The 143,775-nt window shown below is 43.4% G+C and overlaps 3 protein-coding genes across 17 annotated transcripts; 1 reads left to right on the forward strand and 2 right to left on the reverse strand.

Moving 5' to 3' along the window:
- Positions 1–2,680: 2,680 nt before the first annotated feature.
- Positions 2,681–14,976, reverse strand: PRKAB2 (protein kinase AMP-activated non-catalytic subunit beta 2). Of its 2 annotated transcripts, none has more exons than XM_033093130.1 (8): positions 14,641–14,976; positions 13,756–13,936; positions 9,902–10,068; positions 9,020–9,113; positions 8,670–8,790; positions 7,264–7,397; positions 6,495–6,563; positions 2,681–4,559 (listed from the first exon to the last, which is right to left on the reverse strand). In XM_033093130.1, exons 2-8 carry the CDS (start codon positions 13,909–13,911, stop codon positions 4,482–4,484), a joined length of 819 nt encoding a protein of 272 aa, XP_032949021.1. In that variant the 5' UTR covers positions 13,912–13,936; positions 14,641–14,976; the 3' UTR covers positions 2,681–4,481. The 2 variants fall into 2 exon arrangements, with proteins under 2 accessions (XP_032949021.1, XP_032949020.1); XM_033093129.1 differs by lacking the exon at positions 14,641–14,976 and adding an exon at positions 14,179–14,308.
- A 1,905-nt stretch (positions 14,977–16,881) lies between these two features.
- Positions 16,882–88,838, reverse strand: FMO5 (flavin containing dimethylaniline monoxygenase 5). Of its 13 annotated transcripts, none has more exons than XM_033093125.1 (9): positions 59,808–59,963; positions 59,171–59,348; positions 32,608–32,796; positions 30,038–30,200; positions 29,125–29,267; positions 25,827–26,026; positions 22,724–23,076; positions 19,649–19,721; positions 16,882–17,443 (listed from the first exon to the last, which is right to left on the reverse strand). In XM_033093125.1, the coding sequence occupies exons 2-9, from the start codon at positions 59,303–59,305 to the stop codon at positions 17,098–17,100; spliced, it is 1,602 nt and encodes a 533-aa protein (XP_032949016.1). In that variant the 5' UTR covers positions 59,306–59,348; positions 59,808–59,963; the 3' UTR covers positions 16,882–17,097. The 13 variants fall into 13 exon arrangements, with proteins under 13 accessions (XP_032949016.1, XP_032949014.1, XP_032949017.1 ...); XM_033093123.1 differs by lacking the exon at positions 59,171–59,348 and adding an exon at positions 36,643–36,820 and having other exon boundaries at positions 59,808–59,960; XM_033093126.1 differs by having other exon boundaries at positions 59,836–59,959.
- Positions 88,839–97,299: 8,461 nt separating this feature from the next.
- CHD1L (chromodomain helicase DNA binding protein 1 like) lies at positions 97,300–142,593 on the forward strand. Of its 2 annotated transcripts, XM_033093114.1 has the most exons (23): positions 97,300–97,498; positions 101,241–101,353; positions 104,013–104,119; positions 105,580–105,694; positions 106,330–106,361; positions 109,744–109,825; positions 112,220–112,382; positions 113,648–113,803; positions 114,492–114,584; positions 116,181–116,277; positions 117,968–118,041; positions 119,215–119,325; positions 121,945–122,059; positions 122,683–122,836; positions 126,217–126,382; positions 130,380–130,528; positions 131,358–131,521; positions 132,049–132,254; positions 133,357–133,455; positions 138,295–138,365; positions 139,982–140,096; positions 140,824–140,932; positions 141,823–142,593. In XM_033093114.1, exons 1-23 carry the CDS (start codon positions 97,402–97,404, stop codon positions 141,896–141,898), a joined length of 2,664 nt encoding a protein of 887 aa, XP_032949005.1. In that variant the 5' UTR covers positions 97,300–97,401; the 3' UTR covers positions 141,899–142,593. The 2 variants fall into 2 exon arrangements, with proteins under 2 accessions (XP_032949005.1, XP_032949006.1); XM_033093115.1 differs by lacking the exons at positions 97,300–97,498; positions 104,013–104,119; positions 105,580–105,694; positions 106,330–106,361.
- The last annotated feature ends 1,182 nt before the right edge of the window (positions 142,594–143,775 follow it).

Raw genomic sequence — 143,775 nt, forward strand, 5'->3', positions numbered from 1 at the left:
TGCTGGCCTACCCTAGAACAGAAAGAGAAGGAAAAGTGGCAGATGTAAAGATGACATCACTGGGTCCTATGACGTCTCTATTCAAATGTGCCTGTGGAGAATTGACATTCTTTAGATCCTGAGAATACCAAGGTAGATAGGTCTTGATAAGATATAACCAGTAAGCAATGAAGGCTTCAACTATAACTGCTGTATAATACTTTTATTCAATACTTTTATGGGGGAAAAAACTCACATTTCTGTATGTGTTACATCACATGACAAATTACATTCAGAGAAAAGCTTAAAATCCTTTCTTGTATGCCACTCTTGCGAAATACTGAAAAGCAGCTCTGAACCTCAGCACTAAAGGTTACAGAAAGCACCACATAAAGGAGGACTCTCAGATATCTAATTCCCCTCAAATTCTAGTCTTATTCCCCCTTTATGACAGCTGCGCTCATTCAAAATGCTTCAGTGCAATAACAACCGACGTCTTCCCATTTACCAAAATTCAAACACGTCTCACATATGGGGCCCAGGGTGGAGTTTAGAACTAATAACACCAGTGAGCTTGGCTGTTCTAAAACCACAACCTGGATAAGAGTTCTGTAGGTGAACAGTAAGATATTACATAATATAATATCTAATGGTAGGTATCTCTTGAGCATTGAACCTGACTACAAAATCCATAGTGTTTAGTATTTCACACCAATCTTACTGCAAAAGCGTTGTGCTACACACAATAATTCAATTCCAGTTAATGTTGGAACTAATACAAAAATGTAATCTTTAACAAAACTTATTCACTTCAAAGCACAATTGAGAAAAGCAAATCAAGACAAAGCCCAGATATGAATCCTAGAGGGACTCCATTGTTAAGAATTGGATTTCATAAGTAGCAGACTCTTGGGTTTTTTTTCTTTTTTCTTAGAATTTTAAAATAGGTGTAACCTTTTTACTCCAAAAGTTTGAGTTCATTGCAGAAATCAACAGCTCTTCAGCCTCCAATTGTGATTGGCGCTTAAGGACAGACAAATGCCTACATCCAGAGTTTTGAGAGACCTTAACCCCTGCCCCTCCCAGGTGCCCCATCCTGTGGGTAATAAGTCAGTGGTCCCTGGTAGAACAGAGTGACAACTTGGCTTTAAGGAGGAGTCAGAATGATGGAGGAACAAACTCTGTATCTGCTAGTGACCCCATACCCAAGTCACTAGGACACGAGGATTTAGACACCTCTGAGAACAGAACGTATTTCAAACACGCACAAACATAGACTGTTGCATAATATTTTTAGTTGAGGTCAAAATTTTAAAAGCCCTATTTCCCCAGGTAAAAGCAGGGGATTCTATCATTAATATGTCTCTTTTATTTATATGCCAGATTAATATAAGCCCAGTCTGGAGGTAACGCTTCTTTCCAAACTTCCTTTTAGCAGCACACACAGAGTGCCAACACCTTTCAGAGGTTTTCTCTCAGATCCATTTGGTCTACAAGAGACTAGAAATAACGGGAGGGAAGGGAGTGGGCCGGGGTTTACAGGATCCTCTCATAAACTGCTCTTGGATTCTCCTTCTATAGATTTCTCTACCATACAAGTATTGTTTTCAAAAGCCAACACTATTGAGGCCAGGGGTGCTGCCTTCAGTGATTAGATCGCATTCACCTCGAAGCTGAAAGCAGCGAATCACCACGACACACAAGTTTTCCCGACCAGCATGATGACTAACACTCATTTTCGGTAATGTTTGACTTGAGACCCTGGTAAAGTCTGTCTGGCAAATCAAGTTAAAGCAGAATTTAGAAGAAAGAGTAGAGAATAGGAACAAGAGACAAAGGGAAAACGGTTTATACAGGAAATTCTGTACAGTGAGATCCAAGGACACCAGTATGTCTGATTCAATTTTTTTTTTTTCTAAAGTATTTTCAGTTCTGAGTTACTCAAGTCTTTATTTTCCTAGTATTACTCCTCAACTCAGTCATTCTTTCCTTCTTTTTCCTACAACCCCCAAACCAGGATGCAGTTCTTTCAGATTGGCCCTCCCCAGAGCTATTTTCTTACTCATCTGACTCGGTGAAACTCCTACAGACAAAAAAAGGGGGAGGGGAGATAAAATTTTTTTTCCTTGCCTTTATTCAGTTTTAAAATCTGCCAAATTCTACAGAAAATAAACTATTCTTTTTAACCAACATAAAAGAACGACTGAGTTGTACTTGGGCTGCCTTCCTCCCTCCCTACCTTCTAGAAGTTTCTTGGGGATAGACAGAGTGATAGGGCTTCTCAGGGCCTTGGGATATAATCACAGAATGAGTGAGTCATCCCCCAGTTCTCTTACCAGATCCTTCCATACCAGCCAATAGGCTCCCAGGTCACATCAGGCTGAGAGATTACCTCGGAACTTGGGAAACTGACACGCTCTGCACATTTCCAGATTAGACAGATGCAAAGGTCACCAGCCCCAAAACCTACTGTCTTTGGAGCCAGACCCAATTCAGAGAAGCTTTTAGCCTGAGGCTTTTCCTGCCCCACTTTACTGATACACCTGTGTGGAGCAAAAATTTTAATACATGAACACATAGGCAATTACATTTCAGTACTATTGACAAGAAATGTATGACAAAATCCTTCCTGTAACAACCAAGATTCTGAGTCCTCCTAAGTGGCCCACTTACTAATGGGTATTGGAAAAAACAAAACTGAATACAATGTAGATTCTGAGAGTTGGTTACAATAGGATTTGGCCTAGATTTTTTAAAATGGCACACCATTCAAACAAGTGGTTGGGACCATAAAAGTTCTCCACAAACGCCTTTGCTGCAGGCGGTGGCCTTGAGTGGCTAACATGGTATTTACTCTCAGCGATTCACCCCCAGAGCACTTAGCAATTTGATTCTCAGCAAAACAACAACCCCACATATTCTACTGCCTCACCCCCAAGGTCTAAGAAGTCTACCTACCCGAAGACCACTGTGTTGTCAGCTTTGGGGAAGGCAGGAGGCAGCTCAACTGACCTGTGGGTGCCCTTTCAGTGTGGCTGGGCCCGTCTTAGTAGCGAAGGAGTCTCTCAAGCATCAAGTTTGGCCGCCTTCGGTATTGAATGTTTGACTTGCATTTATCTGTAATGGAAGAGCCACAGATACTTGGAAAAGACTATTTTCTCTCAGAACCCCAGGAGTGATGGCACAGCTACTTCTCATTCCACAAATGGAAATTGACCCCACTTTATCATCACTTTCTTTTTTGAAAAGAGGCAAATAAAATGATCCTGTTAGCACTTAGTGCGGGGCAGCGACACTTTCCATGATTGGGAAGCCCAACAGCACTTTCTTGCTTCCTGGCCTAAGGAATCTTCAAGAGGAGGGAACCTTCCAGGTGCATGAAATGAGCCTGAGGAAATCTGCGTCCAGAGCAGTGTTTAGTGTAACAACAGGGACTGGGTCAGCCCCCTTCATGTAAGATTGCAGAGGGCCAGACAAGAGCACATGGTCCTGGGAACCATTTATCAAGAGCCTGAAGTTCTCCTGGACAGTCCCGGAAGACCAGTGAAAAGGCATTTTATAATTCCTTAGGACAAAAGACATGAAAGTTTTCCTTGGTTCCAGTCCCACCTTCAAAGCATCTGTGAAAGAAAATAAGGCGACAGGGCCAGGCCCGGTGGGAAAGCCCACGGGAATGGGCCAGGACAGCCTGAGCAGTCAAACCAAACCCAAGCAGACCCACACTCCTGCCTTCTTACAGTGCCGAGCCGTGTTTTCCTTACAACTTAAAACAAGCAGTAACAAGGTGGCCTGGGCCGGTGCTGGCCTAAAAAGGAGACTTTCTGGCAGCCTTAGTGTCTGAGGTGGGACAGGTCTCACACAGCCTTGGAAAGGAGTCACTTACCCAAGGAGTTTTGTGTCAGGGAAGGGTCAGGTGTGGGATCTGACGGAGGATATCAAAGCAAGAATATGAAATGTGAGGACGAAGGGGCGTCTGGTATCATATAAGAAAACACAGATCGTGCCACAGACCCTGGGAATACAGAAAACCCATGCAAGAAAAGCTGCTCCGGCAGGGAGGCAGCTGTGAGTAGGGCAGGCGTCTGGCACACGTCCATCCCTTGGAGAGCCAAGGTGGCAGTGCCAGGCTCTCTACCATCAAGGATCCTGAGAGTTTGCTCTTCATTCATTTTAGGGAAAAAGCTTCCTCTAATGGGTGGTTCTTCTTGCAGCTCCCCAAACGGGTCTTGGGGAGTCCCCACAGGCAGAGGCTACATCTAGCTAGCAGGCTTCCATTAACCTTCTTCTCTTAGGTAGATATATGCGTAATTTTTTTTTCTTAAATTCCAAGAATTCGTAAAGCTCTCATCTTGAACAAATGCAAAAGCAGAGTGTCCTACTCAGGCCCTGAAACACACACATCAGCCTCAAAGCAAATCAGCTTTCCAGTCTCAGGTGAGACTGGTCCAGTCCAGAAGGGCAAGGGAGATGCTTCTGAATCCTGGAGGCAGGAAGGGATCCCTTCAGATGGGCTTGTACAGCAGAGTAGTGACATACTTCTTCTTGTAGCGATGGGTTGCACTAAGGACCATCACACTGTCCTGCAAGGGGAAGAGACACACACAGCTAATTCATTAGTTCAGGCAGGTCCCCCCAGCCGCTGGCTCTCCGCAGTGGCTCATTTTTAAGAGACACGATTTGGTATCATAGGAGGTTGGTTTTGGAGTCAAGTCAACTTACGTTCCAATCCTGATTCCTACTGTTACTCTGTTTGTGGCCTTGAATAATCTGCTTGATGTCTCTAAGTCTTTTTTCTCATCATCATCATTACAAAGGAGCACACTCACCAGTAAGGTGGCTGTGATGATTAGAATATTTGGCATAGTACCTGATAGAATGTAGGTGCTGAAGAAATATTAGTCTCCTACCTCGTGTCCTTCCCACTTCAAATTTGAACACTGGGCTTAAAACTAGCAAAGAAAAAAATAAATATCTTGCCATCCATTTCTAGAAGAAAGTCTTAAATGCCATGAGAAGAAAGGGCAGGGATCCTTTAAAAAAAAGATTTCCAAGCCTTGAAGCAGGTCTAATTCCCATTTAATGCCAGGGATGAACTTAAAAAAGTCCTCTGTGATCAAATGGGGACTCAGGAATCCCCCTCTCTCCTTGAACAAAGCAGACCCCCAAATCCTCCTTGGAAAGAATCTCAATCCAATGGATCAAGGCCAAGCTGAATCACAATATGAAAGACCTTGACCTGGGTCAGAACCAGTGTGGATAGCCGGTTACAAGAGGCAAAAGTCGGTCAGATCCCAAAGAACCTGAGCAAGTGCAGTCGAGAAGACAGTGTATCTTCCTGGTTTCTCCTGGGCTGTATTATCCACAGCGAATGCTTTTCAGATTAACATTCTGGGACCAGTGTATGCTGATCACAGCCTAAATATGACAGAAGCAAGGTGAGGAAAAAGTTCAACCCCAGGAAGGCTTCAGTAGAAATGAGGAGGAGGTAAAGAAAGACCTATGTGGAAAAACCTGGTACAGCAGTCTCTAGGAGAGAGCATGGAATGAAGGTAGGAAGACTGAGCTTCAGTCCTCTCTCTGGTACTTATTGGCAATTTGACCTTCTCTGAGTCTTAAGTTTCTTTATCTATAAAACGGGTTAAAATCATACTTACCTCACAAGGTCATAGAAAATGAAATTCAGGGATACATAAAGTACCATATCATCTGTTAAAGAAGTTCTTATCCATGATTTCTCTAATCTGGGTGCACATCTAAGAAATATAAGCAGCTTAAAAAGATGACTGGGGCCCGTCCTGCATGCACTTCTTCAGCAGCCCTGGGGATAAAGCCTCTGAATTTGTACTTTGCCAAACTTCCCAGGAGATTCTGATGGTGATCAGCCCAGTTTGGTAACCGCATAGCTGTGTCCAACTTTATTCCAAAAGCCACACTACAGAGACACAACTAGACTGAGAGGGTATTTTCAACTTGGCCGCTAAAGCAGCAGAGAAATCAAGAGTTGGAGGGGACAGGGCAAATCTGGTCACATTTCTCTTTGTGACCGGAACACATGTATGGGAGAGATGCAACCACTTGGGTAAATATGACTGAGGCACTCAAAAGTAGCTCGCGGCCACCTTTAAAAAATGGGGTCCTGAATACCACATTCAAGCATTCTTTGAACAGGAAGCTAAACTTGCTTTTTCTGCAAATGAAATCCTAGTGCTGTGAACTCAAACTTAATTAAATAGGCGGTATAAAGGTTATAGCTATCTAAAAGAAACCAGGGACCAAAAAAAGTCCATTCTATCACAGTAATTCCACTAGCCAGAACACAGATATACCAAGATTTTAGGGAAAAAACCGTAATAAGAAACTACCCAGTAGTTAAAAAAACTTCTCCTATAATTTGACCAGCTACAGCTTCAGTGAAATAGCAGAGCAAGTAACCACTGGAGGGGTGGGGGTGGGGCATGTGTCACCCTTCCCTCCCAGTTTGGGGAGCTCTGTGAAGAGCCAGGCCCACCACTTACCTTAATGGACAATGCGTACAGATGGTTCAGCATAACGTGATTGGGTTCGGGGAGCAAGGCTGGGTCACACTAAGAGAAAAAAAAAAAATCACTGAATGGGGTTAAATGCAGTTTTAAACAAAACCATTTACTCTTCCTCAGAGCCCTTTGGGATTGTTGAGAAACTCTAAATTAGAATGTCTTATTTCTTTTAAATAATGTACTCACTCTTGTGTGTATATATCAATAATACATTCTCACTACAGAAAACGAGGAAAATTCTGAGTCCAGGGCAGAAACGCTAGCCTCTGCATCTATTCATCTTCCTAAGTAGAGCGAAGATAAAAATCTTCCCCGCAATACATATAGAAGATTCATGTTAAGATACAAAAATAATCTTAGTGGAAATCAAGTGAATTGACTAGAGATGTAAATTATGTGCACCCCACCCTCCCTACACACACAAAAAACCCCTTATAGTTCTTTTGTATATCCCCAAATGATAAATACTCCTTTTCTTGTGTTGGAATAGAAGTCCCAGGAATTGGTTCTAGTAATCCATAGCTCCAGACCTGACTTATTAGGACCAGAAGACAACTATGAATTTTGATATCAGAACCTGGAAAGGCACAATTCAGCCCTGGGAAAGGAATCTGTAATGCTACTGATACGTATACGATTTATACTCTCAACACATCTTTGTAATAATCCAAATCTAGAAATCCTAAACTTTGGCTCAGATGGTCCTAGTGACCCCCTGATGCCCCAGCATTGCTTTCAGGATACTCACAGAAATATTAGTGTCCTTGTTAAGAATAACTTGGAGAAGGTGAGGAGGCAAGATGGGTGGGGATTTGAATCTCTCCTCGGATCGGAACACATACATTTCTTGACCGTAAGGCCCTGGGGGTGAGCTGGAAAGGTCTGGAAGATATTTATCCAAATGTAAGGGAAAGTTGGATAACTAGTAAAAATGCATGAAAAAATTAATTTAATTAATTACAAATTAATACATGGCAGCTAATATTAAATCGTGGACCATAAACTTGTGGCCTGTTGGATCTACCACTGTAAGGCAGCCAAAGAAAAAGTCTGAGTCACTCTAAACATAAAGCATGAAGTTCCTCAACATGGTGTGGAGGACAGAGGAGATGAGGGGTAGAAGACATAGGTTTAGGGCAGAGCTCTCCGTTTATCAGCTGTAGGACCTGGGACAAATCCCTTCCCCTAAGGTCCTTTTCCTCATTCATAAAATGAAAATCATCTCTGCCCTAATTCACAATGTTTTTATAGGACTCAAGTGAGGTAACAGATGTGACAATGCCCTGTGAACTGTTAAACAATATGGAAAGATTAGATTTCTTCTCTTTCCCATCCAAGCAATAGACAACAAGGTTATAAACTCTAAGACTACTGACATTACAATGATTGCAACAATGAGAACAAATTTACTAACAAGGTAGTAGTCACTAGGGAAATGCAAATCAAAACCACAATAAGATAGCACTTCACACTCATTAAAATGGCGATAATAAAAAAGATTGAGGATAACTGTTAGTGAAGATGTGGAGAAATTGGAACCTTTGTACTGTTCCCACTGGGAACGTAAAAAGGAGAATAGTTTGGCAGTTCCTCCGGAAGTTAAACATAAAGTTACCATATGACCCAGAAATTACACTCCTGGGTATATGCCCAAGAGAAATGAAAATATCTGTCCAGACAAAACACAGATGTTTGTAACAGCATTGTTTATAATAGACAAAAAGTGGAAACAATCCAAATGTCCACCAGCTAATGGGTGGATAAACAAAGTCGTCTATCCACACAGTGGAGTTTTATTCACCCATGAAAAGGAATGCAGTACTGATACATGTAACAACATGAATCCTGAATACATGGTAAGTGAAAGAAGCTAGACACAAAAGACCACATATCGTATGATCCCATTTATGGATTTGCCTATTTGGGACATAATAGACAAATCCATAGAGACACAAAGTAAATTTGTGGTTGCCAGGGTCTAAGATTTTATTTGTCTCAGGGAGGGAGGGGACCTAAATGTTTACAGAAGAAACATCTATAAATAAAATTCAGAAGATCCCTGAGAAAATGAAAAAACAAACGAAAACCACTCTTGGGAAGGAACATGCATTATAAGAAAAACACAGCAAGAAAGAGCGCATACTCCAAAGTTACCTCGACAAGATGTCTCCGAGCTTTCCATGGAATCTAAATTTAAAGCATCAAACACCTCAAAATCAGATTTCTTGACGTGGATCAAGTTGTTAATCGTACCAAGCTGACTGGTAACCACAGGCTGAAACAGTGAATAGAAAAAAATGCATGAGTCCCGGTTTCAAATGGATCTCTTCCGCCCAACTCTCCTCTTCTTAAAAAACGATCGTACACGCCCCGTTCGTCTTTTATCAAGAAAGAAATCCCCCAGTGGAGGAGAGCTGCTGTCCATCAGTCCTGACAGCACTGACGTCTGACACCAATGGGAAGAAGAGCTCAAAGGAGACCGTTACGAGAGATCAAGGTCTCACCTCTGATGGATCATGAACCCACTGTCCATCCACGAAGAACTTGTACTGGTGCTCTCCCTCGGGGAGGTCCAGGATGGCCACAAAGTCATTATGGCTACAGAAGAAAACAAAGGGAAACAGGGCACATGCCTATTAGAAGACAGAATATGAAGGTAAAAACCATGAGGCAATCCCAGTATCATAGCCGTTATCTGCCACACTGCGAAGCGGCTGTACCCCCGGACTGACAATCATTCACAAACACCAGCTCCTTTCCTGTATCATGTTGAGCATGTATTTGCCAGTCCCTCCCAATTACCTTAGTTCCTAACTAATATCTGGAAAAGAATAATGAAGACCTTACCTTAATCCCACAAAATGGTTCACCTTAGTACAACTATTTTGCTTCAGCAGAACACATCCCTCCCGAGTGGAAATACGAAAGCGGTAGATTCAGGATACAGACGTGGCTCGAGGTACCCTTTCCACATGTTGCTGATCATTTTATGGAAAATTACCTACTGACAGGTAGGCCTTTCTGATCACCTGTTTAGTAATTCATTAGTGCTCTGCAAGCAACAAGTAACATTACTGCCTAGAACTTCACGATGTGTTTGGTTTTAGTGCGGAAGTCAGAGCAGCTGGACTCAGCCAGTTACAGAAGACTTCCCACAAGCATACAAAGGACTTGTATTAACACAGTCCTAGAGAATGTGACATTAAGTCCCTCTGAGGCAGTCATATTCTAACTGGTAAAACATCTCTGACTTGCTATCAGGCACGGGTGTAGCCTCGGGTCACAGAAAATGTTGCATCATAGACTCCCTAGCAGGTGGAAGGGAGTCGTTCAGCCGGGCCCCTACTCCTGGGCTCTGTAGACTCAACCAAGACACTTGTGTTCACCTCTTAATCAGTGGGATCTTGGCGCTCCAGTTGTTGAAGGACCCAGAGATGAAGACCTCCTTGCCTCCTTCAGACCAGCGGATCACAGTGGGCCGGGCCTGCTGTGTAGGCTTCACCGAATCATCCAGATCCTGCTGCCAGGATACAAACTCTTTGTCCCCAGGGAGCTATAAGAAGAATCAGGTCATCCTTCAGTTGTGACCCAGGAATTCTTACAAGGTCACTCTCCTCCCTAGGGCAAGGAGGGGTGCTAGGTTTCTGCTAAGGATCAGTGAACCCTGAAATTAGCAACTAAATCAGGTCTTGAACAAACTATAGAAAAAGAATTCATCTGGGACCAAAATGGTCAAATGGCTTGTGCTCAAGGGCTGTTCAAATCCACGCCTAATTTCCAGGTCTACATATATCACTCACCCTTTCAGCGTCTTAAGATCTCCCTTTGGGGGAAAAAAAAAAAGAAGCATACTCCCTATTACCAGATTAACTCACAGGCAGGCAATTATGATATGCTTCTCGGTGCCTCTTCAAAGGAAACAATATGAAAACAAAGTATGGTTCTATAAAAAATAATTAAGTTGGACTTGTATTTTTCACATGCAAATATGTACAGCTCTCAATTATCAGTCGTAATGGAACTTAGAAATACTGAAATTCATAAGTAATTCAAAAACTCCATTATAGCTGATAGGTTCCAAAAGACTAAAAACATAAAAACCCAATCACTGGTTTCTTAAATTGTGAGAAGTGGTTTATGAAATCTTACTTGCTCAACTATGTCAGGTTTATAGTAATTATTTTAGGTGTAGGAATGAAAATTCTGGAGCCTCAGGGAACATCAGCTCCCTTTAATACAAGCAGTTCCAGTATCAAATGAGGTCTGTAGGATTCTGAAAAAAATTGATTCCTTATTTAGTTTCTTTTCATTACCGTGTTGGGAAAATTTCCCAGGGCTGAGAGACTGAAGAGAGGCTGACAACTCCATCATTGCATCAGGAGTTTATTAATGGAACTCAGATATGAGGCATGTGTGTTGGGCGTTGGCAAGACACCGTGGGTACGCGCCGCATCCTGTTGCAGGAACTAAGGAATTATATAGAACAGGAGTGGATGGATAGAAGTACTGGGGGTGTGAGCCGGCCCAGATTAGGGGGAAATGGGCCTGGGTAAGCCCTAGGGGACGGGTCGAGGGGATTTACAGGAAGCAATCTCCATTCTGGCCATCATCTAGCTGGATCTAGCTTGAGGTTCAGGCAGAGGTCATGTCTTGAAACAGTCTCTTCTTCACATGCCATCCTTTAGAACATGAGCTGGCAAACTATGGCCAGTGAGCCAGATGCTTTTGTCAAGTTTTATTGGGAAAGAGCCAAGCTCATTCATTTACTTTTTGATCTACAGCTGCTTTCATGTTACAGAGGCAGAGCTGAGTAGTTGTGACACAGACTATATGATCCGCTAGTCTAAAATATTTACTGTTTGGCCCTTTACAGAAGAAGTTTGCTGATCTCCACTCTACATTGGCTTCAGTGACTTTGATAAATAGGTAAATAAGACTGTACAGTATCAAATCAAAAGATTACCAAATAAAATAGTGTGGGTTAAATAAAAATTAAAAGGACTAGCTTATTCGTTTGGGTTTTATTTTCAAAATGGCTGGGGTAGTCTACCTTCCATACTGTCTCTCGATAATCCTCAAAACTGCACTATGAGAAACCAGCATAAGCTGAAGCAAACCGAGACAGAGAATTGAAGGGACTTTGACATTATATAAGGAAGTGGCTTAAGAGAAAGCCTCGATTTCCATATTGTTCAAGCAATGCACTCTTGATTCAGATATATGGCCTGGCAATCTTTTTTAAAAATCTGACCAGATAATAATGCTGTGATATAGTGGAATAAAGAAAGAAAAACTAATCTTTAGAGATCTGTCCTAAAGTATTTACAGGTAAAATAATCTTTGATAAGCCAGTATTTTGCTTCAAAATAATTGGTGGGGGGAGTGGATTGGGGTAAAGATGATGTCATTTCGTTCACAATTTGATCATTGTTTACGTTGGTATTTGGGACTTCAGTACACTGTTTTCCTGGTTTGAAACATGGAAAATGTTTCCTTTTATCCATAAAGTGTTTAAGCAAATTTCAGGTGATTTTAATGTGCAAATTGGACTGGGAACAGAAGAAGGTGGCCCCACTGCCAGTTACTTTTATGATTTAGGATTTCCGGTTTAGAATTTGAAAGCTACAAACTATTAATATGCCTAGTTTGGAAGAAAGCCCTTCCACATGTGACATTTCTGTGGTCGGCATGCGGGCAGATGACTAGCAGAAAGGCTGTTTATGTCAAGTTAAATAGTCAGCAAAATCATTCGGAAAAGAGAAAATTCGAACTACAGTTTGAGATGTTTAAGTGAAACATTGATATTGAAGTAAAGACAGTAGGAAGGTTGAGAACTGTAAAATTTTAGATTTGGAAGAGACCTTAGGAACAATCAGAAATAGTTTTCTGATTTCACAAATGGCAAGACTGAGGTAAGGCAAAGAATCATCCCAAATAGGTTCCATTTCCAATAAAGCAATCTGGCTTGTATTCAGTACACCACTTACTGCAGTCACAGTTTGACAAATACACTGTCCTTAAATCCTGAGTCATCAGTGTAGGAAAAGGGGGAAAATGCAGTGAGGGAGGTCACCTTGAGAAAGCCCTGAAGAAGTACTGGGTGGGTGGACAGCCCTCATGATGAGGAAGACGTCCTGAAGTGGGAGGAGAAAGGAAGGGAGAAGAAACCCCAAGAAATGGTCCTTTTGATCACTCTCACTTCTGATTATGTTCTCAGTCGAGATCCAAGAAAATAAACAACCAAATTCCATGAGCTGCCAACGTGGCAAATCATGCTCCATTTACTTCGTGGGAAGGCATAGGGGACATCAAACATACTCGTCTCCTCAATCTCTCCGTTTTTCTAATTCATCCCAGTCAGCCTTAACGTACTTAATGCTGTAGCTCTAAAAGTGATAAGAAAAGCATTTGGGTGGTAATCACAGTGCTGTCAGCTCAGTTTGCCCTTTCTACAGAGTGCCCACAAGTTGCCACTCCGCTCAGAGTCCTTGGACGCCAGCACAAGGTCTTTGGGGCAGCGTGGGTTGTCCCGCTTTCAGCCCTGGTGACATACTGAGGTACTACTGGCTACTGGAGAAATCCTGGAATGATTTGTTCTGCCACTTGAGCAGCTGGGCACGAAAGAAGCACAACCTCAGCACCACAGCTATAAAGTATGGGACAAAAACTGAGCAGCGATGTCCTTTATGGATGTACAAGACTAGGAGGAAGTATTCAAATAAGCAAGTGATTGTTCCTCACAGTCAAGACCAAGGTGAAGACGGTCAGAAGTGCTGAGCTCCTACAAGGGCAAAAATGATACTGACACAGAGAGAAAAAAGAACCTCATTTACCCACCTCAGGGCAAATGTGAGAAACCACCAGCTATGGGCGGCAACTCAGGAAACCTCTAAAGTTTTCCGGCAGCGCTGACACTACAAATTCATCAGTACGGTAGAAGAGGGCACCGTGCCTGTCAGGAGAACCAAAGATTGGGAGGCGAGGTGGGGGGCTGGCATCCTGCTATCCTCTTAAAAATGTGTCCAACAGATTAATCGGCAAACAAGAACCCCGCTTCCGCCCTATTTTGAGGCAGTACCGCGAGAGGAATTACCATCCAACATCTCCGTCCCCCCCAAATCCCTTTAATTCAAAAAGTCATCACCCAGATCAGCGTGGTAAGAATTAAGAAAGTGAGGAGGCGCCCTGACGCCCCGCCCACTGCAGCATCGCCACCCACGGGGGGCGAAGGGACGCCCACCTTGGAGTCCTGCAGACTGAAGACGCTGGGGTCGTCCGTGCTGCCCACCATGATCTTGTGCTCCTTGCCCGGGCCATGGCCGCCGGTGCCCTCAGCGCGTGCTGCCTTGGCGCCGTGGCGCTCCCCGGCCACCCGGTCGCTGGTGGTGTTTCCCATGGCTGCAGCTCGTGTCGGGGGCCACCTGCCGTGGGGAAAAGCACCGTGCGAGGAACACCCCTGCGGCCACGTCAGGGGCGCGCGCAGCCCCACCCCTGCGCCTGGGGACACGGGCAACGGAATCCCCGCCGCAGGGAAGCCGTGCCCGTGGGTGCCCTCCCTCCCCGGCCTCCAGGAGCGCCCCGAACCCCCTCCCTGCCCGCTGCTCAGGAAACCCGCTTTCGGGAACTCCCCTGCATCCCAGCGCTCACGCCCCCACCCCATCACCTCCTGAGACGCGCTCCCTCCTCCCCGGGCCACAGGCGCGATGGATGCTCTGCGGCTAAGGCCACCAATAAAGTTATTGAAATTGAAGCCACGCGCGGAGCTAGGGAGCCGGGTTTCCTCCTAAAATGGCTACAAGGCCGGCTGTGCGGTCCCGCCCCGCGCGCCTTCCCTGCGGCCCCGCCGCGCAGCTGCCCGGCCCGCCGGCCTCTCTAGCCGCCGCCGCCTCCATGGTAGGCGGTCGTGGGCGGCCTTCCGTGCTCGGCGGGGGCTCCCGCCCGTCCGCTGGGGACTGGCTGCACCCGGACAGCCCGCCCGGCGACACTGCACCGGGCAACGTCAGTGCGCGGAGCTCCCGGGCCTGCCGCGCGGATCACACGGTTCCCGAATGACATTGGGGACCGCCAGCCAGGCACCGGTGCTCTGTACCCCGAGGAGCGGGGTTTTCTTCTCGGGCCCCCTCACCTGGGCTCAGCTTCGCCAAAACATTTTCTGGACAGCGTCTTTGTGGCAGTCGCCCCGGAGAGGTGGTGTCCGGGGGGGATAGGAAAACGGACTTTCCACTGACGCAGAAGGATTGGTCCAGGCTAAAATTAAGTGGTGTAGGGAGCTGTCAGCCGCGACTGGGGCCCCAGGGAAGATGGAGTGGTTACGAAATAAACCTTGATAAATTAGTAAAATGTTACTCTGAAGAGGAGAAAGCTATTCTAAGAAATGGCATATCAATTAACGAACCCGGAAGAAATGAAATTCAAGAAAGAGTGCAGGAACAAAAACATCAGAAGGAACTCTGAGGGCAGAAAAGGGGGAAGACAGACCTGGGTTTGGGACAAATCCCAGCTTTTACTGATGATTAATGGAACTTTACCAGTTAGTGGCATTTACCAATTCTTACTTTGTGTTACGATTCTATGTCTCATTCCCTCCACGAAATCCTTGGCACTCAACGTGTGTTTCAGGGACTGGCAGCACAGGCATCACCTGGGAACTTGTTAGAAGTGCAAAACCTGGCCCCATCCTACAGAATAAGAATCTGCACTTTACAAGGTCCTCAGAGGAAGGTGTGTGCCTGGTAAAGTGTAAGAAGCACTGCGTTGACACTGGCAGAGAGGACTCCATTTGATTCCTCTTCGTATTCTGTATGCACCTTGGACAGAGTGAACTTTAATACACATTTGCGGACTGAAGGGTACGTGAATACTGATTATTATATTTCTCACAAGAATGCCACTTAGGCTTAAACACAGCCGGTGATGGCGAACTCCATCAAAGCCACCCTTCCGGAATGAGCCACTCTATTTATTGAAAAGTTCATTATTATATTAAGTTGAAAACCCACCCACTTAAGTCCAACAAATCCACTCCTTCCCCTTTGATCTATGCTCAGCCCCAAATAAACTGTTGTTTTCTGGCTCTTAACCAAAGACAGTTTGCAGACTAAAAACAGAATCTTGACTGTCTGGTTACTTCCTTTTGGTGAACTCCCTGCCCTCCCCAATTCCTGTCATTCTTTCCATAGGACTCTGAATCAAGGCCTTTGAAGGAATAACACATTAAACCTTAACTAATGTACTATTCAGCTTTCTAACTCCAGGTTGGTCTCTCCGGGCCAAATAATATGTCTCTGGTACATATTTCCTTACAGTAGTCAAATCACCAGGGGAGAAGCATACACAATATATATTAGCCAATGGAAAACTTGTTAGGAAGAGAAACTATTTTTGTAAAACTAAATAGAAATGATTTTTGGATTATCTGATTTGGGGGTGGGAAACAAAAAACTTTCATGGCCAATAGCTTTTCTGAAAGAAACCGTTTATTGAACCAGATGCCAGCCAGAAAAGGACAGGGTCCTGGTGCGCGCTGTCTGCACCAGCAGCGGCAGGGCTACGCACTTCTGGCATTGACGGATCCTTCATATCTCGGGTTTAGAAAACAAAGACGAAAGTTGTTTTGAAAGAATTGGCACTGGCTATGGATAAAGGGCGTGTGGAAAAAGTGAAGAGGGCCTAGTTCTGGGATAGGTGCATAGTCTGTAAGGAAGAAGCGTTTGTTCTTGAGGACCGGTTGTGGGCAACAGTCTGGAAAGGTCATGCATAGCAAGGTAATGGAGGCACTGGTGGTCACTTGTGCTGGTGGCGGGCTACTGGCTCTTCTCTTTAGATAATTGTGCAATAGCTACCTGGAAGTTAACTCAGAGTTGTAACATTCATTCAGGAATGCGAGCAAGTCTTACGATGATTTTCCCCGCAGTTGTTAACTGATTAACCTCTCTTGTCTCTTTCTTCTACCCTCGGGCCTGCTATAATTTAATTTAGGACTTCTCAGAGTGTTCATTTTCTAGTCAGGGGATTGTCGATGACATTCTTGGACTCTAATAGCACTTGGAAGTCAGTCCACAGTAAACTCTGCGTGTTGCATGTTTAGACATAGGACACAAGTAACTTGATTCTGTAGGAAGGATTGATTGCTTCTCCTTACTACCTACCGAGTTTTTGGGTTTTTTCCTTAAACATAGGAGTGTCTAGGCAAAGAAGCAAGATCTCTTAACCAATGGCATATAATGGTTTCCTTTGCTGTGCAGAACCTTTTTAGTTTGATGTAGTCCCACTTGTTTATTTTTGCTTTTGTTGGCCTTTGTTTTTGGTGTCAAATCCAAAAAATCATCACCAAGACTGATGTCAAGGAATTTATCCCCAATGTTTTCTTCTAGGAGTTTTATGCTTTCAGGTCTTAGATTCGTCTTTAATCCATTTTGAATGAAAAGCTGGGATTTCATTGTAGGGAAAAGAGAAAAGAGGATTAATGCGTTGGAAAGAGAAATAAAAGTAGATTTCTGGGCAATGTGAAGCTAAGAGTTGTCCTGGAGGCATCTCTCGATCCAGCTCCCCAAAGAAAACCGGGGCAACGACAGTGGAACTGCTAAAAATAGGTTATAATTATGGCAAAAAAAACCACAGCGAGCATGAACCAGGCCATCGTTAATGCTGAAATCATGGAACCACTGCTCTTAACTTGTCTGGTCATCATAGGCTTCCTGATACGCTCGTCTATGGTGAGGATGGCTTTTCGGGCTCCATCCCACTTTCCCGGGCCCTGTAGACGATACTGGATTGGAGTGTAGGGTCCCAATAATAACTGTAATGCCAGCTTGGGGTCGGTGAAGGCCAGAGACAGCAGGTTGGGTCTGACGCCCACCAGATCAGCAAGTTCCACCGTGGTATCTATAAAGTCTGTCTGAATGGTGTGGCGTTGGCTCTCCAAATACCTGAAGCAGACAAGACAGGAGCCGTGGCTGTCAACAGTCAGTCAGTCAATCAATCAATCAATCAATCTAGCAGTGCTTTCTGAGTACCTGTTATTGGATCAATATTAGACTAGGAGCCTATGGAAAATAGAGAAGAAAATAAGACTTTGTCCTTTATGACTTTGTAATCTATCGGAGGAAATAGGATAGATACAAATGAAACAGAAGAATATATGACTTTTGGCAAATCATGTGGTTTCAGACTGTTAAATAGAAATGTAGAAGAGGGTAGTTAAAAGAGAGCTTGAAGGATGTGGAAGATATAGATAAACTGAGAACAAAGAGGAATATGTCACAAGTCAGGGGACCATCAGAGTGAAGGAATAAAATAGGAATGAGTGTAAAAATTGCGTATAGAATATCTGTAGGCACCACCTACAGTAGCAGAGGCGTGCTGTGGAAAACAAGGATATATACAGAGACGCAAGGACAGCAGATCCATATCCAGAGGACTTGGATATTATCAGAACGAGAGAACCCACCACAAAATTCTGAAGTTTGGGACCCTCAATTGTTTTATGAGGGCAGTGGTGGTGGGGTCCACAGTGCAGGACTTCCCAATGTTAATTCAGAATCTGGAAAGGAGGGGGTGAGAATGACTTACCCCCCTCCCAATGGAGCCAAATGGAATGACTGATGACACTAAGTATAGATCTGAAGAGCTAACAGGGCTTTTTAGAGGGGAAGAGTGGTAATAGCAATACTTGTGTGGAAGGAGTGGGATTCGGAAAGCTACCTGATAACCTCCTCGTTTTCCTTTCTATTCTGAAAATGAAAGAAAGAACAGCGGGACAGAAAGGTAGTAAGAGGAAAGCCAGGTCAAGTTAATTGAGATTAGAAGGGCTTCCTCGGATTAGGAGAATCCAAAACAGACAGGAAAAGGTGAGCGACTGTAAATTTGAGGTAGAACAGGTGAAATGGAACTGAAAGAAGGTCAAAGAGGAATTTATTGAAATGGAACTACAGTTTAGAAGAAAGAAGATAGGACAGAATTTGAGAGCTCCCCCTTGTGGATGTGATGCCGGCCCAAAGGTTGGTAGGCATGCAGTTACCCTATGGTACTGGGTGAAACGCTGTCCCCGTCATGAAGGTGTCACAAAGATTCAATAAACTCACACGTATAAAACGTTATGTGTAAGTACATAATTAACCCTTCATAAAGGCTCAATGATATCCTTAGGGACAGCTCAGTCTGAAGGTGGCTAGACAAACGTCTGAAGAGAGGGAAAGTTGAAATAGGGTATTTCATTGCCAGGAAAGCAAAGAAAGAAAGCATTCCAGAAGAGAGTGGTTGCAGGAGCAAGGACGGAAGTTACAGTGCAGGGAGCTTAGGAGGGAGAAAAGGCTGAGACTTTAGAGCATATCAGGTAGAATATGGATGCAGAAGTTCGGCAGTGGAAGGAAGGAAAAACTAGGAGAGCACCTGGCAAGGATATCAGGGTGGAATAAAAACGCTCTCCTCCTCCGAGGCAGGGGACAGTTGCGCCAGTACAATCAATTGAAGAAAACCACCTCTCTGAACCTGCAATGATCCTGCCTCTGACTTGCCCACAAAGGTTTAGGCACCTGCCATTAGCTCCCACTTTGTCTAAAGAAAAGTCACCCAGTGAAGTTCAGATGCTAAATGACTGTGTCACCCAAGCACTAAGCACTCGGCGACGTACCACCTTCCCTGATCATGCAGGCTGTTCATACCATGAGGCACTGTGACCTGAGCATGCTGTCCCCTGGCGACAGCCTGCCCAGTGGCCTCTGCAGATTTGTAAATCTACTTGCGGTTTGGAATTCGACCATGTCTGCGCGCAGTAGTTCATTGCCGCTCTTCCTTCTTGTGGCAGCTCTACTAGCACTTGAAGCAATCCTTGCAAAAACAATATACCTGATTTTCTCCCCATGTGCGTTTTCCTACAGGACTTTTCTTTCAGGCCCTAAACATAGGATTTTAAACACTTTTCTTCAGCTTGTCTCTTCTTTCTCACCTATAACAAACCTCTCGGTGCTATTTCTCCATTCTCTTGTCACAAACTATTATTTCCTTTTTCTTCAGAATATAACCTAAATCCTGAAAACTAACATGAGAAAGATAAATACAGTACACTATTGCTTTTATTAAGAACTAAGTGAGTAGAGAAAGTAAGCACCTACTTTCCTGGGAGAATTTCTTACCTTTTGTCAATTTTCTCTTGAGCCTCAGTTATATCTCTTAACATTTCACTTTGTGAGGGTAATGTTTTCAGCCCTAAAGAGAAAAACCAAATATTTAAGTGTGAGGTTACTTCCACAGGAACTAGAATCCTATTAACAAGTACTATGTTCTGGAGAATTCAAATAATTCCTTAAAAGTCAGTAAGTGTGAACTGCAGGCTGTTGATGAACAAGGAAGAGCTGAAGTTCAGAGATTTCCCAAGGGTTCTAGCAAGGTGGGAAAGGTGAGCCTGAATTATAATTCCATGGAAGTGGGTCAAACTAGGTGTTTTGGTTTGCTCTCAGGCCCAAGGCAGGTTGTACTTAGGTAATCCTGACATTCTTCACTCCTGACTTGTCCCACCACGTTTTGTGTAAAGATAATGTTCCAAGGGAAAAGAGACGTGGCTGCCATTCTGCTGTTCAAGTCCAGTCCAGCCTTTTCACATACCTGGACGTTGGCTAACGTCGTTCAGAAGGTCAGATCCTCAGACAAGTGTCTGCTGCAGAGTTTCTATCTTCATTTACCTCCAAACCTAAACTAGCATTCGTTTGAATAGATATTTATTAGAATCCTCCCATGTGCTAGGCACGGGGTTGGGCTTGGACCACAAAGGCTAATAAACGCAATTCTTTATATAAAGAAAGAGCTTTCGATACACCACTAAGGGAGGGAGCAAATACACATTTTTTCCTGTACAAATAAGGAGTAAAGGGGGAGCATATGAAGCAGAGAGAGCAGCAGAAGTACAGGGTACCAGAGTACCTGCTGTGTTTGCTGCTCAGTGGGTTTGTCATGAGGGCATTTAGAAGAACGTAGGACGTATGGTTAAGACTCGCGAATGATGGGCCTGCCAAAGCAGGCCGCATCCAGTTCGTCAGGAACCTGTATACCATGCTATGACATAATGTTTTCTTATCATCCAGAGAGCTGATGTAATTTCATATGCTTATCAAGGAAAGACAGTTGGTGAATGAAAGTACAACACTTGCAAGGGCTTTTGAAAGGGCTACAGAAGAGGTAAGACAAAAGAAAACTAGATTTCAGTCAAGGCAAGGAAGTGGGTTCGGTGTCTAGAAAACGGTACAATATCTCCTTGACAAGAACACAGTAATTCTAGAGAGCCCACGGGGAAGGAAAATAGGGAAAGGACAGGCTGGGCAAGGGGCCAGGCTGAGGTGGGCAGCCATGAAAGAACGGGAGAAACTGATCCCAAGAGTTTAAAATGGGTACAGTGAAGGCAGAATTCAGGGATGAGAATGAGAAGAATTTGGTAGGTAGACTGGAGGGCTGTGGGGAGATCCAAAAACTCAGAGTTTCTGTCGGAAGTTTGATAAAGTTATAGGGATTACTCACTTCTAAATCTTAGAAGAAAGCTGGAGGAATGAGCACCAGGCCTCTGTGAGCACAGGAAGCTGGGCTTTTGGTGCATTTCCCCTAACATCCCTAATCCCATAGCTGTAATGCAGAGTCCTCTCATTTTCCCTGTTCTTCTCAACAGTTCACTTGGTCCTGAAAGAGTCTTAGTTATTTAATGTAAGCTAAGACGCTCTGGCTATTTAATGTGACTTTTTCCTCTTACTCAATTGACTGAATTAAAAGATCCATTGAATATGACTGGAATTAAGCCAACTTCATGGGTTACTTGCATTTGATTCCTGGTCCAGGGCCCTCAAGAAGTATATGATCTACTGTCTAGAACTGAAACGAACTAAAAAATGATAGGATTTTGGGGTAATTTGGAAACGTTTTTGATTTATCAATGCTGACTCTATTGCTTCTTTTTTTCTCTGCTACCACGAAGAGCTTCTCTAGGGAAGAGGAAGCTGTAATTCCAACCAGAAAGTGGAATAGTTTTAATTAAACATTACTAATGTTAGCAAATTCTATTATAACAACCATAGAATCAAATGATTTCTTTGTTAGAAGGAACCTTAAAGCTCATCTGATTTCTCTGTCCTGAGGTTTGAATCTACTCCATGTTGGCCCGGTTAAATGGCCATCCAGCCGTTTTCATTCTCTTCCTATTCTGTTTGGATTTCTCACAATTCCATAGGCAGCCCGTTCCATCTTGAAATGGCACTGGCTGATAGGAAAAAAAAATTGTTCGTTTGTTTTTAATGATATTGTGCAATCCTCAACATTTCATTCGTTGGTCCTGGTTCAACCATTTGAAGAGATACTGAGGAAATACAATCCTTTGGTTGGGACACCTCTTCAGATATTTGAACCCTTGTATCTCCCCTGAATCTTATCTTCTCCAGGCTAATCCTCTCTAGCTTCTTTAGTTATATTTAAAATGGCACATTTTCAAATCCCTTAACAGTTCTTGTCTCTCCTTTTACTGCCCTCCACTTTCACTTTTAAAACAGATCTTTGAGTGTGCTCTGACCTGTTTAGAGAACCATTTTACATTGTAGGACATTATAAGTTTTTAATGATGATACATACAATTAAGCCCTTTGAAAGCCATATCATTCTGCTGACTCACATTGAGCCCTCTATTCCAAACCCCCAAGTTTTTCCTCATGTTGTAGCCAAAAGTGAAAAAGGGGCTATAAAGTGGGGAAAGTGAGAATTGGAGAGGTTGAGTCTTCTACATTGTGGACCAGTCTTTAACCAGGTCTTAATTTTGGGGCTGAGAGCAAATCACAGCATTTTTATATTTGACTTTACCTATAATGAAAGAAAATAAACTTCTTTGGCCTCATAACTATATCCCAGGTGTCTAAAAACTAGGTGAGTGGATTCTGATCTAGAGTGTACATTGGAATCACCTGGGAAACATTTTCTCAAAGATCTTATGACTGCCCCACCCCAAACTTAAGAAGTAAACACCATGAGGCAAAGCATGTCTATTTTGGGAAAGTTCCCAGGATATTCTAATACATGTCCGTGGTTATAAACTACTACTTTATATTCACTCAAAAATTAATTTTTGAGCATTAATTTTGTATCAGGCATGTTACAACTATACATACTGTTTCAGCTATTTAAAGGCAAGAACTTAAACATACTACCAAGTTATTAAGTATTCAACTTGCATGGTCACTTACCTTTGAATACCTGAGTGACCCAGCGTCCTTGCAGCTCTGAAATGGGCATAGTGGCACCCAAGGGCTGGACTAAGCCTATGATTGCAAGAGTTGGCTTTTCCAGGTTTGGAGGGAAGACCTTTTTATACAGGGATACCCTGTTTTTGACCACTTTGACAGAATCTTCAAGAAAAGGAAAGGCAAAGGTATAGCCTGTTGCAAAGATAACAGCATCAATGTTATCCTCTCTGGAGCCATCGTCAAATATGGCGGCTGTCTCTGTGAATTCCTTCACATTTCCTTTCACCTTCACCAAGCCAGAAATTATACGATTTGGCAGGTCATCATTGATTGTTGGATGCTGACTCAGGGCTCTGTGAATGGTGATAAAGACCAAAAGAAGGAGAAATGAGAGAAAACTTTGGGGAGTCAAGGAGATGGGGCAGGGAAGGAGAGAGAAATCAGTAACACACAGGTAAAATTCTACTTTGATGGAGGTGGTAAACAATATGCCAATGGTCTCCCTCTTGGCTATTCCTGAAATCTGGGAAAAGTCTAATGTATATTGGCAAAGTTCAGGGTGTCAGAGCAGAGGTTGGACCCTAGATGACTTTGAGATGGAAGATGTTGGAGAAGTGAAGGAAGAATGGTCTGATTTGGAGAGTGCATGTGTGGTTTCTCAAAGAATAATAATGTGCCCAAGCCACAAAACTGTGAGTCTTACAGATGGCCACCAAGTCTTTTCCCTTTCTCCTCTTAACATCCCAGAGTAGTTGTATGTATTCTCCATCTCACCCAGACTATTACGGTTGTCTTTAGGGCGTCGTGCTCCATCCCCCTTCAATCTATCTTCTTCATCATTTTTGGAATGGTTATTCCAAAATGTATTTATTATTATATCACTCACTTGCTTAAAATCTTCCAATGGCTCTGGACTGTCTTTGTTCTAACCTTTTCATTTAGCAGAACATATACAGGTTTTCACGTACCAGCCCAGTGAGCCTGGGGATGAACTTAGTCACCTTTCATCTTTGCCACATAGTCCAGCCAAACCAGAGGACATGCAGGTCTCACAGCATATTTCTTTGCTATCCCAAGATCTTGTACTTAGAATGCTACTTTCTAACCCTATTTGTTTGACTATCTCTTGTTATTCCATGATGCCTCAATTTATTTTGTAATCACCAAAATTGTAGATGCTACAGTTTCCATAATTGGGTGAAATAAATGGTTGAAACTTGTTGGGGAATACAGCCTCAAAGTATCATCCCCACTGATTAATTTCAAAGGAATAAAAGACTTTTACCAAGGAGAAGCCTGGTGGATACCACCTTTTCTAATGATCAAATCTAACCTCATTCATATGGGATAACTGCTAGCATGTGGCTCCTGATGTGATCTACCGAGAAGACACAAGCTATGAGTATTTGTGCTAGAAATTTTCATCTAAACATAATAAAGGAAGAATAACTATGCAAGTCCAAATTTAGAGAATTTCTGTAAAACAATGGCTTGGATTTTTTAAAAGTGAAGAATTATTTCAGAACACGAGAAAGAGGCATGGCAATTAAATGCAATGCTGAAATACCTGACAGGATCCTGGCTTTAAAAAATAAAAAAGCTGGGCAGCCGATGGCTCAGTTGGTTAGAGCATGAGCTATAAACAATAGGGTTGCTGCATCTATTCTCACATGGGCCAGTGAACTGTGCCATCCATAAGCAGATTGAAGAAACAAGACTGCCACCGAGCTTCCAGTGGGGCACTGGATGGCTGCTCCGTTGGTTAGAGCACGAGGTCTCAAGAACAAGGTTGACGGTTCAATTCCCCCATGGGATGGTGGGCTGCGCCCCCTGCAACTAAGACTGAAAACATCAACTGGACTTGGAGCTGAGCTGCGCCCTCTACAACTAGACTGAAGGACAATGACTTGGAGCTGATGGGCCCTGGAGAAAGCCGCTGTTCCCCAATATTCCCCAATAAAAAAATAAATAGAAAAGCTATAAAGATATATTATTGGGGCAATTTGGGAAATTTGAATATGTGATATATTAGATAATGGTATCTTATCAATATTAAATTTCCCAAGTGTGATAATTATGTCATGTTTATATAGGAGAGTACCCTTTTTCTTAGACAATATATGCTGAATAATTTAGGGTAAAATGTCTCAATGATTGCAACTTAATGGTTCAGAAAAAAATATGTATGTATGCATGAATTTATGTAATATGTATGGTACATATGTATGGATCTATCTTTACAGAGAGGGAGAAAGAAGAAGCAAATAAGGCAAACTGTTAATAGGTGACTCTAAATGAAGCATACATGGGTGCTCATTGTACTTACTATTTGTATTAAGTAAATCTGAACATTTTTAATAATTGGAGGGAAACCAGCACTTAACATTAGCTCTAGAAATGCTTTCACAGTCTACTTCCTTGGCTGTGTGAGGACTCCCACCCTTCACACTCGCTGAACATGCCATGCATTTCTCTCTCTTATCTGTTGTCTGTCTTCTCATTAGAGTATTTGAGGTAAAATCCATTTCTCGAGTCTGCCGTTGATTTCTTATGTGCTCTCGGGCAAGTTAGTTTCCCTAAGTGTCAAATTTTAGATCTGTAAAATGGAGCTAAAACACCAAGCTGTAGGGAGGGCTGTAGTGAGCATTAAATGAGATGATGCCTGTAACCCTTCAGCACCAGGCTTGTCTCCATGAAGTCCTCAGAGAGGTGAGGTGTTACTATTTGTATTAATCCTCCTAGCAGGTCTTTAATCTCTATATTCTCATGCCCTGTATAATGCTTGGCTCATAGGAGGTGCTCAGTGTTGATGAATAAATGATGCGCTGCCCTCTGCTACCATTGTATTGTTGTCACTGGGTGTCATGGAAAAGAACTGGTACCTGGGGAAATGCTCCAATGGTTAATGCCAAGGTGAGTCCTAGACCGAAGATTACAGACCAGTAGATCTTGGGCTTCAGTGGGGACAAGGTAGAAATCTGATCTCACAGTCTGTGGATTTTCTTAACGTATGTGTAACGGTAGCTCCACTATTAGCCTATGTGAACAGTCCTTATTTTCGTGTCCTGGCCATTACTGCCCCACTCCCATCCTGGAAACATACCTGTGTTTAGGCTTTAGGCCATACATTTCGTGGTTAAACCTTTGGTTCATCTTGCTTTCCAAATACATGTTTAATAATGATTCACCAACTATCTTCCTCAGAAAATGTTTAAATCGAGAGAAGAACAACACATCAAAAGGATATCCATGGTCTCCCACACGATTTGTAATCCAAGATCCTCTCCTGGTGCTGAGGAAAACCTGGGGCATTAGAAAAAATGGTTTGCTTTTACCATACTCTGGCTCATGATCCTGTAAAACTACCCTATTTTCTTCAAGATTAAGTTTAAATTCATTAGTCTGGCTTTTGGACCTCGCACAATCTTTTTTTGTTTCCTGCCATTTTCCTTCTCAAACAGTAAGGTTACAATTAAATTGGTGTGTGCACTGACCAAAAATAATATGTCTTGCTCTGAAGCACCACTGCCTTTCTGTTTAATGTCATTGTCCCTCCCTGAAAAGCCCCCGATCCTCTTAATTCTCCAAAGCCTATTCATTTTGAAGATCCAGATCAAGTTTGGCTCTGCCATGAAGTCACCACTCACTGTTCCAGCTGACAGTTTTTCTCTCCTTCTTCGGAAATTCTCTAGTACTTTCCTCCCTCCAACTCATTTAAAATCGTGAAATGATAAAGCCAAAAGCAATGGAATAGCTTTTAATTCAAAGCCCTCAGTCTTTTTTGCTTTTGACATTGTTTAAATTACTGCCCCCAAACCTGTTATGTATCATTGATATTGATTAAGTAAACGTTTTATTTTCTTTCAACTGTAATATGTAAGCGTACTGAATTATGGTAGCACTTAAGGTCACCATCGGTGAGAATATAAGCCTGATATTAAACACTCTTATTTTCAGTCCCTCCAGATATGTTCGCTCTGGTGTGGAAGGAGGGCACACACATCTTTTAGTCTCCCCAATACGTCATCACCACACCTCCATTTATTGAGAATCGTGACCTGTACATCACTACGCCAGGTTCTTTATCTGCATCTTATTTAATCACCACAGCAACTTCTTGCGGTGGGTATTATGATCCCCATTTCAGGTGCGGGAGGCGTGAAGACCATGCCTAAGTGGCCTCAGGTCATACAGGTCGTAAGTGGCAGAGCTGACTTTCCAACCCAGGTCTGACTGACTCCATAGCCTGTATTTAAGAAATGTTTCATTGATTATTTATTGGAAAAACTGAAGATTGCTAGTAGAATAACAGGAAACTGGACAGTCTTTTGATGTCCTCTGCTGCCTAAAGTCCATGTTCAGAGCTGATCAAAGTTTGACCTTGAATTACCTGGCAGAGCATACTTTCTCTACATTATAAAACTCTCTAGAGATAGATGTGAGTTGTAAGGTATATATATATACATATACATTGCCTTATGGCCATTAGTCTCAGCTGTAAGAAAACGGTAACCTGTCCACAGAGGGATAATCATGAACTTCACACATATTCTCACAGATGGTGACCTTAACGCTCTCATAATAAAGCACTTTTAGATGTCACAGTTGAAAGAGCATGCATGGTCCTAGGAATGAAATGGTTTTGTGTGCAATCTATATCACTTTTGTTTTGTAAGTATACAAGGTTTCCTATGTATGAAATCGTGACAGTGATTGCATACATCACAGGCTGTTGTGAGAAACAGTGTTTTTGTAAAGGGTAAAGCATACTCCTGTAATGAACTCTCAGTACATGCTTAAGGGCTATCCTCGTACTTCTTAGTTCAGTTTTCCATCTGTACCTTGTTTTAAGCAAACAGCATATTTAGAAATTTGGATTTCTAAGAAACAATGTAAGGAAAATTGTTTTACAAGAAAGGATGTTTTCTCTTCACAAAAGCATTATAGCGCAAGAATTCTGATACCAAAATGTCCTTGATACACTAAAATTTACCTGTTCATTTAAGATGTTTGATTTACAAACGGCTTCTCATGCGTACAATTTAATACGTGAAATCCAAACCCAGCAGTGGAGTTTCTTCCACTTGCCTTAATAGTGACACTATTTTCCTTGCTATGGGTACATCATTTTGCCATGTGTTTTCCCAGGCTTTCTCAGACACAGCCACCTTATCCCCACCCACTCTGGATGCTTTGTCCTGTGGCAATGTACATTTCCTCAGTGCACATAAGGCCCCGCTCCCTTTTGACTGAGCGTTTGACAAGGCAGTGACATTAAAGAAGGTTCCTGCCTTCGGTCCCCACTGCCTACCTGGCACATTCGTTTTATCCTAACACCCACACACGTTTTGATCCTTTCTTGTGTCTAAAGCTATTTTCTGATAAATCCTTGTTGAATTAATTCACGGCGTAACATACGAAATCACTTTTGTGGTGCTAGAGTACTGAGAAGAAGTGTTATTGAATGGACTTTCTGGGTAAAGGTCATTTAAAAACCTTGTGGCATTAGACTTCTATTTAAAAAATAATAATAATTTAAAACATATTTGTGGAGAAGCACAGCTTAATTAAAGTTACTGAAGAATGGCCAGGCATTTACCTGTTGACAATAAAATTATGATTCTATAACAACATGAATAACAAAATATAAAAACGACATGTTTTTTCCTAGGGATATATAATGAAGACACTTTCTTCCCAGTTCAAAATCTATGATCAAAAACAAAACAAAACAAAACGAAAAACACCCAGCCCTGAAGGACCTAGAAATTGCTTTAGAGGATATATCGTTCCGTGTTCCCTAGCTATATACGCAAAGCCTGGGGTGAGCTGCCTGCATGTGCCACAGTGGGACACTTTCATACCGACATGCATGTGGTCTTTGCACCGGTTACACTGCTGTTTTTCTCCTTTTGGGGAGAAAATTCCCCACCATCCTAAGCGCCAAGCTCAGTGACCCTGGGTGTTTCCGTGAGAGCCTGGCACTCCTGCTGGCCAGCAGAATACCACACTTCTGAACGCTGCATTCCAACAAGCTCTCCCAGCAATTATTAGGTTGGTACAAAAGTCATTGCAGTTTTTGCAATTATTTTTAAACTTTAAAACATCAATTCCTTTTGTACCAACCAATTACTGGGTCTCCTTCAAAGCCGGAGGCACACTCTGAAGGGACAGCCTACTGGGATTATGAGCACCCTCTGTGGTCATGACCTCATTCCTTAGGGTGAGGCCAACTGAATGATGGGAATCTAACCGGCAACTTTGGCTGCCAGTGAGGCAATGAAAGCAAGCCCTGCATTTGTCATCCGCGCTGACGAGCTATGTGCAGGTCTCCATAGTCCCCCTTGGGTCCACCTGCTGCTTCCCCAGTGAAGCAAGGAAAATAATGTGCTGATTCAAACCTGCTTGGCTGTGTGGCTAATCTCCACGGCCAGATCCCCTCCAGAGTTCCCAATGCCAATGACAATGACTCTCTTTCCACTGAAACTCGCTGGATTCTTATAGTCTCGACTATGGAAGTACTGTCCTTTGAACTTCTCAATTCCTGCAAGAGAAGGGAAAATAATCAGACGCCTTACCTGATACCGTTTGACAAATCATTTTCCTGGGCAGTGTGTAGACTTTAAGCCTACACTCTCCACACGTTCTCCCCTTACTCAGCTGCACTCTTGCCTCTGGACATTTTTGCCTGTTTTCTTTCCCCATGGCCTCCGAGCAGAACCTTGAGGTTTGCTTCCCGTAAGTAGTCTCCTTCATTCAGGATCTGTTTGTATTCTGGACTTGTAGACCCAGAAATCCAAACTACTTTGGAAAACTTCCATTCTCTTTTGTCTTTTCATCCTCTTTAAAGAACTACTCCAATTTCAATTGGAGTATATGTTTTTATAATGTCTGGAGTGTACACAGAGTGTTGTTTATGTTTTTTTTCCCAATAGTAGATCCAGGCCAAAGACCGATAAATTCTTTCCTCAAGCTTTAATTTCTTCCTATACACTCAATATTTCTGTTTGTTTCCTCGATTGCTGAAAAATGTCCTCATCCAACCTAATACAGATCAACTCCGTGTTCTTTCTTCTGATTGTTAGAAAAACTAAAGTCATTGTGAAAGGAGACATAGAGCCCTCTTCACTTTCCTCGCTCTCTACAATTCCCATGACCTCCAGCTCCCAAAGGGCAGTGATACAGTTACCCGTCGTGGTGCTGGAGGATATGCAGAATCAGGATAAGTAGTCCCTCAGATGGAAACCCCCCCATTTCTCGGGGATCAGGTCACAGGCATGGTTCAAGGGTCTCCCTGCCCGGTAGGCGACTCACCAGGGAAGCTCTCCAAGGGTAAGTGAGCATTGGTGTGGTGGCCAGTGCAAACCATGACCCCATCGAAGACAGTCACCTCCTTTTTCCCTTCAGATTCCGTGACCACCTCCCATTGGCCTGAAGTGGGGAAATCAGGCTGCTTCTTCACACTGCACACAGTGGTCTGCAAAGAAAAGCGATAGCCACAGGGGCTGTACCCGTGGCCTGTACAGTGGGCATCTTCCCTGACACCACTCTCCTTACAGAGCGTTACACAAAGGGCTGGTATCACATGATAGGGCTCACGCAGGGATATTTGCTTTTCGTACCCCACAAATAAGAACTTTGTGGGTGCTTGTGGTCAGTGTGAGAAAACTTCCATGAGGCATGCTACATAAAACACAGTTGGCCGGCTGACGTTGCACTGTCCTCTGCTTCTAGAAACATGCAAACTACTACTTGTCTTGGACTAGGCCCTAAGGCAATGTGACACTTCACTAAAACTTGGGTTTCTGTGCTTCTCAGACACTAAGACACTCCATGCACTCAATGCCTTTTCCTCCCTTGACCCCCAGACATCGTGAGACCCTCTGATGTCTTCTTCCTCCCAGGTCCTGTTCTCGCTGTCTAGCCTTAAACATGTAGCTGAGCTATAGGGCTCCCTTTCCTAGTGGAGCAGAAAAACATCTCAGTGGCTCATTTATTTTACGTAATATTTTATGTAAATGAGCCTCTCTTTGGCTCCGATAAATGCCTCTTTTTCCAGTAACTATAAAGAAAGACGCTGTGAGATGGATAGTCAGTGGTGTAATTTTTAACTTAAAAAATAAACAAACAAACCAGGGTTAGTCTGTCCAGCCTAAGGAAACATTCAGAATGGGTTCCTATGTGCTCCTCGGGTCTACGAGCATAACGTCTTGTGGACAAACAGACACACCGCACCTGTGTACCCCAGCCGTCCTACGTTGCTCTGAGTTCTTTTCATTCACGTTCTTGCCTTTACACAGGCTGGTGCCTCTGACGGGATCATCCCTTTATCCTCCTCGATCTGGCTGGTTCCTACTGACCCTTCAGCCTTTAGTTCAGATAGCACAGCCTCTAAGAAAACTTCCCTGGTGCCTGATGCCTCACGCCCAGATGGCGTAAGCAGCCCTCCTCTGAGCTGCAGTCTAGAGAGCTCTATAGCCTTTATCACCCTGTAACTCTTGTAAAACAAAGGTCAACAGAAACCTCCTTGAAAATGAAGTAGGGAGGCAAGAAGGGGGAGCGCGCATGCCCTATGTGGATCACAAACACAGTGGGGAGAACTCTTTGGACCCGCCCTCCCACCTTCCTCTTCCCCTCCATAAAAAGAGTCCCCTTTCCTTTGTTTTAGGGGACTTGCACATATGGCCTCCCATGGTCGCATGGGTTGCAGTTCTTTGTTCCTGAATAAACCCATTTTGCTGGAGACTATCTGGCTGACGTTATCTAAGGTCAACACTATTTTTATCAAGCATAATAAAATTTACCTCACTTTTCTATTTCCTTACCTAGAGTATGAAATCGCTGACTTATTTATTTTTCGTCTTTGCCTTGTTATTGTTTAAACAAGCGAAGGGAAGTACCACTAGGCTGCAAATGGCTTAATTTGGAAGTTGTCACTGGATATTACCATTTCATTATTCTTGTTAAACAGAAAAGGCATGATTTAGCAGAATGATGGGAAAGAAGGAGGCTAGGGGAGGGGAATTGAATGAAGGTGGTCAAAAGGTAGAAACTTCTAGTTAAAAAATAATTAACGCCTGGGTGTAATGTACAATATGGTGACTATAGTTAACACTGTTGTGTGGCATATTTGAAAGTTGTTAAGGGAGTAAATCTTAAGAGTTCTTATCCCTAGGAAAGAAAAGGTAGAAGATTTGGGCTTGTTGCCAGCTGTCAGAAATATATGTTCTTTTATGGCTGCGGCTGAAAATGATAGAAAAATCAGGGAAGACTTTATAGCAGGAAGAAACCACTGAAGTGATGGAGTACAATCATAGTTTTACAGAAAAGAAAATGAGGACACATCAAAGCTGAGGAACTTACTTGTCTAAGTCATAGCATATTAACAGGAGAACAAAGACTAGAATGCAAGTTTTTCTTCCCCAATTCAGTGTTCTTCCCTTTTCACCAGTTAACTTCTTTGCTTGCTCTATAACTACTCCATTGGGGTGTTATGACCACATAAAATCATGTAATGGAAAACACTTCGGAAAGTATAAAAGGGCCAAGAAATAGCGGACAAGTTGTGGAAAAAGAAGTTCCCGTGCCTGTCAGTCCCCTTGTCTAACTGGGACAACAGTTCCCCTCATTTGTTTCATTGCACTTTAAATAGTATCACAAGGAGACATTGGACACATTCTGGCAGGTGGTTTACTGGATCTCAGGCAAATATGTAAAAGGGGACCTTTCCATGAATATTCTTCTGGCACAGAGGAGACAAAGTGTGGAGTCTTTGTCTGGATGGGACACAAACGTGCATATCAAAGCCATCTTTACATGTAACCACATTATTCATGTACTTAACAGACAACTTGAAGCCCAAAGATACCTACAAAATCCCCTACCTTGAATCGAATATACTTTACAAGGTCAAATTCTTTGGCGTACATCCGGAAATACTCCAGCACTTGGGAGTTGTGCATGAAGTTAGGAAAATGAGCTGGGATCGGATAGTCGCTGAAGCACATCATCTCCTTTGAAGTGTTGATGATCACTGATTTGTAGATACTGGCCCTTCCTTCTTCCGGATTTTCCTGCAGTAAATTAGAAGCATTCATAGCAACTTGAGAATTAACTTCATGGTTTACAAGAAGACAATAAACATTTCAGGTTTTCAGAGTTTTCTGAAAGTAATGCCATTTAAAAAAAGTTATATACACACATACACACACACACACACCCTTCACATCTCCCAGTATTTGTGCCCTCGTGCATGTAGTCTGTGCACCTTGAAAGTTGTCTTTATGACTTGCTTTTGACCAACAGCATGCAGTTGGAAGGATACTGAATGGCTTCCAAGAGTACGTCCTAAGTAGTCTGGCAGCTTCTGCTTGGGGCTCTTAGAAAGCTGGCTCTAGTGGAAGTCAGCAGGCCCGCAAGAAGTCCAGATACCCTGAGGCCACTGTACTGCAAGGAAGCCCAAGCGAGCCCCCTGAAGAGACTGTCTGGCATAGAGAGATGTGCAGCCAGCCCCAGAAATTCTAGTTGTCCCAGCTGCAGTTCTAAGCACGTGAGGAAACAGACCATAGCAGATGTCCAGTTTCAGCTGTGACCGGATTGCAACAACATGCGATTCCAAGGGAGAACTGCCCATCTAAGTAATAGCCTTAAATATTTTATATATTTAGGTAAGTTTACATATACTTGTGAGATTGCTCTCTAGGAATCAATGTACTGACTTAGATTCTGTCTAGTAGGTGTTCCCATTTTACCTCCGTTTTACTAAATTGAAAGACTGTTACTCAGTGTTAGCATAAATGGGGTGAAATGGGAACTCAGATTCAAGCTGGAGAGAGTGTAATTTCGTACAATGTGCTTTGCATACTTGCCAACATCAGTCTTACCTAACATTAGTCATGAGACCAAGAGTTGATTGAAATTAATATCTTGAGAACTTATATATACTGTAGTCCAACCTTATTCACTTTCCAAGTTTTTAGTTACCCACGGTCAACTTCGGTCTGAAAATATTAAATGGAAAATTCCAGAAATAAACAATCCCTAAGTTTTAAATTGCGAGCCATTCTGAGTAGCTGATGAAATCTGGTGCCCTCTCTGACCCGTCCATGATGTGAAACATCTCTTTGTCTACTGTGTCCACGCTGTGTGCGCCACCTGCCCTTTAGTCACTTAGTAGCCATCTCAGTTATCAGATGGACTGTCACGGTATCACTGTCCTTGTGTTCAAGTGACCCTTACTTTTCTTCATAATGGCCCCAAAGCACAAGCGTAGTGATGCTGGCAGTTTGGGTATGCCAAAGAGAAGCTGTGAAGAGATTCTATTCAGTGAAAAGTGAGTCCATACAAACAGATTGTGAGAGAGAAATCACATTCATATAACTTTTCTTACACTCAATTATAATTGCTCTACTGTTAAATTAGTTATTGTTGTTAATCACTTAGTATGCCTAATTTATAAGTTAAACTTTATCATAGGTATGCATGTATAGAAAATAAATAGTGCATATAGGGTTCGGTACTATCCATGGTTTCAGGCAACCACTGGGGGTCCTGGGACATCTCCACCATGGATAAGGGGGGATAATTATGACTAGAAAGTACTCAGTAATAACAAAAAGTGGACAGGTGGTGAATCCTACTCCTGTTTGGCAGGTGGAATAGAGATAAGAAAATGCAAGTGATGATATTTGAGAAGAAAAACATACATACTGAATCCCTGGGACCTGTTCCAAGAAAGAGAAAATGGAAGCCCTGAATCCCTTGTGTCTTATTGGACACCTGGCAGCAATGGTGGAATTCCAAAGGGCTTTGGATGGTCCTATATATGAAATCCAGAATAAATTACAGAAAAGTTAGGGGTGTAGGATTGGGGAGAGTGGGTCTCCATATAACAAGCGAGGCTGTGGTAGAGAAGCCAATCTGAGATACAGGGAAGTCTTTAGGAAACCAGTTTCGGCATGGAAAATGTGTCAGCTACTGATGGATGTTTCTAGGACTCAGGCTGCACAACTGTGTGACTGTGGACTACGTGAGAATGAAGGTCTCTAGTTCCACAGCATTCTAAGCAGCCACTCAAGGCATTTTGTGTCTCAAGGATTCATTTATAAAATATAAATATATTTGGTAACTAATATGTTACAGGTATCACAGTTGGCTCTAAAAATAGTGGTGTGTGTGTGTGTACGTAAAATATGTAATATATGTATATATTAAAATATATGTAAAATATATATGATACATATAATAGATACAGATGTGGCCTATCTTACCATAAGTCAGAGAGTTATTATGAAATACAGCTTATTTATATTCATGGAAGCAGTTTACAAGGTGTTGAAATTTTGCCAAGAGGATAACCAGAAAAAAACTCTTAAGTCTTTAACAGAGAACAATTGTAAACTGCTTTTGAGATAAAAGCAGAAATCTTGTAGGATGGTGGACACGTGACTGATTTTGTGCCGGGTCAGCAGTTGACTAACCTGGCTAGGATGCTTACCAGAGACACCCGGTGTGTGGGCCCCACCCCGGGCCTACTGAGTGATAACTGCCATGTAGCACTTATTGTGCACCTGGCAGTGTGTTAATGATTGACACAGTTATTCCTTCACTTCGTCCCCACAGAAACTCTATATTGGGGGTAGTGTTATTATCTCCTAATGAAAGATGAAGAAACAGGGGCAGAGAGGTTGGCTGATTTCCCCAATATCACTCTGCGAGGAGGGTGCAGACACAGGATTTCACCCCAGATTGTGCTCTTAACCTCTGCACTCAGTGGTGGCTACAGCTCCAAAGCATAATTTTCTATTGATTATGAAGCACTAACTAACAGCCTTTTCAGCCTGTGCCCGAGACTGATTATGACAGAGGCATGGGCGGTGTGGTCTCCTAAGGGGTATCCACTCTAGATCTGAGTAAGGACTCGTATCAAACAGAGTTAGTCCCCAAAGACAGAGCCAGGACGCAAAAGGACTGTACTGCTGTTTAAATAAGGGATGCTGTGAAGCCACTTCTAACTAGCTGGTCAACACTGTGTTAGTTGTTATGAACTAGGAAACATATCTGGACACCTCAGTGCCATTCCCTGGTTTGGAAAGTGAGCTTGTTTAAAAGCAAACGCAATGCATGTCACTTGGAGATCAGGAAAGGAGGTTGATATTCTATGGCATATATAATAAGCTTAACTTTCATTTAAGTGGATGATACATTGACTGTTAGTAACAAGTTATAGCGCTGGATGTGCATATTAAAGCAACTGGACTTTAAAACTGAACATACGCAAGGAGAAGACAACCCCGCCACAGGTGCCCTCTGCCTACTTCTGAAGACGGACTTTAAACTGCTGTTTTGATGTCTCAAGTGAAGTAAAAGTTCAAAGCAACAAAGGCAGCCGTGTTATATATTGTACCAAAGGACTATGATTATTAGAGAATGATCTAAAGTGAACCAGGATTTGAAAAAAAAAAAAAAAGGAAAGAACAAGGTTAGGGAATATTGAACAGGGGGATTCCTGGAAGGAGTTGTAGTCCAGGTAATCTAGATCACTTACTACTAGTGCAGACCAGGAGCAACCACTCTACAGTTTCAAATCACTTTACATTTTCTGATGTTTGTTATTCAGTCGCCCTCCTCCCGTCGTTACCCCATTCTGGATAGCAGGAAAACTCTTTAAATGAAAACGATCTCTGTGCCATTTTCCTATACATCAGTGTAGTGACACCTGTGTCCCATTTTGCAGCCAGCCCAGGGTGCTGCAAAAAAAGAGGAACCTTTAGAGAGGTGACAGCTGCTGAGAAGAGGTCAGCAGGCTGACTTCTAGCAAATTTAATCACTGTCAAGGCCATCATATTTCCTGACACGAGATAAATATCTCACGCACCTGCTTGCAGCGAGGGTTCCAAGTAGTAAAGAACCAGATTTACCTGGAACCTCCAGAGCCCCCCGATGTCATCAGTCCTTTCAAAGCAGACAGGCTCCAAGCCTTCTTCCAGGCAGCACTTGATGGATACCAGCCCGCTCACGCCTCCCCCAATCACAGCAATTCTTTTCTTGGTCATTGTCTCCAGGGATCTTCACAGGGCTGGGTCGAAGTAACTTGTCCTAAAGAAAGGATGACGAATGACAGAAAACCCACATCAGTTAACACCTTTCAAGGAAGACCTTGGCCACAGCATTGGAATAAATCCTGCAACAACAGGTGACTTTTGGAAAGCCAGAGTCTGCAGTCTTAGCAGCAGGGAATTGCTTCGCATGGGATAGGGGAGCCCGGGCCTGCAAGGCCCAGAGGCGCGCCCAGAGCTGAGAGCTCCGTGGTCAAACCGGATCTCACTGCCTTTCCTGCCTGCAGCACCGGGCGGACCCCTCACCTGCGATCCGTAGGCTGCTGTGCACTGTTAGCCTTTTTCGATGAAATATAAAGCAACAACGTGCAAACACAGCAACATCTACTGGGGAGGGGCTGTCCCCGCACCTCCTCCTTCAGCCAAATCCCGCCCACCCAGCGGCACCCATTCCCTCCCTCAGCGGGAATTAAATGTGGGTGGAACCTGCTTTGGTTTGAAAAAAGTAATCTTACAACCTCTGGTTTTCAGCTGGTTTTCAGCTGCAGTCCTCTGCACTCTCAACTGCTCACGCTGGGGAGGAGCTGCCTGTGACCCCGCCTTGGACCCCTTTCAACTTCCTGTTGTTGCCTTAAAGTGACATACTCCTGCTGAAGGGAAACTACCGTGTTTCCCCGAAAATAAGACCTAGCCGGGACCATCAGCTCTAATGCGTCATTTGGAGCAAAAATTAATATAAGACCCGGTCTTATAATATATTTTACTATATAAGTCTCGATCTTATATTGTAGTAAAATAAGACAACAACAACAAAAACCCTGATGTTTACTTTTGTTCTGGACTCTTTCTCCCTTTGCTCCAGAAATCCTTTATTTAACTATTGTCTTCACACAGATTGCCACCAAATAGAATGCCTCTTGTCCCCAAACATCTTTCCTTCTGCCTAACGCTACTTTCTCCCTGAAAGAAAAAAGCATTGTTTTTTTTTTCTTTTTTTCTGTTACCTAAATGTATCTTCCTTGAGATTTCAGGAAAATTAGCTTCTCATTCTATTGCTCCCAAGATTTATGGTAGTGGAAGGGCCAAGGAACATCTTGCTCAATCACTCTGTTTCTATTAGACCGTGTTTTATTGGGTGTTGGAGAAGGAACATGACTTGTGTTCAGTTACTGAGTTGCTTCACCACAAGGAGCCACATCTGAATCCAAGGAAGAGGATTGCTAGTCCCCCAGAGGTCCCAGGACTGGAGCTGGGTGTAGTAACTGGACGGGGTGGGGGTGAGTATATCAGGAGAAGGATGAACACAGAATTTTCGTGACTAGAGGAGAGGCAGACGCTGCGAGCTGTTCGTTACAATCTGGTCTCCTCCTCTTCCAGAAGACAGGGTGGTAGCCGGGGATGGGGCTGCCGAAATAGGAGCTGCATTTCCCAGTGCCCCTTGCAGCTATGTGCCCATGTGACTAAGTTCTCACTAAGGAATAAGAAATGGTGACATAGGCAAGTTTACAAGGTTTACCCTGGACGATCTACTCTTTCGCCTTTCCTGGAGCTAGAACCCTTTGGAAATCACATATTGAAGACAGTAGGTCCACCATCAGGTTGGGTCCCTAAATGACTCCATCTTCTAATCTGGACCTACTGATCTTGAATTGTTACATGAGAGATAAGTACACGCCATTTTGTTTATGGTATTGAGTTTTTAATTTTGCTTTCTATAGTAGTTTGGATAGCGAAGTTCTTTGGGCCTGTAACTTTTTAAAGACTGATATTTCATAAAAGCTTTCAGTTATAAATGTCAACTTATACTAGTATCTTTTAAAAATAAAATTCTGAAGAGAGAGTTTTACTCTTTTATTTTTTCCCCCTTTCTTCTGCCCCCGCCCCACTCCTGTTCAAGCCGTTGTTTGTCAGTCTAGTTGTGTAGGACTCAGCTCTCTGACTCATGCTGGTGTTATGGGCCTTGAGCTCCCCCGGCTGAGGGAGTCGGTCACCGGTCGTCAGTTGGCCCCTCACAGCAGCTCACGGAAGCTCTCGTCTGCTGCCGGGTGCTTACAATGGCCACCAGCCACTCAAGCGGCACATGGGAGCCCGTGGCAGCACACAGAAGCCCGTGGCACTCATGCCAACCTCCAGCTGCTCCCTGCAGCTCCGCTCCAGCGAGAGCTGTTGTTCACAATCTTAGCTGTAGAGGGCGCTGCACACTGGCCCATGTGGGAATTGAACTGGTGACCTTGGCATTAGGAGCATCTGGATCCAACCACCTGAGCCACTGGGCCGGCCCCGAAAAGTTCATTTTTATATTCAGTTGAAAACCCACCCACTTAAGTCCCTCAATTCCACTGCTCCCCTTTGATCTGTGCTCAGCCCCTAATAAACTCTGTTGTTTTCTGGCTCTTAACCAAAGACAGTTTGCAGACAAAAAGGTACGTTTTTACTGCAACCTTTTGTTTACCCATCCAGAATCTTGACTGTATGGTTACTCTCATTTGGTTACCTCCCTGCCCTCCCCAATTCCTGTCATTCTTTCCATAGGACTGTGAAACAAGGCCCTTGAAGGAATAACACATTAAACCTTAACTAGTGTACTATTCAGCTTTCTAACTCCAGGTTGGTCTCTTGGGGCCAAATAATACGTCTCTGGTATATATTTCCTTACAGTAGTCAAATCATCAGTAGAGAAGCATACCCATTATATATCAGCCAATGGAAAACTTGTGAGGAAGAGAAACTGTTTTTGTAAAGCTAAATAGAAATGATTTTTGGATTATCTGATTTGGGGGTGGGAAACAAAAAAATTTCGTAGCCAAAAGCTTTTCTGAAAGAAAGGGTTTATTGAGCCAGATGCCAGCCAGAAAAGGACAGGGTCCTGGGGCGCGCCGTCTGCACCAGCAGTGGCAGGGCTACGCACTCCTGGCATTGACGGATCCTTCATATCTCAGGTTTGGAGAAGGAAGATGAAAGTTGTTTTGAAAGAATTGGCACTGGCTATGGATAAAGGGCGTGTGAAAAAGTGAAGAGGGGCTGGTTCTGGGATAGGTGCATAGTCTGTAAGGAAGAAGCGTTTGTTCTTGAGGACCGGTTGTGGGCAACAGTCTGGAAAGGTCATGCGTAGCAAGGTAATGGAGGCACTGGTGGTCACTTGTGCTGGTGGCCAGCTACTGGCTCTTCTCTTTAGATAACTGTGCAATAGCTACCTGGAAGTTAACTCAGAGTTGTAACATTCATTCAGAAATGCGAGCAAGTCTTTCGATGATTTTGCCGCAGTTGTTAACTGATTAACCTCTCTTGTCTCTTTCTTCTACCCTCCGACCTGCTATAATTTAATTTAGGACTTCTCAGAGTGTTCATTTTCTAGTCAGGGGATTGTCGATGACACTGTTGGACTCTAATAGCACTTGGAAGTCAGTCCACAGTAAACATGTGTGTTGCATGTTTAGACATAGGACACAAGTAACTTGATTCTGTAGGAAGGATTGATTGCTTCTCCTTACTACCTACCGAGTTTTTCGGTTTTTTCCTTAAACTGAGGAGTGTCTAGGCAAAGAAGCAAGATCTCTTAACCAATGATGTATAATGGTTTCCTTTGCTGTGCAGAAGCTTTTTAGTTTGATGTAGTCCCACCTGTTTATTTTTGCTTTTGTTGGCCTTTGCTTTTGGTGTCACATCCAAAAAATCATCACCAAGACCTATGTCAAGGAATTTATCCCCTATGTTTTCTTCTAGGAGTTTTATGCTTTCAGGTCTTATGTTCAAATCTTTAATCCATTTTGAATGAAAAGCTGGGATTTCATTGTAGGGAACAGAGAAAAGAGGATTAATGCTTTGGAAAGAGAAATAAAGGTAGATTTCTGGGCAATGTGAAGCTGAGAGTTGTCTGAAGGCATCTCTCGATCCAGCGCCCCAAAGAAAACCGGGGCAACGACACTGGAACTGCTAAAAATAGGTTATAATTATGGCAAAGAAAACAACAGCGAGCATGAACCAGGCCATCGTTAATGCTGAAGTCATGGAACCACTGCTTTCAACTTGTCTGGTCATCATAGGCTTCCTGATACGCTCGTGTATGGTGAGGATGGCTTTTCGGGCTCCATCCCACTTTCCCGGGCCCTGTAGACGATACTGGATTGGAGTGTAGGGTCCCAATAATAATTGTAATGCCAGCTTGGGGTCGGTGAAGGCCAGAGACAGCAGGTTGGGCCTGACACCCATCAGGTCAGCAAGCTCATCCATGATATCTATAAAGTCGACCTGAATGGTGTGGCGTTGGCTCTCCACATACCTGAAACAGACAAGACCGAAGCCGGGGTTGTCAACAGTCAGTCAGTCAATCATTCAATCAATCAATGCTTTCTGAGTATCTGTTATTGGATCAATATTGGGCTAGGAGCCCTGGAAAATAGAGAAGAAAGGTAAGACTTTGTCTCTGTCCTTAAGGACTTTATAATCTCCTGGAGGAGATATGATAGATACACATGAAACAGACGAATATACGACTTTTGGCAAATCATGTGGTTTTAGACTGCTAAATAGAAATGTGGAAGAGGGTAACGAGTTAAAACAGAGCTATACTAAGTCCTTGAAGGATGTGGAAGATATAGATAACCTGAGAACAAAGAGGAAAGTGTTGCAAGTCAGGGGAACCTCAGAGTGAAGGAATAAAATAGGAATGAGTGTAGAAATTGCGTATAGAATATCTTTAGGTACCACTCACAGCAGCAGAGGCGTGCTGTGGAAAACAAGGATACATACAGAGACACAAGGACAGCAGATCCATATCCAGAGGACTTGGATATCATCAGAACGAGAGAACCCACCACAAAAATTCTCAAGTTTGGGACCCTCAATTGTTTTATGAGGGCAGTGGTGGTGGGGTCCACAGTGCAGGACTTCCCAATGTTAATTCAGAATCTGGAAAGGAGGGGGTGAGAATGACTTACCCCCCTCCCAATGGAGCCAAATGGAATGACTGATGACACTAAGTATAGATCTGAAGAGCTAACAGGGCTTTTTAGAGGGAAAGAGTGGTAATAGCAATACTTGTGTGGAAGGGGTGGGATTTGGAAAGCTACCTGATAACTTCCTCGTTTTCCTTTCTATTCTGAGAATGAAAGAAAGAACAGCGGGACAGAAAGGTAGTAAGAGAAAAGCCAGGTCAAGTTAATTGAGATTAGAAGGGCTTCCTCGGATGAGGAGAATCCAAAACAGAGACAGGAAAAGGTGAGCGACTGTAAATTTGAGGTAGAACAAGTGAAATGGAACTGAAAGATGGTCAAATAGGAATTTATTGAAATGAAACTAAAGTTTAGAAGAGAAGATAGGACAGAATTTGAGAGCTCCCCCTTGTGGATGTGATGCCGGCCCAAAGGTTGGTAGGCATGCAGTTACCCTATTGTACTGGGTGAAACGCTGTCCCCGTCATGAAGGTGTCACAAAGATTCAATAAACTCACACGTATAAAACGTTATGTGTAAGTACATAATTAACCCTCCATAAAGGCTCAATGATATCCTTAGGGACAGCTCAGTCTGAAGATGGCTAGACAAAGGTCTAAAGAGAGGAGGAAAGTTGAAATAGAATATTTCAGTGCCAGGAAAGCAAGGAAAGAAAGCACTCCAGAAGGATGAGTTCAAAACCCCAAACTCCATAGTAAGAGGGAGGAAAATGAAGTTGGACCTGGATGACCTTCAAGAGAGCAGTTGTAGGAGCAACGACGGAAGTTACAGTGCAGGGAGCTTAGGAGGGAGAAAAGGCTGAGACTTTAGAGCATATCACGTAGAATATGGATGCAGAAGTTTGGCAGTGGAAGGAAGGAAAAACTAGGAGAGCACCTGGCAAGGATATCAGGGTGGAATAAAAACGCTCTCCTCCTCCGAGGCAGGGGACAGTTACGCCAGTACAATCAATTGAAGAAAACCACCTCTCTGACCCTGCAATGATCCTGCCTCTGACTTGCCCACAAAGGTTTAGGCACCTGCCATTAGCTCCCACTTTGTCTAAAGAAAAGTCACCCAGTGAAGTTCAGATGCTAAATGACTGTGTCACCCAAGCACTAAGCAATCGGCGACGTACCACCTTCCCTGATCACACAGGCTGTTCATACATGAGCCACTGTGACCTGAGCATGCTGTCCCCTGGCGACGGCCTCCGCAGTGGCCTCTGCAGATTTGTAAATCTACTTGCGGATTTGGAATTCGACCATGTCTGCGCTCAGTAGTTCATTGCCGCTCTTCCTTCTTGTGGCAACTCTACTAGCACTTGAAGGAATCCTTGCAAAAACAATATACCTGATTTTCTCCCCATGTGCATTTTCCTACTTGACTCTTCTTTCAGGTCCTAAATATAGGATTTTAAATACTTTTCTTCAGCTTGTCTCTTCTTTCTCACCCATAACAAACCTCTCGGTGCTATTTCTCCATTCTCTTGTCACAAACTATTATTTCTTTTTCCTTCAGAATATAACCTAAATCCTGAAAACTAACATGAGAAAGATAAATACAGTACACTATTGCTTTTACTAAGAACTAAGTGAGTAGAGAAAGTAAGCACCTACTTTCCTGGGAGAATGTCTTACCTTTTGTCCATTTTCTCTTGAGCCTCAGTTATATCTCTTAACATTTCACTTTGTGAGGGTAATGTCTTCAGCCCTAAAGAGAAAAACCAAATATTTAAGTGTGAGGTTACTTCCACAGGCACTAGAATCCTATTAACAAGTACTATGTTCTGGAGAATTCAAAGAATTCCTTAAAAGTCAGTAAGTGTGAACTGCAGGCTGTTGATGAACAAGGAAGAGCTGAAGTTCAGAGATTTCCCAAGGGTTCTAGCAAGGTGGGAAAGGTGAGCCTGAATTATAATTCCATGGAAGTGGGTCCAACTAGGTGTTTTGGTTTGCTCTCAGGCCTAAGGCAGGTTGTACTTAGGTCATCCTGACATTCTTCACTCCTGACTTGTCCCACCACGTTTTGTGTAAAGATAATGTTCCAAGGGAAAAGAGGCGTGGCTGCCATTCTGCTGTTCAAGTCCAGTCCAGCCTTTTCACATACCTGGAAGTTGGCTAACGTAGTTCAGAAGGTCAGATCCTCAGAGAAGTGTCTGCTGTAGAGTTTCCATCTTAATTTACCTCTAAAGCTAAACTAGCATTTGTTTGAATAGATATTTATTAGAATCCTCCCATGTGCTAGGCACGGGGCTGGGCTTGGACCACAAAGGCTAATAAACACAATTCTTTATATAAAGAGCTTTCGATACACTACTAAGGGAGGGAGCAAATACACATTTTTTCCTGTACAAATAAGGAGTAAAGGGGGAGCATATGAAGCAGAGAGAGCAGCAGAAGTACAGGGTACCAGATACCTGCTGTGTTTGCTGCTCAGTGGGTTTGTCATGTGGACATGTAGAAGAACGTGGGACGTGTGGTAAAGACTCGTGAATGATGGGCCTGGCAAAGCAGGCGGCATGCAGTTCGTCAGGAACCTGAATGCCATGCTATGACATAATGTTTTCTTATCATCCAGAGAGCTGATATAATTTCATATGCTTTTCAAGGAAAGAAAGTCGGTAAATGAAAGCACTACACTCGCAGGGACTTTTGAGAGGGCTACAAAAGAGGTAAAAGAAAACTCGATTTTAGTCAAGGCAAGGAAGTGGGTTCGGTGTCCTAGTAAAGGGTGCAATATCTCCTTGACAAGAACACAGTAATTCCAGAGAGCAGAGGAGGAAGGAAAATGGGGAAAGGACAGGCTGGGCAAGGGGACAGGCTGAGGTGGGCAGCCATGAAAGAACAGGAGAAACTGATCCTGAGAGTTTAAAATGGGTACAGTGAAGGCAGAATTCAGGGATGAGAACGGCGAGAATTTGGTAGGTAGATAAAATTCTGTGAGGAGAACTAAAAACTCAGGGTTCCTTTGGAAGTTTGATAAAGTTATAGGGATTTGTCTAATGATTCCTTCCTTCCAGGTCTTAGAAGAAAGCTGGAGGAATTAGCACCAGGCTTCTGTGAGCACAGGAAGCTATGCTTTTGGTGCATTTCCCCGAAGATCCCCTCATCCCATAGCTGTAAATAGAGACTCTCTGCATTTTTCCTGTTCAGCTCAACAGTTCACTTGGTCCTGGAAGAGTCGTAGTTATTTAATGTAAGCTAAGATGCTCTGGCTCCTTTAATGTGACTTTTTCCTCTCACTCAATTGACCAAATTAAAAGATCCATTGAATATGACTGGAATTAAGCCAACTTCATGGGTTACTTGCATTTGATTCCTGGTCCTGGGTTCTCAAGTAGTATATGATCTACTGTCTAGAACTGAAAGGAATTTACAAATGATAGGACTTTGGGGACATTTGGAAAGGTATTTGATTTCTCAACTCTAATACCATTGCTTCTTTTTTTTCTCTGCTACCATGAAGAGCTTCTCTAGAGAAGAGGAAGCTGTAATTCCAATCAGAACTTGAAATAGTTTTAATTAAACATTACTAATGGTAGCAAATTCTATTATAACGACCATAGAATCGAACAATTTCTTTGTTAGAAGGAACCTTAAAGCTCATCTGATTTCTCCCTGTCCTGAGCTTTGAGTCTACTCCAGGTTGGCTCGGTTAAATGGCCATCCAGCTGTTTTCATTGTCTTCCTATTCTGTTTGGATTCCTCACCATTTAAAAGGCAGTCCATTCCATCTTGAATTGGCACCAGCAGATAGGAAAAAAAATTGTTTGTTTGTTTTTAATGATATTGCGCAATCATCAACATTTCACTCATTTGTCCTGGTTCAACACTTTGAAGAGATACTGAGCAAATAGAATCCTTTGGTACGGGACACCTCTTCAGATATTTGAACCCTCGTATCTCTCCCTTCTTCAGTTATATTAGAAATGACACATTTTCAAATCCCTTAACCATTCTTGTCTCTCCTTTTACTGCACCCCACTTTCACTTTTAAAACATGTCTTTGGGTGTGTTCTGACCTGTTTAGAGAACAATTTTACATTGTAGGACATTACAATTTTTTAATGATGCTAGATACAATTAAGCCCTTTGAAAACCATATCATTCTGCTGACTCACATTGAGCCCTCTGTTCCAAACCCCAAAGTTGTTCCTCATGTTGTAGCCAAAACTGAAAGAGGGGACATAAAGTGGGGAAAGTGAGAATTGGAGAGGTTGAATCTTCTGCATTGTGGATGAGTCTTTAACCAGGTCTTAATCTGGGGGCTGAAATCAAATCATACCTTCTCTATATTTGACTTTGTCTATAATGAAAGAAGACAAACTTCTTTTGACTCATAAATGTATCCCAGTTGTCTAAAATCTAGGTGAGTGGATTCTGATCTACGGTGTACATTGGAATGACCTGGGAAACATTTTCTCAAGGATCTTATGTCTGCCCCACCCCAGATTTAATAAATAGACACCGTGAGGCAAAGCATGCGTCTTTTGGGAAAATTTCCCAGGAGATTCTAATATACATCCAAGGTTATAAACTACTATTTTATATTCAGTCAAAAATTAATTTTTGATCATTAATTTTGTATCAGGCATGTTACAACCGTACATACTGTCTCAGCTATATAAAGGCAAGAACTTAAACATACTACCAAATTATTAAGTATTCAACTTGCATGGTCACTTACCTTTGAATACTTGAGTGACCCAGCGTCCTTGAATCTCTGAAATGGGCATAGTGGCACCCAAGGGCTGGATTAAGCCTATGATTGCAAGAGTTGGCTTTTCCAGGTTAGGAGGGAAGACCGTTTTATACAGGGATACCTTGTTTTTGACTACTTTGACAGAATCTTCAAGAAAAGGAAAGGCAAAGGTATAGCCTGTTGCAAAGATAACAGCATCAATGTTATCCTCTCTGGAGCCGTCTTCAAATATGGCGGCTGTCTCTGTGAATTCCTTCACATTTCCTTTCACCTTCACCATGCCAGAAATTATACGATTTGGCAGGTCATCATTGACTGTTGGATGCTGACTCAGGGCTCTGTGAATAGTGATAAAGACAAAAGAAGGAGAAATGACAGAGAACATTGGGGAGGCGGGAAGAGGGGACAAGGAAGGAGAGAGAAATCAGTAACACACAGGTAAAATTCTACTTTGATGGAGATGGTTACACAATATGCCAATGGTCTCCCTCTTGGCTATTCCTGAAATTTGGAAGAGGTCTAATGTAGATTGGCACAGATCAGGATCTCAGAGCAGAAGTTGGACCGTAGATGACATTGAGATGGAAGATGTTGGAGAAGTGAAGCAAGAATGGTCTGATTTGGAGAGTGCATGTGTGATTTCTCAAGGAATAATAACGTCCCCAAGCCACAAAACTGTGAGTCTTGCATCTAGGCACCAAGCCTTTTCCTTTTCTCCTCTTAACATCCCAGAATAGTTTTATGTATTCTCTATCTCACTTTTACAGTTGTCTTTAGGGCCTCGTGCTCCATCCCCCTTCAATCTATCTTCTTCATCATTTTTGGAGTGGTTATTCCAAAATGTGTTTATTATTATGTCACTCACTTGCTTAAATGTTTCAATGGCTCAGGACTGTCTTTGTTTCAGACTTTTATATTAGCAGAGCACACACAGGTTTCCACATACCTGCCCAGGGAGCCGGGGATATACTCAGTCACTCTGCCATCATTGCATATCGTCCAACCAAATCAGACGACATACAGGTCCCAGAGCATGTTTTTTGCTATCCCAATATCTCATACTTATAATTAGAACACGACTTCCTTACCCTATTTGTTTGACTATCTCTTGTTATTCCATGAAGCCTCAAACAATTTTGTAACGAACAAAATTGTGGATGCTACAGTTTCCACAATTGGGTGAAATAAATGGTTGAAAACTTGTTGGACTTTCAACCTCAAAGTATCACCCCACTGACTAGTTTCAAAGGAATAAAATACCTTTACCAAGGAGAAGCCTGGTGGATACCACCTTTTCTAAGTGATCAAATCTAACCTCATTCATATGGGATAACTGCTAGCACATGGCTCCTGATGTGATCTACCGAGAAGGCACAAGTTATGAGTATTTGTGCTACAAATTTTAACCTGAACATAACAAAGGAAGAATAACTACGCAAGTGCAAATTTACAGAATTTCTGTAAAAGAATTGGCTTGAATTTTTTAAAAGTGAAGAACTATTTCAGGTTAAGAGAAAGAGACAACTAAATGCAGTGGTGAAATACCTGACAGGATCCTGGATTTAAAAAATAAAAAGCTATAAAGATACATTATTGGGGCAATTAGGGAAATTTGAATATGTGATATATTAGATAATGATATTTTATCAACGTTAAATTTCCCAAGTGTGATAATTGTGTTATGTTTATATAGGAGAGTACCCTTTTTCTTAGGCAATATGTGCTGAATAATTTAGGGTAAAACGACTTAATGATTGCAACTCTGTCTTAAATGGTGCAGAAAAGAAATATGTATATGTATGTATGCATGGATGCATATAGTATGTATGCTATATATGTATGGATCAATTTTTAGAGAGAGGGAGAAAGAAGAAGCAGATAAGGCAAACTGTTCATAGGTGACTCTAAATGAAGCATACATGGGTGCTCATTGTACTTACTATTTTGTATTAAGTAAATCTGAACATTTTTAATAATTGGATGGGAACAAGCACTTAAAATTATCTCTAGAAATGCTTTCACAGTGTACTTCCTTGGCTGTGTGAGGACTCCCACCCTTCACACTCTCAGAACATGCCATGCATTTCTCTATCTTATCTGTTGTCTGTCTTCTCATTACAGTATTTAAGGTAAAATCCATTTCTCAGGTCTGCCATTGATTTCTTATGTGCTTTCGGCAAGTTACTTTCCCTAAGTGTCAACTTTTATATCTGTAAAATGGAGCTAAAACACCAAGCTGTAGGGAGGGCTGCAGTGAGCATTGAATGAGATGATGCCTGTAACCATTCAGCACCAGGCTTGTCTCCATGAAGTCCTCAGAGAGGTGAGGTGTTACTATTTGTATTAATCCTCCTAGCAGGTCTTTAATCTCTATATTCTCATGCCCTGTATAATGCTTGGCTCATAGGAGGTGCTCAGTGTTGATGAATGAATGATGCGCTGCCCTCTGCTACCATTGTATTGTCGTCACTGGGTGTCATGGAAAAGAACTGGTACCCGGGGAAATGCTCCAATGGTTAATGCCAAGGTGAGTCCTAGACCGAAGATTACAGACCAGTAGACCTTGGGCTTCAGTGGGGACAAGGTAGAAATCTGATCTCAGAGTCTGTGGATTTTATTAACGTATGTGTAGCGGTAGCTCCACTATTAGCCTATGTGAACAGTCCTTATTTTTGTGTCCTGGCCATTACTGCCCCACTCCCATCCTGGAAACATACCTGTGTTTAGGCTTTAGGCCATACATTTCGTGGTTAAACCTTTGGTTCATCTGTCTTTCCAAATACGTGTTTAATAGTGATTGAGAAACAATCTTCCTCAGAAAATGTTTAAATCGAGAAAACAACAACACATCAAAAGGATATCCATGGTCTCCTACACGATTCATGATCCAAGACCCTCTCCTGATGCTGAGGAAAACCTGGGGTGTGAGAAAAAAATGGTTTGCTTTTACCATACTCTGGCTCATGATCCTGTAAAACTACCCTATTTTCTTCACGATTAAGTTTAAATTCATTAGTCTGGGTTTTGATACCTCATACAATCCTTTTTGTTTCCTGCCATTTTCCTTCTCAAACACTAACCTTACAATTAAATTGGTGTGTGCACTGACCAAAAATATGTCTTGCTCTGAAGCACCACTGCCTTTCTGTTTAGCCCCCTATCCACTTAATTCTCCAAAGCCTATTCATTTTTAAGATCCAGATAAGTTTGGCTCTTAATGAAGACACCACTGACTGTTCTGGCTGACAGATTTTCTCTCCATCCTCTGAAATTCTCTAGTACTTTCCTCCATCCAACTCATTTAAAATCGTGAAACGATAAAGCTAAAAGCAATGGAATATCTTTCAAATCAAAGCCCTCAGTCTTTTTTGCCTTTGACATTGTTTGAATTACTACCCCCAAAACCTGTTATTTATCATTGATATTGATAGTAAACTTTTTATTTTCTTTCAATTGTAATATGTAAGCGTACTTAATTATGGTAGCACTTAAGGTCACCATCGGTGAGATTATATGTGTGAAGTTAAACATTCTTATTTTCTGTCCCTCCAGATATGTTCGCTCTGGTGTGGACGGAGAGCACACACATCTTTTAGTCTCCCCAATACGTCATCACCACACCTCCATTTATTGAGAATCATGACCTGTACATCACTACACCAGGTTCTTTATCTGCATCTTATTTAATCACCACAACAACCTCTTGCGGTCGGTATTATGATCCTCGTTTCAGGGGCGGGATGCGTGAAGACCATGCCTAAGTGACCTCAGGTCACACAGATCGTAAGTGGCAGAGCTGACTTTCCAACCCAGGTCTGACTGACTCCATAGCCTGTATTTAAGAAATGTTCCATTGATTATTTATTGGAAAAACTGAAGATTGCTAGTAGAATAACAGGAAACTCGCCAGTCTTTTGATGTCCTCTGCTGCCTAAAGTCCATGTTCCGAGCTGATCAAAGTTTGACCTTGAATTACTTGGCAGAGCATACTTTCTCTACATTATAAAACTCTCTAGAGATAGATGTGAGTTGTTAGGTATATATATATATATATACATTGCCTTATGGCCATTTGTCTCAGCTGTAAGAAAATGGTAACCTGTCCACAGAGGGCTAATCATGAACTTCACACATATTCTCACCAATGGTGACCTTAACGCTCTCATAATTAAGCACTTTTAGATGTCACAGTTGAAAGAGCATGCATGGTCTTAGGAATGAAATGGTTTTGTGTGCAATCTATATCACTTTTGTTTTGTAAGTATACAAGGTTTCCTATGTATGAAATAGTGACAGTGATTGCATACATCACAGGCTGTTGTGAGAAACAGTGTTTTTGTAAAGGGTAAAGCATACTCCTGTAATGAACTCTCAGTACATGCTTAAGGGCTATCCTCGTACTTCTTAGTTCAGTTTTCCATCTGTACCTTGTTTTAAGCAAACAGCATATTTACAAATTTGGATTTCTAAGAAACAATGTAAGGAAAATTGTTTTACAAGAAAGGATGTTTTCTCTTCACAAAAGCATTATAGCGCAAGAATTCTGATACCAAAATGTCCTTGATACACTAAAATTTACCGGTTCATTTAAGATGTTTGATTTACAAACGGCTTCTCATGGGTACAATTTAATACGTGAAATCCAAACCCAGCAGTGGAGTTTCTTCCACTTGCCTTAATAGTGACACTATTTTCCTTGCTATGGGACATCATTTTGCCGTGCGTTTTCCCAGGCTTTCTCAGACACAGCCACCTTATCCCCACCCACTCTGGATGCTTTGTCCTCTGGCAATCTACATTTCCTCAGTGCACATAAGGCCCCGCTCCCTTTTGACTGAGCGTTTGACAAGCCAGTGACATTAAAGAAGGTTCCTGCCTTGGGTCCCCACCGCCTACCTGGCACATTCATTGTATCCTAACACCCACACACGTTTTGATCCTTTCTTGTTTCTAAACCTATTTTCTGATAAATCCTTGTTGAGTTAATTCACGGCGTAACATTTGAAATCACTTTTGTGGGGCGAGATGGGAAGAGTACTGAGAAGAAGTGTTATTGAATGGACTTTCTGGGTAAAGGTCATTATAATTTAAAAACTAATAATTTAAAACATATTTGTGGAGAAGCACACCTTAAAGTTACTGAAGAATGGCCAGGCATTTACCTGTTGACAATAAAGTTATGGTTCAATAATGACATGAATAACAAAATATAAAAATGACATGTTTTTTCCTAGGATATATAATGAAGACTCTTTTTTCCCAGTTCAAAATCTATGATCCAAAAAAACAAAAACAAAAACGAAAAAATCCTCAACCCTGAGGGACCGAGAAATTGCGTTAGAGCAGGGGAGTCAAAACCGCAGCCCTCGGGCCAACTGTGGTCCACTATCCATTGTTAATTGGCCCGCAGCAAATTCCAAAAATATATTTAGTTTACTTAAATAAACCAGGTGAGGCAATACGAACTTCAGTACTTCACCTCGAGTGAGTACCCCGGCTGTTTGTGTATTTTGCCTCATATGGCCCTTGGTGAAATATGTTGAAAAAAGTTTGGACACCTCTGCTTTAGAGGATATGTCATTCCGTGTTACCTAGCTGTACGCAAAGGCTGGGGTGAGCTGCCTGAACGGGCCACAGTGGGACACTTTCATACCGACATGCATGTGGTCTTTGGCCCAGTTACACTGCTGCTTTTCTCCTCGTGGGGTGTGAAGAGGAAAATTTCCCACCACCCTGAGTGCCAAGGTCAGTGACCCTGGGTGTTTCCGTGAGAGCCTGGCACTCCTGCTGGCCAGCAGAATACCACACTTCTAAACGCTGCATTCCAACAAGCTCTCCCAGCAATTATTAGGTTGGTACAAAAGTCATTGCAGTTTTTGCAATTATTTTTAAACTTTAAAACATCAATTCCTTTTGTACCAACCAAATACTTGGTCTCCTTCAAAGCCGGAGGCACACTCTGAAGGGAGGGACAGCCTACTGGGATTATGAGCACCCTCTGTGGTCATGACCTCATTCCTTAGGGTGAGGCCAACTGAATGATGGGAATCTAACCGGCAACTTTGACTGGCAGTGAGGCAATGAAAGCCAGCCCTGCATTTGTCATCCGCGCTGACGAGCTACGTGCAGGTCTCCATAGTCCCCCTTGGGTCCACCTGCAGCTTTCTCGGTGAAGCAGAGGAAATACTGTGTTTCCCCAAAAATATGCCCCAGTTATGATCGTCAGCCAGACGGACACATTTAGTACGTTCTGACGATGTTCCAGAAGAAGATGACATGACTGTTAGAATAAATGTAGATTATCGTACATGACAAAATAAGGCATTCCCTGAAAATGAGCGCTAATGGAGCAAAAATTAATATGAGCCCCAGTCTTGTTTTCGGGGAAACATGGTAATTTGCTGATTCAAACCTGCTTGGCTGTGTGGCTAATCTCCACGGCCAGATCCCCTCCAGAGTTCCCAATGCCAATGACAATGACTCTCTTTCCACTGAAACTCTCTGGATTCTTATAGTCTCGACTATGGAAGTACTGTCCTTTGAACTTCTCAATTCCTGCAAGAGAAGGGAAAATAATCAGACGCCTTACCTGATACCGTTTGACAAATCATTTTCCTGGGCAGTGTGTAGACTTTAAGCCTACACTCTCCACACGTTCTCCCCTTACTCAGCTGCACTCTTGCCTCTGGACATTTTTGCCTGTTTTCTTTCCCCATGGCCTCCGAGCAGAACCTCGTGGTTTGCTTCCCGTAAGTAGTCTCCTTCATTCAGGATCTGTTTGTATTCTGGACTTGTAGACCCAGAAATCCAAACTACCTTGGAAAACTTCCATTCTCTTTTGTCTTTTCATCCTCTTTAAATACCTACTCACATTGCAATTGGAGTATATGTTTTTATAAACTCTGGAGTATGCACAGAATGCTTTTCTTTTTTTTTCCAAATGAGAATCCAGGACAAAGACTGTAATAAATTCTTTCCTGAAGCTTTAATTTCTTCCTATACATTCAGTATTTCTGTTTGTTTCCTCAATTGCTGAAAAGGTCCACATCCAACCTAATACAGATCGACTCCGTGTTCTTTCTTCTGATTGTTAGAAAAACTAAAGTCATTGTGAAAGGAGACATAGAGCCCTCTTCACTTTCCTCGCTCTCTACAATTCCCATGACCTCCAGCTCCCAAAGGGCAGTGATACAGTTACCCCCTCGTGGTGCTGGAGGATATGCAGAATCAGGATAAGTAGTCCCTCAGATGGAAACCCCCCCATTTCTTGGGGATCAGGTCACAGGCATGGTTCAAGGGTCTCCCTGCCCGGTAGGCGACTCACCAGGGAAGCTCTCCAAGGGTAAGTGAGCATTGGTGTGGTGGCCAGTGCAAACCATGACCCCATCGAAGACAGTCACCTCCTTTTTCCCTTCAGATTCCGTGACCACCTCCCATTGGCCTGAAGTGGGGAAATCAGGCTGCTTCTTCACACTGCACACAGTGGTCTGCAAAGAAAAGCGATAGCCACAGGGGCTGTACCCGTGGCCTGTACAGTGGGCATCTTCCCTGACACCACTCTCCTTACAGAGCGTTACACAAAGGGCTGGTATCACATGATAGGACTCACGCAGGGATATTTGCTTTTCGTACTCCACAAATAAGAACATTTTGGGGGATTGTGGTCAGTGTGAGAAAACTTCCATGAGGCAGGCTACATAAAACACAGTTGGCCGGCTGACGTTGCACTGTCCTCTGCTTCTAGAAACATGCAAACTACCACTTCTCTTGGACTAGGCCCTAAGGCAATGTGACACTTCACTAAAACTTGGGTTTCTGTGCTGCTGAGACACTAAGACACTCCATGCACTCAATGCCTTTTCCTCCCCTGACCCCCAGACATCATGAGACCCTCTGATGTCTTCTTCCTCCCAGGTCCTGTTCTCGCTGTCTAGCCTTAAACATGTAGCTGAGCTATAGGGCTCCCTTTCCTAGTGGAGCAGAAAAACATCTCAGTGGCTCATTTATTTTACGTAATATTTTATGTAAATGAGCCTCTCTTTGGCTCCGATAAATGCCTCTTTTTCCAGTAACTATAAAGAAACACGCTGTGAGATGGATAGTCAGTGGTGTAATTTTTAACTTAAATTAAAAAATAAATAAACAAACCTGGGTTAGTCCGCCCAGCCTAGAACCATTCAGAACGGGTTCCTATGTGCTTCTCGGGTCTACGAGCATAACGTCTTGTGGACAAACAGACACACCGCACCTGTGTACCCCAGCCGTCCTGCGTTGCTCTGAGTTCTTTTCATTCACGTTCTTGCCTTTACACAGGCTGGTGCCTCTGACGGGATCATCCCTTTATCCTCCTTGATCTGGCTGGTTCCTACTGACCCTTCAACCTTTAGTTCAGATAGCACAGCCTCTAAGAAAACTTCCCTGGTGCCTGATGCCTCACGCCCAGATGGCATAAGCAGCCCTCCTCTGAGCTGCAGTCCAGAGAGCTCTATAGCCTTTATCACCCTGTAACTCTTGTAAAACAACAGTCAACAGAAATCTCATTGAAAATGAAGTAGAGAGGCAAGAAGGGGGAGTGCGCATGCCCTATGTGGACCACAAACACAGTGGGGAGAACTCTTTGGACCCGCCCTCCCACCTTCCTCTTCCCCTCCATAAAAAGAGTCTCCTTTCCTTTGTTTTAGGGGACTTGCATATGGCCTCCCTTGGTCGCATGGTATGGGTTGCAGTTCTTTGTTCCTGAATAAACCCATTTTACTGGAGACTATCTGGCTGACGTTATGTCCAGTCAGCACTCTTTATTTTTATCAATTATAGTATGTATAATAAAATTTTCTTCACTTTCCTATCTCCTTAACTAGATTATGAAATCACTGATTTATTTTTTGTCTTTGTATTTTTACTGTAATCAAGCGAAGGGACCTACCACTGGGCTGAAAGTGACTTACTTTGAAGTTGTCACTGGATATTACCACTTCATTATTCTTGTTAAACAGAAAAGGCATGATTTAGCAGAATGACAGGAAAGTAGAAGGAGGCTAGGGCAGGGGAATTGAACGAAGGTGGTAAAAAGATAGAAACTTCTTGTTATAAGACGACTATGTACTGGGTATAATGTACAATATGGTGACCAGTTAACACTGCTGTGTGGCATATTTGAAAGTTGTTAGAAAGTCAATCTTAAGAGTTCTTATCCCTAGGAAAGAAAAAGTAGAAGATTTGGGCTTGTTGCCAGCTGTCAGAAATATCTGTTGGGCTGTGGCTGAAAATGATAGAAAAATCAGGGAAGACTTTACAGCAGGAAGAAACCACTTGTACAATCATTGTTTTACAGAAAAGAAAATGAGGACACATCAAAGCTGAGGAACTTACTTGTCTAAGTCACAACATATTAACAGGAGAACAAAGACTAGAATGCAAGTTTTTCTTCCCCAATTCAGTGTTCTTCCCTTTTCACCAGTTAACTTCTTTGCTTTCTCTATAACTACTGCATTGGGGTGTTATGATCACATAAAATCATGTAATGGAAAACACTTCGGAAAGTATAAAAGGGCCAAGAAATAGTGGACAAGTTGTGGAAAAAGAAGTTCCCGTGCCTGTCAGTCCCCTTGTCTAACTGGGACAACAGTTCCCCTCATTTGTTTCATTGCACTTTAAATAGTATCACAAGGAGACATTGGAAACATTCTGGCAGGTGGTTTACTGGATCTCAGGCAAATATGTAAAAGGGGACCTTTCCATGAATATTCTTCTGGCACAGAGCAGACAAAGTGTGGAGTCTTTGTCTGGATGGGACAGAAACAGGTGCATATCAAAGCCATCTTTACATGTAACCACATTATTCATGTACTTAACAGACAACTTGAAGCCCAAAGATACCTACAAAGTCCCCTACCTTGAATCGAATATACTTTCCAAGGTCAAATTCTTTGGCGTACATCCGGAAATACTCCAGCACTTGGGAGTTGTGCATGAAGTTAGGAAAATGAGCGGGGATCGGATAGTCGCTGAAGCACATAATCTCCTTTGAAGTAGTCACAATCACTGATTTGTAGATACTGGCCCTTCCTTCTTCACGATTTTCCTGCAGTAAATTAGAAGTATTCATTCTAATTTAATTCTAAATTAATTCTAATTTTCATTCTAAGCAACTTGAGAATTAACTTCATGGTTTACAAGAAGACAATAAACATTTCAGGTTTTCAGAGGTTTCTGAAAGTAATGCCATTTAAAAAAAGTTATATACACACATACACACACACACACACACACACACACACCCTCCACATCTCCCAGTATTTGTGCCCTCGTGCATGTAGTCTCTCCACCTTGAATGAGTTGTCTTTATGACTTGCTTTTGACCAACAGCATGCAGTTGGAAGGATACTGAATGGCTTCCAAGAGTATGTCCTAAGTAGTCTGGCAGCTTCTGCTTGGGGCTCTTAGAAAGCTGGCTCTGGTGGAAGTTAGCAGGCCCGCAAGAAGTCCAGATACCCTGAGGCTACCATACTGCAAGGAAGCCCAAGCGAGCCTCCTGAAGAGACTGTCTAGCATAGAGAGATATGCAGCCAGCCCCAGAAATTCTAGTTGTCCCAGCTGCAGTTCTAAGCACGTGAGGAAACAGACCGTAGCAGATGTCTAGTTTCAGCTGTGACCGGATTGCAACAACGTGAGATTCCAAGTGAGAACTGCCCATCTAAGTAATAGTCTTAAATATTTTATATATTTAGGTAAGTTTACATATACTTGTGAGATTGCGCTCTAGGAATCAATGTACTAACTTAGATTCTGTCTAGTAGGTGTTCCCATTTTACCTCCGTTTTACTAAATTGAAAGACTGTTACTCAGTGTTAGCATAAATGGGGTGAAACGGGAACACAGATTCAAGCTGGAGAGAGTGTAATTTCGTACAATGTGCTTTGCATACTTGCCAACATCAGTCTTACCTAACATTAGTGATGAGATCAAGAATTGATTGAATTTAATATCTTGAGAATTTATATATACTGTAGTCCCCCTGAATTAGCTTTCCAAGGTTTCAGTCATCCATGGTCAACTTTGGTAGGAAAATATTAAATGGAAAATTCCAGAAATAAACAACTTTTAAGTTTTAGTTTGCGAGCCATTCTGAGTAGCTGATGAAATCTGGTGCCCTCCCACTCTGACCCGCCCATGATGTGAACCATCTCTTTGTCTACTGTCTCCACGCTGTGTGCGCCACCTGCCCTTTAGTCACTTAGTAGCCATCTCAGTTATCAGATGGACTGTCACAGTATCACTGTCCTGTGTTCAAGTGACCCTTACTTTACTTCATAACGGCCCCAAAGCGCAAGCGTAGTGATGCTGGCAGTTTGGGTATGCCAAAGAGAAGCCGTGACGAGCTTCTATTCAGAGAAAAGTGAGTCCATACAAACAGATTGTGAGAGAGAAACCACATTCATATAACTTTTCTTATAGTCTATTATAATTGCTCTACTGTTAAATTAGTTATTGTTGTTAATCACTTAGTATGCCTAATTTATAAGTTAAACTTTATCATAGGTATGCATGTATAGAAAATAAATAGTACATATAGGGTTCGGTACTATCCATGGTTTTTAGGCATCCACTGGGGGTCCTGGGACATCTCCACCATGGATAAGGGGGGATAATTATGACTAGGAAGTTCTCAGTAATAACAAAAAGTGGACAGGTGGTGAATCCTACTCCTGTTTGGCAGGTGGAATAGAGAAAGAGGAATAGAGATGAGAAAATTCCAAGTGATGATATTTGGGAAGTAAAAGATACATACTGAATCCCTGGGACCTGTCCCAAGAAAGAGAAAATGGAAGCCCCGAATCCCTTGTGTCTTATTGGACACCTGGTAGCAATGGTGGAATTCCAAAGGGCGTTGGATGGACCTATACATGAAATCCCCAATAAATTACAGAAAAATTATGGGGTAGGATTAGGGGAGGGGGCTCCAAATAACATGCAAGGCTGTGGTAGAGAAGCCGATCTCAGATACAGGAAGTCTTTAGGAAACCAGCATCGGTTTGGAAAATGTGTTTAATCAGCTACTGATGGATGTTTCTAGGACTCAGGCTGCACAACTGTCTGACTGTGGACTACGTGAGAATGAAGGTCTCTAGTTGCACAGCATTCTAAGGAGCCACTCAAGGCATTTTGCATCTCAAGGATTCATTTATAAAATATAAATATATATGGTATCTAATATGTTCCAGGTATCACACTTGGCTCTACAAACATAATGGTGTGTATGTGTATGTATGTATGTGTGTGTGTGTGTGTATACATAAAATATATAATATATGTATATATTAAAATACATGTAACGATATATGATATATATATAATAGACACAGATGTGGTCTGCCTTACCATAAGTCAGAGTTACAAAATAGAGCTTATTTATTTTCACGGAAACAGTTTACAGGGTGTTGAAATTTTGCCAAGAGGATATCCAGAAAAAACTCTTACGTGTTTAACAGAGAACAATTGTAAACTGCTTTTGAGATAAAAGCAGAAATCTTGTAGGACGGTGGACACGTGACTGATTTTGTGCCGGGTCAGCAGTTGACTAACCTGGCTAGGATGCTTACCAGAGACACCCGGTGTGTGGGCCCCACCCCGGGCCTACTGAGTGATAACTGCCATGTAGCACTTATTGGGCCATCATAGTTCCTGACACGAGATAAAATATTTCATGCACCTGCTTGCAGCGAGGGTTCCAAGTATTAAAGAACCAGGAGATTTACCTGGAACCTCCAGAGCCCCCCGATGTCATCAGTCCTTTCAAAGCAGACAGGCTCCAAGCCTTCTTCCAGGCAGCACTTGATGGATACCAGCCCGCTCACGCCTCCCCCAATCACGGCAATTCTTTTCTTGGTCATTGTCTCCAGGGATCTTCACAGGGCTGGGTCAAAGTAACTTGTCCTAAAGAAAAGATGACAAATGACAGAAAACCCACATCAGTTAACACCTTTCAAGGAAGACCTTGGCCATAGCATCCGAAAAAATCCTGCAACAACAGGTGCCAGTGCCTTTGGGGAAGCCAGATTCTGCTGTCTTCTTAGCAGGAGGGAACTGCTCAAAATGGGATAGGGGAGCCCGGGCCTGCAAGACCCAGAGGCGCGCCCAGAGCGATGAGCTCCGTGGTCAAACCGGATCTCACTGCCTTTCCTGCCTGCAGCACAGGGCGGACCCCTCACCTGCAATCCGTAGGCTGCTGTGCACTGTTGGCCTTTTTCGATGAAATATAAAGCAACAACGTGCAAACACAGCAACATCTAATGGGGAGGGGCTGTCCCCACACCTCCTCTTTCAGCCAAATCCCGCCCACTCAGTGGCACCCATTCCCTCCCTCAGGGGGAATTAAATTTGGGTGGATCCTGCCTTGGGGTGAAAAAGTTAATCTTACAACCTCTGGTTTTCAGCTGCTGTTTTCCGCACTGTCAACTACTCACTCTGGGGTGGGAGCTGCCTATATCCCCATGGCTCCCCTCCCCTTTGTTACCACTTTCAACTTCCTGGTGTTTGCCTTAAAGTGACAAATTTCTGCTGAAGGGAAACTATGGTATTTCCCTGAAAATAAGACCTAGCCGGGACCATCAGCTCGAATGCGTCTTTTGGAGCAAAAATTAATATAAGACCCTATTATACTATGTAAGACTCGATCTTATACTAAAATAAGACCGGGTCTTATGTTAATTTTTCTCCAAGAGATGCATTAGACCCGATGGTCCCGGCTAGGTCTTATTTTCAGGGAAACATGGTATCACCAACCTCAAAGCAAGCCTTGCTCCAAAAGATGAAGTGGGAAACCCTACCTTTCAGGAGATCTGTTAAAACAGGTCCCAGCCCCTCGGCCACCCCCCAAACCCCACCACATAGATTGGATCTTTGGTTCTATGCTCCTGATAGAATTTACTTTAAAATTCTATGCACTGAGTGGGCGCTGGTGTTTCCTACTTAGAGGGACTTAGAGTTTCATGGAGAAGACCAAAATGCTGACAATGTCAATAAAACAATAATTCTTTTTATTTTGATTTTTAAATTTTTTATTAGTTTCAGGTGTACAAAACAATGTACTAGTTAGACATTTATCATTTATATCCCTCACACAGTGATAACCGCCCTCTCCCTATCTACTACCCTATGGCTTTTATTAAGAACTAAGTGAGTAGAGAAACTAAGCACCTACTTTCCAAGGAGAATTTCTTACCTATGGTCAATTTTCTCTTGAGCCTTAGATCCTCAGACAAGTGTCCGCTGTAGAGTTTCTATCTTCATTTACCTCTAAAGCTAAACTGGCATTCGTTTGAATAGATATTTATTAGAATCCTCCCATGTGCTAGGCACGGGCTGGGCTTCGACTACAAAGGCTAATAAACGCAATTCTTTATATAAAGAGCTTTTGATACACCACTAAGGGAGGGAGCAAATACACATTTTTTCCTGTACAAATAAGGAGTAGAGGGGGACCATGTCAAGCAGAGAGTAGCAGAAGTACAGGGTACCAGATACCTGCTGTGTTTGCTGCTCAGTGGGTTTGTCATGAGGGCATTTAGAAGAACGTGGGACATATGGTTAAGACTCGTGAATGGGCCTGCCAAAGCAGGCTGCATCCAGTTCTTGCCGGAACCTAAATGCCATGCTATGACATAATGCTTTCTTATGATCTAGAGAACTGACATAATTTCACATGATTTTCAAGGAAAGAAAGTCAGTGAATGAAAGTACAACACTCACAGGGGCTTTTGAGAGGGCTACAAAAGAGGGAAAGACAAAAGAAAACTAGATTTCAATCAAGGCAAGGAAGTGGGTTTGGTGTCCTAGAAAAGGGTGCAATATCTCCTTGAGAAGAACACAGAAATTCTGAACTGCAGAGGATGAAGGAAAATGGAGAAAGGAGAGGCCAGGCAAGAGGACAGGCTGAGATGGGCAGCCAGGAAAGAACGGGAGAAACTGATCCCTAGAGTTTAAAATGGGTATAGTGAAGGCAGAATTCAGGGATGAGAATGGCAAGAATTTGGTAGGTGGACTGGAGGGCTGTGGGAGAATTAAAAACTCAGGGTTCCATCACAGCACGCGACCACCAGCAACTCAGCCTAGACCCCAGCAGACCTGCATGTGTTGTTCCTTCTTCCCCAGCCACTCAGGTGGGCTAAGGGAGGCTGCAGGGCAGGATGGACAAAGCCCAAGCCCGTATGGCAACCTTATTTATTGCGGAGTGCCTCCTTCTCCTTTCCGAGACAGCTCCCTAAACCCAACATGCACACCAGATGGAGTGGAGGATGGAAGCTGCTCGGCCCCAGGCAACTTTCTTCTGGAAAACCACCTGTCCTGCCACCATAGCATCTCAAGGATACTTCCGTTTCAAGCACTGACGGGACTGCCTTTCAAAACAGTGTATGTCCTGGTTTACAACTTAGCCTCGAGGACCCGTCCCTTGGGAATTTCTTTACTGATATTACAACAGCTGATAAATACAATAATTTAAGTTTGCATATTTATGTAGTGAGATTTAGTCGTTTACCAAAGTCATCTGTGTCCTTTTTACTAACGTGTCAACGAGCTGCCCCTGTGTGGGACTCCAGTCACCACAGCAAAGCCAGTCCGTAAGCCAAATTAAGGCCTGACCCGTAGTCCTCTGGAATAAGCCCAGACATCTGACGGGTGTCCCAGGGCCTGGTGCCTCTCCCTCAGAAGCCCCGGCCCCAAGCAGCATTTGTGCGTTTTAAATGTGCAGTAAGCAACTATCAGACCTCAGTGCCGAGATGTTTGTATTTGTGCTTTGAAGTAAAATTTGGTTTTGCAGCATAAAAAAAAAAACAAAAAACTCAGGGTTCCTGTGGAAGTTTGATAAAGTTAATGGGATTCTTCTAATGATTCCTTCCTTCCAGGTCTTAGAAGAAAGCTGGAGGAATGAGCACCAGCCTCTGTGAGCACAGGTAGCTGTGCTTTTGGTGCATTTCCCCGAAGATCCCCTCATCCCATAGCTGTAATAGAGACTCTTCACGTTTTTCCTGTTCAGCTCAACAGGTCACTTGGTCCTGGAAGAGTCCTAGTTATTATACTTAAGCTAAGACGCTCTGGCCGATTTAATGTGACTCTTTCCTCTTACTCAATTGACCAAATTAAAAGATCCATTGAATATGACTGGAATTAAGCCAACTTCATGGGTTACTTACATTTGATTCCTGGTCCTGTATTCTCAAGTAGTATGTGATCTACTGTCTAGAACTGAAAGGAATTTACAAATGATAGGACTTTGGGGACATTTGGAAAGGTTTTGATTTATCAACTCTAACACCATTGCTTCTTTTTTCCTCTGCTACCATGGAGAGCTTCTCTAGGGAAGAGGAAGCTGTAATTCCAACCAGAACTTGGAACAGTTTTAATTAAACTTTACTAATGGTAGCAAATTCTATTATGACGAACATAGAATCAATTTCTTTGTTAGAAGGAACCTTAAAGCTCATCTGATTTCTCCCTGTCCTGAGCTTTGAATCTACTCCATGTTGGCCCGGTCAAATGGCCATCCAGCCGTTTTCATTGTCTTCCTATTCTGTTTGTATTTCTCACCATTTCATAGGCAGCCTGTTCTATCTTGCAATGATACCGGCAGATAGGAAAAAAAAAATTGTTCCTTTTTTTTTTTTAATGATACTGTGCAATCCTCAACATTTCACTCCTTGGTCCTGGTTCAACCCTTTGAAGAGATACTGAGCAAATAGAATCCTTTGGTACAGGACACCTCTTCAGATATTTGAACCCTTGTATCTCTCCCTTCTTCAGTTATATTAGAAATGGCACATTTTCAAATCCCTTAACCATTCTTGTCTCTCCTTTTACTGCACCCCACTTTTACTTTTAAAACATGTCTTTGGGTGTTGTCTGACCTGTTTAGAGAACAATTTTACATTGTAGGACATTATAAGTTTTTAATGATGCTTCACACAGTTAAGCCCTTTGAGGGCCATATCATTCTGCTGACTCACATTGAGCCCTCTATTCCAAACCCCAAAGTTGTTCCTCATGTTGTAGCCAAAACTGAAAGAGGGGACATAAAGTGGGGAAAGTGAGAATTGGAGAGGTTGAATTTTCTACATTGTGGATGAGTCTTTAATCAGGTCTTAATTTGGGGGCTGAAATCAAATCACACCTTCTCTATGTTTGACTTTATCTATAATGAAAGAAGACAAACTTCTTTTGACTCATAAATGTATCCCAGTTGTCTAAAATCTAGGTGAGTGGATTCTGATCTACGGTGTACATTGGAATGACCCGGGAAACATTTTCTCAAGGATCTTATGTCTGCCCCACTCCAGATTTAATAAATAGACACCGTGAGGCAAAGCATGCCTCTTTTGGGAAAATTTCCCAGGAGATTCTAATACATGTCCATGGTTATAAACTACTATTTTATATTCAGTCAAAAATTAATTTTTGAACACTAATTTTGTGTCAGGCATGTTATAACCGTACATACTGTCTCAGCTATTTAAAGGCAAGAACTTAAACATACTACCAAGTTATTAAGTATTCAACTTGCATGGTCACTTACCTTTAAATACTTGAGTGACCCAGCGTCCTTGGATCTCTGAAATGGGCTTGATGGCACCCAAGGGCTGGACTAAGCCTATGATTGCAAGAGTTGGCTTTTCCAGGTTAGGAGGGAAGACCGTTTTATACAGGGATACCCTGTTTTTGACTACTTTGACAGAATCTTCAAGAAAAGGAAAGGCAAAGATAACAGCATCAATGTTATCCTCTCTGGAGCCATCGTCAAATATGGCAGCTATCTCTGTGAATTCCTTCACATTTCCTTTCACCTTCACCATGCCAGAAATTATACGATTTGACAGGTCATCATTGATTGTTGGATGCTGACTCACGGCTCTGTGAATGGTGATAAAGACCAAAAGAAGGAGAAATGAGAGAAAACTTTGGGGAGTCAAAGAGAGGGGGCAAGGAAGGAGAGAGAAATCAGTTAACACACAGGAAAAATTCTACTTTGATGGAGGTGATTACACAATATGCCAATGGTCTCCTTCTCGGCTATCCCTGAAATTTGGAAAAGGTCTAATGTATATTGGCACAGATCAGGATCTCAGAGCAGAAGTTGGACCATAGATGACATTGAGATGGAAGATGTTGGAGAACTGACGCAAAAATCGTCTAATTTGGAGAGTGCATGTGTGATTTCTCAAGGAATAAGAACGTGCCCAAGTCAGAAAACTATGAGTCTTACATCTAGCCACCAAGCCTTTTCCCTTTCTCCTCTTAACATCCCAGTATAGTTGTATGTATTCTCTATCTCACTTTTACAGTTGTCTTTAGGGCCTCGTGCTCCATCCCCCTTCAATCTATCTTCATCATTTTTGGAGTGGTTATTCCAAAATGTATTTATTATTATATCATTCGCTTGCTTAAAATCTTTCAATGGCTCGGGACTGTCTTTGTTCCAGACTTTTCATTTAGCAGAGCATATACAGGTTTTCATGTACCTGCCCAGTGAGCCTGGGGATGAATTTAGGGATTGGGATTATTAGAGAATTATCTAAAGTGAACCAGAATTCAAAAAAAAGGGAAAAAACAAGGTTGGGGAATATTGAACAGGGGGATTCCTGGAAGGAGTTGTAGTCCAGGTAATCTAGATCACTTACTACTAGTGCAGACCAGGAGCAACCACTCTACAGTTTTGAATCACTTTACATTTTCTAATGTTTGTTGTTGAGTTGCCCTCCTCTCGTCGTTATCCCATTCTGGATAGCAGGAAAACTCTTTAAATGAAAACGATCTCGGTGCCATTTTCCTAAACATCAGTACAGAAAAACAAGTCATACCTGTGTCCCATTTAGCAGCCAGCCGTGGGAAAGAGGAACCTGCAGAGAGGTGACAGCTGCTGAGAAGAGGTCAGAAGGATGACTCTACCAGGTTTAATCACTGTCGAAGCCATCATATTTCCTGAGAGGAGATAAAATAACTCATGTACCTGCTTGCAGCGAGGGTTCCAAGTATTAAAGAACCAGATTTACCTGGAACCTCCACCGCCACCCCTCCCCCCCCATGTCATCAGTCCTTTCAAAGCAGACAGGCTCCAAGCCTTCTTCCAGGCAGCACTTGATGGATACCAGCCCGCTCAGGCCTCCCCCAATCACAGCAATTCTTTTCTTGGTCATTGTCTCCAGGGATCTTCACAGGGCTGGGTCCAAGTAATTTGTCCTAAAGAAAAGATGACAAATGACAGAAAACCCACATCAGTTAACACCTTTCAAGGAAGATCTTGCATCTGAATAAATCCTGCAACAACAGGTGCCTGTGGGGAAGCCAGATTCTGCTGTCTTCTTAGCAGGAGGGAACTGCTCAACATGCCATAGGGGAGCCAGGGCCTGCAAGACCCAGAGGCGTGCCCAGAGCTGAGAGCTCCGTGGTCAAACCGGATCTCACTGCCTTTCCTGCCTGCAGCACCGGGCGGACCCCTCAGCTGTGATCCACAGGCTGCTCTGCACTGTGGGCCTTTTTCGATGAAATATAAAGCAGCAAAGTGCAAACACAGCAACATCTAATGGGGAGGGGCTGTCCCCACACCTCCTCTTTCAGCCAAATCCAGCCCACCCAGCGGCACCCATTCCCTCCCTCAGCGGGAATTAAACGTGGGTGGAACCTGCTTTGGGCCAAAAATATTAATCTTACAACCTCTGGTTTTCAGCTGCTGTTTTCCGCACTGTCAACTGCTCACTCTGGGGTGGGAGCTGCCTATATCCCCATGGCTCCCCTCCCCTTTGTTACTACTTTCAAATTCCTGGTGTTTGCCTTAAAGTGACAAACTCCTGCTGAACTGAAACTATCAACAGCCTAAAGCAAGCTTTGCTCTAAAAGTTTAAGTGGGAATCCCTACCATTCAGGAGAATTGTTAAAATAGGTCCGGACCCCTCAGCCACACCCACCCTAACCCCCTCCTCATAGATTGGAAATTTGGTTCTATGCTCCTGATAGAATTTACTTTAAAACACCCATGAGTGGGTGCTGGTGTTTTCTACTTAGAGGGACTTAGAGTTTAATGGAGAAAACCAAAACGCAGACATTTACAATATAATAAAAATGCTTTTTAAAAGCGCTTTCTCTCATGCAGGTACATGTGCAATTAAAAACATAAAATATCCACTTTTGAAATGTAACTTAAGTTTTTCAACTATAAACGCAGTAAAGGCCAATATGATGGATGTAGGATTTCACTCAGTGGGTCAGAATCAGGGCCCACCCACCCAGGAATCCGTTTTGACAGATGTCAGGGGTTTGGAGTGATAGGTGTGGCTGATGCCATCTGTCTTTGTTTCCCTGAGTCAACTTTGATCCAGATGATTGCCTGCCAGTCATAGCAGCCCTGGGGTTTCACTTGCTGGTTTCGCTCTAAAGGTATTGCTCGTGGGTTAAAGTTATTTCTCAAGGGCTTACATAATATGGTTCAAAAACCTTGATGGGAATGGATACACAATCCTCTCAGCAACTCTATGAGGCAAATACTTATCATCACCCTCTTTTGCAAGTAAGTAGAAAGGTAGGGATGCAAACCGGGCAGTGACTTCAAGCCTGGGCTTCCAAGCACTGTCCCTACTGCTCCTTTATGAGGATGTTTTTACTTCTTATTTAGCCTCAAGTCCTCCTCCTGTTTTCCGACTCTGTATTCCATCCCCCTTTTGCCTAACTTCTGCCTTTACAATACTTTACTTGAACTGCTTTTCGCTGAGCTATAACTTGCCACATTTCAGCTACTTTAAATATGTTTAGAAATAGATCTTTGGTTTGGGGAATCACTTGGCTCCTTTAGAAAGATTCCTGCACAATATATAGTATGAATTATATGAAAATATAGTAAACACACACACACACACACACACAGTGGAGAACACTTGACACCAATATAGCCTAATAGGAGAATGAGGGGGAAAAGCCTCAAAGATGGAGTTTTACCCATTTTCTTAGTAATTAAAAAACATGGTTTTGCTTTTTGATGTGGTTCTGTCTTTTGGATGTGGTTCTTATTTATCAAAATGTCATGAATCTTTCAGTAGTCACATCAAGATGACCTAATCTAAAAGTTCTTATTTTAAAAAAAAAAGCTGATGTTTATGTTTGTTCTGAATTGTCTCCTCCCTTTGCTCCAGAAATCCTTTATTTAACTATTGTCTTCACACAGATTACCAGCAAATAGAATGCCTTTTGTCCCCAAACATCTTTCCTTCTGTCTAACGCTACTTTCTCCCTGAAAGAAAAAAGCTGGTTTTTTTCTTTCTTTTTTTGTTACCGAAATGTATCTTCCTTGAGATTTCAGGAAAATTAGCTTCTCATTCTATTGCTCCCAAGATTTATGGTAGTGGAAGGGCCAAGGAACATCTTGCTCAATCACTCTGTTTCTATTAGACCGTGTTTTATTGGGTGTTGGAGAAGGAACGTGACTTGTGTTCAGTTACTGAGTTGCTTCACCACAAGGAGCCACATCTGAATCCAAGGAAGAGGATTGCTAGTCCCCCAGAGGTCCCAGGCCTGGAGCTGGGTGTAGTAACTGGACGGGGTGGGGGTGAGTATATCAGGAGAAGGATGAACACAGAATTTTCGTGACTAGAGGAGAGGCAGACGCTGCGAGCTGTTCGTTACAATCTGGTCTCCTCCTCTTCCAGACAACAGGGTGGTAGCCGGGGATGGGGCTGCCGAAATAGGAACTGCATTTCCCAGTGCCCCTTGCAGCTATGTGCCCATGTGACTAAGTTCTCACTAAGGAATAAGAAATGGTGACATAGGCACGTTTACAAGGCCATGGTTTACCCTGGACGTCTACTCTTTCGCCTTTCCTGGAGCTAGAACCCTTTGGAAATAACATATTGAAGATCGTAGGTCCACCATCAGGTTGGGTTCCTAAATGACTCCATCTTCTAATCTGGACCTACTGATCTTGAACTGTTACATGAGAGATAAGTACACTGCCATTTTGTTTATGGTATTGAGTTTTTAATTTTGCTTTTTATAACAGTTTGGATGGCAAAGGTCTTTGGACCTGTAACTTTTTAAGACTGATATATTTCATAAAAGCTTCCAGTTATAAATGTCAACTTATAATAGTATCTTTTAAAAATAAAATTTGTAAGAGTTTTATTCTTTTATTTTCCCCCCTTTCTTGTGCCTCTCCCCACTCCTGTTCAAGCCGTTGTTTGTCAGTCTAGTTGTGTAGGACTCAGCTCTCTGGCCCATGCTGCTGTTATGGGCCTTGAGCTCCCCCGGCTGAGGGAGTCGGTCACCGGTCGTCAGTTGGCCTCTCACAGCAGCTCACGGAAGCTCTCGCCTGCTGCCAGGTGCTTACAATGGCCACCAGCCACTCAAGCGGCACACGGGAGCCCGTGGCAGCACACAGAAGCCCATGGCACTCATGCCAACCTCCAGCTGCTCCCTGCAGCTCCGCTCCAGGGAGAGCTGTTGTTCACAATCTTATCTGTAGAGGGCGCTGCTCACTGGCCCATGTGGGAATTGAACTGGCGACCTTGGCATTAGGAGCATCGGGATCCAACCACCTGAGCCACCGGGCCGGCCCCGAAAAGTTCATTTTTATATTCAGTTGAAAACCCACCCAATTAAGTCCCTCAATTCCACTGCTCCCCTTTGATCTGTGCTCAGCCCCTAATAAACTCTGTTGTTTTCTGGCTCTTAACCAAAGACAGTTTGCAGACAAAAAGGTACATTTTTACTGCAAATTTTGTTTACCCATCCAGAATCTTGACTGTCTGGTTACTCTCATTTGGTTACCTCCCTGCCCTCCCCAATTCCTGTCATTCTTTCCATAGGATTCTGAAACAGGGCCCTTGAAGGAATAACACATTAAACCTTAACTAGTGTACTATTCAGCTTTCTAACTCCAGGTTGGTCTCTTGGGGCCAAATAATACGTCTCTGGTATATATTTCCTTACAGTAGTCAAATCATCAGTAGAGAAGCATACCCATTATGTATCAGCCAATGGAAAACTTGTGAGGAAGAGAAACTGTTTTTGTAAAGCTAAATAGAAATGATTTTTGGATTATCTGCTTTGGGGGTGGGAAACAAAAAACTTTCATGGCCAAAAGCTTTTCTGAAAGAAAGGGTTTATTGAGCCAGATGCCAGCCAGAAAAGGACAGGGTCCTGGGGCGCGCCGTCTGTACCAGCAGCGGTAGGGCTACGCACTCCTGGCATTGACGGATCCTTCATATCTCGGGTTTAGAAAACAAAGACGAAAGTTGTTTTGAAGAATTGGCACTGGCTATGGATAAAGGGCGTGTGGAAAAAGTGAAGAGGGGCTGGTTCTGGGATAGGTGCATAGTCTGTAAGGAAGAAGCGTTTGTTCTTGAGGACCGGTTGTGGGCAACAGTCTGGAAAGGTCATGCGTAGCAAGGTAATGGAGGCACTGGTGGTCACTTGTGCTGGTGGCAGGCTACTGGCTCTTCTCTTTAGATAATTGTGCAACTAGCTACCTGGAAGTTAACTCAGAGTTGTAACATTCATTCAGGAATGCGAGCAAGTCTTTCGATGATTTTCCACGCAGGTGTTAACTGATTAACCTCTCTTGTCTCTTTCTTCTACCCTCGGGCCTGCTATAATTTAATTTAGGACTTCTCAGAGTGTTCATTTTCTAGTCAGGGGATTGTCAATGACACTGTTGGACTCTAATAGCACTTGGAAGTCAGTCCACAGTAAACTCTGCGTGTTGCATGTTTAGACATAGGACACAAGTAACTTGATTCTGTAGGAAGGATTGATTGCTTCTCCTTACTACCTACCGAGTTTTGGGTTTTTCCTTAAACACAGGAGTATCTAGGCAAAGAAGCAAGATCTCTTAACCAATGATGTATAATGGTTTCCTTTGCTGTGCAGAAGTTTTTAGTTTGATGTAGTCCCACTTGTTAATTTTTGCTTTTGTTGGCCTTTGCTTTTGGTGTCACATCCAAAAAATCATCACCAAGACCGATGTCAAGGAATTTATCCCCTATGTTTTCTTCTAGGAGTTTTATGCTTTCAGGTCTTAGGTTCAAGTCTTTAATCCATTTTGAATGAAAAACTAGATTTCATTGTAGGGAAAACAGAAAAGGCGATTAATGCTTTGGAAGGAGAAATAAAAGTAGATTTCTGGGCAATGTGAACCTAAGAGTTGTCCTGGAGGCATCTCTCGATCCAGCTCCCCAAAGAAAACCCGGGGAACGACACTGGAACTGCTAAAAATAGGTTATAATTATGGCAAAGAAAACAACAGCGAGCATGAACCAGGCCATCGTTAATGCTGAAGTCGTGGAACCACTGCTTTCAACTTGTCTGGTCATCATAGGCTTCCTGATACGCTCGTCTATGGTGAGGATGGCTTTTCGGGCTCCATCCCACTTTCCCGGGCCCTGTAGACGATACTGGATTGGAGTGTAGGGTCCCAATAATAACTGTAATGCCAGCTTGGGGTCGGTGAAGGCCAGAGTCAGCAGGTTGGGCCTGACACCCATCAGGTCAGCAAGCTCATCCATGATATCTATAAAGTCGACCTGAATGGTGTGGCGTTGGCTCTCCACATACCTGAAACAGACAAGACCGAAGCCGGGGTTGTCAACAGTCAGTCAGTCAATCATTCAGTCAATCAATGCTTTCTGAGTATCTGTTATTGGATCAATATTGGGCTAGGAGCCCTGGAAAATAGAGAAGAAAGGTAAGACTTTGTCTCTGTCCTTAAGGACTTTATAATCTCCTGGAGGAGATATGATAGACACACATGAAACAGAAGAATATATGACTTTTGGCAAGTCATGTGGTTTCAGACTGCTAAATAGAAATGTGGAAGAGGGTAGTTAAAACAGCTATACTAAGTCCTTGAAGGATGTGGAAGATATAGATAACCTGAGAACAAAGAGGAAAGTGTTACAAGTCAGGGGAACCTCAGAGTGAAGGAATAAAATAGGAATAAGTATAGAAATTGCGTATAGAATATCTGTAGGCACCATTCACAGTAGCAGAGGCGTGCTGTGGAAAACAAGGATACATACAGAGTTTTGTATCCTTGGACACAAAGGACAGCAGACGCAAGGACAGCAGATCCATATCCAGAGGACTTGGATATTATCAGAACAAGAGAACCCACCACAAAAATTCTCAAGTTTGGGACCCTCAGTTGTTTTATGAGGGCAGTGGTGGTGGGGTCCACAGTGCAGGACTTCCCAATGTTAATTCAGAATCTGGAAAGGAGGGGGTGAGAATGACTTACCCCCCTCCCAATGGAGCCAAATGGAATGACTGATGACACTAAGTATAGATCTGAAGAGCTAACAGGGCTTTTTAGAGGGAAAGAGTGGTAATAGCAATACTTGTGTGGAAGGAGTGGGATTCGGAAAGCTACCTGATAACTTCCTCTTTTTCCTTTCTATTCTGAAAATGAAAGAAAGAACAGTGGGACAGAAAGGTAGTAAGAGAAAAGCCAGGTCAAGTTAATTGAGATTAGAAGGGCTTCCTCGGATTAGGAGAATCCAAAACAGAGACAGGAAAAGGTGAGCGACTGTAAATTTGAGGTAGAACAGGTGAAATGGAACTGAAAGAAGGTCAAATAGGAATTTATTGAAATGGAACTACAGTTTAGAAGAAAGAAGATAGGACAGAATTTGAGAGCTCCCCCTTGTGGATGTGATGCCGGCCCAAAGGTTGGTAGGCATGCAGTTACCCTATTGTACTGGGTGAAACGCTGTCCCCGTCCTGAAGGTTTCACAAAGATTCAATAAACTCACACGTATAAAACGTTATGTGTAAGTACATAATTAACCCTCCATAAAGGCTCAATGATATCCTTAGGGACAGCTCAGTCTGAAGGTGGCTAGACAAACGTCTAAAGAGAGGAGGAAAGTTGAAATAGAATATTTCAGTGCCAGAAAAGCAAAGAAAGAAAGCATTCCAGAAGGATGAGTTCAAAACCTCAAACTCCATAGTAAGAGGGAGGAAAATGAAGTTGGACCTGGATGACCTTCAAGAGAGCAGTTGTAGGAGCAAAGATGGAAGTTACAGTGCAGGGAGCTTAGGAGGGAGAAAAGGCTGAGACTTTAGAGCATATCAGGTAGAATATGGATGCAGAAGTTTGGCAGAGGAAGGAAAGAAAAACTAGGAGAGCACCTGGCAAGGTATCAGGGTGGAATAAAAACGCTCTCCTCCTCCGAGGCAGGGGACAGTTACGCCAGTACAATCAATTGAAGAAAACTACCTCTCTGAACCTGCAATGATCCTGCCTCTGACTTTCCCACAAAGGTTTAGGCACCTGCCATTAGCTCCCACTTTGTCTAAATAAAAGTCACCCAGTGAATAAGCTCAGTTCCGAAGTTCAGATGCTAAATGACTGTGTCACCCAAGCACTAAGCACTCGGCGACGTACCACCTTCCCTGATCACACAGGCTGTTCATACCATGAGGTACTGTGACCTGAGCATGCTGTCCCCTGGCGACAGCCTGCCCAGTGGCCTCTGCAGATTTGTAAATCTACTTGCGGTTTGGAATTCGACCATATCTGCGCTCAGTAGTTCATTGCCGCTCTTCCTTCTTGTGGCAGCTCTACTAGCACTTGAAGCAATCCTTGCAAAAACAATATACCTGATTTTCTCCCCATGTGCGTTTTCCTACAGGACTCTTCTTTCAGGCCCTAAACATACGATTTTAAACACTTTTCTTCAGCTTGTCTCTTCTTTCTCACCCATAACAAACCTCTCGGTGCTGTTTCGCCATTCTATTGTCACAAACTAATATTTCTTTTTCCTTCAGAATATAACCTAAATGCTGAAAACTAACATGAGAAAGATAAATACAGTACACTATTGCTTTTACTAAGAACTAAGTGAGTAGAGAAAGTAAGCACCTACTTTCCTGGGAGAATGTCTTACCTTTTGTCCATTTTCTCTTGAGCCTCAGTTATATCTCTTAACATTTCACTTTGTGAGGGTAATGTCTTCAGCCCTAAAGAGAAAAACCAAATATTTAAGTGTGAGGTTACTTCCACAGGAACTAGAATCCTATTAACAAGTACTATGTTCTGGAGAATTCACATAATTCCTTAAAAGTCAGTAAGTGTGAGCTGCAGGCTGTTGATGAACAAGGAAGAGCTGAAGTTCAGAGATTTCCCAAGGGTTCTAGCAAGGTGGGAAGGTGAGCCTGAATTATATTTCCATGGAAGTGGGTCCAACTAGGTGTTTCGGTTTGCTCTCAGGCCTAAGGCAGGTTGTACTTAGGTAATCCTGACATTCTTCACTCCTGACTTGTCCCACCACGTTTTGTGTAAAGATAATGTTCCAAGGGAAAAGAGGCGTGGCTGCCATTCTGCTGTTCAAGTCCAGTCCAGCCTTTTCACATACCTGGAAGTTGGCTAACGTCGTTCAGAAGGTCAGATCCTCAGAAAAGTGTCTGCTGCAGAGTTTCTATCTTCATTTACCTCTAAAGCTAAACTGGCATTCGTTTGAATAGATATTTATTAGAATCCTCCCATGTGCTAGGCACGGGGCTGGGCTTGGACCACAAAGGCTAATAAACGCAATTCTTTATATAAAGAGCTTTCGATACACTACTAAGGGAGGGAGCAAATACACATTTTTTTTCTTGTAGAAATAAGGAGGAAAAGGGGAGCATATGAAGCAGAGAGAGTAGCAGAAGTACAGGGTACCAGAGTACCCGCTATGTTTGCTGCTCAGTGGGTTTGTCATGAGGGCATTTAGAAGAACGTAGGACGTATGGTAAAGACTCGTGAATGATGGGCCTGCCAAAGCAGGCCGGATGCAGTTCGTCAGGAACCTGAATGCCATGCTATGACATAATGTTTTCTTATCATCCAGAGAGCTGATATAATTCCATACGTTTTTCAAGGAAAGAAATTTGGTGAATGAAAGTACAACACTCACAAGGGCTTTTGAGAGGGCTACAAAAGAGGGAAAGAATAAAACTCGATTTCAGTCAAGGCAAGGAAGGGGGTTCGGTGTCCTAGAAAAGGGTGCAATATCTCCTTGACAAGAACACAGTAATTCCAGAGAGCAGAGGGGGAAGGAAAATGGGGAAAGGAGAGGCTGGGCAAGGGGACAGGCTGAGGTGGGCAGCCATGAAAGAACAGGAGAAACTGATCCCGAGAGTTTAAAATGGGTACAGTGAAGGCAGAATTCAGGGATGAGAATGGCAGGAATTTGGTAGGTAGACAGGAGGGCTGTGGGAGAACTGAAAACTCAGGGTTCCTGTCAGAAGTTTGATAAAGTTATAGACTTAAACTTATCACTTCTAGTTTTAGAAGAAAGCTGGAGGAATGAGCACCAGGCCTCTGTGAGCACAGGAAGCTGGGCTTTTGGTGCATTTCCCCTAACATCCCTAATCCCATAGCTGTAATGCAGACTCCTTCCATTTTCCCTGTTCTTCTCAACAGTTCACTTGGTCCTGGAAGAGTCCTAGTTATTTAACTTAAGCTAAGATGCTCTGGCCCCTTTAATGTGACTTTTTCCTCTTACTCAATTGACCAAATTAAAAGATCCATTTAATGTGACTGGAATTAAGCCAACTTTATGGGTTACTTGCATTTGATTCCTGGTCCAGGGCCCTCAAGTAGTATGTGATCTACTGTCTAGAAAGGAATTAACAAATGATAGGATTTTGGGGAAATTTGGAAACGTTTTTGATTTATCAATGCTGACTCTATTGCTTCTTTTTTTCTCTGCTACCATGAAGAGCTTCTCTAGGGAAGAGGAAGCTGTAATTCCAACCAGAAAGTGGAATAGTTTTAATTAAACATTACTAATGTTAGCAAATTCTATCATAACTACCATAGAATCAAATAATTTCTTTGTTAGAAGGAATTAAAGCTTAAAGCTCATCTGATTTCTCTGTCCTGAGGTTTGAATCTACTCCATGTTGGCTCGGTAAAATGGCCATCCAGCCGTTTTCATTCTCTTCCTATTCTCTTTGGATTCCTCACGATTTCATAGGCAGCCCGTTCCATCTTAAAATGGCACTGGCTGATACGAAAAAAAATTGTTTGTTTGTTTTTAATGATATTGTGCAATCCTCAACATTTTACTCCTTGGTCCTGGTTCAACCATTTGAAGAGATACTGAGGAAATACAATCCTTTGGTTGGGATACCTCTTCAGATATTTGAACCCTTGTATCTCCCCTGAATCTTATCTTCTCCAGGCTAATCCTCTCCAGTTTCTTCAGTTATATTTAAAATGGCACATTTTCAAATCCCTTAACCATTCTTGCTCTCCTTTTACTGGCCTCCACTTTCACTTTTAAAACATATCTTTGGGTGTCAGACCTGTTTAGAGAACCATTTTACATTGTAGGACATTATAATTTTTTAATGATGCTTGACACAATTAAGCCCTTTGAGGGCCATATCATTCTGCTGACTCACATTGAGCCCTCTATTCCAAATCCCAAAGTTTTTTCTCATGTTGTAGCCAAAAGTGAATGAGGGGCTATAAAGTGGGGAAAGTGAGAATTGGAGAGGTTGAGTCTTCTACATTGTGGACCAGTCTTTAACCAAGTCTTAATCTGGGGGCTGAAATCAAATCACACCATTTTTATATTTGACTGTACCAATAATGAAAAAAATAAACTTCTTTTGCCTCATAAATATATCCCAGTTGTTTGAAATCTAGGTGAGTGGATTCTGATCTAGAGTGTACATTGGAATCACTTGGGAAACATTTTCTCAAAGATCTTATGTCTGCCCCACCGCAGACTTAAGAAATAAACACCATGAGGCAAAGTACGTCTATTTTGGGAAAATTCCCAGGAGATTATAATGTATGTCCATGGTTATAAACTAGTACTTTATATTCACTCAATAATTAATTTTGGAGCACTAATTTTGTGTGAGGCACTGTTACAACCATACATACTGTCTCAGCTATTTAAAGGCAAAAACTTAAACATACTACCAAGTTATTAAGTATTCAACTTGCATGGCCACTTACCTTTAAATACTTGAGTGACCCAGCGTCCTTGGATCTCTGAAATGGGCATGATGGCACCCAAGGGCTGGACTAAGCCTATGATTGCAAGAGTTGGCTTTTCCAGGTTAGGAGGGAAGACCGTTTTATACAGGGATACCTTGTTTTTGACTACTTTGACAGAATCTTCAAGAAAAGGAAAGGCAAAGGTATAGCCTGTTGCAAAGATAACAGCATCAATGTTATCCTCTCTGGAGCCGTCTTCAAATATGGCGGCTGTCTCTGTGAATTCCTTCACATTTCCTTTCACCTTCACCATGCCAGAAATTATACGATTTGGAAGTTCATCATTGACTGTTGGATGCTGACTCAGGGCTCTGTGAATGGTGATAAAGACCAAAAGAAGGAGAAATGAGAGAGAACATTGAGGAGTCAAGGAAAGGGGGCAAGGAAGGAGAGAGAAATCAATAACACACAGGTAAAATTCTACTTTGATGGAGATGGTTACACAATATGCCAATGGTCTCCCTCTTGGCTATCCCTGAAATTTGGAAAAGGTCTAATGTATATTGGCACAGATCAGGATCTCAGAGCAGAAGTTGGACCGTAGATGACATTGAGATGGAAGATGTTGGAGAAGTAAAGCAAGAATGGTCTGATTTGGAGAGTGCATGTGTGGTTTCTCAAGGAATAATAATGTGCCCAAGCCACAAAACTGTGAGTCTTACAGATGGCCACCAAGTCTTTTCCCTTTCTCCTCTTAACATCCCAGAACAGTTGTATGTATTCTCCATCTCACCCAGACTATTACGGTTGTCTTTAGGGCCTCGTGCTCCATCCCCCTTCAATCTATCTTCTTCATCATTTTTGGAGTGGTTATTCCAAAATGTATTTATTATTATGTCACTAACTTGCTTAAAATCTTTCAATAGCTCTGGACTGTCTTTGTTCCAGACTTTTCATTTAGCAGAGCATATATAGGTTTTCACGTACCTGCCCAATGAGCCTGGGGATGAACTTAGTCACCTTCCGTCTTTGCCATATAGTCCAACCAAATCAGACGTCATGCAGGTCCCACAGCATATTTTTTGCTATCCCAAGATCTTGTACTTATAATTAGAATGCTACTTCCTTAACCTATTTGTTTGACTATCTCTTGTTATTCCATAAAGCCTCAATTTATTTTGTAATGACCAAAATTTTAGATACTACAGTTTCCACAACTGGGTGAAATAAATGGCTCAAAACTTGTTGGACTTTCAGCCTCAAAAGTATCACCCCACTGACTAATTTCAAAGGAATAAAATACCATTACCAAAGAGAAGCCTGGTGGATACCATCTTTTCTAAGTGATCAAATCTAACCTCATTCATATGGGATACCTGCTAGCACGTGGCTCCCAATGTACCAAGAAGACACAACCTATGAGTATTTGTGCTACAAATTTTAACCTGAACATAATAAGGAAGAATAACTATGCAAGTGCAAATTTAGAGAATTTCTATAAAATGATTGGCTTGGATTTTTTTAAAGTGAAGAATTATTTCAGATTAAGAGAAAGAGACATGTCAACTAAATGCAGTGGTGAAATTCCTGACAGGATCCTGGATTTAAAAAATAAAAAAGCTATAAAGATACATTATTGGGGCAATTTGGGAAATTTGAATATGTGATATATTAGATAATGATATTTTATCAATGTTAAATTTCCCAAGTGTGATAATTGTGTTATGTTTATAGAGGAGAGTACCTTTTTTCTTAGGCAATATATGCTGAATAATTTAGGGTAAAACGACTTAATGATTGCAACTTTGTCTTAAATGGTTCAGAGAAAAAATATGTATATGTATGTATGCATGGCTGCATGTAGTATGTATGCTATATATGTATGGATCAATTTTTAGAGAGAGGGAGAAAGAAGAAGCAGATAAGGCAAACTGTTAATAGGTGACTCTAAATGAAGCATACATGGGTGCTCATTGTACTTACTATTTTGTATTAAGTAAATCTGAACATTTTTAATAATTGGAGGGAAACCAGCACTTAAAATTAGCTCTAGAAATGCTTTCACAGTCTACTTCCTTGGCTGTGTGAGAACTCCCACCCTTCATACTCGCTGAACATGCCATGCATTTCTCTATCTTATTCTGTTGTCTCTCTTCTCATTAGAGTATTTAAGGTAAAATCCATTTCTCGAGTCTGCCATTGATTTCTTAGGTGCTCTCGGGCAAGTTAGTTTCCCTAAGTGTCAAATTTTAGATCTGTAAAATGAGATAAAACACCAAGCTGTAGGGAGGGCTGCAGTGAGCATTAAATGAGATGATGCCTGTAACCATTCAGCACCAGGCTTGTCTCCATGAAGTCCTCAGAGAGGTGAGGTGTTACTATTTGTATTAATCCTCCTAGCAGGTCTTTAATCTCTATATTCTCATGCGCTGTATAATGCTTGGCTCATAGGAGGTGCTCAGTGTTGATGAATAAATGATGCGCTGCCCTCTGCTACCATTGTATTGTCGTCACTGGGTGTCATGGAAAAGAACTGGTACCCGGGGAAATGCTCCAATGGTTAATGCCAAGGTGAGTCCTAGACCGAAGATTACAGACCAGTAGATCTTGGGCTTCAGTGGGGACAAGGTAGAAATCTGATCTCAGAGTCTGTGGATTTTCTTAATGTATGTGTAGCGGTAGCTCCACTATTAGCCTATGTGAACAGTCCTTATTTTCGTGTCCTGGCCATTACTGCCCCATTCCCATCCTGGAAACGTACCTGTGTTTAGGCTTTAGGCCATACATTTCGTGGTTAAACCTTTGGTTCATCTGTCTTTCCAAATATGTGTTTAATAACGATTGAGAAACAATCTTTGTCAGAAAATTTTTAAGTCGAGAAAACAACAACACATCAATAGGATATCCACGGTCTCCCACACGATTCATGATCCAAGCCCCTCTCCTGGTGCTGAGGAAAACCTGGGGCGTGAGAAAAATGGTTTGCTTTTACCATACTCTGGCTCATTATCCTGTAAAACTACCCTATTTTCTTCAAGATTAAGTTTAAATTCATTAGTCTGGCTTTTGATACCTCTTACAATCTTTTTTGTTTCCTGCCATTTTCCTTCTCAAACACTAACCTTACAATTAAATTGGTGTGTGCACTGACCAAAAATATGTCTTGCTCTGAAGCACCACTGCCTTTCTGTTTAATGTCATTGTCCCTCCCTGAAAAGCCCCCGATCCTCTTAATTCTCCAAAGCCTATTCATTTTGAAGATCCAGATCAAGTTTGGCTCTGCCATGAAGTCACCACTCACTGTTCCGGCTGACAGTTTTTCTCTCCTTCTTCTGAAATTCTCTAGTACTTTCCCCCATCCAATTCATTTAAAAACGTGAAACAACAGAGCTAAAAGCAACTGAATATCATTTAATTCAAAATCCTCAAAGTCATTTTTGCGTTTGACATTGTTTGAATTACTTCCCCCCAAAAAATTGTAATTTATTAATTTTATTGATGATAAACTCTTTATTTCCTTTAACTGTAATATGTAAGCGTACTTAATTATGGTAGCACCTAAAGTCACCATCGGTGAGAATATAAGCCTGAAGTTAAACACTCTTATTTTCTGTCCCTCCAGATATGTTCGCTCTGGTGTGGAAGGAGGGCACACACATCTTTTATTCTCGACCCAGTTCGTCATCACGACACCTCCATTTATTGAGAATCGTGACCTGTACATCACTACGCCAGGTACTTTATCTGCATCTTATTTAATCACCACAACAACCTCTTGCGGTCCGTATTATGATCCCCATTTCAGGGGCGGGAGGCGTGAAGACCATGCCTAAGTGGCCTCAGGTCACACAGGTCGTAAGTGGCAGAGCTGACTTTCCAACCCAGGTCTGACTGACTCCATAGCCTGTATTTAAGAAATGTTCCATTGATTATTTATTGGAAAAACTGAAGATTGCTAGTAGAATAACAGGAAACTCACCAGTCTTTTGATGTCCTCTGCTGCCTAAAGTCCATGTTCCGAGCTGATCAAAGTTTGACCTTGAATTACTTGGCAGAGCATACTTTCTCTACATTATAAAACTCTCTAGAGATAGATGTGAGTTGTTAGGTATATATATATATATATATATATATATATATATATATATATATATATACATTGCCTTATGGCCATTAGTCTCAGCTGTAAGAAAACGGTAACCTGTCCACAGAGGGCTAATCATGAACTTCACACATATTCTCACAGATGGTGACCTTAACGCTCTCATAATTAAGCACTTTTAGATGTCACAGTTGAAAGAGCATGCATGGTCCTAGGAATGAAATGGTTTTGTGTGCAATCTATATCACTTTTGTTTTATAAGTATATGAGGAATGTCAATGCTCGGAGCCTCAATACAGGTTTCCTACCATGCTTCCCCAAAATTAAGAACTATCCTGACCATCACCTCTAATGCATTCTTTGGAGCAAAAATTAATATAAGATCCGGTCTTACTTTAATGTAATATAATACCGATCTTATATGATATAATAATAATATAATATAATATAATACCAGGTTGTGAAGAAGAAAATATCCCACCATCCTGAGTGCCAAGCTCATTGATCCTGGGTGTTTCCGTGAGAGCCTGGCACTCCTGCTGGCCAGCAGAATACCACACTTCTGAACGTCACATTCCAACAAGCTCTCCCAGCAATTACTGGGTCTCCTTCAAAGCCGGAGGCACACTCTGAAGGGACAGCCTACTGGGATTATGAGCACCCTCTGTGGTCATGACCTCATTCCTTAGGGTGAGGCCAACTGAATGATGGGAATCTAACCGGCAACTTTGGCTGCCAGTGAGGCAATGAAAGCAAGCCCTGCATTTGTCATCCGCGCTGACGAGCTACTTGCAGGTCTCCATAGTCCCCCTTGGGTCCACCTGCTGCTTCCCCAGTGAAGCAAAGTAAATAATGTGCTGATTCAAACCTGCTTGGCTGTGTGGCTAATCTCCACGGCCAGATCCCCTCCAGAGTTCCCAATGCCAATGACAATGACTCTCTTTCCACTGAAACTCTCTGGATTCTTATAGTCTCGACTATGGAAGTACTGTCCTTTGAACTTCTCAATTCCTGCAAGAGAAGGGAAAATAATCAGACGCCTTACCTGATACCGTTTGACAAATCATTTTCCTGGGCAGTGTGTAGACTTTAAGCCTACACTCTCCACACGTTCTCCCCTTACTCAGCTGCACTCTTGCCTCTGGACATTTTTGCCTGTTTTCTTTCCCCATGGCCTCCGAGCAGAACCTTGTGGTTTGCTTCCCGTAAGTAGTCTCCTTCATTCAGGATCTGTTTGTATTCTGGACTTGTAGAACCAGAAATCAAAACTACTTTAGAAAACTTCCATTCTCTTTTGTCTTTTCATCCTCTTTAGATACCTACTCCCATTCAATTGGAGTATATGTTTTTATAAAGTCTGGAGTATGCACAGAATGCTTCTTTTTTTCCCCACATGAGACTGTAATAAATTCTTTCCTGAAGCTTTAATTTCTTCCTATACACTGAATATTTCTGTTTGTTTTCTCAATTGCTGAAAAGGTCCTCATCCAACCTAATACAGACCAACTCCATGTTCTTTCTTCTGATTGTTAGAAAAACTAAAGTCATTGTGAAAGGAGACATAGAGCCCTCTTCACTTTCCTCGCTCTCTACAATTCCCATGACCTCCAGCTCCCAAAGGGCAGAGATACAGTTACCCCCTCGTGGTGCTGGAGGATATGCAGAATCAGGATAAGTAGTCCCTCAGATGGAAACCCCCCCATTACTCGGGGATCAGGTCACAGGCATGGTTCAAGGGTCTCCCTGCCCGGTAGGCGACTCACCAGGGAAGCTCTCCAAGGGTAAGTGAGCATTGGTGTGGTGGCCAGTGCAAACCATGACCCCATCGAAGACAGTCACCTCCTTTTTCCCTTCAGATTCCGTGACCACCTCCCATTGGCCTGAAGTGGGGAAATCAGGCTGCTTCTTCACACTGCACACAGTGGTCTGCAAAGAAAAGCGATAGCCACAGGGGCTGTACCCGTGGCCTGTACAGTGGGCATCTTCCCTGACACCACTGTCCTTACAGAGCGTTACACAAAGGGCTGGTATCACATGATAGGGCTCACGCAGGGATATTTGCTTTTCGTACCCCACAAATAAGAACTTTGTGGGTGCTTGTGGTCAGTGTGAGAAAACTTCCATGAGGCAGGCTACATAAAACACAGTTGGCCGGCTGACGTTGCACTGTCCTCTGCTTCTAGAAATGTGCAAACTACTACTTCTCTTGGACGAGGCCCTACGGCAATGTGACACTTCACTAAAACTTGGGTTTTTGTGTTTCTGAGACACTAAGACACTCCATGCACTCAATGCGTTTTCCTCCCCTGACCCCCAGACATCGTGAGACCCTCTGATGTCTTCTTACTCCCAGGTCCTGTTCTTGCTCTCTAGCCTTAAATATGTAGCTGAGATGTAGGGCTCCCTTTCCTAGTGGAGCAGAAAAGCATCTCAGTGGCTCATTTATGTAAAATAATATTTACGTAAATATTTACGTAAAAGGTAGAAACTTCTAGTTATAAAATAACTATGGCCTGGGTGTAATGTGCAATATGGTGACTACAGTTAACACTGTTGTGTGGCATATTTGAAAGTTGTTAAGAGAGTCAATCTTAAGTGTTCTTATCACCAGGAAATAAAAGGTAGAAGATTTGGGCTTTTTGCCAGCTGTCAGAAATATATGCTTTTTAATGGCTGTGGCTGAAAATGATAGAAAAATTTGGAAGACTTTACAGCAGGAAGAAACCACTGAAGTGATGGACTATAATCATCTTGTTTTACAGAGCAGAAAATAAGGAAACATCAAAGCTGAGGAACTTACTTGTCTAAGTCACAAGATGTTAACAGGAGAACAAAGACTAGAATGCAAGTTTTTCTTCCCCAATTCAGTGTTCTTCCCTTTTCACCAGTTAACTTCTTTGCTTTCTCTATAACTACTGCATTGGGGTGTTATGATCACATAAAATCATGTAATGGAAAATACTTCGGAAAGGATGAAAGGGCCAAGAAATAGCGGACAAGTTGTGGAAAAAGAAGTTCCCGTGCCTGTCAGTCCCCTTGTCTAACTGGGACAACAGTTCCCCTCATTTGTTTCATTGCACTTAAATAGTATCACAAGGAGACATTGGAAACATTCTGGCAGGTGGTTTACTGGATCTGGGGACAAAATATAAAAATGGGACCTTTCCATGAATAATCTTCTGGCACAGAGTAGACAATCTGTGGAGTCTGTCTGGATGGGACAGAAACAGGTGCATATCAAAGCCATCTTTACATATAACCGAACACCTTGAAGCCCAAAGATACCTACAAAGTCCCCTACCTTGAATCGAATATACTTTACAAGGTCAAATTCTTTGGCGTACATCCGGAAATACTCCAGCACTTGGGAGTTGTGCATGAAGTTAGGAAAATGAGCGGGGATCGGATAGTCGCTGAAACACATAATCTCCTTTGAAGTGTTGATGATCACTGATTTGTAGATACTGGCCCTTCCTTCTTCAGGATTTTCCTGCAGTAAATTAGAAGCATTCATAGCAATTTGAGAATTAACTTCATCGTTTACAAGAAGACAATAAACATTTCAAAGAGGTTTCTGAAAGTAATGCCATTTAAAAAAAGTTATATACACACACACACACACACACACACACACACCCTCCACATCTCCCAGTATTTGTGCCCTCGTGCATGTAGTCTCTCCACCTGGAATGAGTTGTCTTTATGACTTGCTTTTGACCAACAGCATGCAGTTGGAAGGATACTGAATGGCTTCCAAGAGTACGTCCTAAGTAGTCTGGCAGCTTCTGTCTGGGGCTCTTAGAAAGCGGGCTCTGGTGGAAGTCAGCAGCCCAACAAGAAGTCCAGATACCCTGAGGCCACCGTACTGCGAGGAAGCCCAAGTGAGTTCCCTGAAGAGACTGTCTGGCATAGAGAGATGTGCAGCCAGCCCCAGAAATTCTAGTTGTCCCAGCTGCAGTTCTAAGCATGTGAGCAAAGAGACCATAGCAGATGTCCAGTTTCAGCTGTGACCGGATTGCAACAACGTGAGATTCCAAGGGAGAACTGCCCATCTAAGTAATAGTCTTAAATATTTTATATATTCAGGTAAGTTTACATATACTTGTGAGATTGCTCTCTAGGAATCAATGTACTAACTTAGATTCTGTCTAGTAGGTGTTCCCATTTTACCTCCGTTTTACTAAATTGAAAGACTGTTACTCAGTGTTAGCATAAATGGGGTGAAATGGGAACTCAGATTCAAGCTGGAGAGAGTGTAATTTTGTACAATGTGCTTTGCATACTTGCCAACATCAGTCTTACCTAACATTAGTGATGAGATCAAGAATTGATTGAAATTAGTATCTTGAGAATTTATATATATTGTAGTCCCCCCTTATTCGCTTTCCAAGGTTTCCGTTACCCACAGTCAACTTCGGTCTGAAAATATTAAATGGAAAAATTCCAGAAATAAACAACTTCTGAGTTTTAAATTGTGAGCCATTCTGAGTAGCTGATGAAATCTGGTGCCCTCCCTCTTACCCGCCCATGATGTGAACCATCTCTTTGTCTACTGTCTCCACACTGTGTGCGTCACCTGCCCTTTAGTCACTTAGTAGCCATCTCAGTTATCAGATGGACTGTCATGGTACCACTGTCCTTGTGTTCTAGTGACCCTTACTTTACTTCATAACGGCCCCAAAGCGCAAGAATAGTGATGGTGGCAGTTTGGGTATGCCAAAGAGAAGCCGTAAAGTGCTTCTATTCAGAGAAAAGTGAGTCCATACAAACAGATTGTGAGAGAGAAACCACATTCATATAACTTTTCTTACACTCAATTATAATTGCTGTACTTTATTACTAGTTTTTGTAGTTAATTCCTTATGATGCCCAATTTATAAATTAAACTTTATCATAGGTATGCATGTATAGAAAATAAATAGTGCATATAGGGTTCGGTACTATCCATGGTTTCAGGCAACCACTGGGGGTCCTGGGACATCTCTGCCATGGATAAGGGGGGATAATTATTACTAGAAAATACTCAGCAATAACAAAAAGTGGACAGGTGGTGAATCCTACTCATGTTTGGCAGGTGGAATAGAGATAAGAAAATGCAAGTGATGATATTTGAGAAGAAAAACATACATACTGAATCCCTGGGACCTGTCCCAAGAAAGAGAAAAAGGAAGATCTGAATCCTTTGCGTCTTACTGGACACCTGGTAGCAACAGTGGAATTCCAAAGGGCTTTGGATGGTCCTATGTATGAAATCCCTAATAAATTACCAAAAAGTTAGGGGGGTAGGATTGGGGAGAGCGGGTCTCCAAATAACAAGTGAGGTTGTGGTAGAGAAGCTCATTTCAAATACAGGAAAGTCTTTAGGAAACCAGCTTCGGCATGGAAAATGTGTTTAATCATCTACTGATGGATGTTTCTAGGACTCAGGCCGCACAACTGTGTCACTGTGGACTATGTGAGAATGAAGGTCTCTAGTTCCACAGCATTCTAAGCAGCCACTCAAGGCATTTTGCATCTTAAGGATTCATTTATAAAAAATAAATATGTTTGGTACCTAATATGTGCCAGGTATCACACTTGGCTCTACAAATATAGTGGAGTGTGTGTGTGTGTGTGTGTGTGTGTACGTAAAATATATAATATATGTATGTATTAAAATATGTAAAGTATATATATATAATAGACACAGATGTGATCTGTCTTAACATAAGTCAGAGAGTTAGAATAGTACCTCGGTTTTCGAACATCTCTGTTGACGAACATTTCGGTCTACGAATGCCGTAAACCCAGAAGTTTTCGAACACGTCTCAGAAGTCGGACATGTCACGCGGCTTCCACTGAGTGCAAGATCCTGATGCCTAGCTGTCAGCTTTTTTCGAACGTTTCAGAACTCGAACGGTCTTCCGGAAAAGATTACGTTCGAAAACCGAGGTACCACTGTATTATGAAATTCAGCTTATTTATTTTCAAGGAAGCAGTTCATACGGTGTTGAAATTTTGCCAAGAGGATAACTAGAAAAAACTTTTAAGTCTTTAACAGAGAACAATTGTAAGCTGCTTTGGAGATAAAAGCAGAACCTGATAATCAGTAGGATGGAGGACCCGTGACTGATTTTGTGCCGAGTCAGCAGTTGACAAACCTGGCTAGGATGCTTACCAGAGACACCCGGTGTGTGGGCCCCACCCTGGGCCTACTGAGTGATAACTGCCATGTAGCACTTATTGTGCACCTGGCAGTGTATTAATGATTGATACAATTATTCCTTCACTTTGTCCCCACAGAAACTGTGTATTGCAGGTACTATTATTATCTCCTTCTGAAAGATGAAGAAACAGGGGCAGAGAGGTTGACTGATTTCCCTAATATCACTCTGCGAGATGGGTGCAGACACAGAATTTCATCCCAGATTGTGCTCTTAACCTCTGCACTCTGTGGTGGCTGGAGCTCCAAAGAATAATTTTCCATTAATTATTAAACACTAACAGCCTTTTCAGCCCGTGCCCGAGACTGATTATGACAGAGGCATGGGCGGGCGGTGTGGTCTCCTAAGGGGTATCCACTCTAGATCTGAGTAAGGACTCGTATCAAACAGAGTTAGTCCCCAAAGACAGAGCCAGGACGCAAAAGGACTGTACTGCTGTTTAAATAAGGGATGCTGTGAAGCCCCTTTTAACTAGCTGGTCAACACTGTGTTAGATTTTATGAAATAGGAAACATATTTGGACACCTCAATGCCATTCCCTGGTTTGGAAAGTGAGCTTGTTTAAAAGCAAACGCAATGCATGTCACTTGGAGATCAGGAAAGGAGGTTGATATTGTATGGCATATATAATAAGCTTAACTTTCATTTAAGTGGATGATACCTTGACTGTTAGTAAGAAGTTATAGGGCTAGATGTGCATATTAAAGCAACTGGACTTTAAAACTGAACATACGCAAGGAGAAGAAAACCCCGTCACAGGTGCCCTCTGCCTACTTCTGAAGACGGACTTTAAACTGTTGTTTTGATTTCTCAAGTGAAGTAAAAGTTCAAAGCAACAAAGGCAGCCGTGTTATATATTGTAGCAAAGGACTGGGATTATTAGAGAATGATCTAAAGTGAACCAGGATTCAAAAAAAGGGAAAGAACAAGATTACAGAAGATTGAACAGGGGGATTCCTGGAAGGAGTTGTAGTCCAGGTAATCTAGATCACTTACTACTAGTGCAGACCAGGAGCAACCACTCTACAGTTTTAAATCACTTTACATTTTCTAATGTTTGTTATTTTGTTGCCCTCCGCCCGTCGTTACCCCATTCTGGATAGCAGCAAAACTCTTAAAATGAAAACGATCTCATGCAATTTTCCTAAACATCAGTAAAGGAAAAGCAAGTCCCATCTTGCTGCCAGCCCAGGGAAAAAGGAACCTGCAGAGAGGTGACAGCTGCTAAGAAGAGGGCAGCAGGCTGACTTCTAACATATTTAATCACTGTCAAGGCCATCATATTTCCTGACATGAGATAAATATCTCACGCACCTGCTTGCAGCGAGGGTTCCAAGTATTAAAGAACCAGGAGATTTACCTGGAACCTCCAGAGCCCCCCGATGTCATCAGTCCTTTCAAAGCAGACAGGCTCCAAGCCTTCTTCCAGGCAGCACTTGATGGATACCAGCCCGCTCACGCCTCCCCCAATCACGGCAATTCTTTTCTTGGTCATTGTCTCCAGGGATCTTCACAGGGCTGGGTCAATGTAACTTGTCCTAAAGAAAGGATGACGAATGACAGAAAACCCACATCAGTTAACACCTTTCAAGGAAGACCTTAGCCATAGCATCCGAATAAATCCTGCAACAACAGGTGACTTTTGGAAAGCCAGAGTCTGCAGTCTTCTCAGCAGCAGGGAATTGCTTCGCATGGGATAGGGGAGCCCGGGCCTGCAAGACCCAGAGGCGCGCCCAGAGCTGAGAGCTCCGTGCTCAAACCGGATCTCACTGCCTTTCCTGCCTGCAGCACCTGGCGGACCCCTCACCTGCGATCCGTAGGCTGCTGTGCACTGTTAGCCTTTTTCGATGAAATATAAAGCAACAACGTGCAAACACAGCAACATCTAATGGGGAGGGGCTGTTCCCGCACCTCCTCTTTCAGCCAAATCCCGCCCACCCAGCGGCACCCATTCCCTCCCTCAGGGGGAATAAACCTGGGTGGAACCTGCCTTGGGGTGAAAAAGTTACTCTTACAACCTTTGGTTTTCAGCTGCTGTTTTCCGCACTCTCAACTGCTCACTCTGGGGTGGGAGCTGCCTATATCCCCATGGCTCCCCTCCCCTTTGTTACCACTTTCAACTTCCTGGTGTTTGCCTTAAAGTGACAAACTCCTGCTGAACTGAAACTATCAACAACCTCAAAGCAAGCCTTTCGCCAAAAGTTGAAGTGGGAATCCCTACCGTTCAGGAGATCTGTTACAACAGGTCCCGGCCCCTCGGCCACACCCACCCTAACCCCCACCTCATAGATTGGCCCTTGGTTGTATGCTACTGATAGACTTTACTTTAAAACACCCATGAGTGGGTGCTGGTGTTTCCTACTTAATGCAGAAAACCAAAACGCAGACCTTTTCAATAACATAAATATACTTTTTAAAAGCGCACTCTCTCATGCAGGTACATTGCAATTAAAAACATAAAATATCCACTTTTGAAATGTAACTTAAGTTTTTCAACTATAAACGCAGTAAAGGCCAATATGATGGATGTAGGATTTCACTCAGTGGGTCAGAATCAGGGCCCAGCCACCCAGGAATCCGTTTTGACAGATGTCAGGGGTTTTAGAGAGATAGGTTGTGGCTGATGCCATCTGTCTTTGTTTCCCGAGTCAACTTTGCTCCAGATGGTTGCCTGCCAGTCATAGCAGCCCTGGGGTTTCACTTGCTGGTTTCGCCCTAAAAGTATTGCTCATGGGTTAAAGTTATTTCTCAAGGGCTTACATAATATGGTTCAAAAACCTTGATGGGAATGGATACACAATTCTCTCAGCGACTCTATGAGGCAAATACTTATCACCCCCTTTTGCAAGTAAGTAGAAAGGTAGGGATGCAAACCGGGCAGTGACTTCAAGCCTGGGCTTCCAAGCACTGTCCCTCCTGCTCCTTTATGAGGATGTTTTTACTTCTTATTTAGCCATAAGTCCTCCTCCTGTTTTCCGACTCTGTATTCCATCCCCCTTTTGCCTAACTTCTGCCTTTACAACACTTTACTTGAACTGATTTTCGTTGAGCTATAACTTGCCACATTTCAGCTACTTTAAATATGTTTAGAAATAGATCTTTGGTTTGGGGAATCACTTGGCTCCTTTAGAAAGATTCCTGCACAATATATAGTATGAATTATATGAAAATATAGTAAACACACACATACACACACACACACACACAGTGGAGAACACTTGACACCAATATAGCCTAATAGGAGAATGAGCGGGAAGAGCCTCAAAGATGGAGTTTTACCTATTTTCTTAGTAATTAAAACACATCATTTTGCTTTTTGATGTGGTTCTGTCTTTTGGATGTGGTTCTTATTTATCAAAATGTCATGAATCTTTCAGTAGTCACATCAAGATGACCTAATCTAAAAGTTCTTATTTAAGAAAAAAAAAAACCCTGATGTTTACTTTTGTTCTGAATTGTCTCCTCCCTTTGCTCCAGAAATCCTTTATTTAACTATTGTCTTCACACAGATTACCAGCAAATAGAATGCTTTTTGTCCCCAAACATCTTTCCTTCTGCCTAACGCTACTGTCTCCCTGAAAGAAAAAAGCATTGTTTTTTTTTTCTTTTTTTCTGTTACCTAAATGTATCTTCCTTGAGATTTCAGGAGAATTAGCTTCTCATTCTATTGCTCCCCAAGATTTATGGTAGTGGAAGGGCCAAGGAACATCTTGCTCAATCACTCTGTTTCTATTAGACCGTGTTTTATTGGGTGTTGGAGAAGGAACGTGACTTCCGTTCAGTTCTTGAGTTGCTTCACCACAAGGAGCCACATCTGAATCCAAGGAAGAGGATTGCTAGTCCCCCAGAGGTCCCAGGCCTGGAGCTGGGTGTAGTAACTGGACGGGGTGGGGGTGAGTATATCAGGAGAAGGATGAACACAGAATTTTCGTGACTAGAGGAGAGGCAGACGCTGCGAGCTGTTCGTTACAATCTGGTCTCCTCCTCTTCCAGACAACAGGGTGGTAGCCGGGGATGGGGCTGCCGAAATAGGAACTGCATTTCCCAGTGCCCCTTGCAGCTAGGTGCCCATGTGACTAAGTTCTCACTAAGGAATAAGAAATGGTGACATAGGCAAGTTTACAAGGCCATGGTTTACCCTGGACGATCTACTCTTTCGCCTTTCCTGGAGCTAGAACCCTTTGGAAATCACTTATTGAAGAGGGGAGGTCCACCATCAGGTTGGGTTCCTAAATGACTCCATCTTCTAATCTGGACCTACTGATCTTGAATTGTTACATGAGAGATAAGTACACTGCCATTTAGTTTATGGTATTGAGTTTTTAATTTTGGTTTTTATAGCAGTTTTGATGGAAAAGATCTTTGGACCTGTAACTTTTTAAAGACTGAAACTTTTTAAAGACTGATATATTTCATAAAAGCTTTCAGTTATAAATGGGAAATTATATTATAATAGTATCTTTTAAAAATAAAATTGTGTAGAGAGTTTTAACAGCCATTTTTCATATTGGAAGTTTAACTTATACATGAGTTACTTATAAATTGGATAATTTGAATGTATTAGACATGTCTACTTATAGGAAAACTAGTGAATACTTTTATAAAAACTGAATATTAATCTTTCCCTACTGAATCAGTTTTACAATTTCAGAATTTACGAGAATTACTTTTAAAAGTTAATATTTTAATTTTTTAATGTAATTTTACTTTAATGCTTTACTGCTTTAATTGTGTTTTCTAATTCATTACTCCTGAAATTAGGAAATATATTTTTAAATTACTTATACAAGGTTTTAAACTTGGACTCAAATGTTCTGTCTGTTGGGGCTAACTGCTAATTTGCAAGTGAGTCAGGTTCTTCATTGGGCTGTAACAATACATGCAGATTTATCTACAGACTCCACTCAGTTACACATCCTCATACTGGTTCCTCAGGGAGAGTCCTCCTAGCATCCCATCAGGGACAATCGAGACTTGGACTGTGGTGGGGCCGGTGGAGGTCATGAGAAGGGGATCATTTAGGGTCTGGTTCGAAAGTAGAATGACTGTCAGGATGGGTGTGGAGCAGAGGTGTCATACTCAGGCTTTCCCCGCCAATATCAGCCTCCAGGGGTGTTTTTCTTATTTCTACCGCAATGGATTAGTTTTGTGGGTTCCTTTTTTATTATGAGGTATAATTGACATGTAACAGTAGTTGGAGGTATACACCATAATGAGTCCATATTTGTATATATTGTGAAATGATTACAGAAATAAGTCTAGTTCACATTAGAAGTTTTCTTTGTTCTTGAACTTCATAGATGAGTAAATATTATACAATTATACAGCATGTACTCTCTATCGTGGAATCATTATGCAACTTAATGTTTTTAAGATTTATCCAAGTATTTCCATGTATCAGTAGCTTGCAGTTTTATTGTTTATCCATTCTTATATTAATGAACATTTGGGTTATATCCACTTTTTGGTATTACAAAGAAGACTTTTTATCCTTTACAAATCAACTATAATTAAAAAATTATAATCAAAAAGAACAGAAAGTAAAATTGCATGTGACTAACTTGATGGCAAGGCATGGCAGTCAAAAGGCATTCAGTTAAGAGGGAAAACAAACTCGGCGCTGTGGGCAGATGTTGGTGCACAGCTGCTACAGTACAATCTCTGTATTTTGTCCAAAAGATTTACTTGATAATATTCCAGTGTTCTGCCCGTACCTTTCGCACAAAAGGGAGTGGCTATTTTGTGAAGTGATTGGGCAAAAGTCCTTTAGAACAGACTTATTTTGTTGATATATTTATGGGCCCAGCATGCTTCCACTGCACCATCTCTGCCGCCTAACTTTGTTGATATATTTAAATGTGCACGCTCTTTAGTAGATTTCCCTCGGCTGTCTGCATTTTCAAGTTATTATGTGTTATTTGACAATGTATAATGACATCCAAAGTCAAAACATAGTTTTTCCTGTCTTGGGAGAAAGAAAACCTAAGTCTCTTTCATCCCAATGCAATGATCTGTCCACTCCAGGACACTGACCTGACCCTAACCCGAGCCCAAAGGTCTAAGTTCATGTTTTCATGAACTTAGGAAGAGGTCTGTACAGATTTTCATCCATGGGCACAGCTTTCACTGAGGCTCCATATCTGATCTACTAGATGCTGCCAACTGGCACCCTGCTTTTACCCAGTGCTCAAGGACATAATGAAGAGCAAATACAACTTGTTTGCTCGCCTCTGCTTCATCATGCTTGTCATGGTGGGGTTGGCAGACGCTAAGGCCCATCTCTAGCATGATTTGCTTGTCATTAATCTCATTGGGTTCCTGCTGCCAGAGGGTGCACCCTCTCTGTGGAGTTATAAAGGGCAAAAATACGAACACCATGATTATATAACTCGAGCGAGGATTGAAAAGGTGTTGTTTTCACCAGAAGCATTGGTCAAGTACCCTGAACTTTCTGTGCCTTAGTTTGCCCATCTGTGAAATGTCCTCTCTCTTCCTCAAGATTATAACGACCAGGTCCTGGATTTTAGAATTGTTCCACAGGCACTTCATGCAAACATTCAACGATACTTACTGAGTGCATACCACGTGCCAGGCACTGTTCTAGGTACAAGTTCAGGACATCCTAAAAGTGACATCATTATCTTCCCTTCCTCAAGCCAGCTCTGAAGTCCTGTCTTCTCTGTCTCAGTGGTGGCGTTAACACCCCCCCCCCCAGTTATCCAGGGCAGAGGCCCCTGGGAGTCCATCTCCATGTGTCTCCCTCTCAGCCCTGTATCCACTCATTGACCACGTCCTCTCGAGCGCACCATTACCAGCTGAGAAACCTAGCACTCCCTTGCCAACCCGCCTCAGTGTCTTTCCCCTTGTGGTCTTCCTCCCTCGCACACTCTTCTGACTTCACGTAGCTGGCCCGTCATCGTTCGGATCTTAGCTCAAACTCGTCTCAGTGACATGCTCTTCAACCCGTCTTACCAGGAGCTGCTCCTCAGCCCTATTCTTAATCTCATTACCCTGTTTTACTATCTTATACTAATACTATCTAATACTAATACTATCTAATACTTTACTAATACTGTCAGTAACTTATTTTTAGCCCCAGTCCCTCTTTAGTCTGTCTCCAGCACTAGAATCTAAGCTCCGTAAGAGCAGGGACCTTACGTGCCTCGTTCACCTCGATACCAGACACCCGGGCTACGGCCAGTAAATGACGCCCTACTGTACTCATCTCTTCCCCACCGTGCTGACTGGGGTCATGACCATGACCCTCAAGTGTCGCTGGCTGCTCCTTGGCATTGCTGCCATATTTCTGTAGTCAAGGCACTCTCCAGCTTCCCCAGACAACTGCGTCACACAGTTCCCACCTCCAAAACTCCCTCCGTCCTCCTCGAACTCATCTGAGGACCTTGTTTCTTATTTCACTTAGACAACAGAAACAATCGAAGAGAACTTCCACGTACTCTCACCACCCCATGTGTCCATATACTGCACCTGCCGTGGTCCAGGGCTCCCATCGGGGCCGACCCCTCCACGCGTGCGTTGGCCCCACCTCCTCCCACTCACGGACAGCACTCCTGCAGCATCCGTTTTTCTCTCTACTTGGTTGTTCGCATCACCATTCAACATGCTCTACTATCCCCAGGTGAAAAAAGCGGAAAAAAAACAACCTCCTCTGTTATTATGTGCAGACCCTAGAGAAATTCCTGAGATGGAAAAATCTACCTCCATAGGCGGAGGGCAGGGAAAGAATGAAGGAAGGCGCTGGTCACTCCAGGATGATAATTAGTAGAGTGTATTAAGGGAAACTTACAAAGAGGCATGTCTTCGGCGGGTACAAGATCAAATGCCACTTGACAGCCGCCAAAGGATTACATATAGCAAAGGGGAATAGTCAAAAGTACCGGTGTGTGAATGCTACCAGATACGAAAAATGACTTTACATCCTTGATCAGGTCTGGACAACTTCCAGGAACCAGCATGTGATGGGAGGCGGGGGAGGGGTTCTGATTTATGTTCGAATGAACATCGATGTCATTGATGAGACGGCCACTAAGGAAGGGTTATAGAAAGCAATCTCCATTACAGTCTGGGTCCAGCTCACGTGTCCAGCAGCTGTCACATCATGGGACAGTCCCTTCTCCACACCTCCCATTGACCCTGTATCCCCTTTCAGTTCCTGCACCCAGTATTTTGCTCCCTTTTACAGCAAAACTCTCTGAAAGAGCTGTGAGATGTTCTGTCTCTACTTTCTTTCCTCCTATTCCCTTTTCCAAACCCACTCCAATCGCGCTATTGATTCCACAATATACAGAGATTGTTCTCGTCGAGTTCTTCCATGACCATCCTAGTGCTCCATCCAGTGGTGATTTCACTATCCTGTCTTTACTCTCAGCTGCATTTCTCACAGACAATCCACTCCCTTCTTCTTGAAACTCCTCTTCATTTGGCTTCAGGGACACCACACTCTTAGTCTCATACTGTCTCACAGCCTGCTTTTTAATCTCTTCTGCTGGTTTCTCCTCATCTTCTTGACTTCTAAATATTAGTTCAAGGTTTCGTCTCTTCTACAGTTCCAATCATCCCCTAGGGGTCCCATCTAGTACCAAGACTTAAGGTCCATCCTAAAATCATGACTTCCAAATTTATATATTCAGTTCTAGCCGTGCCCCTGAACTGGAGACGAATCTATCTGGTTATCCATCCAACATCTCTACTATGGTATCTAGTAACAGTTGTATACTACTCTGTCCACAAATGAAATGTTGATGTTCTTCAAACCTCCTCATTCTCAGTCTTACCCCACTCCATATATGCGAAACTCAATTCTACCATTTGCTCAGGCCAAATTCCTGGAATCATTCTTTATTTCTCTGCTTCTCTCAGATGCTCGTGCAGTGTATCTTATAGGCTCTGCCTTCTCCATATATCTGGTATCTGACCACGACTCGCCACTCCACTGCCACCATGCCAGCCCCACAACTATCATCATCTGCCACCCAGACACCCACACTAGTCTCCTAAGCTGGTATGTTCCACCCTGCTCCTTAAAACAGACTCTTTTTCAGACAGCATCCAGAGTAAAACTTTTATAGGCGTCATCTCACTAGCTGCCTTGGAATCTCTTAGCTACCTTTCTTAGTTCTATTCCAGATGCTAGACTCAATATACCAACAGAACACTTAGCTAATGGCGGGGACCCCTTCTCTGGTATTACGCTAAAACAATTATACTTTAAGTTGATAATAATAATGATAAACACCCTTTGATTTGAGTGCCAGGTGGCAGACATTGGTGCTTTAGTGGGTAAGTCTACCTTCAGAGCCTGGAGGGGAGAAAATAGGTCAAACACAGAGACCAGGATGCAAAAACGATTCTGGAGCAGGCACACTGGACAGAAGCCCCTCCAGAGTAGCCAGCAAAGGATACAACTGTATCTTAAGGTTTTGCAAAAACACCCAGGTCGGAAATCATTGAAGCCCCATTACCTGATTCTGTCTCTCTTTCATCTTAACATTGATCACCACTTGGAATTATTTCCTTTTTGCCTATCTCCTCATATTAAAATATAAGCTTAATTTAATTTACGTAAGTATTCTACAGGTGAGATTACCAGCCTCTGTCTCTATGCCAGAAGAATATTTGGCACATAGTAGGTGCTCAATCAGTTTTTACAGAATGACTCAAGACTTCAAATTAGCTTCACAAAACAATGCGTTGTTTTGTGGTTTTTATGAATAAATCGACCCAAGTCATCTCTTTTGTAGCTCACAACTAGTTTCTCTCTTGTGTTTTAAGGTTAGGAGAGGATGGGGGAAAGGGCAACTTCAATCTGAGTTTGCTGAAGATGGAAGCGCCAAGATTAACCTAAATGAGAACAGTATTCTGATGACATTACCCAGAGAGTAAGTAACATTGTGCCTGTTCCAGCTCTGCCACTTACCATTCTAAATCACAGCTTCCTCATCTGTAACGTGGGGACAATTGTAGTACCTGTTTATAGGGCTGCTGTGACGGTTGAGCGAGAAAGCAATGTACATGTAAACGCCTTAGGGCAGGTCCTTTGGCTGCATCAATAAATGCAGCTATTTGGTTATTATCACATCTGTATTGGTGATGTCGAGTCAAGGTGACCCATATTCTAACACATTGCTTCACTCTGCTCCCCATAATTCACTTGAGAAATCCATTGTGGCAATGACAGCTTTCGTCACTGTAATTTACTACCATCCAGAGGTTCGCTAACTGTGGCCTAAGGCCAACAGGGAGTAACATAGAGGATCTCAGGGCCCGAACCAATTAATTCCTATTGTAAAGGTCGCCTTTACAACCTTGCTGTGAATCGCTGGAGAGCAGCGACGACGGGTAACAGAATTCTGCACCCCCAGAGCCCGGCAGAGTCCCCGGCACGTGACAGCCAATTGGATTCATAACCAGTGAACGACGAGCCCCTGACGGGCGTCCCAGGCCGGCCGGCGCCGGGAGCGCGCAGCCGCGCGCCCAGAAGCAGGGCGCTGAGAAGCCGGCGGCCCTGCCAGCTCCCGCCGCGGGAAACCCGGGCGAGCCCGACGGTGACTCAGCGCCGCTCGCACCCGGCGCTCGGCGCACGACTCGGGCCCTGGCGGCCGCGCGCGGCGGGGAGGAAGCGCACGGGGCGCGCGGGGCGGAGCCTCTCCCGGCCGGAAGGAGCGCGCGGACACCGGGACCCTCGGGGGCAACATGCCCAACTTCCTCCTGGCGCTTCAGACCCACAGCGGCGCCGCGGAGGCGCGGGCGCGGGTGCGGGAGCAGGACTTAAGGCAGTGGGGCCTGACAGGTCAGTGGCCCCGGGCGGAGGTGTCCCGGGGACCCAGCGCCATGAGGACCGTGCTGGGAGCTCTTTACCTGCCGACCTCACGGCCTGTGCTTCCCGCCACCGCGGAGGGGCCGAGCGGAGAGGAGCCCGCCTGGCGCCGGGTGGCCATTGCCCACCTCCCGCGCAGCGCGCGGCGTGGGCGGACGCGGGGCGAGTGGCACTGCGGGCACCTGGCATGTGGCCCGGGGGAGGGGCAGATGGCGAGACCCTGTCCCAAGAAACATCTTTCTGGGATGAAGCGGAGGACGCCCTGGTGCCTCAAGGGCGTGGGTTTGCAGACCTAGCTTGCGGGGTGCGGGGTGCGGGGTGCGGGGTGCGGGGCAGTCATTGGTTAGTTCTGTAAGACCCTTAGCGCTGGGCTCCCAGCTGTAGGTGGCTTCGTTTACCGCGCACGCGCAGTTCTTTGAGAATCACCTTCCTGGTTGGTTCTCCCTCCGTGCTGTATTTTAAGATGTGTAGCTAAGCAAGGTCTGTCAGTTCATCAGCGCACGTAACTGCCCGTCGTATTTACAGTAGCCCTTCCCTAAAGTCTTTAAAGCGCGAACCCCCATTCCGGGAGTCTGCAGGCAGCGAGGCCGACCGTATCTCCAGCAGATGGAGCCATCCAGGCCTTATTTCCTGGCCTGCGCTTGACCTAACCTCTCCTGTCATCCTGTCTTTTTCTTCATAAAGTGGGGACATGCAATGTGTGCCTTAACTATATGACAGGACCTTAGATCGATAATTAAGGGTGTATTGGCTAATGAATTGTTTATTGCGTGCCACTGAGAGGCACGTGCTAATACTGGCTGTGCCCTCCTAGAATTTGTGACTAGGTTGTGTGCGTGCTGTCAGAAGTATAAAGGAGCATTTATTGAACTCGTGCATGTCCTGAATGTCAAGGGAGTGGCAGGTGGTGTTATTCTTGGAATGAAACAAAAGGTGCAGTTGTACGTCCAGCTCAGGAGAGGATGGAGAAAGGATGAAGATGAATGGACAGGATACAGACATGCAAGAGAAAGACCTCTCCCTTCTTGAGTCTCTGAGTGTGTAAGAATGTGTTTCTCTGTGGCTGTAAGGAGTGTGTGTGCAACTTAAAGATGAATTAACAGACTGAGGTTTATATATTTTGTGAATCATGACCAAAGTGTATGTGCTTGTGTGTTGCCTATTTCCTTGCATGTGTTTTTAGTCATGGTACTTGGAGAACATATGTGAGAGGGCTAATAATACAACCTGAGAAATGGATACGTGCTGATTTAGTGAAAATGACACCATAAAGAAGAGGTTGTAAGTTTGCACAGATGAGTTAAAGTGAGTGAATGAAAAAGTAAATACGTAGACAAATGTGGAATTTGTGGTATGAATGGATAATTTGGTAGTGGAGGGAAAGATAAAATAGCACGTTTACTCAAAGGAATAACCATTGAATATTATAAGTTGAAATTTCTATTTCTGTTTGCCGGAATAAATTAACCTGAGAAACTATTTTTTGTGCATTGGTTAAAAATGCTTACTGATTTTTTTCCCTTCTGATTACCGAAGTAAAACATTTAGGGTAATTTTCTGTGCATAAATGAAAAAAATGTAATCTCTATAATGCACTTACTGTTAACATGTTATTAGTTTCCCTGCCAGTCCTTGGTCTACACATGCATATACGTGTGTATATAGTTTCCTTTTTTTCTTATTTTCCAAGGCAGGGAAGGTAGCAAAGGAGAGATGGGAAAATTGGGTTTTATGGACATACTTTTTTGGAAACCATAATATAAAATACCATTTAGTTTTCTGCAATATCACTTTAGTGTGTGTAGAGTATTTCAGTGTAACGAAGTTCCATAATTTAGCTAGCCTCTCTCCTTAGGTATTTAGGGTCTTAGATTTTTTGGCTGTTATAAATAATACTAAGAAATATTATTGTAACCAAATATTATTGTAACCAAATTTATAGCTTTGAAATTTTAATTCCTCAAAGGTAGCATTTGTAGAAGAAAGAGCAGGCAAAATTTATCATTTCTCCATATTCTCACCAACACTGATATTTTCTAATTTGAGATGCTAAAAATGCTGTTTTATTATTTCATTTACTATTGATTTGTTTACTAGTATTGAGGGACACTTGCTATTTGTCTGCTTTTGTTCCTTGTATGTTTGTGCTTCTCGCTCATATTTTAAAATTGATGTGTTTGTGTTTTGGTCCGTAGGATCTTTTCTTGCACTGAGGGTATTAAATACTTGTCACATATATAGGGAATGTGCTTTCTAAGTTGCCTTTTGATTTCATCATGTGTGTGCATTTCAGTGGTGAGATTTAAGAATTCTTTGCAGTAAGATCTTCCAGTCTTTTCCTATATGATTTTGGCTTCAGTGTTCTGCTTAGACAGGGGTTTACTGCTGTGAATTTAACATCAGCGGCCCAACAGTTAAGTGCTGTCTTGAGGGTGGTTACCTTCCAGCTCTTGAGGGGTTTGAAAAGAGGCATTTCAAAGGTGTGTTAACCTAGATGCACAGAAACAATGGAGAAGGTTTGCTTAAGGCAAAGATAAACCTTTTACTAAAGACGTTTTATGCCTGGGGCCTGATTACCCACCTTGAACTGCCCAGTGAGGCATCTCCCCCGGGAGGTGACTTTCAAATCCCCATGTGAGGTCACTTGTCAGATTTATTATAGAGCTCTTTTTTTGTCCATAGAGGTATTCTCAGAAATTGGGGTTTTTTCCCGCCAAGCGAGAGAGAAAAAAGGCAGCAGACGCTCCAGTGGATTGCAGACATACTCCGCTGTCCCTGTGTACTGTTCAACACCCTCGTTGCAACTTTTCAGTTTTAACAGCACTGCCTCTCTATTGAAGTATAATTGAATCTAGTCCTTCTCAATTTTTTAACTTCAGCATTGATGGTAAGTTTAAATGTTTGCTAGTAAGCAAGCAGAGGCATATACGTTCCAAGCGTGGACAGAAAGTCACCTCCAAGGGTGATCTGATCATAAATTCCTAACTGGGCCGGTCACGGTGGGAGTCCCGTCCCATGCATCCAACTTCTTTAGGAAAAGGTTTCCCTTTGCCTTCCCTGTCCATTGTTTCTGTCATCTAGGTTAACACTCCTGTGAAATGCCTGTGTTCAGAACCCTCTCTGTGAAGCGTGATCACCCTTGAGAGATCACATCATTTTGTAATCCAGTTCCCACCTTGCTTTCTCCCACCTTCGTGTAATCTTCCTTTAGTTCCCTCCTTCATTTCAAATGCATGAAAGAAACTGCAAAATTCTCCAAAGCAGTTGACATCTCGCTTCCTGGCAATTATCATCAGTTTTGGTTCAAATAAACTTACAAGACGTTTTTACAGGTTTGGGCGCTCTTACGTCAGCACACGTTTTGTTTCTGGTTAGGCTGCATCAGTAGCGCGTCATTTCCTGGAATGGACACTGGTGTGCGTCTGAGGCAGTATAAAGGACAAATCCCAGATTGACCTTTTTCTCAAATATCAAGTGGGTCCTGTAGTCCCGACAGGCTGTTTTAGGGCTTTGGATAACATGGTGACTAAGTCTGCTCAGAAAGTAGCTTGGAAGTCAGCCGCTGTTTACCTTTCCGGAACTTCCCAGCAGAGGACAAGGCCGGGAAGGTTGGGAGTATGGGGACTGGGGCCAATTCTTCAGTCGAAGTCTTACGACATAGCTCGTGTGTGCTGAAATGTCTGCTCTTTGGACTTGACCTGTTGTTGATTTCTAGGGGTTCATCTCCGCTCTTACCAACTGGAGGGAGTCAATTGGCTGGCCCAGCGCTTCCATGGTCAGAATGGCTGCATCCTGGGAGATGAGATGGGCCTGGGTAAGACCTGCCAGGTACGTTAGGTGGGGTGGCCGCTGCTCCCCTCCACTGAAACACCTTGTTACTCCTCATTACTGTCTTTAGCCGCTCGCTACTGGGATGTATTTTATACTAGGATGAAATGCCTGAACCTTAGTTTAGAGATCACGACCTTGGAGTTGACTTTCCTAGTCATGGGGATAGTTATGAAGTGTGTCACTACCCTTATCTTACCCTTGACAGGTAGAATTGCAATTAACACACAGGGTTTTTCTTGGGAAGCAAATACAGCTGTCAGGGATCAAATTGACTGTATCCTCATGACTTTGTCTAGTTGACTGGATCACTTGTAATATTAATCTCCCTTGCTCAGTGACTATGGGGCTATTCCCATTTCTCTGGCGTGCTGGATAAGTGCAGAGGGAGTACCTTCTGTTTTCCAATATGCCTTGGCCGTGTAATGGCAGGACACAGTCTAGAGACGTGGAGAGTCAGACGTGTCCTCCTTGGGCGTTGAGAAGCAGGTGGGGTGTTGAGATGGACGCTTCCAGTAGGATGATTACCAGTCTAGCCCTATGTTGGCATATGTCAGTGGTAGGCTTGGACTGATGGAAAGTCCAGACACAGGACACCCTTGGGTTAGTCACACAATCACTCATCTATGGGATACCAAACAAAGCCAGGGCCGTCAGGATACACAGCAGAGGCAACCTGACCAGAAAGCATGGAAGTATACGTTTCTCGATACCAAAAAGGTTTCACCAGTGAATACACAGAATGAGCGAAAGTCTTTGTCCTTTTAGAAACTCAAGTGCCTTTCCAAGTCTCACCTGACATACGTAAGCATCCAGCTGGAGCAGTTCTGCCATAGGCTAGTGTGATTGTGTGTTGGGGACTGTCTAAGGCAGGTACACCTTGATCTTGGGGTTATTCAGAATACAGTAGGGCCTCTGAGTACGGCACCTCCAGGTTTCTCAGGCAAATAAACCTGGCTCTCGTACATCCCTGAACTGACAGCTGTGGAGCCAGAGCAAAGGTAGATTCCCAGATGCTTCTGGGAGCCTGACTGTCAGACTCTTGGACCAAGTGCCTTCCCTGCAGCCTGTGCCTCAGACGTTGGAATTGTAGTGACTTCATTCACAGCCACCAAAGTCCACTTGTCCTTGAGTTTCCTCGGGACATTCGTGTAGCTGGGCTCTAAGTGCCCTAAAAATACTATCCCTGCAACTTCGTCCGGCTGCAGTTTTGTTTAGAATTTCTGCATCTGCATTCATGAAGGATAGTGGTCTGTAGTTTCCTTTTCTTGTAATGTCTTTATCTGGTTTTGGTATTGCGGTAAAGCTGGACTTGTAGAATGAGTTGAGAAGTATGTGTAGAATTGCTGCTGCTGCTTGCTTCTCTAAATGTTTGGTAAAATCACTAGTGAATCCAAATTAATTTTGTAGCTATATCTGGTTTGCAATAATAATGGATACATTTTCTGTGAATGGTATCCCCAGCCAAAGCTAAACAGAATGGTTTGAATCCAGTAAGTGCTTATTTATTGGGTGATTTTTCTGGGCACAGTCCAAGCTGGGAAGCAATAGACAAAGAAGAAAATTATTTCCATTATGAAATTAATATACTCTCAGTTAAAAAAAAGTAACTACCAGCCCATAACCACAGCCCTCTAACCATAACCTGAGTGGCGATGTCCGTTTACGTGGTTGAAATTATAGTGCACATATCGTTTCTAGTTCATTAAGCTAACACTGCCGTTGTGATTTCCTATTTTATTCTATTTGTCACAGTATTTAGTATTGGCTGCATAATATTCCACCCAGAGAATTGATCGTAATTTACTTAACCTCGATTAGAACACCTTTGGACATCTGCTTTCTCACGGTTTTGGATTATATCCGTAGGGTAGATTCTCTCAGCAACAGTTCAGCATTTGCGGATGGGGGCTCCTCAAACATTTTGTTTCATGAAAGGGCTATTTTCTCCATCACAGCAAACTTCTAAAGACAGTTTTCTAGTCAAAAGTGTGTGCAGCTGTATCCTAGAGTTAGACCTATTAGGCTTTACAAAGGTTTTCATTTTATACCACTCCTGAAGCTTCCGAGGCATTCTTTATTGTTTATTTTGCTCACTGGAATGTATGCTCCAGGAGAGCTAGGAGTCTTACGTGTTTTGCTTACTGTTCTATATCAGAGCTCAGACCAGTGCCTTGCAAATAGAAGGTGCCCTATAAATGCAAAGGAGGGGGGGAGGAAATAAGAAAGGAAGGTAAACAGCCTCCCACAGCAGAGCCTGGCAGGAGGCTGAGGCCATGTGACTGGTCATTTTTGTCATATCTTGACACTTGCTGTATGTTTTCAGAGTATTCCTGATCTTGTGCACCATTTGCATTGTTTTCATTGCTTTCTATTGACTTTCCTGATTTTTTTCTTTGCAGCAGAGGTTCAGTTACATAAATGTTGAGCACCATTGCTTGGTAACTATTCATACAGTTGAATGAACGGCACAAATTTCTTTAGCAATTATGTTGACGCTTACCTGATTTCCCCCTAGGACTGAATGACTCTCCTAATGTGTGGCAGATTATACATTATTGCTTTGTAAGCCAAGTCTTCTGTAAGAGTTTGTGGATACTTTGTGGTTGTTTCTCATGTGGAAATGTGATCAAAATGGCCTTCTTTTTCTGTGTTCCAGACTATTGCGCTCCTCATTTACTTGTCAGGAAGACTGAATGATGAAGGGCCATTCCTGATTGTTAGCCCCTTGTCTGTTTTGAGCAACTGGAAAGAAGAGATGGAGAGGTACGGAGGCGACGTAACTGAAATTTTGTGTTTTACACCGGCTAGGTTTGTTTTTTTGGGGGGGCTTGGGTGATATGTAAAATATGATAAAACAACATATTGTCCTAAGCAGTGAGTTTATTTCTTCCCGAAAACTCTGACCTGAGGCGGTGTAGATAGACTGAGGATCTGGTGCGGGGGAGGGTCCCGTGGACGTTCTTGTCACTATTTGGCAATTTGAAGGTCGGTTCTCATTGTTCGTAAACTTTTCTGAGCTCAAAGAGAAACCCTTTTTTTTATTTTTAATTTTAATTTTTAATTTTTTTATATTGGGGAACAGTGTGCTTCTCCAGGGCCCATCAGCTCCAAGTCGTTGTCCTTCAATCTAGTTGTGGAGGGCGCAGCTCAGCTCCAAGTCCAGTTGCCATTTTCAATCTTTAGTTGCAGGAGGCACAGCCCACCATCCCACGTGGGAATTGAACCGGCAACCTTGTTGTTGAGAGCTCGCGCTCTAACCAACCGAGCCATCCTGCCTCCCCTCCAGAGGTTCAGCAGCAGCTTGTTGCCTTCAATCTAGTTGTGGAGGGCGCAGTTCACTGGCCCACGTGGGAATTGAAGATGGCCCCCCCCCCCCCCCGAAACCATCTTTTTCATAGCGATATAGGAAGTAACCAACATGGAAAACACAGTTTTGTTTTTTTAGAGTTAGCACAAGGCCCTTGTCATGTCGATATCCGAGTGGGTGGTGTCCCTGGGGTAAGTTGTCTGTGACTCTGGTAGCTGGAAGAAGATACGTGAAGCCAAAGGCCGAGCAGACATGCTTTATTTACAGGCTTCCTGGGGCACAGCCCGGGGTTTCTCAGTGCTGCACACAGTGGGACATTCTCACGTTACAACCTGCAGCCAGCAGCAGCCTCGTCACTCAGCAGCCCACAGCAGCCCCCCAGCTCTTGGGCAGAGCCCCGACAGGCCCATGTCCCAGCAGCCCTCACACTGTGGGCACAGCCCACATAGTCAGTCTCGTACAATACAGCCCCGTCTCTGCCCCGGTCCCCTAAAACGGCCAGACCCCTGTATACCATACAGAGACAAAAGAGGCACCCAGCTAAGGTGCTGACATAAGCGTATACACAAACAAGATCTTTAGGATGGACGGCGCTTGCGCGACATTCTGTCTTATTTGACCGGTGGGCTGGTCAGGGTCAGCACTGGCCAGGGGCGGGGAGCCTGACTAATTCCATTGTCCCACAGCCCTTTTGGATGTTCATTTGCCCCTCGCACCTGTTCACCCGGGGACTTACCCTTGGGTTTACTCATTACTCCAGGTAGGGTTCCAGAGTCCCAGGACTCTTTCTGGTTGCAGGGCATCCTGAGGCCTGCACGTCCGCAATCCTTGCGTGAAATGTAATCTTCCAGATGTGCACACCATTCCCCATGGCTCTGTGTCCGTTGTGTTCATCTACCTCTTTTCTTGTATTCAGATTTGCTCCAGGTCTTTGCTGTGTGGCGTATACAGGTGACAAGGAAGAGAGAACCCACGTACAGCAAGACCTGACCCAGGCATCGCGTTTTCATGTGTTGCTGGCTACCTATGAGGTAGCCACTTATTTCTCTACAGGAAGAACTCTCAACCTGGGACCTTGGAAGTTGTAGAATCCGCTGGAATTAGATTTAATGCTTTTTGAGAGCACACATTTTTCTGAGAAGAAAGTCTACTTTCATTCGATTCTCTGAACAGGGCTGTGACCAAAGGGAGTGAAGGGCCATGGTTCACACTAGTTACATCTCTCTCCCGTCTTTCCTGGTGGATTGGGGAGTGAGGGGTGGGGAGGCTGGGGGAGAGGCTTCCCAGAGAGGTGGTCCTTGAGCTGCCTCTTGGTTGATGCCTAGAAGGAGGCAGGCAGGCAGGGGAAAGGGCTTTGTGGACTGAGGCAGCATCTCTGTTACCGGAGGGCGGGAATGGAGGATGCTTAGTTCCAGTCTTTTGTGAGTCCTGTTCTTCAAGCCCAGACTGTCTGGGTCACTGTCGACAACATCTTCCACTTATTCGTGCCCCGTCTTGTTTGTAAGATAGGTGCGCTTAGAAATTACGCTCATAACTTTTTTAACTTAGTGAACGTCTAAGACTTCCCTAAATCCTGTAGTTTAGGAGAGTTAACTAGAAACCAGCTTAGTAATATCAGAGTTATATCAGTACTAGTCTTTACAATGTGCTTTCCTTAATTTTTCAGGTTTGTTTGAAAGATGCATCATTTCTAAAATCGTGAGTAGGTCGCACTTCTTCAGAAATTGTATTGACTGTATCCTGAACACATGTCTTTCCTTCACGTTGTAGTGCTTTTGCTTCTTTCCTGCTACGTCTTCTATGAGTCTTATTTACATATGGGTGGCATGGCAGGAGAGCTACAATCTGGTCCCTTTCTCATTGGCTTCGTGTCCCGGGGTTAGTTACTTACCCTCCATGAAACTCAGCGTCTTCCTCTGTAAAATGGGGCTAATTAATGAAATCTTGGATGGCTGTCATGACGACTGAATGAGATAAGGCGTACATGGTGGATGGTTAACAGATATTAGATCCGACACATTGCAGCTTACATCAATACCTTTCGGGACTGCTTTTGGAGATTTTACTATAACATAGTAGGTGACTCATTTGAGCCTTTTCCTGGAACACTAAAGTAGTAATTGATGCTCTAAAATTCACCTTTTAGAAAGAGAGTTTTAAGTAGACTTCTAATTAATTAGCTTTCAGGCCTCAGATAAGCTCATGAAGTACAGGAGACTTAGATTCAGCGCTCAATACCACCTAAGAAGACTGAGATGGTCAAGATAACAGTTCCAATGTAAACTAAACAAGAGTTAGACTTTAGGTAAAGAGGGAAAGAAGACACGTTGACAGAATTTCAACCTGCATTGCCATGTGCAGTTATGACATGGTTAGGAGGGAATCCGCATCTTTCATATTCAGAAACTTTTGTTTTCAGAGTGCTTATCAATATTTTAAACATTTCTCATCCCGGTCCTGCTGAGTTGGGTTTCTTTTTTCATCTTACTTTGAAACACTACAGGCACAGTCGTAGATTTCATGACTTCCATCCACTGTTTTGTTTGGCTTTTCATTTAAGTGAGCATATGATCTTTTCTTAAGGAGAGGATATGTGTTCCCTCTTTCTCTTTTTTATTATTAATATCCAACTTAATATTTGTTAAATATCTCTCCTCTGGAAAGACACTATTCTGGGAGTTGGCAGCAACCCCAGGAAGGTAAACCACAGCGCTTCCCTAAGAGGACATCAAGTCCCGGAGCTGGGTAAGAAGTGTACGGATACCCATAATGCAAGGCATTCTGGGAAATTGGAAAAGACGAGAAGATTGGGGACGTAAATGTTATTACTAGGTGCTTCGTATAAATTATCCCATTTAGTCTTCATGAAAATGCCAGCAGGCGGGTATTATCATCCATTTCATAGTTGAGGAAAGTAAGACATTAGGTAAGCCAGCCCAGTAGTAGATGGCAGACCCAACGCTATGGAGCCTGTTTCAGAGAACTTCTCGGGGGCGCGGGATGCATTGGAGTTTCACACTGTTCAGCAGAAACACAATCTTCCTATGTGGGATCAGCTGTCTTGAATCCATTCCAGGTGAAGTTAAGAACCTAAGTAAAGAAGGGACATTTATAATGTTGACTAATAATATGAATCACCCAAACACAGGTATATTCTTTCAATATATTTGGCAAGGTTATACTGTGTGTTACCATACTACATGCTCTGAGAACAGCCAGGAAGTGTCATGTAACCTGTGCCCTAAAGAAGTTTAGTATGGCGAGTGAAGGCTGTGCATGGAATAATATGAAAAAGAGGGATTTCTTTTTTTATTTTTATGGTAGACTTACAAAACGTTTGGATCAAGAGGATTAGATGTTACCTCGCCCTACTATCCACTCAGTGCTAGAATTCCCTCCACCTCTTCCTTTCCAGGGAGCGTCCTTTAGTGTGTCCTTTGATGAGTGGTTTGACCTACTTCCACTGAGTCAGAACCCACCTCCTTGTAGCCTGTCTTATTCAAGAGGCTTTTCCTGAATGCTTGCTGTATGTAAAAACCCAAATATCTAGCACTTCATAAATGAATAGGACGTAACCTGTTTTGGATGCTAATTCAGTCAGGGGCCAGGCATTGTACTATGGCCACTGTCACACCTGATCTCATGACCGGTGTCCAACTCCAGCCGGACCCTTATTTCTTGTGACCATTAAATGCTTCCCTTGCTCATGCCACCCAGAAGGAACGATCCCAACTCCTGCAGTGTCTTGGCGCTCGCAGTCCTCCTTCCACCTGCACCACTTTCAATAGGTGAATGGTACCCAGTACATGTGTCTGCACCCATCTTCTGGATTCTCTCTGTAGGCTCTAAGGAAGGCGGCTTCCTCCGTATAAGGCCAGTCTCTGCTAAAGATCTTCCTAATTTTTGAGGGATTTTTATTTCCATACCCACTATCTTTGCAATATTCTGTTTTACTTGAATATTCATTTAGTTTTTTTCAGTATAAAATAATGTCATGGGATTACACAATATTTACAAACAAAGCAAAAAATTGAGACTCTTATAACTTCTACTTTATTGTCTTTTGCATGGTTTTCACATTTGTGAACTAGGATGTATAATATCTTTTAGTTACCATGCAGGCCTATTTTATTGCAACATAATCAGATTTTCATTTTAAATGGTATATAATATTTCATCACTTACAATTGAACCTATTATTATTTCAGTTGTTCGCTATTTTAAATAACGCAGCTGGGAACATACACATACCATCTATATATATACATATATATGTGTATATATATATACATATATATATGTGTGTGTGTATATATATGTATACATATATATATATACATATATATATATATATATTTTTAATTGTGTTGGGGGAACAGCTTTCCAGGAGCCCTTGTCAATGATACACTTTTATGACGGAAGCCTCTTAAGAAACAGTTGTAACCTACTATGTTACAAAATGTGCTCAGGCAACAGCCACCAATGACGTCCGTTTTAATGAATTCAATGTCTGTAACTTCCTGGACATCTATAACATTTGGTCTAGTCACCACTTCCCCATTTTAAAATTATACTTTCTTTTAGCTACTGTGACATCACTGTCTCTTGACTTTTCTTCTGGGTCTGAACCTCAGCTCTGCCTCATACCAGCTTTATGACCTTGACCAAGTCACCTAATCTCTCAGAGCTTTAGCCTCCTTGTTGGTAAAATGAGCGCAGTAATGTCTACTCACCATTTGGATTAAGTAATATACATAAATCCCCAAGCTCAGTGTGTGGCACGTAGCAGGTGGTCATAGGTGCTTTCCTCTTGCTTTCTGTCTCTGGCTCCTTCCTTTCTGCCGTCATTGCGTAGCTCTTTCACATCTTGGATAAAAAGATTCCCTTCATTTTATTATCTTATCTAGATAATGTCTTATGTACATGGTAGGCTTTCAGGTAAGAAGGCAATTTGGGTGTGTTTCTAATACAGTGGACTTACTGTTAGTCTTCCCAGCAAGTCAAAGTTTTGTATGACTTCTGGTTGTGAGATCGGTGTTTGAGTTACGCAAAACTGAAAGCTTGGATTTTTCTCTCACAGCTTCTCTTGGAGTATGCTTGTTGTGGATGAAGCTCACAGGCTGAAAAACCAAAGCTCTTTGCTGCATAAGACACTTTCAGAGGTAAACTGACATGGCAGTCTTAGTTTTTGTATATGCACAGATAAGAAATGTCATTGTAGCCCGAGATCTGCCCTCTTTTCTGAGGAGCCAGTGGCACAGCTTGTGTGTATGGAGTCCCTTCTCTTTGACCAAGTAAAGACTTGTTCATTCCTAAGACCACACGTGCGAATTTCTGACCATCATGGAAGTTTGGTCCCTGTCCTATAATACATAAAATAATAAATTTAGAGGTCATTTGGAGGAAAGTCTTAGAGCTGGATTGTATATTTACTGGCTAAAAGTTGCAGTTTTTAGCATTTTAATGCAGATATGGCCCCCGTCTGTTATTACCCCAGTCTCAGAGATTGCTAGCTAGCCATTGGTGGGGCCCCGTCTGCTCTGTGGTGTCCTTTGTCATGTTATTAGGAACTCTTAGCATTATTTCTTTCCCAAGAGTTGTCCTATCTTGGTCCCTAATCTTATAAGAGACTGCTGCATAAACTACCAAGCCAGGTGACTAAGCTACAGTGGGAAAAGAGAAGCAGGTGTCGTAAAAGGACGCAGGGTTTAGAGCAGGGAAACTAACGTCTGTGGCTGCCCCAGAGCCTTTCCTTGTTATTCATAGGAAACTAAGGCTCAGAGGGATTAAGGGAGCACATTGTTCTGCATCACTTGAGCATCCTTTTTAGGTGAGGTTTGAATTGCAGACAACTAGTTGGTTGGAAAGAAAGATATGTATTGATGTGCTGAGATGTGGAGAGATGGGTAGTGCCCCTTTCCCCCTTCCTAATACTGTTTTGAGCTTGTTCATAAAAGTTGGAAGAAACCTACATGTGAAACATAGGGAAGTGGTTATACAATTTATGCTACACCGATACAATACATTTACAAAGTAAGACTGCCATGAAAAGTTATGTAGAAGAACATTTAATAACATGAGAAATGTTTGCAAAATATTTTACCCACACACAAGAGTTTACAAAATACTATATACACACAGAGATCATCTCTGGATTTTTTCACCTAATTATAAGTTTAGATGCTAAAGTGGAATCTACTTTGAATAAAAATATTAGTTCCTCTGGTAGTGGAGTTGGTTTTAGTGCCACCAACCGTGATTATCTCTGGGCCCTCATATTCCTTGGTTACCCACTATCTTTGCTTGCCGAGCACATATTATAAAAATGTGAGTTGGTTATTGGAAACACTTCTTTTTAACCAATTCCCATACTTGAAATACTGTGAAAACATTGCCGCACAAGGAGAGCAGGCATGAAAGGGTAGACACGGATTAGATGATTTAAAAAGAAACAAATGAAAAAGGGAGATTGCAAAGAAAAATGATAACATTTAAAAATCATTTTTAGTTGATTGTGTCATTTCATGTATCACCTTGTCTTATTACAAAAGCAGTATTTTCTTCTGACCCCCCCAACCCCAAAATCAAAATATAGAAACACAAGTGGAAAAGTAGAAACCACCAATAGTCCTGCCCCTCTGCATACGTAAACATTTGGTGTGTGTGCTGCCATATCCTTGGCTGTGCATGTATACACCCGAACATAGATATGCGTATGTATTATTTAAATAGGAGTATATCATTTTAAATATCAAAATACTGTATGTATGTATATGTATTTTACGTTGTATATGCATATCTATGCATACGTATTATATTTCAATATTTAAAATAATATGCATACACAGGATGTGGTTTTCCCTTTTTGCTAAATTGTTTAACTCAAATGGTGTCACCTCCTGTTAATGTCAGTTCAGAGGTTGTCCTTTGCTTGGCCTAATATCTGTGTTAACTGATTTCCTAATATTTTACTTCTGTAGTCTCTTATCCTTGGTGCTCTCATCTGTTGCTTAAAATTTAAAGAATTTCCCTTTGGGCTGTATATGGCCTAGAAACGTCCATAAGTCTTGATGTCTTGCATGGGACGAATAGTAAAGTTTTACGCAAGGACATTCTGTTTGTATAGATCTTGCTTGTGCTTGTAGTGGTGGGGCCTGCTGCTAGAACTCTGGGCTTCCCCACTGCATGAGTATATGCTACGTGCCTCTGACACCTCAGTCGACTCCCCCACGTAGGTAACAACACGTAGCTTGAATCCCCACGTAGTCTGAATAATAATAACCACACTGGATGCTCATGTAGTACTTCAGAGTTCCCAAAGCGATTTTACTTACATCCTTATAACGGTATCTCCTTCACAGGGTTATTATCCCTCCCCGTATATAGTTGAAGCTGAAGAGCGATTCTTTTTTCCGTCAACCTGAGCCTTCTGATTTCATGTCCCCATGGTCATTCCATTAAATATCCTCTCTTTGTATAGGTAAAGGTCGTGGTGGGTAACTCAGTCTGCTTTCCAGTGTCATGGATTTTTTACTTTATTTCTTTCTGTATTTCAGTTCTCAGTTGTCTTCCGTCTCCTGCTGACCGGAACTCCCATCCAGAACAAGCTCCAAGAGCTGTACGCCCTCCTCAGTTTTGTGGAGCCTGACATCTTTCCCAGGGAGCAGGTAGAAGATTTTGTTCAGCGTTACCAGGACATTGAGAAAGAGTCTGAGTCAGGCAAGTGCCCTTCTGTTCCCAAGAAGTCTGGGCTCAGAAACTGCCTTCGTGACAGGTGGTGGTTGTAGCTCGAAAAGAAAGAGACCTGATAACCAGAGCCCACCTGCAGGGAGATAAGGAGCCAGAAAAACAAGGAGATGGTACCCTCTTCGTGTGTCCCCAGTTGTCGGCTACTTAGGACTCTTGTTTGTTTGCTACGTGACCCGACAAGAGGGCTTATTTGGGTCATTTTTATAAGAAATAGGAAGTGTCTGCTGATTTGCAGACTTTATTTTTTTTCCAATGTGTGATTTCTATAAGGCCTTTGTTAACTCCCTATGCTACTTCCTGAGGCAGAAAAGTATGTGGGTGTTTATCGTCCCCAAACCACTGTCCTGCGTTCCACAGCACTGACGTTTCTCTTGACAATACACCAAAACCAAAGAGGGAGGGAGTGAGGGAAGGACGCCATCCTCATTCTCACAGCTGCCAGTTGTAGGCTTCTTCCTCTTGTCTCTTTGCCCCCTGCCTCGTACAATCGCCCACCCCCGCGACTGTATCCCAAGACAGTGCTTTGGGACAAATGGTGGGCATCCTGCTAGTGCCTGTCTGTACTCGGTGAGGCTGAGTTAGAGGCAAAAAACCCCACACTGAGGGCTGAAGATTTCCTGGGGGATCTGCTCTCATTGCTCCCCCATGTAGGGTCGCCAGATAAAACAGGTGACACCAAGTCAGGTGGTACGTGGGACATACTCGTTTTTCAAAATTATTTGTTGTCTATCTGAAATGCAAGTTTAACTGGCTGCTTATATTTTTATGTCCTGTGTCTGACAAGCCTACATGCAGGATCATTCCAGTCTAGGCTAGTTTTTGAAGTTGACAACACTTGGGGAAGGAATAAAGGACTTAAGTCAAAAGAACTTAAGTTTGAGCTAGCAATAGCAACACTAGCATCCAGCTTTGTGACTTTGGATAAGATGCTTATGTTTTCTGAGCCTCTCACTTAACTGAGCTATAAAAATGGGGACAGTATTACTTGCCCCACATTTCTGAGATATTATGCTGATCAATGAGATTATCAGTAAGCATCAAGTTCTTTGAGTTCCTAGTTCTTGAATTAAAGCCAGTAATGATTTCAGAAGGAGCTGGAAAGAAGAAACAGTATGAAAAATTACCGTACTGGCCTAGAACGCAGAATTGGCTTGAAAGTGAGAAACAAAAATAAACTGCTGTGTGTTCTCTAGTAGTTAGTCCCATACTTCTTGTGGTTTTTTTTTCTTATATAGCAAGTGAACTACACAAACTCTTGCAACCATTTCTGCTGAGGCGAGTGAAAGCTGAGGTAGCCCCGGAGCTTCCCAAGAAGACAGAAGTAGTGATATACCACGGCCTGTCAGCCCTGCAGAAAAAGTACTACAAGGCCATTTTGATGAAAGACCTAGGTAATCAGAGGGCGCTTGTCTGTTTGGAAACTAAATGCGGATGTGATTTTCATGCAGGGAAATATTTTATTTTCACACTCACTTTGTCTAGCAACAAAATGGAGTGTATTCTGATTAATATTCAGGTCAGCTCTAGTGAAACTGCCAGAGCATCTTTAATATAACTCAGACTTTACTGGTTGTTGCAGTTCTGAAATTTCCTTTTCCCTCCCACCCAGTTTTCCTTATTGCCTATACTTAAGCAAACACTTCTAAGTGCCCCACCCTTTTATTCTCCCACCCTGTCAGGTATTTAACACATTGCAAAAACGTTTTTGTTGAATCAGAATCACTGGGAGGAATTGAGAGTGGAGGGAGAGAGAGGAGTGGGACAGTCTCTCAATTTGCACTTTTTTGTCCCTCGGCTCTACAACAACAGTTAAAGAAGGAAATGTAGAATTTACAAAAGAGTAACAGAGCACTCCTGAGTTCAATTTATGCTTAGCTTCCTTCTTACAACAAAGTGATGGGTAAGAAAACTTCATATGGATGTGCTGTTAACTCTTAATGCAACTCAGTGAAATGTGGGAAGTTAATATAGGTTTGAAAGATGTATTATTAAAATGAGGACGGTTATTTATGGAAAGTTAGAGGAGGTTTTTGTTGTTATTGTTCAGTAGTCTCCCTCTTTCTCTCTTTAAAATTTTAGATGCATTTGAAAATGAGATGGCAAAGAAAGTTAAACTACAGAATGTCTTGTCTCAGCTGCGGAAGTGCGTGGATCACCCATATTTGTTTCATGGTGAGACACTGCCCTTTTTTCTCACATTACTTTTTGTAAAAAATTTTGTTAAAATTTTGGCCAGCATCGTAGTAAAATTCTTCAAAAGAATTGCCTATGCTTACTATCGATTTTTTTTCCCCATTTTCTCTTGTCAGTTTTTTATATTGATGTTATCTAATATATTGTTCATATTCAAGTTTCTTCAGTTTTCACCTCAATGTCCCTTGTGGCATTGTTGTTTTTCATTCCAACTCCAGTCATTGATCCTGCATTACACTTGTCATGCCTCTTTATTCTCCTATAATCTAGAAACATTTCTCAGCCTTCTTTTTTGTGCCTTTTTTGGTCTTTCATGAAACTGACAGTTTTGAAGAATCAAGGCCGGTTGTTTTATGGGTTGTCTCATAATCTGTCTCATTTATCTGATCATTTCTTCATGATTAGATGTCCCTTTATCTTGAACCTACTGAGTCAGCCTTTTATCACTACCATTCCTGGTTCACTTTTGATCTCCTTTTGCAACCAGTGGTTGTCAGTTGCCATTTTAATTAACCTCAAAACCTTTGACGCAGTTGATCTCCACTCGGCTTCTGGGGCAGTGCTTTTCCTGTTTCTTCTTCTTTTTTTCTTTAATTTTTTCTTTAAATTTTTTTCTTTAAATTTTTTTTTTTTTTTAAGGAGGGCGCAGCTCACAGTGGCCCATGCGGGGATCTAACTGGCAACCTTGGTGTTATTAGCACCATGCTCTAAGCAACTGAGCTAACTGGCCACCGTTTTTTTGTTTTGTTTTGTTTTTAAAATGAAGGCAGTTTTTTGAGAGGTAGTCTACTCCATAGCCAGAGTACAGGCTGTGCTTGCACGAGAGATAGCCAGTGCTCTCTCTTCTCCACTGTCCTCACATGTACTCCTTCTCAGCCTCCTTTATTGCTTCCCCTTCATCTTGTGGATGTCTATAAATTGCCCTCTGAGTGCAGCTTTAGCTGCATTCTACACATTGTGATATGTAATGTTTTCATTTTTATTTGTTGATTGGTAGCCTTTGGGACAATTCAGCACTTCTGTGGCTGCAGCGGCCCTAGTAGGGATAGGATCCATGCAGTAGGTTTGCCGCAGTCATTTTAAAAGAGTCTTTGCCAGGTGGCAGCACAATGACTTGTTTTAAAATGTCACAGAATCTTAATTAGGTGCATATCAGGGAGGGGGGTATCGGGAACAGGTAGATTTTGAAAGAAGCCCTCCAGATGATTCTGACTGCCAGTCCCCGCCTGGAAACTTAACTAGTTTATAACTCTAAGCCTATTTCTCAGTTTGTTTTCTAGAGTGAGCACCTCAAGATTTTAATTTGGGGTCTCTTTGGCCTTCAGCATCTCCCTGTACCTCTGTTTTTTCTAGTGAGTGGGCTTGTCCCTTGGATAAACACTAATTAGGCATGGTGGGTGTGCCGGGCTTGGTGATTCACATTAAGCAGAACTGAGATCATCATGCTCACAAAAAATTATAAAATGCCTCAAAGAGAGATGAGACTGGTGCCCGTTGTCAGTGAGAAGGCGCTGGGCCTCTGGCTGCAGCCTGACCTTTGGCTTCTCCAGTCAGGGAGTCTGCTTTTTTTCCCAGGTGTGGAACCAGAACCTTTTGAAATCGGAGACCACCTGATTGAGGCCAGTGGGAAACTTCACCTGCTGGATAAGCTGCTTGCGTTCCTGTATTCCAGGTAGGTGGTCGGCTCACATTTTCTGCTCTGAGCAGGTGACTGTTAAAACCAGAAGAATAAGCAACTCCCTGATTTCTTGAGACCAGTTTCAGTTTTCCTTTTTTCAAGACGCTGGTTCAGGTCCCACCTTTTGTGCAACTCTGCCTCCCACCCCACCGCCTCCCCCAACAGTCATCCATTCCTTTCCTGAACTCCTCCAGCGCTTAGATCCTAATCCTGCACTTGGCCGGCCTCAACCTGCTCTCGGGGCTGACTGGGGCACATAAGGGCACTCCAGCCGTGTTGTTCTCTTCCACAGGGACAGAGAGAACCTCAAGCCTTTCTTTTCTAATTGCCTGCTGGCACCTTGCATTGAATTGGCACATCCAAGGGTTTAGCAAAGACTCACTTTTGTTAACCTGTGATGTTTCGGTTTTAACTCAGGGAGAACTTGGGGGGTCTCTTTCCCAGAGAGATGAGTCAGGCCTCGGAAGGTCCAGTCACTTCTGGAGCCTCTAACGTGTCAGCGTTGTGTTCAGAGGCCAGGTGTCCAGCCTATACCTGTCTCCAGAGGGAGAGATGAGTCTAGAAAAATCCTGGCTTCCCAAGGATTTCAGAGTTGTCCCTTGGAACGACTGCCTTAGGTGGGCCTGAACCAACCTAAAATCTCAGATTTGGCGAAACCACCCAACTTTAGGAACGTGCAAGTCAAGTAATTACATGTCTTGCTATATTTTATTGGCTCTGATATCTGCTGTAAGTGTGTTAGAGTTGGAGAAGGACCCATAGACATCTTCTGTCCAACCTTTTCATTTCACGGGTGTTGAGTCCCAGAGAGGTCGTGTGACTGGTCTAAAGTCACCCAGCAAGCAAATGACAAAGATGGGATTAGAATTGAGATCCTCAACTTCAGGCTCAGTGCCATTTGGGGCTAGAGTCTTGAAGGAGTCCTCCGTCATTGTTCTTCTTACACCCATTGCAAGCTCAAATTAAATTAGATTTCCTAACGAGAATATTGTTTTGGCAGTGCCGTACATCCTTGTTTATGCAAACTTAAAATAACGGCTGATAAAGTAAGGCTTGACTTCATTCTTGACTTAACCCTTTTTGCCTCCTCCACTTCTCTCTCCTCTTCCTGTCCCTCCGATTTCTCGTGTATACGAGATGCTCCCTGCCTTTTGCTTCTCCAGAGTGCCCCTTGCTTCTTCACAGACTTTTCAGCCAGGATATCTGTGGGCGAGAGGACAGGCACTTTACACCTCCAAGTAGAGAATAGCTGTAGATGGCCGGGTTTTGTTTTGTTTTTTTTAATGCATTAGAATTTCGCATTTGACTCTTCACCTATCTTCATTTTGCTGTTAAGACAAAAGTGTGTATTTCTTTCCATTTTGTAAATTGACATTCTAGAAAGAGGCACCTTGGTTATTATAGGGCTTCTTATGGCCCGAGGGCGTTGACACACGGCCCTGGGAGTATCCCTGCTCTGGATGAGAGCTACTGCTCTGAAGGGTACGCTCCCTGAGGAGCTCTGTCCTTACGTAAAGCATTTGGCGTTTCTGAGGACATCGCTGTAAATGATTCTTACATTTATATCTCCGCTTCAGTATTTCATTTATTTGTAAACTTGCATTATCGGGTGAGTTTCACCTGAGGGAAACTCACCTTACATACAGTTGGAATTGTCAATTTTTCCTTTTCTTTTTCTTGCCAGGGGCCATCGAGTTTTACTTTTCTCCCAGATGACCCAGATGTTGGATATTCTCCAAGACTACATGGATTACAGAGGTGACACCCCTTGGCCACTACATTACACAAGCCTTTTTTATACTTACCAGTCCAGACAGGTCCACGAAGAGTAATCTGGGGGTGGGAGGGTGGGAGGGTGGTGCTGTCACAGAGGAAAGCAGAGAAAGAACATTATTCAGAACCAAAAGAAGATCGAACGTGACGAGAGAGGGCTGTGATGTCAGGGCAGAGACACGCGGGCAGAAACATACACATTCCCATTGGTGGGGTGAGTTTAAATGTTTGAGTACTGGAGAAAACGTGTGTTGCAGAAGTGAGTGTTTTTGCAAACATCTGATACACAGTTTCAGTGACAAGAGCGTTCAGTGTCCTGTGACACTCAACTCTCAACAGCTGAGTACTTGTTCCAGATCAGTAGAAAGTTGAATCCTGAAATTAAAGCGATACCACATATGAACCAAGAGAAAGCCAAAGGAAACCCTTTTCTGTATAGACAATAGAGTATGTAAGTTATTACCTGGGGACTCTGTTTAACATGTAATGAAATTTACGTGGGGTGATAAGAAGAGGCTGTGACATCTTGAGATGGGTGGAGATGAAGCAGCAGCTCCAGAGCTTCTATCTAAGAAATGAATTCAGAGTCGGTCGCTCAGAGCCGCTTGGTGTCCCCAGGCTCTGTAGGATGCCTGGTCTAGTGGACGCTTGCAGGAAATGCCACTGGCACATTGAGGCAGCCCCAGTGTCACAAACACGGCTTGAGCAGATCACCCTCCTTCCTACCGGGGGCCTGTGGTAAAGCCCGCAGCTTCCCTGAGAGGGAGGCTCCCTCACCGGCTCCCGAGTGCTTGTCATGCTGCTTTTGCATCTGTGAGGACCGTGTCTTGGCAAAGTGGGAAACTGCCACACAGTGCGGGCCACAGAGTGCGTCAGAGTTGCTCGGGATAGCCAGAATTGAACACGAACCCCAGGAAGACCAAGTACATCCACTGTGTTTATGTAAAAAACCCAGAGGAGTACACTGTGATGAGTTCTTCCGTGAAACAATAAAATGATCCCTCGGTTTAGGTTTTCCCAATGGGACGTTTACAGGAGGGGCACGCCTCTATGTGGAAAGGGACAAAAGTAGCGTTTGGTTTTGAGCTGACAACGTTTCGTTCCCCCACAGAGTGTTTGAAAAGGGTTAATGTTTCTGTTTTCTTCCCGTATGTGAAGGCTACAGCTACGAGCGTGTGGATGGTTCCGTGAGAGGAGAAGAGAGACACCTGGCCATTAAGAACTTCGGACAGCAGCCCATTTTTGTTTTCCTCCTGAGTACTAGGGCAGGTAAGCCACAGAGGCGCTGACGAAAACATACACATTGGAGTGAGACAGGACTGTCACACCCCAACCCTTAGTGTGTCCGTCCTTAATTCTCGGACAGGAGAGGTCGTTACCGAGGAGTAGAAACACAGCGGAATTGAAGTAGTTGCCCTAAGCTTATCAAGGTACTGGACGTCTGCCATGGTGTTCTTTTCTGTCCAACCTCTGTGAGCTGTCGTCCCAACAAAGAAGAAAGGCGGAAACTCGGGGTTCTTGGGGAGTCATTCTCATCCGCTTTGACCGTTGACCTGGGATTGTCCTGTAAAATGCCTATAATTTTTGTGGAAACTTTTATTCCTAATTCCGTAGAAGGAGCTCTTCTTTCCAGCCATGAAGTCGGGAAATGAGATAGCCGCCTGTCCACCACTTACCCTTCCTCCATAAGTAGCTCTGGAGTAGTGTTGTAAAAGCTTCCTGAAAATCCAGTTTTAAAAAAATTGTGATCGTCATGAGATCGCCAACTCTTTGGAATTATTTCTAACATTATCTTTATGACTGAAGTTGTAAATATTACATGTGACATTTGTAGTGCTCTGCCCGTTACAGAGTATTTTCATTATACTCTTAAATCATTTGAAATCAGTTCCTGGAGAGGAAATGATTATATGTCCTGGAGCCGGCAGACCTTAAATTAGTTTTGAACTCACAGAATCTTAGTTTCATTATCTCTTATTTTTTGTAGACCTAAATCTTGATGGAATAGATGCAGGAACACTAACAGGATGTGTGTCCTCTACTCTAGAGAGATTGATATCATAAAAAAGGAGTTCAGCCTTACTTAGAAAGCATTTAATAAGCGCTTAGGGCTATAAGGGCATAAAAGTGTTAGATATACTCCTTGGCCATAAGGAGCTAGTCTCACCTGTGTGTGTCTTATCTCTGTATCACAAAGACATCAGCAGATTCATCTGGCCTCACTCGCTTCCCAGCTCATGCCCTGTGCCCTGAATCTCAGCCACTTACGTCATCAGTTGTCTCGGGCCGTCTAGGAGAACTCTGCTTTTCAGCTGATCTCCACAGTGTACTCAGAATCAGTCAACACAGAGTCATCTTTTAGGAGCCAAAGCAGTCCTGGACATGAGCTTCTGCTAATACTGTCATGTTTGCCATCACTGTTTAGCTGTAGGTTTATAGTGTTATTATTTATTTGCTTAACAGGGTTCTTTCCAACTTTCACATATTTTTGTGATGGAGTCATATTGCCACCAGGTGGCAGCAGTAGCACATGAATGTGTCCCAAACAAGTATGGCTGTAGCTTATGTATAAAAAAGAAAATGTCATGGAAAACCTCTTAACGCAGAAGAGGCTGCACTTAGACAACATTCACCCCCAGAAGAAGGTTATTTTTATGGAGCACACTTGAATGAACCCAGTGCCTGGGGGGTGGTGTGGTGTAGTGGGTGAGGGTGTAGGCTCAGGGGCCAGACCTGGTCGTACTGAATCCTGGCTTCCGCTTTCTAGCTATGCAATTTCTGATAAGCCCCTTCCCACATTTTAACATCTGTACAACAAGGATGATGATGGTAACTACTCATAGGGTTGTTGTGAGGATTGAAGGAGGTAATACATTATAAAGGGCTCAGAACAGTGTCTGGCAAGTAGTTGAGCAGGGCTCCAGGGTAACTGGCCTTATGATAAGGTACGCTTCAGCATCTCGCAGTAATCAGTCTTCATGATGTCTTTATCCCAACTTTAATTGTATTCAAAGGCTTTAATTAGAATGTTCCTGCCTGATTTGTCTTGAGATCCAGCTCCGTAGCCCATCTCAAAAGTCCGTCCTTCATTCAGGCTCTTGGAACAAGCCCTTTCAGGCTTGCTTGTTTCAGCAACGAGCTGGAACGACCCTGGTGAGAGGGAGTCCCTTTTGTACTTGTTTTCACATTAATCAAAGAGAAGGCTGTGATTTGCCTTCACGGTTCTCTCAATTACTTCTCGCAGCCAAGGAGCCTCCCCAGCCTTTTCTAGCAGCGCTGAAGGAAGGCCAGAAAGTTGTCCCATGGCACATTTTTGTCCTGTGGTTGGTTTTGTTAGCTTCTCTTTGATGAAGGTGGAAACAGGTACAGAAACGGCGAAAGTTTCTCCGGTCAGAGAGGGAGGTATTTCCCGCTCTGCTTGGGAGTATAATAAATGTCATTTCCTTTTCTCATTACCTTGTATCAAGGCTCTTGCTACTTACTGCTAACTTGCAGTGGATGTTAAGAGCTCTTCTCTTAACAGGGCCCCCAGCAGACCTCTCTCATATTTAAACCTCTTTTCCGAAAGAGCCTGTGTCCCTTTCCACAGACTATCCTAAATAAACCAACCAAGATTTTTAAATGGAAGAAATCTGAACTGGCTTCATGGCACTAACTTAAGTATCCATTTTTGCCGCTTACCCCTGATCCCTTTATTTAGTTACTTGCTGTAGTTAAATGTTCCCAAGTCAGGCAGCACTTTTCATGGGGGGCCTGAGTTTGAAGGAAGAAGCCAGCTCTTTTGACTGATCCACCAGCTTAAAAGTCTGACCACTGTAGCCTGGGTCTCTTTTGTAGTCCCCCGTCCACGTGTAGCCGCTGCTCACATGTTTTGTGTATTGTTTTCAGGTGGAGTTGGCATGAACTTAACAGCAGCAGATACAGTTATTTTTGTTGACAGTGATTTCAATCCTCAGAATGACTTGCAAGCAGCTGCCCGGGCTCACCGAATTGGCCAGAACAAGTAAGAGATTTAAGCATCAGCACTTTTCTACTTCCTTGCTTCTCGGCAGTTGTGGGTTGGGGAGGAAAGCGAAGACCACGGTCCTGGTGACAGTCCCAGACCGGAGGGCGAGACCGCTGGGGGTTAGCCTAGCTTTGCTGCTGACTCCTGCAGTAGCGCCGGGCAGAGCACACTCTCACTCTCGACTTGCTTTGTGAAAAAGAGCAAAATCAAAGTGTGAAAGGACTAGAAGGAACCATTAGAAGGTGTATAAATTATCCCTCCTGAGTCAAGGTCTAATTCAGTTAAACAATGAAGTTATGGAGCTAATCTGAAAGAAAGGTCTGACTTTTGACCTCAGGATAATTAGATCTACCAGAAGTTTTCCTCTGCCACCCATAAGGAATCCCAGCTATGGCCACCTCAGTGTCCCTTCCTTGACTCTTTTTGGAAGGTTCAGTGAGAACCTTTGTGAGGCCAGATCTCTCTCGTAAATGCTTAGTCCACAGGCACTAGTCTCCCTTTAGTTGGCTCCCACACGTGGTGTTTTGGGCTTGTTTCCTATCAGGTGTCCCAGCCTTGCATGCTTGCCCACATCTTTGCAGACCCCGATAGCACACTCCTCTCCTTTGACTTCTGTACAGGTCTGTTAAAGTGATTCGGCTGATTGGCAGAGATACCGTGGAAGAAATAGTCTGTAGGAAAGCTGCCTCCAAGCTGCAGCTCACCAACGCGATCATTGAGGGGGGCCATTTCACCCTGGGAGCCCAGAAGCCCGCGGGCGATGCTGACCTCCAGGTACGATCGTGTTCTTCACTCCAGAATACGTCAGGGTTTATAGTCAGTGCTGTCTGTGGATGAGAAAGTCAATGAAAAGATCTAGCCATAACCATACACCCCAGCCCCCAAGTTCACGTTTGTTCCCTGGCCAAGCTCTACCTGCCGTAGTACTTACCGCTTGCAAACTGCTGTAGGAGCTAGAAATAAATGTAATAGAAAAGGGCGACGGAATATAGAAGAACGAGGATGGGCTTTGGATCCATCTGACTTGAATGCAAATCCAAGCCTTGTCACTTCTGACTGTGTGGCTTTGAGCAGGTATCTTAACCTTTCTGGTCTACTCTCTGTTTGCTTTCCTGAAAAATGAGGATACTGCAGGTAACCTCAGAGAGCCTTTTAAGAGAATTAGATGAAATCAAGAAGCCAGCAAAATAAATAATGACTAACCCCGTGCCTCCATCTTAACCCCAGACCCTTTGATCAGAGATTTATATTATTTCATCATACTCAGAGGAGGGTGAGCGAGGTTGGGAATTCAAAATTATGCTGTAGGAAAAATGGATGAAAGAATCGGAGTAAATTGCTTGAAGAAGGGGACACTGGATAGGAAACAAATGGGCTTGGAAGACTTTAGAGAAAGCTCTCTTCTGGAGGAAGAGTTATTCTATTGCAGCCCTTAGGTTAAAATTAGAACCCATATTATGATATGTCTCAGGCTGTTCCATTTTAACTCAGGGATGAGGGCCTGGAAGCAGAGAGACCAACTCCTCAGATATTGGAAAGATCCAGGCATGAAGCGAACAGTCAACCTCTGAGTAGCAGGGGCTGGGGCTGGGGCTGGGTGACAAACATTGCAAAAGAAGAACTGACAGGCGTTCACTGTTGAGAGGCCGGTAGCCAGGGAGATAGAAATTAAGAGACCAGCTGTAAGGTTTTACACCTGGGTGATGAGGATGAAAATTAGGATGATAGAAGGTAGGGCAGTTTTCAGAAGATGAAGATAATTTAGGCTTCACTCAACAGAGTCTGCAGTAAAAAAAGGTAAACAAAACTATTGTTAGAGGGAAAACTCAGAGACAAGAATTTCATTTGCAAAAGTTTATAAGAGCAGGCTATCAGAGAACTAGTTTATCAAACAGAATATACAGTAAGTATTTATAAGAAAAATTACACAGTCGTATAGCAGAGTTACCAAGTTTACAGTTAGTCTGAGCATGGGTTTAATAAAAAGCCAGTCTTCTCACATGGTTATTATATTCCTAAAGGCCAGTGCGTATCTTTACACATCGACTTTTCAAGGGACACGACTCAACGCCGGTTCCTGTAAAGGAAAAGCTCAAGGTTTCATTTATTCTGGAACCAGAACTAGAAAGAGTAACGGTGGATTTTGTGTTTGCTGTGTTGGTTTTTGTTCATCTCCAGGTGCGAAGTGTGTTTTCCCCTTTTTCTTTTGTCCCTGACTGATGTGTGCTCGCTTATCTATGACGGTGGCTGGGCAGGCTGCACATCTTGTTTTCACATGATCTAAGAGGCCACGACAAGTGTCAGATGAAAGCTTGCGAGAGGTCACAGTAGACTGGAGAGACACTTAAATGCACTTCTCCATATACCAGTTCTCCACAGGAGCTTGACAGGGACAAGTTCCGCGTAGGGTCTGGTGAAGGGTAAATGACAGAGCCTGGGAGTGCCCACCTTCTGGGTATTGGAGGAGGAAGAGTTGTCAGTAAGATGTTTGAACTCTCTCCCAGTGGGGGAGGAGCTGGGGGTTCAGGGCACATCCGTGTGAATTGTGTAGACATCCCTCCCCGCGGTGGGCCCAGTCCTGGTGGGAACAGAGCCCGCTGGCTGAGAGGGGCCCTGTCGGAATCCTGCCCAGCTCACGGTTAACGGAAGGTTACATCTAGCCCTGATGTCTGATTTATCTCTTCCCCACCCAGACTCTACCAGTTATCCCTTCAGTTACCAGAAACAAAGGTAATAATAACCCAGAGCCCTAGTCTCAGAGAAAAGCAGTGTTTTTCTGTTTGTAAAAGGAAAAGAATCCAACAGTAAAAGGTGTAACCATCGTTTCATAAATCGAAGAGGTATGGGATTCTGAAGTCCTCAGAGAGCCAGAGTAGAAACAGAGGCAGACATGAACGTTTACTGAACACCTACTGTGTGCTAAGGATTAGAGGACCCGCTTCTTTCTGATTGCTTCTGAATATGAAGAACAACAGAGTGGGGAAGCACTAATCTTTATTCCCCCTTTAAGTCATTTGCCCAAGGACATTCAGATTTAGGACTCCAGGTCCTCTCTAACCTGCAAGCCCATGGCCATAAGGGTTGTAATATCAATAGATTGCTTCTCCGCAAATGCATGGAGTCCCTTAAGGAGGGAGACACGTCATAAGTGAAAGTGTAAATACAAGGTGCCCTGTCACGGTATGGACCAATCCTTCTCATGCATAGTTGGCTTTCTTCTCTTTTGGGTGCCAGCTGCCAAAGCCAGTCGCCTTGTTATGAATACCGAGGTTAATTCTCAGTATATCCAGGTGTGTTTATGCTTAGAGCTGAGTTTTTTTCAAGCTATTGCAGAATACCTTCAGATTTCCAGGTTACTCACAAAATAGACCAGCTAGAGGTAATCGACCCATGAAGGGACAGGATGCGATGAGGAGCCAAGATGTGAGTCCAGCTCGGTTTAGGATCTCAGAGGTGGTGCTTTGAGAGGTGCACAGTTGGAAGTAGGAAACTAAAGCCAGGGAAATACTCTGAACTCTCTGGGTGGTTCCTGCAGCCCTGGAGAATGGGCTGAGGGAACGTTAGAGAGAAGGGAAGAGGCACAGAGGACTATCCAGGAGATGAGAATTGAGAAATGGCCTTCAGGTCTAGCGATCAAGAGTTGTGACTGGTCTTTGTGAAGGTGTTCCCATAGAGCACTGCGGCAGGAAACCAAAGTGCCAAAGGAAAGAAGTCAGTGAATGGTAGAGGTAAGGTACCCTGCGTAGCCTTCTCCTTCCAAGAAATTTGGTGGTGGCAAAGGTGGGAGAGTAGCCAGCTGGGTCTCTGACTTCTCTTGTGGCTGCTGGGAACGCCTGTGAGAAGTGCTAAGGTAATGCAGGAAATTACTGTTGTTCTTAAAAAAAAAAAAAAAAAAAAAATGGAGGCTCATAAATTGCTTTTGTTATCGGGAATTGTCCACGTCAGCATCTCTGATCAGGGTTTTTTCACCTGTCTGCTTACCCATCATCCAACCACTAAATGGGCCTGTTGGTTTCTTCTCACGGGGAGAGAAGAAAGGCTGACCCGCAGGGAAGGAATGTGCCTGGTGTCCGTAAGCCGCTTACCAAATCCCTGATATCCCAATGTTTGTTTTCATGAGAACTGACCGGACTGTTTTGTTTTCTCCATTCAAGTTGAGTGAGATCCTCAAGTTCGGTTTGGATAAACTGCTGTCCTCTGAGGGGAGCACCATGGAGGACATAGAGCTGGAGTGTATCCTGGGAGAAACAGAAGATGGTCGGTGGGTCTCTGATGCCTCACCTACAGCGGAAGAAGGAAGCAGAGAGCAAGAGGAAGGAAGTGAGTAGGGGGTGACAGCAAGTCAGATGTACAGCTCCCCTAAGCGAGAATATGAGTGCAGTGCGTCCCCGGGGGAAAATCCTGGAGACTGTTCCCGGGGACATCTTGGGCGCACTGTGTAAAACTTACTTGGTCCACGAACTCTCCCTAGACTGACTGGAAGTCGTCTGCCTCTTCCCTTGAACTTGAACTTGAACTTGGTTGATTATTAATGCTTATGGTAGTACCACTCTCAAGGATTCCATTTGTACTTTTCCTCCCTTCGTTGCAAATATCTCCTGTGTTTATTAGTAAATCCAACTGTCCTTAGTATGATCTTCTTTACATAGTGGTTCCTTTTCTGAATAGGACAGTGATTTGTTTTTTAAATTATAAACTCTGATTGAGTCTATTTGTGCCCAATCAAAAGGGTGTACGGTTGTGATGTGCTTTGTACCTAATTTTTCATGTAATCTTCACAATACCCCATGAGGTGTAGGTACCATTAATTTTCATTCTTTAGTGAAGCAGTACATGTCAATCATGAGATAATGTTTGTCTTTCTCTTAAATTTTTCTTTGTGAGTTTGGTCAACATTTGTCTTTTTCGTCCACTTCTGTTCTGAATATTTGGATTTCTGATTTGAAGTGTTTTTTCACATAGTAACTTTGTGAGGATATTCCCTGATGTCCTATGGTTGTTTGAAAGGACTATTTTCCGGTACCAGGGACTCGGGTGAGAGGTTTCAGAGTCTTACTAGGCTTCTTTAATTCAAGGGAACCTTATTCCATGGGTACACAGAAGTGCATTTGCTTCGCTAGATGGTGCCTCTTTATTTTGGTGGGGGTGGGGTTGGCATGAGTTCTCGCTTTTTGATTGATTCTCTTTTGTTTCTGTAGGACCCTGAGTTTCCATCACTTGCTTCCTTCTCTGCCAGGAAGCTGCGAAGGCACGCCTTCCCGCTGCGGGTCTCTGTCTCTCTCCCCCAGAAGCAGTGCCTTCCCAAAGTGCTGCTGCACGTACTTTTCTAGTCCTTTCTTTTCGATTCCTTAGTAGCCACTGCTCTTGATCTGCCAGGTCTCAGACCTATCCTCACTATTTTTGCATTTGAGGTGCGACCCTCTTTTGGGGGGATGGATTTCACCTGTGCCGGGCACTGCTGGGAGGGACTCCACTGCCCTCTCCTCTTTCTGTGCCATCGCTCCTGACTTCTGCTCTAGCGTGGGTTTGGGGGCTGACTCAGCTGGTTTTGCGTGTTCATTTCTCTGTTTAGCTGCAAATTGAAGTCTGTAGTAGTCTTGACTCCTCGTTTTGCAGTTGGCATGGATTTGGGTGGTTATGTTGTTCACGTGGATGGCTGTTATGGGACGTGTGGGACATCGGAGGCAGCTGGCACTGCTGTGTCGGACACCGCTCTTTTATCGTAGTATCTCTTTTACATGTTTTAATATTAGTATCCCCTTTTTATTCTTCAAGTACTCTTCTTACTCTCTGCTTCTTGTTTTAATTGTATCCTGTTGTCATTTCAGGGAGATAATATCCTCTCTGAGGACACTGATTACAGCTTCTAAAATGTATTCCAGGGAGGATATTTATTACAACTTTTAAAAATGTATTCCTCTGCGCCCTGCATTGTCTCTCTGTCTTCCAATTGCTGCGGCTGCTTTTTTCAAAATTTGTTTTGGAATCTTGTGTCCTTGTTGATAGTTTTCTTGGGCTGTCTGGTGTCCTCTGGCTGTCTGATCGCATGTCCCTGTGACGTGCCATCGCTGGCGGGCAGCTCTGGTTTGAGCAAGTATATGGGCTCTCGGTCCTTACGCCAGCATTACTGGCTGGTGGGCCAGCTTTCGCATTGAGGGGTCTTCCCAGATGTATGTATGTGAAGTCTTTTCCCTGGGCAACTCAGTTTCTCCAGAGACGAAGCCTTTAATATCTTTCTTGGAAGAGGTGGGGTAGGGGTTAGAATAAACCCGTTTAGTCAAAGTGAAGAGACGGAGTGCATCGGGCTCACGGCCCTCCCGTTATTTGGGGTGCAGAAGTTCTCTCGGGTCCCCGCCCTGTGGTACCTTGTCCCTGTGAGTCCTAAGCTTTTGGAGGATTGGAAGGGGCTCTGTCCTTGCCATCACCTCTTGACGAGGCGTCTGCGTTTTGCTTCTGTTCTCCTGATCTGTTACCACCCCTCCAGCCACCTCCCAGTTTCCACTAAGTTATTGAACTTTTCATTTACTGATGCCTCATACGTGTTTTTAAAAACCCTTTACTGTCAGTTAGTAGTTTTAGGTAGGAGAAGAGCTAGATGCACGTGGTCCTCTTTTACAGTTATATTTTGAATACGTTCAAAGCGTTTGTGAGGCTTGGACCCATTTCTGCACTCATGTAGATTAATTTCAGCTTATTTTTCTAACATTTACTAGAACAAAATAAAATTTCACTGTTTTCCAGAAAGATAATTATGTTTCTCAGTCAGTCCAACTGCCAAAAAACAATTATTTTTTTTCTGGCAGTCCAGCTGCCAGAAAAGATTTCCCAGTTGTATTAAAATTGGGGATTTTGTCTTTGATCAGTGAGCATAGGTTCACTCTGTGGTAGATGGTTCCACTGGCAGGACATAGATGAGGGACTGGGCCTGTGGTCCTCAGCCTCCTCTTGGCTGCAGAGTGAAGACGGGGAATACAATTCAAAATACGAGAAATTAAAGTGAGAGACTAGTAATGAAGGCAGCCCCAATCAGAACTAAATAAAAAACAGGGTTGCTTTCTCTTGAATGCCAGGGTTTTTTTAAAAAGCATGTTTGTAAGTTGAGAATTGTGTTTAATATGAAGCTACATATGTTGATCATACTTGACACTTCTCAGCTCTTTTATCTTTTCCTGCTTGTTGTTAGAGCACCTCATTGAAAGCCCCCTGCTGATTTAATTAGCAAATGCCAATTAGAATTACAGCTGGTTGGATTTGGGTACGAGTGTGAAGCAATTGATCTCTTGAGAATGAAAATGTTTTGCTCTCATACTCTCTAGAGAAAACATACTTATAGCTGATTTCATAATGCTGTGAAAATAATTCTTTGGTAACATGTGCTATTAACGACGCTTCACTTTAGAATCATTATTTCACGTTTCTGTGGTTGCCAGTCTTGTGTTGGCATTCCTTTCCTCTATCACTGATTCACGATCTTAGCAGATCACCCAACCTCTGAGCCTCTGTGTCCTGTCTCTGAAGGGGTGCTGTTAACGTCTGCTTTATCCTTTTATCAAACAGCTGTAAAAATGTGATGATGGATGTGAGTGCTCTGATGGCATAAAAGGCTATTCAAGATCATACTGCTGTCATTATTGTTATTCCTGTAGTTATTGATTGCTGGCCTGTTCCCTCCCCACTGGCCTTAGAGTCAGAAAGTCCTGCCTCCTTCTTCGATTAGCAATCAGAGTTGGAGAGCGCCTTCCTCCCTGCCTGACCTCAGTTTTCCCTTTCGTAAGTGGGGTTAGTTGTACCAGGATTGTGGAGAGGCTTATCAGGGTGCTTCATGAAATCTGGAAAGAACGTTGTCAGTCGAATGGGGTTCTATTTATGATTCTTCGTTTCTTTCATAGATTTGCCACTTGTTCCTTTACCATGACAGAAAAGGGGGGAAGGAGTGGAGCATCACAAGTGTGTTCAGAATTTGCTCTTTGGTTCCCTGAGTGTCAGGAGACGTATGCTAAGGTATAGTGTGGAGGGAGTCAGTGATGAGTGATCCAAGACTCCACAGGACGGGGGTATGGAGCAGACTCGGGGACCATATAGTGATGGACCAACGGGCTTTGACCATGCTCTCTCCTTTGAAAAGGAATGTGTGGGAACCCCAGGTGGGTCCCCCACTCATCAGTGGGATCAGAAATGGGGTACCTTTGTGACAAACCAGTCATCAGCCCATTTAAATACAGGCTATTCTCTTGGCACCCTGGTTATTGCTTTGACTAGAACTAATTCATTTTTCTTTAGTATCTGACGTTACTCTTTTTGTGTTTTATGTTCTTAGAAAACCATATGTACTTATTTGAAGGGAAAGACTATTCTAAGGAGCCTAGTAAAGAAGACAGGAAATCATTCGAGCAACTGGTGAATCTGCAGAAAACCCTTTTGGAGAAAACTAGTGAAGAGGGCCCGTTACTCAGAAATAAAGGCCGTGTAAGAACCATTAATTTACGTAAAAGAATAATTTCTCCCAGACTCTCATCCTAAGAGAACAAAAAAAAATGATGCTGGGAGTGATTTATTAAGAAATAAGTATATAAGTATCTGTTGAAATCTGTATGTATTTGTTGAAATGTAAGTATAGTTAATTCGCTGTACCCTAGTATAAAAACTCTATGAAAAGTTGGCATGAAAAACATTAACCAGAAGAGCATATTTTACCACCTGTCCATCTAGGCCGCCCAGAAGGATCACTGTTAACCAGAATGCCACCCTCTGCTGTTGACAGTCGTGACCCTGTGTCATTAGCAGTGTTACTTATGATTGTGATCCTCTCTTAATGACACACTTAGTATGTGCTGATTGAAAGCTAGCTAGCATTAAGATAGTCGTGATGTTGAAATATTCTGCTTAAAAAAGAATAATACAATACGTCGTAGGAAGATTTCCATTAAAAATGGTTAAGCCTAAAATGGCATCCTACAAGGTACGCTTTCAATTTTTTAAAAAAAGTTATACTTCTGAAGTACCTCGTTCCTAATAAAATTAACCAAAATGAGGTATTTCTGTACCAAGCATGGCAGTGCTTTGGTTGAGTTTAGAGCACGATGTCCTGGTCACCATGCCTGGAAGATATGTGATGGAAGTACAAGTGGCAGTGTTGCCACCACGTCGCACCATGCAAGGTGGTGTGGCGATGCGGTGTTTTGTGAAATACTAAGCATGTTGCTTCCATACAAAGTGTGTCTTAGGAATGAATGAAACTCCTGCAGGAACAGGCACCCCCCAAACTTCCTAGTTAGGGATCGTGTCCTCCCTCCAGGTTCTCATCCCAGGCCTGCTGGAGGGGTCTACCAAAAGGAAGCGAATTCTAAGCCCAGAAGAGCTGGAAGACAGACGAAAGAAAAGACAGGAAGCAGCAGCCAAGCGAAGGAGACTACTAGAGGAGAAAAAGAAGAAGAAGGAAGAAGCGGAACATCAGAAAAAGTACGTGTGTGTTATTTGTATGATCATAAAGCTGAGGGTCCCCATTGGCAAACGAATCACCATTGCATAGTGAATCCGCAGTGGAACGTCACGGAAAAATTGCAGAAAACCAGTGTAAAGCTGGTAGCTCCTGGTGGAGGTAGACTCCTTTTTTAAAGACTGAACTTGAACAGTCGTCTACGTCAGTGAAAAGTCCTGAGGCAGAGAAGCGCAGCCAGTGGAGGCAAGAGGATTTTAAGATCTTGCTATAGCTGTCTAAAAGGAAGTACTGTCCTCCAACATTCCCTTTCAGTCATGTGCTTGAAAACAGGGACATCTGGTGGCCGCTCCTTACTTATATAGTCAGGAGGCCATCCTATCAGTAGCCGCCTTGTTTATGTGCAAATAGGCAAAAAACTCAGTCAGGGTGAGTTGCGAGTTGCGTTTCCGCGTGGCACTTAACCGTTTGTGAACAGCAGTACAAAGTGTGCTCCAAGGGGACTTGAGCTACCTCCCGTTCATTTCCTTTTCTCTCTTGCCTGTTGAAGGATGGCCTGGTGGGAGTCCAACAATTACCAGTCATTCTGCCTGCCTTCCGAGGAGAGCGAATCAGAGGACCTGGAGGACGAGGAAGAGGAGAGCTCTGCACAACTGGGCCACGAAGAGTCACACTCGACGTCCATCATGTACGTCAGCGGTGATGTCACCCACCCACAGGCCGGGGCGGAGGACGCGATCATCGTACACTGCATCGGTAGGAGGGGGTGGGGACCCCATCTTTCTCATGCCAAGAACTGTGGAGATGAGGCAGAACCCTCACCTGGGGTGATTGATGGGCTCTGTGCGGTCTTGTGTGGTCAAAACAGAAGTGTAAATTTTAGGATCGGGAGACCTGGGTTTGACTCTTGTCACTTGTGTACCTGGCTGAGTCACGCAGCCTTCCTGGGCCTTAACTGCCTTATTCGCCTGATGGGATAATACCTGTGTTATTCTCTGCACAAGGTTTTTAAGAGGGTGAACGGAGGCAACGTCTGTAAGATGAATGAATCCTTGGAGAAAAAGCAAAACCCCAAGCATATTTCCCCCTCACTACCTTGGCACTTTTTACTTCTTCTGCCTGGAACTCTCTGTCCCCAGGGAGCCACTGTCAAGCGTTGTTCACACGTCTGTGTCTCAGAGAGGTCCCCCCGATCGCCTCAGATAGAACAGACCCCATCCTCCCCCCAATATTTTTCTCTGTCCGCTTTCCTACCTTGTTTGACTTGTTGACACATATCACCAGCTGGCATATCACATGTGTATTTGCTTATTTGACTGTTTCATCACACGAGAAAATAAGCTTTGTGGGAGCAGCGGTTATTGTTTTTGTCCACTGTTGCAACCTTCGTGCCCAGAACAGGGCCCCACACGTAACACATATTAACAAATATTTGTAGTAGGATTATGACTAAATACAAGATACTAACCAGCGATGGATGCACCAGCTTGAATAAGTCATTTAACCTTTCCTCCTCCTTACCTGTAAAATGGGAGTCGTGGACCAGTGATCCAACTCTTTGTTGTTACTTCCCTCCATCCTTCTCACTCATCTCCCAGGAATTACAGAAGTACAGAGATTTTGCTCTTTCAGAACACTAATTTTTTCACTGTGAATGATGGCCAGGTATATTCCAGAAAACCTAAACATATTTGAGAAGTGCAACCTTTGATATTTCTAGGAGATTAGATTGATTTTTCAAAGGGAAGGAGAACTTTCTCCTACAAGTCTATTTGGTGTACCTTTGTTTTGTTTTGTTTTGTTTGTAATGGGGGACTGGGCTTTGCCTCCTATAGAAGAAAATTCTCTCTTCTATCAGATGACTCAGGCCGCTGGGGCAGAGGTGGTTTATTCACAGCTCTGGAAAAACGATCCGCTGAGCCAAGAAAAGTATATGAGCTGGCTGGGAAAATGAAAGGTAAGGAGCCCAGCAGAGAGAAGGGTTAGGGACGGATAAGAGGGGAGAGGTGTCCTGTGGGTTACAAAGCACTTAATAAGGAGTCAGACGAGCTGGTGGGAGTCTGATTTCTGACATCAATTGGCTTCTTGCTATGTGACTTTGAGGCTGTCCCTTACCTTCCTGTGCTTGTTTTCTCATTTGTAATTTGAGACTGATTCTTACTCCACCTACCTCAGGGGTCTGTAACGAGGATAAAGAATGTGCAGGTGTTTTGATAAATGTCGATCCCTGCATGCCTGTTGACGTTTAGCATTTTATTGTGTACCCAACTCAGCCCATCTTCGTAAGGGAATGACTCTCTCATGAAGAGGGCAGAGACCTGAGGGAGAGAAAGCAGGCACACCAATAATTGCGAGAGGGAAGGAGGTGGTTCTGCGAAGTTAGCACGGGCTGGGGTGTCACACTCCCGGGAGACGGCAGTAAAACTGTTTGGTGCCAGGGGAACTCGTCAGGCAGACAGAAGGGGGTAAGGGCACCTCCTTTTATGTGCAGAAATCACAAAGTGGCAAGAGGAGTAAAACTATTATTGTGATATTTCCTGGGGAACTGAAGAGGCTAAAGGACTGTCGTGTCCACTAGAGAAGGGCCCTTCAGGTTTCTTAGAGATGAGATGGATTTTTCTTGATTCTTCTGCCCAGTTCTCTAGGGTGGAAAGGAACGTAAGGACTTAGAGTCAATACTTTTTCTACTACAACAGATGACTAGAACAAGGGGTGAATGTGTATTGAAATAATTACGCCAGACCTAGATATTGAATGGGAAGCTGGAAAAACAGGAAATCCAGAGGTCAGAGCTAGAGAAGCAGACCAAGGAGTCCCTCTTTGGATCCTTGTTTGAAACGATGAGGGAGGCAGGATGGAGACATGGGAGGGCAGGGAACAAAACATGGGAAATACCTCCATTCAGCAGCAGAGGCAAGGAGGGGAGACAGAAGGAGTTGTTGGAAAAAATAAGAGAACGTTGAACCTTGAGAATGTTGTATTTTGAGATAACGAGGGAAGAAAAGGTGTCAGGAAGCAGTCTGCATTGTCAGACACTGAAGTGAGGATGAGCGCTGGGAAAAGGCTGGTGCAGTTGCCCCAAGGGCAGTCACCTGACCTGGGAGCACCGGGAGGAGGGAGCGAAGGTGAAAACACAGTTTCACAGAGTGAAGGTACAAGTGGTCTGTAAGAAAACAGGTGAGAGTGTGCACTGTTCTCTGAAGAAGGACTGAAATAGGGTAGATGAAAGCGTGCGTGAGAATTCCCAGGGAGGCCTTCACAGAAGTGGGGAAGATTATCTTGGGACGAGGGAGATGGGTAGAATTGAAAGAGATGGAGGGAAATGGCAAGAGAGTCCCTAACTATGCCTTGTTGTTTTTGGTATCCCCGCAACTCCTGCCCTTCCCAGTACAAGGTATGGAATGGCCCAGACGGTCACACAGCGGGTGTGTTTGGGGGATGGGGCCTAGGCCAGGCAGGCTGGAGGAGAGAGAGTTAAGATTTTAGAGAGAGGTCTGAGTCACCTCACCAAAGACGGTAGACGGCTTGTCCAGAGAGATGCCACTCTAACTAAGGCTCCAGTAGGTAATGACGTGTCGCGGGAGAGCTGAGTAGGAGAGTGGCACCGCAGAGCCAGTATTTTAGAATGGCTTAAAAGATTGGGGTACGCAGAATGGTTTGAGAGCTTGGAGAGGTTCAAACTGGAGGAGGTAAAGCCATAGAATTAACAGCACACTTTTCTGGCATCAGTTTGATTTGATGTGGATGAGGTAGGAAAATGCACAAGTGGGTAAAGTCGAGTGCAGTATTTGAATGGTTTCAGACAAACACAGGACTCTAAAGGAATTTGAAGTTTATAGCGTCTGCCCTGCCAGCCGTGCAGCCGCCTCGGGGTTTACGTTTACTCTCCGATGCCTGCAGGAGTACTTTGTAGGTAACGTTTGAAGGCATTAAGTTAGGAGATCATTGTCATCTAGGAGTGAAGGGGGGTGTTGGCAGCAAAGTGGTGGCATAAAACATTCCCCCCTTTTAATCAACAAATGAGACCTCCATGCACAAATAGAAGTTCCTCGGTGGGCCTTTTGGGACCGAGGAGATGTCTGACCCACCAGTGCAACTGCTAAGCGACAGAGAAACCTCACAGGGGCTGAGGAACCAAGGCGCCAGCAAAACTGCCTAGCCGCCTCTCACCACTGCAGCAGGAACATCGGCTGAGGGGTGCCCTGGGCAGGTACTCACACACAGGAGAGAACGTGAAGAAGTCCAGCCTTTGCAAAGGGAGACTCCAGCACCGCACTGAAGAAAAGTCAAAGAAAACTAGGAGTTTGCTTGCAGTAGAGGAGGTATGAGAAACCTTCCCAGTACCGCCTCTCCCCCAAGGAAACACTGCAAGGCGCTGATTTATCCGGCCGAGGTGAGCTTTCCCACAGGGAAAAGAAAAGTGGTGAGTGAGTGCCCAGCTCCCGGAGCCGGGCAGAGGGCAGCTGGAGAATCCCGTTTCTCTCCACCAGCATCTGTGGGAGCTGTGTGACTGGAGGGGAGGAAGGGCCTGGGGAAAGAGGCAGCCGAGAAATGTAAGTGGCCTCCAAGGGGCTTGTCAGCAGGAAGTGCGTGCAAGAGCCTGTGGAGGACCACCCCTGGGGATCTCCCTGCCGGGTGCGTGGGCTCCCCCACTGCACTGAGTGCTAAACCCACACATCCCCCACGCTGCTGGCTCCCAGGTGCATCCACGCGTGCGCTCAGAAAACAGGCCCCAGTGATGGGCTGCCTTCCTACACCACAGACAAAATGAAACTCAAATGGAAGACATGAAACCATAAAACTCCTAGAAGAAAACAGGCAGTAAACCCTTTGACATCTTCTTTCACATATGTCTCCTCGGGCAGGGAAACAAAAACTAAATAAGCAAATGGGACTACATCAAACAACAAAGTTTTTGCGCAGCAAAGGAAACCATCAACAAAACGGAAAGACAGCCTACTGAGTAGGAGAAGATATTCGCCAATGATACATCCGATAAGGGGTTAATATCCAAAATTTATAAGGAACTCATACAAACTTAACGCCAAAAACAAACAATCCAATTAAAAAATGGCCAGAGGACCTCAATAGAGATTTCTCCAGAGAGGACATACAGATGGCCAGTACACATGAAAAGATGTTCAGCGTTCACTAATCATCAGGGAAACGCAAATTAAAACCGCAATGAGATATCACCAGAATGGCCATCACCAATAAAGCAACAAACAAGTGCTGGCGAGGATGTGGAGAAAAGGGAACCCTCGTGCACTGTTGGTGGAATTGCAAATTGATGCAGCCGCTATGGAAAACAGTATGGAGGTTCCTCAAAAAATTAAAAATAGAACTACCTTACGACCCAGTAATCCCACTTCTGGGTATTTGTCTGAAGAAAACAGATAAAAACTCTAATTCGAAAAGAGATTTGCATCCTTTTGTTCAGTGTAGCGTTACTAGTAATAGTCCATCAACGAATGATTGGATAAAGAAGGTATGGTACATATAGATATACAATGGAACATTACTCAGCAATAAAAAACAATGAAATCTTACAATTTTCGACAACATGGATGGACCTAGAGGGCGTTATGCTAAGTGAAATAAGTAAGACACAGAAAGACAAATACCATATGAATTCGCTCATATGTAGAATCTAAAAAAACCAAATGAATAAACAAAAACAGAAATAGACCAATAGATACAAAGAACATGCTGATAGTTGCCAAAGGGAAAGGAGGGGGGATGGGAATAAAAAAAAAAAAACAAAATAAAAACTTAAACTGTCCCTAACAATATTCTTCAACATTCTGGCCACAGAGTAGGGGAAAAACGTGTAAAAATACCTTTATAACCTAATGCTTATGTGAGTTCCAGAATCTGGTCAGGCCCACTGCAGCCAAACATCAGTATTAACTCTTTGCCCAAGAAACGGGATCTGTTCTGAATCTTAGAAGAAAATACAGCTTTTTAATTGCTTGCAGAGAATTTTAAAAGGTGACATTCTCTCATCCCCTTGGTTTTATTTCCTGTAGACAAACAGTAAACAATTGAATTGCCAGTTTGGGTGAATTATTCCAATTGTGGGTTTTACCTTCAGAGCTCAAACTTATCAGATATCATTTGAACAGATTTAACAGACATTTTTCTTTCAAGCCTTATTGATTCTATTTGTATTTCTAAATAAAGAAGAACATTTGTTTATGCTATAAAACTTTGTACGCACGTGAGGCGGGAAAGAAGTATGTTCGTCTACCTTAGCCAAGTAATTGCTATTCAAAAAGTATATTTTCTATGTGTAAGGGACTGTGCCAGGCTCTGGAGCAAGGATATTTTTGTAAAAATTGCTCTGTTTGGGGAAGTAAGCCCTACCTCATGACAGTAGTAAATACGTGATCAGGCAAACTGTCAGCGTCCAAACGGCCCAGATGACACTGAATTGAGAGAGTGGGAAGCTTCTCCTAGGCCTGAACTCTTCAGAGACACAGAAGTGAGGGCACTCATAGAGAACGTTGTCTTGTTCATCTTTGAATCCCCGCGCTTAGAGCACAATACCTGGGAAAGTAGGGTGCTCCATAAGTGTAGATAGTAAACTATTGTACAATAAGCATGAAGTAGAAAAAAATGTTTCCGAGGAGAGAAAAAATTCTGTGAAGCGAGTACCAGGCTAAGACAGCGACTGAGGCCAGGAGAGTGAGAAAAAATGGCTGTGAAACCTGGTGGGGTTTGGATTCAAAATAGTTCCCTCTCCAGGGGTTCAATCCCTAATGAACTTATTCTGTCACTTCTTATTTTACCTCAGACTTGAATTTGGGAGGCGTCCTTTTATTTCCTATTGATGATAAAGAATCAAGAAACAAAGGGCAAGATTTGGTAAGTTAAAAAAAATAAACCACACCTCTGACCAGAGCTAAAATTTGGCTCCCATCACCCCCTCTTGAGATCCCTCCCGCTCCCCTGGCCTCTCCAGCAGTGTGTTAGTTTGCTCGGGTGGCCGTTGTGTTAGTTTGCTCGGGTGGCCGTAACATAGCGCAGACTGGGTGGCCTGAAAGACAGGACCCTATTTTCTCACAGTTGTGGGGGCCCCAGGTCCAAGGTTAAGGTGCTGGCAAGGTTGGTTTCCTGTGAGGCCTCTCTCCTTGGCTTGCAGGTGGTCGCCTTCATGCTGTGTCCTCACGCGGCCTTTCCCGTGTGCGTGTGCGTGTGCCTCCCTGGTGTCTCTGTGTGTCCAGTTTCTTCTTCCTAAAAGGACGCCAGTCGGATGGGATTAGGCCCCACCCTGAAGACCTCCTTTGAACTTCATTGCCTAAATTTTTAAAGGCCTGATCTCCAGATAGTCACATTCTGAAGTACCGAGGGTTAGGGCTTCAGCGTGAATTTTGGGGGACACCGTTCAGCCCCTCACAAGCAGTTTGGGCCTCACCTCGCACTGTGCCCCCCCAACCCCCACGCTTCCGTCATCACAGTCCCTGGAGCACTGCCCTCTGCTTTTTCTGTCCCTCCACTTACCTTGGTGGCAGCCCCTCCTACGTGCAGGGAGTTTAGTTTCGTCTTTTATCCTCAATGCCACTTGCAGTGCTTACTCACAGGAAATGCTCCCTGAGCATTTACTGAATGAATAAGAAATCATGACTAACAACTCTGAGGGTTTCATCATTTGTTACATGGAAGGTTCCGCAGTAGATTGTGTTTTCCAGCCATAAACAGACCGGTCCACATCTCCTTGGCCTGCTTTGACATTCTTGTTTTGCCTCGTGTCTCCCCCCTTGCCTATCCTTTGGAATTCCCGGAAGGTGTTTTATTTACTACACGTGCCTCAGGGCACATTTTTCTCGAGGTTAGTGGCCTGTGTGCCTCGTGACAAAATGCTTCCTGCTTGTTCAGTCATCTCATAAAACATGAGAATGACGCACTGGTTGTGTGTAAGGAGCTCAGACTCGGGTGACGCCGGAAATCTCTTTACGGTGATAGACCTGCATTGTGGCTGTAGGGATGTCAGCCCCACACGCTCCCTGGACGCTCTCCGGCTTTGCCCTGCTTAGGATGGACAGGATGGGAGGAGCTGGCATTTGGAACAGAGATCCAGTGGCCTCTTGTCCTGGGGGTTGCGAGCTGACTCGAGCATTCGCCACGTGGGCTGGAGCACAAGGACCTCGAGAGGCTTTTCTAAGATTCTGAAAAATTCCTTCTTTACCCTTGAGAGCATTTAGAAAAGCCAGCATGTCTTGGACTCTGGTTTTATATATCTTAAAAGGAAGAAAAGCTTACATAAAGTTACCAGGAAATAAAACAGTTACTAGGGGGCGTGAGGTCATAGATTCGTTAGGATATGGCTCTTCGAGCAGGGCATTCGAAAGAGCCGGAACCAAAACCTGAGTGACCCATGAAGGGCCTGTCGGGGGGCTGCTCACACCCCTGCCGTGGGCAGGTCACGTAGTTAGTGTGGCCATCGCGTGCCGTGTCAGCCATTAACAATGGTTTGTTCCTAGTTGGCCTTGATTGTGGCTCAACACCGTGACCACTCCAATGCCCTCTCTGGCATTAAGATGGCAGCCCTAGAAGAAGGCCTGAAGAAGATATTTTTAGCAGCAAAGAAAAAGAAAGGTAAGCTCTTCCGTTTGTGCTCAGGAGTTAGATGGAGTTCTGTTCGCAGGCATGTGATGTGAGTTTTCAGGGGCGATGAGAAATGTCAAGACTGAATGTCAGTTCGGTCTATGTGGTAATGGTAAGCCCCAGTGTGAGAGGCGACAGAAGTAACCACCTCCTCCTGTGGTATTTGTAAAGCCCTTTCTCCTCTCCAGATCTCCTCCATATCCATGTGTGTGCATCCACTGGGGTGCATGCCCCATGATTTTACAGGGCACCAGAGATGAGGTCCAGTGGTCATGGCAGCTGGGAAACGCTGTTGAGCATGTCCCGTCCTGGAGAGTCACAGTCCACATGAGCTGACAGTTCTCTGCCAAAAACCACAGTGTAGCATTCCCCACCCAGTGTGTCTGTCTGTGGAACTCACTGGCTTGTTAAAGACTGCTTATTTTAATTACATCTCCACCATCGGTTATACTCTGTATCCGTCGTACCTACTTACTTCCAGATACTTTGTGTTCAGAAGGATTCTTTTCATTTCTCCCTATCACAATCCATCCCCAGAGTACTTTTGACATCATAGTTGTATGCTTTGAGTGGAACACTCCATCCTTACACATGTTGTCCACTGGAAACCACAAAGTGACTGTGAGGAAAGATTCTTTTCTCCTATATGTATATTACGCCCATCAATCAGTCTTGGATGGAGACATCACGATCTGTTCTTTTTTTTCCTTTATCACAGCGAGTGTCCATCTCCCACGCATTGGACACGCCACGAAAGGTTTTAACTGGTATGGTACTGAGCGACTGATTCGGAAACACTTGGCCGCAAAAGGCGTCCCAACCTACATGTATCCTTTTGTTACCCTGAGACTGTGCTTACCCGGCTCAAAAGGGAAAATGTCTTACGGTTTCTGGTAAGACATTTCATCCAAGGCCCAGTCCACTTCTGTTCTGCCACGTTTTTCACTCTGCCCCCCTTTAATGGGAGAAAATCTAAGAAGCATATTCTAACTTGTGTAGATAGCCAAGGAGACAGATACAGGCAAGCATTTCCGGGCGCCAACAGCTAGATTAAAAGATACATGAAGGGGGACTCAATTGAACAATTGCCGTTTGGTATCGCAGTCAATCTTTCTCACCTCAGTTCTCTAGAGATCCTTCAGGCCTGTCGACCAAGGCCCGCTTCACTTCACTCTGTTCACTAGAAATAACTCCTTTATTTCTGAACCTAGTCAGTGGATTCTTAAGGAGCAGTGTGCAGTTCATTTGACCATTGGGGTATAATGTGGTTTTGCTGGACCAGTATTTTCTTCGATGGTCCCCTTGCTGTGTAAAGTTAGCATTGTTCGAACTCTTACCCTGAGCCCAGCAGCACTGGAAGAAGCTGAATTGACCCCCAAATGCTACCATCAGACAGCAACTCTGTCTTTTTACTTAGAGACTACTGAAATTAATTCACCAGCAGTGGTCTTTAAGGTGCCTGAGTCACTATAAAAACTTAGCAGAGAAGTCATGTTTTGTACGCCTGCACAATTTAAGCTGATGACTTGCAGTGCATCAGATACCAGTGGTAGCAAGTACTGACCACACGGGAAGGATTTATGATACGGTGAGAAGGAATTAAGGCGTGTTATTCTGGAGCGGTTGTTTCAGCACTTACTAATCTAGACAACTGGTAGTTTTAGCAAAGTTGGTTTTAAAGCGCTGTAGTGTTACCTTCCTTGACCATCCTTATCAGTTACTACTTTCCTAGAAACAAGGCTGCCGCCCTTCACGCCCAGCGCCCCTCTGCCTCAGGACAGCTGCTGCCTTAACCGGCCCCGCCTCACACCCGCCTGCAGCAGCCCCTGAGAAGAGACCCGCTCAGAGCTACTGCACCAGTATTGCAGAAGGAATCAGGACCCAGTGGACCTCGGCTCGACTCCTTTTCTGAATTCTAACTTGGTTCTCCCGGTTGTGGTTTCTCGGGTCTGGTACCTGCCACACGGGTGTGGCCCTCACTCCGGGGAGGCCTCTGGCAGGTTGGCAGGGCCCCGGGTTGCATAGCTGTTTGAATAATGGTTTCATTGCTTTCTTTCCCCTCAGTCTAGTTTTCTTCTTCTCCGTCTGACTGATTGCATTGTAGAGGGAAAGGCTGTATGGATTAAGGAGAAATGAAAGGTAACAGAAGAGGGTGGCTCTGGGAGAAGGAAGCACCTTCGGCCAGTTCATGCCATGATAAGACTCTAAGGGGCAGAGGCTGAGAAGTGAGGCTCCTGATCCAGAAGCGTGGAGGCCTCCTGCCCTTCTTTTCACACTGCTCAGCGTCGAGACCTAGAGTACACGTCGGCCTAAAAGCCTGGCACATGTGACTGGGAAGCCAGAGGCTCTTCTTGCCCTTTCCCACCAAACTCAGTCTAGCCTCAAGAAAACAGGGAATCGTGGGCATGGCACAGAGCTGCCACAGGATGCCAGGATGGGGAAGGCAGGGGGCCGAGACCACCGGAGACGGCGTCTTGGGGGTGGACACCATAGCTTTTCCCACTTTTGTACGGGAGGTCTGAGTCTTCGCCGACTCTCCTCAGCCAGCCTGATTTCTGCTGCTCTGGGGCCCTCCACACCCACAGCTGTGGGGGGCTCTTCAGAAGCCTCAGCCCTGGGCCCTCGATTCAGGGACCCCTGGCTAATGGGAGACTCAGCCAGGACCAGGACCTTCTAAGGAAGGTGGTACCTTCAGCACCTGAGTTGTACTGTCTTTTGGACTCTCCCTGGCACCTTCTTGCCTCAACAATTAAGCACCTGTTAGCTCCTAAATTCATAATTCCTTCCTATTTTTCTTCTAAAACTTACTCCTTTCCTTTTCACTGCCTCTTATCTAATACTCTCACCACTAGCCCTTGGCACATGGGTTATTAGAAGAACTCACATCCTCTTGCCTGGCATCTTAAGTCTGTCCTGCAACTGGAAGGGAATGCCGGGGAGAAGGCAGTGAGTCCTCACCTCGGGCACGTGCCTTCAAAAGCAGCCGAAGTCCACACCGGTGGGGTGTGAGCAGATGCAGAGAAAACTCGATCTTCCAGAAGCTGCACTCGCTTCTTAGAGCAGGATGCATAGGGCTGGCTGTGATGGTTCTGCACACGAGAGAAGCATTAGAGCAGGAAACTCACTCCCCATGGGAGCAGAGCTGACCTTTTCAGGGGCACAGTGATGGTTTTGAGGAGAGGGGGGCTTCCTTTTCACTGCACTCTGTCCCCCTTTGCTCCAGCCGCACGGCCTTTTCTCTGGTTGGGGGCCCTGGGCCCTGGGCCTCTTGTCTGCTGGCAAGCTGGGCAAAACAACACAGAAGGAGATCAGAAAACTCACGTAGCACATTCACCCTTAAATGTGTCATGTTTTAGCGGCAACTCCTTGCTTTCCTCGCCTGCCTCTGAGCTCTTCAGAGTGAAAAGCACAGCCTTGCTGTACTTCCGTAAGTCTTGCCTGTCTTTTATAATCCCTTCACTCTTCCCATCAAAGGGGTGTCATTGTCTGGGAAGGAAGAATGAGAGAAGCTCCCTACTCTATTTGTCCCAAGGGTTTTGTTCTGTTTCTTTCACAGCATGTCTTTGGTGCCGTCTAGCCTCACCTCTGAGGAGGCTAAGATGCGGCCAGCAGGACAGACAAGATTTTGTTCACTAGTGAGCTTTTGTACAGACGTTTGTGCCCTCAACAT

Source organism: Rhinolophus ferrumequinum, chromosome 22 (genome assembly GCF_004115265.2).
Source record: "Rhinolophus ferrumequinum isolate MPI-CBG mRhiFer1 chromosome 22, mRhiFer1_v1.p, whole genome shotgun sequence".
Lineage (NCBI taxonomy): Eukaryota > Metazoa > Chordata > Mammalia > Chiroptera > Rhinolophidae > Rhinolophus > Rhinolophus ferrumequinum.

Coding starts and splice junctions, on each gene's coding strand:
- PRKAB2 (XM_033093130.1), bottom strand. CDS start 13,911: ATGGGAAACACCACCAGCGACCGGGTGGCCGGGGAGCGCCACGGCGCC. Junction 7,398..8,669: donor CTCGGAGACATCTTGTCGAG/GTAACTTTGGAG, acceptor AATATCTTCCAG/ACCTTTCCAGCTCACCCCCA. Junction 4,560..6,494: donor TGTACGCATTGTCCATTAAG/GTAAGTGGTGGG, acceptor TTCCCCTTGCAG/GACAGTGTGATGGTCCTTAG.
- FMO5 (XM_033093124.1), bottom strand. CDS start 88,183: ATGACCAAGAAAAGAATTGCCGTGATTGGGGGAGGCGTGAGCGGGCTG. Junction 81,497..82,248: donor ACCCTTGGAGAGCTTCCCTG/GTGAGTCGCCTA, acceptor CTTCTCTTGCAG/GAATTGAGAAGTTCAAAGGA. Junction 43,425..46,400: donor GGTCACTCAAGTATTCAAAG/GTAAGTGACCAT, acceptor TTTTCTCTTTAG/GGCTGAAGACATTACCCTCA.
- CHD1L (XM_033093114.1), top strand. CDS start 97,402: ATGCCCAACTTCCTCCTGGCGCTTCAGACCCACAGCGGCGCCGCGGAG. Junction 97,499..101,240: donor AAGGCAGTGGGGCCTGACAG/GTCAGTGGCCCC, acceptor GTTGATTTCTAG/GGGTTCATCTCCGCTCTTAC. Junction 140,097..140,823: donor AGCAGCAAAGAAAAAGAAAG/GTAAGCTCTTCC, acceptor CCTTTATCACAG/CGAGTGTCCATCTCCCACGC.